The sequence below is a fragment of the Notamacropus eugenii genome, chromosome 2 (genome assembly GCF_028372415.1).
Source record: "Notamacropus eugenii isolate mMacEug1 chromosome 2, mMacEug1.pri_v2, whole genome shotgun sequence".
Classification (NCBI taxonomy): Eukaryota; Metazoa; Chordata; class Mammalia; order Diprotodontia; family Macropodidae; genus Notamacropus; species Notamacropus eugenii.
The window spans coordinates 234,172,061-234,293,739 of NC_092873.1; the positions used below are offsets into that span (position 1 = coordinate 234,172,061).

General features: G+C 38.4%; 2 protein-coding genes and 2 long non-coding RNA genes across 4 annotated transcripts; 2 read left to right on the forward strand and 2 right to left on the reverse strand.

The window, feature by feature from the left end:
* Window positions 1–460: 460 nt before the first annotated feature.
* LOC140526945 (utrophin-like) lies at window positions 461–73,867 on the reverse strand. Its single transcript, XM_072643566.1, has 15 exons — window positions 73,752–73,867; window positions 66,901–67,095; window positions 58,881–59,053; window positions 47,797–47,944; window positions 46,458–46,636; window positions 42,767–42,902; window positions 41,766–41,915; window positions 40,178–40,253; window positions 36,840–37,033; window positions 35,407–35,515; window positions 33,329–33,528; window positions 31,507–31,661; window positions 25,908–26,097; window positions 15,245–15,420; window positions 461–622 (listed from the first exon to the last, which is right to left on the reverse strand). The coding sequence occupies exons 1-15, from the start codon at window positions 73,800–73,802 to the stop codon at window positions 598–600; spliced, it is 2,157 nt and encodes a 718-aa protein (XP_072499667.1). The 5' UTR covers window positions 73,803–73,867; the 3' UTR covers window positions 461–597.
* LOC140526953 (uncharacterized) lies at window positions 34,790–35,220 on the forward strand. The gene is made up of 2 exons (XR_011974619.1): window positions 34,790–34,847; window positions 34,932–35,220. It is a non-coding gene; the product is annotated as an uncharacterized lncRNA (long non-coding RNA).
* On the reverse strand, window positions 63,476–66,165 carry LOC140526949 (transcription initiation factor TFIID subunit 7-like). Its single transcript, XM_072643569.1, has one exon. It carries the CDS (start codon window positions 65,357–65,359, stop codon window positions 64,280–64,282), a length of 1,080 nt encoding a protein of 359 aa, XP_072499670.1. The 5' UTR covers window positions 65,360–66,165; the 3' UTR covers window positions 63,476–64,279.
* Window positions 73,868–74,123: 256 nt separating the features above from the next.
* LOC140526950 (uncharacterized) lies at window positions 74,124–76,597 on the forward strand. The gene is made up of 4 exons (XR_011974616.1): window positions 74,124–74,214; window positions 74,990–75,115; window positions 75,591–75,732; window positions 76,421–76,597. It is a non-coding gene; the product is annotated as an uncharacterized lncRNA (long non-coding RNA).
* Window positions 76,598–121,679: the final 45,082 nt, after the last annotated feature.

A 121,679-nucleotide genomic window follows, 5' to 3' on the forward strand; every position in this document is an offset into this window, starting at 1 on the left:
AGGGGTAGTCTTTTATGCTTTGCTAAGAGAAAAGTACAAGTATCTTTTTTTTGTTACAACTCAATAGCATCTTTTCAATGAATGTTCTTGGATGTTAATTACGTCTCTAAATCAAGTCATAGCTCTCTAAGCGGTGATGCTTTGGCATCTATTTCTTCTTTTTGTGACCTAGAATGTGTGGATGCTCTTGTATTCTGATAGTTATACCTAACTGAGTGTCTGCTGAGTTTCTTAATACTTTTTCTCCTCTATAGGCAGAATTCAGACAAATTTCTTTGGAAAAGCAACTACAGACCATGAGGGAAACTGACCACATGTTGCAGGTCTTGCAGGAAAGCCTAACTGAGCTGGAGAAACAACTCACCACCTACTTGACAGATAGAATAGATGCCTTCCAGGTTCCACAGGAGGCTCAGGTAATTCCTCAGTTATGTAAAGTTTTCTTAGCTTTCAAATATTGGTGCAACGAATGGTTCCTCTCAGTTCCTGGAGACAACATGTTTGATGCAGATGCAGCAATTTCATAATGCAGATCTTCTATTTTTATTACAACTTGTCAGGTCCAAGAGGCTTTATACACACCATGTGGGCAGCTCTTTAGAGCTTGTTTGAACTTCTCCTCCTATTAAGAACATATGGGAAATAATAATTACAATCACTCCCATTTATAGGGCACTTTAAGGTTCACAAAACAAAAATAAGGAACATGGAGTTTTGAGCTATAAGAGATTTTCCGATCATTTAGTCCATCTTCCTCATTTTAGAGATGAGAATACTGAAGACCAAAGAAAGGTGTAATACTTTCCTTCAGGTAGCATGTGCCAGACTTGAGATTTCAAGTCAAACTGAAATGACTAAAACTATTGAAGGGAGATGAGACTTTCAACTATACAAACTATTGGCTCTCTCCTCCTACACCACCCCTACCACCACACCGTCACGCAAATCTTTTCTTAGGATTGTTACAAGACAAAAAACATAAATGAGATTCAGATTCCTATTCTGTACACAATGTTTGTAGATGTGACCAAGGCCTTTGACACTCAAAAATTAGGGAAAATTATGTCAAAATTGGATTGCCCAGAGAAGTTCATCAGTATTATATGCCAGCGTCACGATGCCAAGTTTGCCCAGGTTGTGGATAGTGGACAATGCTCTTGTGCCTCCCCAGTCACCAATGGAGTGAAACAGGGCTGTGTGCTTGCTCCCATGCTTGTTAGCATGATGTTTTCAGCCATGTTATCAGATACTTTCAGTGAGGATAAACACAGTCTCAAGGTCAACTACCGTACTGATGGTAAGTTCGTCCATTTGAAAAGGCTACAAAGCTATGACCAAAGTGGAGGGAGTGTTGGTGCACGATTTTCTGTTTGCAGACGATTGTGTACTCAATGCAACCTCTGAAGCTGAAATGTAACAAAGTATGGATCAATTCACTGCTGACTGTGCTAAATGTAGCCTAATAATTAACAGCAAGAAAATACAGGTGCTCCCTCAGCCACCATCCATATGTAGAACGATCAGTTGCAACAAATGGAGAAGTTTTGAACTCTGTGGAGAAGTTCACTTACAATTGGTAGTGTATTTTCCAGGGATGTACACATTGACAACGAGGTCGACGCGCACATTGCCAGAGCTAGCTCAGTGTTTGGGAGGCTCCAAAGAAAAGTTTGGGAGAGAAGAGGTATTAGACTGACTACCAAACTGAAGGTCTACAGATCCATTGTGCTGACCTCATTGTTGTATGCCTGTGAAACATGGAGAGTCTACCAGTGCCATGCCAGGAAACTGAATTGCTTCCATTTGAACTGTCTTGGGAGGATTCTGAGGATCACCTGGCAGGATAAGCTACCAGACTCTGAGGTCCTTGCTTGAGCAGAACTGCCAAGCATTCATACTACGTTTCAGAGAGCACAATTCCAATGGGCTAACCACATTGTTCAAATGCAAGATGTGTGTGTGTTCATCCTTTGTTGACGAAGAAGACCATGCTATCAGAGAAATAATGACATGACTTGCACTTAACTTAGTTTTGAGGGAGGACTGTGCAGGTCACCAGCCTCACTTCTCCTCCAGAATCATCTGAATCCAGTGAGGAGATATTCATCAGGATGACTGGAGATGACCCAGGATGAGGCAAATGGGGTTAGGTGACTTGTCCAAGGTCACACAGCTAGTGAGTGTCAAAAGTTGGAGGTGAGATTTGAACTCAAGTCCTCCTGACTCCTGTTCTGCTGGCTCTATCCACTGCACCGTACGCTTGCCAAAAACTGTTTCATGGAGAAATCACATGGCATAGGCGATCACATGGTGGTCAGAAGCAGCAATGCAAGGAAACTCTCAAGGTCTCTCTCAAGAACTTTGAAATTGGTTGTGTGACATGGGAGACACTGGCACAGGACCGCTCAGCATGGTGTGCCCACATCAGAAAGGGTGCTATACTCTATGAGCAAAGCAGAATCAAGACAGCACAAAGTAAATGTGGGATGCGCAAATTTGGAGTATCCACCCCCAATGTTCACACGGACTATCTGTGCTCAATCTGTGGTAGAGCATTCCAAGCTCATATTGGTCTGATCAGCCACAGTCGGACACACAGAAATGTCATTTTATCATGGTAATGTCATTTTGGTCCTCTTCGAGAACGAAGGACAACAACCAGTTTGGTGATAATCAAGTAATTCTTGAAATGTTGGGGACTGGAAACTTAGAAAGAACCCTACAGATGTAAGACAAAGAAACCTTTTGTAGTGTCAATAATTGCCTCCAGATTTGTTTTGGAAACTAGCATCTCTTTAATATGGGAGTTTTATTAGATTGGCTGCTTTCAAGATTATTAACAGGACAGAAAGTAGAAACAAGATAAGGCCTTAAGTATTCAAAAATATTATTAAAGAATGGCTTTAGGTTTGGTTAAACTTGCCCTGTTTTGGTTTTTTTTCTGTGTCTTCCCCATACATTGTTTGCTTTTGAAGTTGTACCAATTTAACCAAGACGAGCTTACTGTTCCATTTATTCAAGTGGCCACTTCTCTGATCAACTGCTTGAAAAGCTTCAGAGGCAGGGAAGTACACTTTCCTGATTGAACTGGGGGAAGACGTCTCTAATTAAATAGTGAGAAAAGAAAATTAACGTATGCCCAATCTATAAGGCCCTGGTCTTTATTGGATTTAGGCAAGTAAAGTAAAAATTCCTCATACACTTGAAGGAATGATTGAGACAACTGAATGAAGGGGAATAGAGAAAGAGAAAAACACCTCATTTCTCATCCCATCTTCTTAAACAAGACTGGCTTAGATCATAGTGCACTAGCTAATTTTAAGACAACCTTAATCTTCTCTTATTGCATGTGGCACAATCCCAAATTCAATTGGCTCTGCAGAGTGGTACAATACAGTGTAATGTTGTATGGAGAAAGTATATCCATTCTTTGTTGCAGGGTATTTAATCAGGCTGATCTGCGACTATTCAGTAACCCTTTTTAAATATAGTTGAGAAGAGAACTGGACTCAAATGATTCATGCTGAGACACTTTATGACGTCCTACTATTTTTCTTCTGTAATAAAATAATAGTTCATATTTCCATAGCCCTTTGAAGTTTACAAAGTACTTTTATCACCATCAGCTTGCGAGATAAGTCATGTAATTATTACCTATTTCCAGATGAGGAAATTCAAGTCTAAGCCTGAAAGGTCTAAGAGATCTGCATAAAGGAATGCAAATCCAAGTTTCCTTATTGCACATAAGACATTCTACATTTTGCATGTCTGTAAAGGAGACATTCAACTTTTCTTGGCTTTAATTAATTGATATTCCTTTATCACCTCTCAAATATGTGCCAAGCACTGGGGATTCAAGGACAAAATTTAAACAGTCTCTGAACTGGCAGAAATCAGAATTTTTAAGAATGCAAAATATTTCTAAAATATAGACAAGGTAATGGGTTTGGGGAGAAAACATAAATAGCTGGGGCGTGGGATAAGGGCAGAGAATCTAGTAGGACTTCTTGTGGAAAATGGCACTTGAGCTGAGATTTGAAGAAAACAAGGAATTCTAAGAAGTAGAGATGAGAAAGGAATGCATGCTAAGCATGCTAAGGGATGGAGTCAGGAGATAGAGGGTTAATAAGAGGAAAAGAGAGGAAGCTAATTGAGAAAGCTATGTGAGGGCAGACAGGCCATGGAGCCTGGGGACAGGATTACTGGCCTCAGGCAAGTGGCTTCTGGGCTAGCCCTCAGGTCCTTCTCTCTAGCCAGGCTTGACAAATCAAGGTGGCCTTGATGATGTTTCCAACACGACTTTTGATGAAAACTTCAAACCTGTGTCTCTGGGAGCCTATCAGGTTTACAGCACCCACTGGTCTGAAGTACCACATGTGAAACCTAGACCAAAGGACTCCTTCCTCTCTCTCTCTCTTCTTCAGACCTCTTGGCTATTTCTGAAAAACTGGTCATTCCAACACTAGAGCACTACTGCCACTTCCGGTGGGGAATGGCAGGAGGAGATAGTCCAATCGGGAAGAAATGATGAAGAAAATTAATGCATAATGAGGTTGGAAAGGAATGTTGGGGGCAGGTTGTGAAGGGTTGGCAAAGTGAAACAAAGGAGATCTGACCCTAGAAAGTCACTGGCCTGTCTGCTAAATAAGGGAGGAAAATTATGAGGGGATAGGATGTGATGAGGAGATACTTGGGGTGGGAAGCTGGTTGAAGAGGCAACAGTCCAGGTAAAAGGAGATGATAGCCAGAAACAGGTCATGTAAGTAAAGAGATGGGGAAAAAATAAAAGATACTATTAAAACAGATTTGGCAACAAATGATTTACGTGGCGTATGGGGTATAAGAGAAGATAAGGATAGACCGACATTGGGAAGCTGAATTGTCTGGATAAATTGTGGTGTCATCAACATGAAAAGGAAAATTCAGAAGATGAGTTGGGGGGTAGGAGGAAAGATAATGAGTTCTGATTAGGAAATGTGGAGATCTGGACAAGGAAGAATTTATGACCAAACAAGAGATAGAGAGCATTATGGGATGCAGAATGGATAATTTTGATTACATTTAATTAAAAAGTTTTTGCACAGACAAATCCAATGCAGTCAAGATTAGAAGGAAAGTAGAAAGCTGAGAAATTTTTTTCTTTTGCAGAAAGTTTCTCTGATAAAGGTCTAATTTCTCAAACATATAGAGAACTGAGTCAATTTTTTTAAAGGCTACAAGTCATTCCCTAATTGATAAGTGGTCAAAGGATAGGAACAAGCAGTTTTCAGAAAATCAAAGCTATAGTCATATGAAAAAAATGCTCTAAGTCTCTATAGATTAGAGAAATGTGAATTAAAACATCTCTGAGCTAATACCTCATACCTACCTATCAGATTGGCTAATACGACAGAAAAGGAAAATGCTAAGTGTTGGAAGGGACATTGAAAAGTTAGGATACAACAAATTGTGGTATATGATTGTGATGGAATACTACTATGCTCTAAGAAATGATCAGCAGGATGAATCCAGAACAATCTGTACAGACTTACATGAACTGATGCAAAGTGAAGTGAGTCTAACATTGGACACGGATCCAACAATACAGTGTGCTGATCAACTGTAAATGACTTAGCTGTTCTCAGCAATGCAATGAGCCAAGACAATTCTGAAGGACTCATGATGAAAAATGCTATGCGTCTTCAGAAAAAGGAACTGACAGAAGCTAAATGCAGATTGAAACATACTATTTTTCACTTATTTTATTGGCATGTGTGTTGGTTTTTGTCTGTATTTTCTTGTACAACATGACAAATATGGAAATATGCTTTGCATGATTACACATATGTAACATATATCAGACTGCTTACTCTCAGGAAGGGAGAGAAGGAACGAATTTGGAACTCAAACTTTTGAAAACCGAATGCTAAAGATAAAGAAAATTATCTTTAGATGCAACTGAAGAAAAAATAAAATATTATTGAGACTAGGACTTGAAAAAAAAAGGAAATGAGGGGTTCAAGATGCCTTCAGGACATCTAATTGAAATGTTCAATGGGCAGCTGGCAACGCAAGACAGGAAAAAGGCATTGTTTCTATCTAGTCTTGTTCCTTAGGTCCTTTGCCATGGGAGCCGATCAGGTCATCAAGCTGAGGCAGCGTTGAGAGAGAAGGCCCCAATATAGCCAGGGGGTAAAATCACCGTTAGGTAATGCGATATGGAGGATAAAACAGCAAAGGGAATGAACTCAGAGGTAGCGTAGGTAAGTAGAAAGTCAGAGAGAAGAAAGTACAAAGAAGGAGAGGTTAGCCAATGGTTTCAAATGTGGAGACAGGTCAAGAAAGTACAAGTTTAAGAAATTTAGCAATAAATAGAGTATTGGTAACTCTGGAGTAAACAGTTTCTGTTGAATTACGAGGCTGAAAGACAAATGGGAAAAAAAAAAAAAAAGATTAACAAGAGATCCCTGCTTTTGGAGGGGTGGATGTGAGCAGAGATTCCAACGTTTAGGTTCTCAGGTATCTCCTATCTAGGGTTGGGGAATCTAACCCTCGAGGCTACATGTGGCCTTCTAGGTCCTTGGTTGCTGCCTTTCTTTTGTTAAGGGGATTTGTTCTGTGAAGTTTGGATTCAGTCACAGGTCAACACTTGAGGGCCTAGAGGGCCACATGTGGCCCGGAGACCACAGGTTCCCTGGAGACCACAGGTTCCCCACCCTTGGATAGAATACTATTCCAAAACACACTCTGCTAGCTGATATCCAAGGTCCCTCTTGTTCATTGCTTCTACATAGCAATTCAACACATATGGGCAGAAGGAAACACAATGAAGTTGGTCTCCCCTCTAGATCCCTTAAATCCTATAGTTTACATTCTTATTTGCTTTCTCTTCCCCCAATATCCAGTAACACTGATTTCTGATCTCTTACAATCTAAGCAAAGAGGCAAGCCAGGATATACTAGGATCTACACTGGTATGTCATTCTGTACTGAAACACAAGTATATACTATGAGACAGGATATCTCCACTCAATGTGGTTTTTCCTAGGTTTCTTTGCATCAGAACCACCTAAGAAAAACAAGTTGTCTCAGAACACATTAAGTTGAAGAAAGATATTATTCATAGCAAAGTATTTTGTTAATTAATTGACCAGAGAAAGATAAAACTCTAAATAAATCAGTAGAAGAAGAATAAGGGTATTTTTTATCTTCATTTATTTTTGCCTTGTATTCTCTAACCTGGTAACTGGCGCACAGTGGGCATTTCATATACATTTATGGAACCAAATGGAAAATGGACTGCGTCTATGAAGCCAAAAGAAAGTAAAACTCAAGTACATGAAAGAAAACTCCTGCAAATATGTAAATATGTTAGAACAAAAGAAAATTTAGTTATTTAAAACTGAAATCGTCTCAGAGAAAAATGTGATTCAGAACTGTAGAGAATCTTTGATCAAAGCTGGAAAGAAAAGTATAAACATTTCATTGTTCAAAGAAACTTAGGTCAATCTGAATTCACCCTTACTACTACTTCCTAATATTGAGAAAGAATGGACTTTTCTAATGAGCTAACACTAATATTGCAACACAACACATAATTACCAGAATTTAGAGCTTCTTTTACCTTTTCAAAAACCTGCAGAATAACAGTGTTAGACTTGCAGAGGGGATAGAGGAAGGAAACTAAGTGAGTATTTTAACTACTGTTAAAATACCGTCCAAAGCAAAATTAAATGTTAAACCATGTATTTGCATGTTCACATAATTATTTCAATTCTTTGATGATCTATGATCTCACTGATTTAGATACTTTCTCTAAAAACTGCTAATCACAAGCTGTTCAAAAGCCTTCTTATCCTACATAATTCTTGTCAATGGAGTTCCATATTAACAGGGCCCTGGCCAATAAAGTCCTAATCTCAGAGTATCTATGTTGTCTTCTGCCTGGTGCCAACCCATGAGGAAGACATTTAGGATTCTACTTTGGGAAATCATGATGCTTGAAGTGATTAGAAAAGCCCTGTTCCCTAATGTGGAGCCTGCACATCCTATAACTGGTTTCGATGTGCTAACCAGAGACAGACTACTGATTACCTGATGAGTGAAGAAAGGTACATTCAGAAGACACTAGAGCAGGCCAAAACAAGTCTCTTGCCCTTCCCCTTCTACCATCTGCTGGCTATGTATGGGCTCGGAATCATACTGTCTCCCCTCCTGGAGCCAAGAACACCATCCTTTGCTTTTGTCTACTCAGATACCCCAGAAATTCAAACAATTAATATATCATAATTGTCAACAATTATATATTCACAATAGATCATAATTATGTGGCACTATAATATATAATATAATGTACATTTTATTGTATATTATTGTATTACTTAAAGCACATCATAATCATCTGCAAAAGTTTTAAAAAAACATCACCAATGTATATTCATTATTCACTTTCCTATTCAAAACATAAAAAGTTACCAGTCAGGGTATTCAAGTACCCTAAAGTCAGATCTTTTGTGTTATGATGCATATTGTGTTCAAAGAGAACTGAACTGAAGTTTGAGAATGCCTTGTATCACTTCAAAAATCTTATACCTTAGATGACATCTAGTAAGATTTGGGGTGATGACCACCAAAGAATTTCACACAGGCCAAGGGATGCAACTATGCATAGTTTTGTGGTTGGTTAATAGAGAAAAAAAGATAGTGTTTCTAAACAAAGTGTGGTTTGCAAAGTAACATCAGTTCTGCAATCTCAGTAGAGAAAAATATTGACCAGTTTCCAATTTTCCCCAAGTGTTTACAAATATCTGGGCATGTGTTTGTTTTCATTTGTACTGCTTCATTTGAAGGAGAGTTTTGCTACTTATGTTGGATTTACGCCCTTAGAGAAATAAATGTGTCATGCACTGACAATAACAAAGGATATAATTACACAAAAGTCTTCATGGATTTTTGTCCTTTTTCAAGCTAATAAAAATAATCAAACAACCACATAGAGGAAAATATTTCGCTAAAGTTGCTCTAAATGCAATGCCCATTCACTTAATGAGGATTTTGTTAAATTGGAGTGGTAGGTTTAATTTAATCTGCCAAACATATAATACAAAGTGAAACAACATTTGCGATGGCTCCCTATCATAATATACTGAAATCAAATGTAAATTCCTTACCCTGATGATCCAGGTTTTATCAACTACTCTCACCCTACCTACTGAAACTTCTAACTACTCTCCAACCACAATCTCTCTGTTCTGACCAAAGGGATCCTCCTGCAGGCCTTTGCCAGGAGTGGAATACAGGCATCTCTTGAAGATATTGTCAGTAGGGTTATTAACTGGCCTAATTTCAATACTGCTGTGTCTCAGGGAATAGGGAGACCTGAGGAGAAGTAGATATGGGTTACTGCTGGTCAGTGAAGGGGTCAGGACTCACACAACATTTATCGATTAAGTTTGTTGTCTTATATGGGCACAATTCATGGTGTCCCAATAATAACCTCAAAGATCACTGATCAATAATAAAAAAAAGTTTGAAACTTTGCAAGAATTGCTAAAATGCCACCCAGAGACACTATGTAAGCAAATGTTATCAGAAAAATGGGTCTAATAGACTTGGTCAACACAAGGTTGCAACAAACCTTCAATTGTTAAAAGAACAAAAAAGAAAATAATTAAATAATCTGTGAAGGGCAATAAAACAAGGCAAGCATGTATAGTTTTTACTGCATAAAAGTGAGCATACACAGATATTTGGGATATCCGGCCCAGTGGAAGTCAAAGCCTCTCCCTTTAGGTAAGAAATCAAACCCCATTGCTCTGAAGTTCCAATAACCACCTAGACGAGTGGGCCCACCGTAGAGAATAAGGTTCTTGGTTACTTCTTCCACTAAGACCACTCTGCTCTGAGTTCAGTTGGATACAAAGTGTCAGAGGGAGAATCTCTCCACTGGGTGCCTGCAAGTCATAGGGCACCGAAGATATCACAGATGAAGCTCCCACAGTGGAGTGTTCCCTCTCAATTTCAAACCTAAATGCTAGGGTCAAATTGAAGAGATCCCCAGAAGGAGGATTAAAAAGTATACCCAGGGATGCCAAACGAAATGAAGAAAAAGAATAGCTCAATGAAATCAAATACCGTGATCAGGGAAACACTTTGTTAAGGTCACCTTTCTGTGGACACGGGAGGAAGAAAGTAGCATTCGGCTGGACTCAAGGCTGATCCAACCCTGCCAAGGCAGAGTTTCTGAAAGTGCACACACTTCTGGTTTTTGCAATGCAATCTACAAAGCCAGTATAGACCCACTAATGATACCATTTCTTCTACAACAGATAACTTCTCATTTCCTCAATAGAATTCCCTTGACTGGAAATGCCCTTCTCCTTAGGTCATCTATCATACCAACGTCATTTATAACAAAGAAAAGGTAATTACAGGAATATTATATCAAGATAATGAAAAGAAGGGCTGGTTTTATGGGGGGGGAAGCAAGGGAGGCATTTTCACAGCTTACTTCTAGATCTCTTTTATAATCACCAATATTTACAATATTTAGGAAATACGTCAGTATGACAATTAGCTTTGATACAGGTTTAGAAAATCATTAACTTGGGAATTACACAACATTCTGAAGGTCACAAAATACATCTGGCTCACTGGGAATACATCAGAAGCATATATACAAATGAGAAGATGTGGTTGTCAATCGAAATTTAGTTACACTAAACTAGAATAAATTGTGTGGGCCTCGAGTTATCTTTAAACTAAATATAATTGAGAGGACTAAAACAGAGATGAGACAATTACCATTCAGTGAACAAAGCTACATATTAAATCTAAGACAAACACAAAATATCATCGGTCATTAGGTCATAATATAATAGTAATTTCAATCCTCTCCACAGGTCTCTAACTCTACCTCCACAAACACTGTTGACCTCATTTAAGGGATGATAGTGAAATGACCTGCCCATTATTAACTGGTATCAAACCAAATTCTATCTAATTTCAAGTCCCAGAGTTCTTTCTCCTGTTCTGTACTACATTGCCCCAACATCCCCTTTCATTTTCTCTTAGATAATTGACAATTTACCTAAAAATTCCTCACCTTTAAAAAAAGCATGAAAGTGAAGAATATGATGAAAATTATATAAAATGTGAAAATGAGGCTTGTGACAGTAAAGTTTTTTGGATTCCAAAAATATCAAAAATGGTAGGAGAAATAATAGCCCCTTTGTGCAACATTTTGATCTATGATTCACTCACAGTCATGCATATCACCTCATAACATTTGTTATCTAAAGAAATGAAAGGCATACATTTAGTCTTTTTCATGAAAATTCTAAAACTTTCTACAAAGAGAGGTGATGGCCATTATCCAGAAATACCAGTCAGGCGAGGGAGCTACAGAGGGAAATTTATAGAAATAACAGGCATTCTTCAACTGATATATGATCAAAGGAAATTAACATGCAGTTTTCAGGAAAAGTAATCAAAGTTACCTAGAGTCATATAAAAAAATGCTCCAAAGCACTAATGATGAGAGAAATGAAAATAAAAATAACTCTGACCTACTACCTCACACCTGTCAGATTGGCTAATGTGACAGAAAAGGAAAATGACAAATGTCAGAGGGGATGTGAGAAAAGTCAAACTAGTAATGTACAATCAGTGAAGTTGTATATTGATTCAACCATTCTGGAAAATAATTTAGAACTATGCCCAAAGGGCTATAAAACCATGATACCGTTTGAGCAAGCAAAATGCCACTACTAGGTCTATATCCCGAAAAGATTTTTAAAAAGAGGAAAAAGACCTATGCATACAAAAATATAGCCGTTCTTTGAGTGGTGGCAAAAAATTGGAAATTGAAGAGATGGCCATCAATTGGGGAATGATTGAACAAGTTGTTATTGATGAACAGGATGCTCTCAGAAAAGCATGGAAAGATTTACACGAACTGATGCAAAGTGAAAAGAGCAGGACCAGGAGAACATTTTACACAGTAACAGCAATATTTTATGGTGAACTACTATGAATAACTTTAGCTTTCTTAGCAATACAATGATTCAAGACAATTCTGTAGAGCTTATGATGAAAGATGTTGGTCCATCTCCAAAGAACTAGTACAGCCTGAATGCAGATCAAAGATACAACAGATGTATGTTTGACATAGAGTAAAACATACATAGCTTTTTAAATGGTCGCCCAAAAAGGTATCATCGTACCTATCCATCCATGTGGACATGTAAGGTTAATGATTGAGGGTAAGTGGGGGCTAGGGGGAGAAAAAAGAGTTAAAAACCTTCCCCATCCATTAATAGGCCTCTGACAACACCTTTTGTTAATTTCTAATGAGATACTGGGTCATGACAGTCATGCCCTCGAGCTCTGAAAAGTACATATATACTCTGAGGTGAGGTTTTACTTTGGACTAATTTTTTGGAAGAAGGTTTCTATATGCCAGATGAGACTCTGGGCAGCCATTTTAAGAAGCCCCCCTGCTTTGAAAACCCAGATGTGTTGGTGCTTCTCTCTCTGGTAACGATATATGTATTGTCTATGGTCAGACAGTTGGAAGCCCTGTCTGTTGGTCTTTCTGGTTGTAATTTGTTTTTATTGTCTCTGAAGTTCAGGGTGCTGACTTTTTCCCCTGAACTAAGTGAATGACATATGTGCTTGATTAAAGTAGATTGCTGACCCCTCAAAAGTTTTCTTTTAGAAAAGTCGATCAAAGAAGCTGTCTATGCCAGGGTCCTTACTGATACCGAACATGACAAAGCACTCTAGGATTCAAGGGCAATCTAAATGTTACCATCACATAAGATGAGAAACAAAAAGGCATTTGATCACCTAAAGTACTTGGTGTTACAGGAAACACCCTATGTACCTTGTTTGGAAAGAGAAGAATTCATTATCAATGGTGAGATTTTTAAATGATCTTATTGATCAATAGTGAACTAATTGTGTGATACCCTAAAATCCTAATTTCCTTGGTGAAAACAATAGTACCTTGGAAAAAGATTGCTCAACCTATTTGTATTGGAAAAATAAAATAGATGGGGGAAAATAAAACATATTTCCTAAAATATGGCTTACATTTGATCTGGCAGTCCTTTGCCCAGCTATGAATAGACAGACTTATCTTGGATAAGTGCTACAGACAGACAAGGACTTATTGAGGAGATGATCATTATGATCCCAAATTTTTTACTCTTCTCTAACATATATTTTTCCAACAGACTAGATCATAGCATGGGCAAGTGAAGTAGCTAGCACAAGAAATGACAAGGATAGCTCAAGTAATATCCTGGGGTCTCCTGCTAGATAATAATGATGACCACAATCCTTGAGCACGCTGGGCTAACACCCAACATATGGAAGAATATATGGAGAAAAGTGGATCAGTATTACCATGTACGAAGAACCACGGAAAGGGGATGACCAGAAACAATATAGAAAATTAATGAAATCGTAGATCCACCAAAGTGGCTCCACCAAAGAAATCATAGTTAGGAAACCAGAAGCAAAGGTAACTACAGTATATCACACTGAGCTTGTGTCTACACACAAACTAATTTCACCATGGGGGAGTTTTTCCTTTGTTTTTCCCTTTTGGTAGAGAAAAAGGTAGCTAAATTGGTTGATCATTTTTCAAAGTCACACCAGACTGGGTTTTCTTTCCTCTTGCAGGCTTTCTGAACAACACATTCTGGGATGAATTTAAAAAAGAGAGGCCTAAATTCCTAACAATTAAACAGAGAGTGACTTTATCACAGAGTTGCCATTCAAGCTGGAAGAGTGGAGATATAGACATTGATTCATTTATACAGGTACGAAAAGGGAGAAAGGTATTGAAATTGGTGAACAAACATATTAGGACCAATAAAATTCAAATAGAGGATTTTACAGCACAACTTGAAAATGCCAACTTGAAAATGATTTACATAAACTGGCACACATCTATGACATTTTCCATCCTGTAATCACAGCCATCACAACGTATTATGTTCAACCATATTGAAGGAGTCTTTTCGTTACTCCTTACTCCAATAATACTTCTACCTGATCCTGATTATATCTTGTATGTTATCTTTCCCTATTAGAGTATGAATGCCTTGATGCTAGAGTTTGTTTTTGCATTTCTTTTTATCTCCAATGCTTAGCACAGTGCCTGCCACCTAGTAGACATCAATAAATGCTAGTTGAATGATGGACTGACTTTAATCACCCATCTGAAATGCATCTGATATCAATCTCTCTACCCCCAGGTACTAATGATCATGATGATAATATTCTGCCAAAGTCCTGGATGATGTGCTTGTGAACCTGAGGTCTTAAAAGTTGTCAATTAAAAACAAGCTCTGGAAAGTCCAGCCAAAGGAAAAAAAAAAGATGTGGAACATAGGCTAGAGAATAGACTCTGTCTTATGTCTGACAACCAACTAACCTCAAGTTCAAGGGCTTGTTACCAGAAGGTTAGCCATAAAATGATCAATTTGTGTTGGCCACCATATTACCTTCTGAAATTCCTTTACCAAACCTAGCAAGACTTCAATCTATGCTGGTAAACAGACTACCAATTTAGATAAAATTACAGATCTTATTAGGGGAGAAAGGCAAGAGGAGAAATGTTAGTAAGAGAAATACTAATAATATTCTCTACACCACCAGATCTCTATAATTTCCCCACTTTAGGAAACTCCTTGGCTTGTAACACCGCCCCCCCCACCTTGATGCACATGTGGATTTATTATCTTCTCAGGTTAGGAAGCTCCTTGGTATGTGAACTTCCTTCATTAATATAGGTCAACATGACATCTGTAATTTAAAAGTCTTAAGAGAATTGTCCATGGCAAGAAAAGTGAAGGGACATATACAGAACGACTCAGCACAATAATATGTTTTAGAGGAAGGGGATGAATCCAGGCTACCCTGACTCCAAGGCCAGGCTACCTAGCCTACTAATGAGACTACTACCCAGTTCAAAAGATTCCACTGAGATTTGGATGTCAGTACTGGCCTTTGCTTTAAAACTAATATTCACTATTATTAAGCAGTTTGCAACCTTACTTACAATGCAAATTTTAAGAACAGACTAGATTTTGGTAAATCTATTTGCAACTCTAAACTGTGATCCAAGTACACTTGGATTTAAAACGTTAAAATCTTGCTGAGCCATTTTCAGTGCTGCGCCTCTTTTCTCACAATACAACATTAACAAAGAAATTTTTCTCAAAATTCCTATTTTCATATATCTTATACTGACCTGATGCAAGCCGATTTGGCTTTTAAATCACTCCATCTTTTATTCATAGCATCGATTTTATGTTGGAGGGCGGCTGCTGCATTGGAATTTCCCAGGGCCATGATCATGTTTTGCTGTTTCTTTAAATCGATATTTTTCAAAATATCGCTGTGTGCGTCGATTTCTGCCTGTATGTCCTATTAAAATAAGAAGAGAAAAACGCAAATGTTAAGTAATAGTATGTTATTATTCTACTAGATAAAGACAATAGTTTTTATGTTCATCAACTAGCATGATGTTTGGACTTAACCAGCGATTTTGATCTTTCTCATAACAATGCCAATCTTCTTCAAACAGTCTAATGTTTTCAAATATAAACAAGGGATTTCTTCAAAGCCTAGAACTTCTGAATTCCAGTCCAGTCCAACGCAACAAACGTTTATTAAGTACTCATGATATGCAAGGTACTGAGAGAAACTGCTTGAATCAATCCCAAGAAGTTGGCAATCTACTTTGGGGCTTCAACATGTAAAGAGATAACCACACTTCTAACAAACCGAGGAAGGCACTAGTAACTAGGGTAGTGGGAGGGTACGAGAGAAGCAATGACTGACCACTGGAATTCAATTCAGTTCAGGTTAACCTAGCATTTAATTTCTTTCTGAAATTGTTTTCATTTGCATAAAAGGAAAATGTCTGAGGGTTCCATCTCTGCTGAAGTATATTTATTCTAAATATATACATAAAAATTGCTGATTTCCCTTAAAATGAAAATATGAGCTACTGTTTCCTTTGGGAACTTAAAAGTGATGTGTAAACTAAGAAAAATGTGTGAGCTCAGGTCAGTCACAGGTTTTTTGTCCTTAGTTTGTTCATCCGTAAAATGTCCAAGTTGTACTAATGTTCCAATGTTCTTGCTGTCCATAAGAACATGAATTCATGATATTTATCCCTTTAATACATGAAGACTAATAACAAATGGAATTCAATTAAACTCTATTATAGATGACAAACTACAAAAAAATATTCCTATGCTGTAGAATTGTTTTCTGTCACCGCTATGAAACATCTTTCAGAGGAGTAGCGATGACTAAGCAACTATTAAGGCAAGCAACTCTCAGCCATCTAATTGTACCCCACTGACATCATACAGATTTCAGGGTTGTCAATGTCGAAAATAAATTTGCTCAGGTCAACAAAACGAATGCTATGCATCCATCTCCCACTATGTCGTTTTAACTTACAATATTCATGCCAGTTTCCTTTTTAGTTTCTTGGTTCCTTAAACCAGAGCTTTGCTAGCATTGCCTTATGTTGACACCTGCTGGAAAATATTGGGATTGTAAATTTCTTCTTCTGTTAGCTGCATCAGCAGCTAATTTAGCAGTGGTACAAAAAGTACACGGCAGGATCAATTCCTGCACAAAGTGACATAAATACCATTTTCAGACTGAGATAGCACATGTTATAAATAAAGGAAACTCTCAAGAAATCTGCCCAAAGAGTAACCCTCCCCTAAATGGCTGTTCTGTTCTAACGAAATCCCAGTGACAGGTCAAGGTAAACAAAATTCTATCGTAATTTGGGGTATCCTTTATTTGGGATGTTATTAGCCAAACTAATTAAAGCATTCCTCTTCCTTTACTGATATTGCAGCTGACCATGTTTGGCTTAGCTAACTTTTGTGGCTGTACCTAGTAGAGTCATTTGACTGTCTGAGAAGGGAGACAAATGATCGATTGTGCAAGTCTGTACAAATGTATCAGTGAAGTGACCCAGCTCCAAACAAAAAAAGGATGCTTTATGTATTCATGCTTGTAATTTCTTTCACAAAAAAAGCATGAGTGAATCAGCTTTTCTTCTCTATTAACAAAACTGCCTTATTTGCATGAAAAAATGCTTTGAGCAGATCAGATTTATTCTTTGACATGCACTGAAACACACCACACTGAATCAAACATTGGAAATGAAAGATACAGATTATCTCAGCTGACATTGTTATTAAATCCTATCTATGAAGCCTCGCTTAGCTAATCAAGTGAGTAAGAAATATTTCTGAAGGTTCTTGCAAAGAATGCCTCAGTACTTCAGTCAATCATAACCTGCTACACATCTCCCAAGGAAAACTTTCTATAAGGAAAAACTGCTTTAGCCAAAGTCCAAAGAAAATAAAGGAATCGAAAGACAATACTTTGGTTGTCCACCTCGCTCTCAAGCACCATAGAAACTTGCCATGCAAATAAAGTTCAATACTTTTTATATTCTATATTAGCCACATTAGGAGAAAATGGAAAGCCCCAAGTTTCATTCTGCTCACAGGTGTGTCTGACAAGGGATCGAATGCAAGTTTTTGAGAATATCATGTTTGAAAGGAACTTTTCGAAAACGGGTTTGACACTAATATTAAAATGGAATTCTGCAGCAAGTCATTGGAAAAAGTTATAGGAATAAGACTTATCTCTAAATTATAAATAATAGCTTCTCCACAAATAACACTGACAGTGCTAACTTCAAAAGAGAGGCTGATGTACAAACTCATGGGCGATTTAGGGAGTGACAAACTGAAATTCGAAACTTTTAAATCACTTCCCTTTTTCTGCTCAGTTTTTCTTACAAGATAACACTTGTTTTACTCTAAGTTCTTCCCACTCTATGGAAGTGCCCAGACTTGCAGAGAGGACCACCTGTGAAAGCAGAGAGAAAAAGAGAGAGATCGGGGCCAGAGATGGAACTGGAAAACCCTTGACATCCTTTTCTAACACTTCAATATTATGATATCTAATATAATTACTGACAAAGGAGTCTTCTTAAATAAAAAAAAAAAGGAACCATTCTAAAATTGAGGCAACAAGCTCTAAAGAGAACAATTTTCCATGGTTCTCTAAATGCGCTTCTGATTTTAAAAACAGAAAAAATTAATGAGATGACAGAATGAAAGATGTGTTGGGAGGGGGACTGGTTTTATAGAAATAGGGTAAAATAATATTTTATACGATCTACTTTTAATTTTTCTGACACTTACATCAGTAAAATGCTTACACTAGTAAGATGATGCTTTTCAGAAGAATAACAAAGTATTTTTTAAAATACCGATTAATTACATTCTCTGCAAACACTTCAGTAGAATATCATAAACAAGACAATCTTTCGTCTATTAGAAAAGACAGCATTCACTAAAGTTGTAATATTATTTACAATTCTTAGCCCAAATGTAACTACACAAACAATTCAGCCAAATAAATTGTGTAACGTGGCATTCTGCAAAGTACCTCAATGCCATCACTCTCAGGGCAGTTTTTAAAGCTTGAAAAAGGGGTCAGAATCAATCTCCTGAGACGTTCATTTTCAGGGAACAATTACCTTACAGAGCTTCTGGTACCGAGGAGAAGAAATTGCCATCCTTTGTAAACGATGCAACAAAACCACAACTTTCTGAAGAGATGTTCTCACCACAGCCATCATTGTAAGTTTGCCACACTTCTGAAGACACCGCAGAATTTGCATGATAAATTAAGAGCAATGCTCATTTCCTCCTGGTCACTGAACAAGGATTTGCCAATATTCTGAGCATGCTCATTTCCAGGAATACATTGGAGAGGTACAAGCTGTAGCTTCCCAAGGAGAAGGATTTTACACCTTCACGTTCTTCTCAATCTAAAAAGCACACGTAGACGCCCAACAGAAAGCCCCTGACAGATGCTCCCCCAAGCCAGTGTTTGCTCGGCTCAGCACGGGTGTTGAGCCCAGTGCTGTCTGTTGCCATAGAGGAGCATGCTTGGTAGCCAAGAAGGACATTAAGTGAAACATGAATGCTGCTGAGACAAAGCAGAAGCCCCTTGGGAAGACAGCTCCAACAGATCACAATAGCTCATCCCTCGGAGCTGGTTTATATTAGGAGATAGAAAGGCATTCACTCCCTCACTCCGGAGAAGGATGTGTTCACTCCCACGCTAAATGCAGCTCGGGAAGAGCACTGTTGAGTGAGTGAATAATAGGCTCTGTTATAAATCTTCAGAGAAGAACAGAGGGATACCTGGCTCTAATGGTATCAAGCCATACATTAAGGGCTAATCAATCACACGAGGACAGGACTCAAAACTAGATTATCTAAGAAAAAAAAAACCTAACCAAATGAACGAAAGCATAACTGCAGAGGTGCAAATGTTTTTGCTTAACACTGAAGCAGATCTGCCCAAAGAGCTATCCAAAACACACATTTCCATACCGGGAAGTAAAGCCATTACTAAACAGAATATGTCAGGGCTTACCTAATTAAGAAGTAACATTAATAAAAGACTATTTTATGGGTCATTCCAGAATATTAGGATTCCCTTTTCAAAAGGTTGCTTTATGTTCTCAAGTTTATTTTAAAGAAGAATAAAATGCATGGGCAGAAAAAGAAGGCAGACTATATGATTAGACCTTGTGGGACCTTCTAAACCATCTTAGGGTCACTGTCACAAGTGAAAACTGAAGCAAGTAAGTTGAGATTTAATTCCCATTTTCAAGATGAGGAAAATAACAGAGTGATCAAATGCTTTGGTCAACGATCACAGCCAGAAATAGAAGCCAGATGTTTCTCATTGTCACTGTCTTCCTCAAACTAATAACCTGTGTAATATTACAGTTTCATCATACGGTGCAATTGTCATATTATTCCTATATAAAGTAAATCAGAAAAGGTATCCTGCAAGAAGGCTTAGTCTTCCTGTGCAGTAAAGGGCACACAAACAACCTCATCTTCATAAATCTTAAAACATTTTTACCTATTTCCTCAGGTCTTTTCTGTATTTACTTCAATATCGCTTCAAATACCTAACAATGTTTCTCTAATACAGTGTTTTTTTCTGCTCAGTTACCAGCCAGTGGTGTACCATTCATTTCTTTTCTGCATTCCTCTACTAGAACACATCCTGAGCCTATGGCGCCTCCCTCTGTTTGGAATGAATATGCCAAGGCATTGATTATAGAACTGCCAGGATGGAATGTCAATTACGCAGCTAAAGACCAAATGATGGGAGAGTGCACACTGGAGAATCATGAGGTGAAGATACTTTAACAAAGTTACTTACTCTCCTCAAAGTACAGGGCACACAGTAGATACTCAAAAAATGCTTGCTAATGAGTTTAGTAAAATCAAAGCCTCTCCCCCTTAGATTTCAGTCACCAAAAAAAGAAAATCAATTGAACACCAAAACTAAAAATATGCCATCAAGAACCGAGCAGGATTTTATTGGTGGTAATAAAGGATAAAAAATGTCAAAGATAACTTTATCAACAAGATAGTGTGGATATTAATATTAAATATTAAATAGCAGAAAACTGGTGATTGACATATTTAATGATGGATATTATTATATCAATACATTGCTACATGTATACGGTATCTATAAAAATTATAATACAGAAAAACTGCAGTTGTTTACCTTGCCTGTGGGGCAGGCTAGATGACATGGTGGAAAGAGCCCTAGGCCTGGAGTCAGGAAAACCTAAGTGCAAATCCAGCCTCAGACACTTGCCAGCTGTGTGACCCTATGCAAGTCATGTTCATCCTGTTTACCTTAGTTTCCTCATCTGTAAAATAAGCTGTGGAAGGAAATGGAAAACCAGCAACAAAATGCCAAATGGGTTCACAAAAAGTCAGATACTAAACAACTGAAAAACAAGGAAAACATCTTGTCTGTGGCATGACCTTACCAATCATGCAATCAACGTCATGTTTTGGTTCTACAAGCCAAGGTAACATTGACATTCACTGAAAAAAACAATTAGTGTCAAAGAAGGACTGAAACAGGCAGAACTTCATGAAACATGCTTTACAAGTGGAATTATCCATGAAATCACAACCAGCATGTCTGCACTATTTCTCACTTTGTTTTTCAGTCATTTTTAGTCGTGTCTGACTTTTTGTGACCTTATGTAGCATTTCCATGGCAAAGAAAATGGAGTGATTTGCTATTTCCTTCTCCAGATCATTTGACAGATGAGAAAACTGAGGCAAACAGGGTTGAGTGACTTGGCCAGATTTGAACTCAGGAAGATGAGTCTTCCAAATGCGAGGCCCAGTGCTCTATCCACTGCACCACCCAACTGCCTTCCTCTTCCCATTTGAACAGCTTACTTTCTTCACTTATTCAAATCATATACTATCCTTGAGTCCTACCTCTCATCCCACCTCCCACAAGAACCCACAAGTTAGGGAACTAACCACATCAGTCCATGTTCTCTACCTATTTGGCCTTTGGCTGAACTGTGGTCACATTGACTCTTATCGATCATGTAGATTCTCATTATGGTAAGGTTTCATTATTTAACTTTCAGGAATATTTTCTTGTCCAGTGTTTTTCAGGATCTTCATGTGTATATTTTATCTCTCTCCAGGGAAATTTTTGGCAAGGTGGGGGAGAAAAAAAAATCACTGACCCAGGAATCAGGAGAGTTAGGTTCTAGTCCAGCTCTCCTACTCATTTGCTTTGAATATTGGGCAGAAATGGCTCTCTGGGCTTCAACTTCTTATAACATAATAAATGAAGAGATTGGACTAGATATCTCCGAGGTTCTCAGATTGAATGACTAATATTTTCTAAACTATTCATACAACTCTGCACCCTTCAATATTTAACATTCTACAAAGAAAGTAAGCAGAAATTGAAGAATTTCCCACAGTACTATAAAGGAATACAATTCAGAAAGACCAGAACTTTGACCAAAGCAGGGTACAATCATGGTTTTGGAAGACATGTAGGAAAATGGATGAACACTTTGCACCTCTTTGAAAGAGGTAATGGACCACAGGTGCAGAATGAGACATTCATTTGGGGACATGATTTAGAATCACAATCACAATTCATTTGTATTACTTAACTGTATTTAGTTTTCATAAAAAAGTCTTCTATGAACAAAACGTGAGAGAAACTAGAAAGTTAGAACATTTTAAAATATGTGTCAATAAAATATTTAAAAAGCAAAACATATTATGAGCACAAGGGCTCAACAAATATTCTTTATTAACTGATTAGTTTGAGAAACACTAAGAATTTTTTTAGTGAGGAACATGGCAATGTTTTAAAATATTAGGGGAAATAGCCTACTAGAAAGTTGGTTTCGAATTTGTGTTTTATTCAGTTCCTATTTCTTTTCCCACCTATTCCTAACTACTAAATATTAAAGTCAAACATATATTCATTTGAAGAGCACATGCTTCTGCTACCATTCTACCACTAAGAGAATTGATTACTTGAGTTAGAAGCAACTTGAGACAGCCCTGGAGTGGGTCAATGAAATAAATGCTGCTCAAGATAATACTTTTCCATTAAAAACATGGGATACAGAAAAATGTAGCATCCTTCCAGAACTCAAACTAACAATAGCACACCTTACCTCCATTTCATCCAAGATTCATCTGAACACAGGGAAAATGTCTACTTGCTCTTCTCACGGTTCTATCATGGCTACGTATTAGGCCGTCCCTAAGACCTGACACATTCTAAGCTGTGTACAAGGAATGTCGTCAGCTTTGGCTCGTTCACCTTTCACAAAATACCCTGGGTTCCCTTACACCGTCATTTAAACTGTGTACATAAAATCAAACTCCAACAACTGCTTTTATGTTAAGTTTGCTTTCAGTTTACTTCCCTTTAAAGGTAAGGTTTTAGTTTGGGGGAGAAGTTTGGTTATCTAATTTTTCTTTTAAATTAACAAATACTTGAAATTGAGGGTTTGAGAGGCTTACCTTAAAGGGAAATAAATGGATTATTTGGCATTTGTAGGTTATTAACACATATGCAAACAAAATATTTCTCAAATTTTATGTGTAATGAGAATTGCTTTGTTTTCCTTGAAAACATTAGTCTAAAATGTATATTGTAGCTCATTTTCTGAAAAAATCCTCACATTAGCGTGTTAGTCCTCCATTTTTTCTCACTTCTCCTCTCATTTCTCCCTACATAATAAAGACCGTTCTTTAAATATTTTGAATGACCATGTGTCATCGTAAAAAAATGGTCCCTAATATAATAACATAAGGAGGAATGGTTAAACTCTTTAGATAGGAAACATTAACAGTTCCTTACATTCTTCTTAAAGACTTGTTTGGTTTTATCCATAAATTATTACTATTTCTAATATATTCTTCCAAATCTCTCTTTAGACATGAATATAAGAATATATTTTAAGTACTAATCAATATTATACAGGCGAATCTGCTACAAATTTTAAAGTCTTTCAAATTACATAAATACAAGGATATGCTCAGTACAGTAAAAATAATAAGGGCATGCTGCCTGAACATCGATGATAAAGTATAAGTTGTGCATCTAAATATTAAAATGACAAACTGTATAAGAGATACTTTGAAACAGTATCAAACAGTCAAATCTCCTCTCCTTTACATTGCACATACATGCAAAAATTAACAACGACATGGTGTGAAACTAATGATCTTCTGGGGAAAAGGGGATAAAGTGGTGGTGTTAATACACACACACACATAAATGCCTTGAGCCCTCTATACTGGACCTACATGGCCACAAATATAACCATTTATTTATAAATATACCACCAAATTGTTTTTAAAAAGAAATGGGGAAAAATTATTTTCATATAAAAGCAATCTGGACAACTACTTGGGGCTGTGTCAAGTTAACTGGACTGTCTTTACACTGTCACAAAGAACCAACAATGTAACATATCATGGCCTCCAACACTAAGATGGCCTATCTGATAAATAAAAATAGTTAAGAGTCCTTTGAAGATGCTCTAGGAGAGCCATTTCCCAAGAGAGAAGTAGTCAAAGGATACAAAGAGTTTGAAAAGGAAGAAATGAAAACCAAACTATCAACAAATATCAAAAATGTTTTAATTCACTAAGAGAGAGAAATTGTAAAATTAAACAACTTTGAAGTCTCATGTCATATATTTTTTTAAAAAACTGCCAAAGATGATAAAACATGAAAATACTGAATGCTCTAGAAACGGCGGGAACACAAGTGCATGAATAACACCGTTTCCAGTGCTGAAAATTGATCCAACTGCCCAAAAAAGCAATAGGAAATTAGCTTACAAAACTAAATTGCCCCTAAGCTTGAAACAGCAATATCACTTAAATTCCAAGAATGTCACAGACAAAGGGGGAAGTCTTCTATATGCCAAAATATTCCAATTAGTAATTTGAGGGTAAGCAAATGACCAGAAACAAAAGAGATTTCCATTTATTGGGTAACAGCTGAAAAAAAAGGAAATACAAATGGAATGGAATGTTACTGTACCATAAGAAAAAGAGATGAAGGTAAAGCTTTTCAAGCCATGATGAAATAAAAGGGCCTAGACATCATCTTTCAAGAAATTATCAAGGAAAACTGCCCTGATATTCTAGAACCAGAGAGTAAAACAGGAATGGAAAGAATCCATCAATCACCTCCTGAAAGAGATCCCCAAAAGAAAACTCCTAGGAATATTGTAATGAAATTCCAGAGTTCCCACTTCAAAGAGAAAACATTACAAGCAGCCAGAAAGAAATCATTCAAGTATCATGGAAACACAATCAGGATAGCACAGGATTTAGCAGCTTCTAAACTAAGGGATTGAAGGGTTTGGAATATGATCTTCTAGAGGTCAAAGAAGCTAGGATTAAAACCAAGAATCACCTACCCAGCAAAACTGAATAGAATATTTCAGTGGAAGAAAATGAAACTTCCAAGCATTCTTGTTGAAAAGACCAGAGTTGAATACAAAATCTGACTTTGAAATACAAGAATCAAGAGAAACATGAAAAGGTAAACAGGAAAGAGAAGCCATTAATTCAACTCATTAAAGTTGAACTGTTTACATTCCTACATGGAAAAATGACATTTGTAACTCATGAGACCTTTCTAAGTATTAGGGTAGTTGGAGGAAATACACACACACACAAATACGTTTGTATACACACACATATATGCATGTGTGTAAGTATATGTCTATGTTCTCTGAAGACATTCTGAAGTCTAAATAAATTAAACAGTAGAAGAAAAAACTTTAGGTCAAATGAGGATAACCACAAAAGGGATGCATGTAGCAGTTACGAAACTAGAAAAATACATCCATCTGGAATAAGCATCTTGATTACCACATTAGCAAAATCAGGACTCTATTTTAAGTGCCCCTAGGCTCATAACAAGGAAAAGATTCACCCCTTTCCCTACTGGTCCTTCTACCTCCTAACAAGAACAATAACATTGACAAGAACCAGGAGAACACTGTACACAGTCATAGCAACACAGTGCAAAGATCATCTTTGATAGACTTGGCTCTTCTCAGCAATGCAATGATCCTTAGATCTCCACATGACTCATGATGCAAAATGATATCCACACCCAGGGAAAGAACTATGAAGTCTGAACACAGATCAAAGCATACCATATCTTTTTTTTTTTCCTTTCTCATGGTTTTCACCTTTTGCGCTAATTCTTCTTTCATGACATGACTAACATGGAAATATGTTTAATATGATTGTACATACAGCCTATCAGAATTGCTTGCCAGCTTGGGGAGGGGCAAAGGGAGAGAGGGAAAGGAGGAGAAAAAAATTGGAACTCAAAATCTTCTCAAAGTGAATGTTCAAAACTATCTTTACAAGTAATTGGAAAAAGAAAACACAATGTAAAGTGCAGCTATGAATCAATGTGCTGGGTTCAGAATCACTCACCTCAAACTGCTTGTTCAGCTTCTTGTACGAAACACACTCTTCCAAAGCATCCTCCTGCTCAATCGCATTGGCAAGTACATTAATTGAAGTTTCTGCCTCCGTCAACCAATTCCATAATTTGTCCATAATCTTGAAGGAGGCCTGCACTGACCTGAGGTCCACCTCTAAGCAAATTTGTCTTCCTCGAGCGCTGGAAGCAACAACAGACAAGCAAACCTTAAATAACGTCCAATGTTATGTACATGATGAACATGAAGTTAATAGATAATGTAAAAAGGAATGTTCCTTTTTACCAATTACCAAAAGTAGCTGAGAAACCCATCCCTTCATATGTTTGGTGCACTTCAGGATCAAACAAGATACTTCCATACCACTTAGTACAGTGCCTGGCACAAAGTAGGCCCTCTATAAACTTCCTTTCTCCTCCTTCAAACAAGAATAGTAAGAATTTTCTATTTGCATATATGAATATTAATTTGTGAAGGCACAAAAAAATTCAAATTACAAAATCACTCCTGTGAAAAACTGAGTTATTATTCTTATTTGGGGATAACATTTAATGTTTGTGCATACCCCAAAAGGGCACTTATTGTATGGGAATTTGGAAAGGGGGCATTCAATACAGTCATTTCATAAGCGTTATTTTCTCTCCCCATATTCCCAGCTAAACAAAATGACTTAAAGAGAAACTCAATTGAAACAATTTTGAAAATGAAGAACCATCCTCAAAAACGAGACTTCATTCAATAAGGGATTTCCTATGCAGTTATCCCTTCGACATCATGATTTTCCCCTTTGCAGTTTTTGATATATTACAGTTGTACATAAGAAATTAAGTGAAAATGTTTTCAGAGTTGTGTGGAAATCATAGACAACACGTGAAGACCAGCAAACGATGCAGAAAATGTGAGTTTAGAGACTGAGAAATGCATAAAATATATGAACAGTATTGTATAATATCAACATATTTTCTCTTTTGATACCATAATATTTCACAATTCATCCCTGGTAGGGCCAAAGAATTTTAGGCGGATTTTTCAGATCACTGGGGCACTGTGCCCCTAAACCCCATGATGTGGAAGGGATCATTGTAGCTCTCTTACTTCTCATGACATATGTATTAATGACTCGGAAATGAGATGAAGTCACTTTAAGAAACCAAAAGACCTTTGACAATGAGTGTAGATATTGACTGTGCCAGGACAGATGATAAACCTCTGGAACTTGATAAAGACTTTCATTACTCAGTGAGTGAGCCATGTCCATTCAGATAGGCTGGTTCTTAGAAAATCTAAACAGTCTGCTGCCAGAAGTTTCAGAACTACAGGGTTGGACAGACAAATCTCAGCTGACATAGACTTTGAGGATTCACTCACTTATATATAGGCCTGGATGAATCATCAGAACGGGGATTTATGGTAAAGATGTGTGTATGGCCCTGAAAACCTGATCTGACATCATTTCTTCTGATTGAAGAACTAGAGAAAGGTTAGCAACAGTTAAATGGTATGCAACTGCTTATTAGCTAATGAAGGCAGCTAGGGGCACAGTGGATAAGAGCGCTGGGCCTGAAATTGGGGAAAACCCAAGCTGAAATCCAGCCTTAGACTAGCTATGTGTCATTGGAGTCACTTAACCTTCTTTGCCTCAATTTCCTCTTTACCAAGAAAATCCAAAATTTGAAATCCAAATTTGAATCCAAAGATTCAAATATGACTGAAACCAGTGAACAGCAACTTAGTGACTTCCTTATATACTTCTTCTAACAACTAATATGGCAGAAAACAAATGTGAGTACATGCATTGTGCAACAAATGCACTAAATTGATGAGTAACGACCTAAATTCACCAGGTTCTAGGAATTTTACGATAGCATACAGAAAAAATATTACCGTTGCTGAATCAGTTTTCAATTACGTCCAACTCCTTATGATCCCATTAGGGGTTTTCTTGTCAAAGACACTTGAAGGGGTCTGACATTTCCTTCTCCAACTCATTTTACAGATGAGAAAACTAAGGCAAATGGGGTTAAGTGACTTACCCAGGGTCACATAGCTAATTAAGATTCAGAGACCAGATTTGAAATGAGGTCTTTCTGCCTAGAGGCCTGGCATTCTAGCCAATGCTGTGTGACTTAGCTGTCGATGACTAAACCTGCATAGCTCTAAAAAGTTATTTTATCTATTTAGTTTAGACATTAAGTAGTCAGAATAACTTTATTTTATCCTGAACCTTCTACATCACTCTGTAAAGTTGAAGAAAATAGGAAAGACAAAGAAAATATTCCAAGTTGCTAAAATGAAAAATTCTATGAAATGCAACTTCAGTGACACTATGTCAAAGGTACAAAATACGTGGAAGATATACAAGTAATCGATAGAAGATTTAATTGAGAATTCTTAATCACTTTCATATATCAGGGACCACTATACAATGCTTATGGCTGTTGGTTTCCATGTAACATTTCATCTAATTAGAACCCTATCAACTATATAGAAACTCTACCTATCACCCAGGAGGCCAGGGAAAGGAGGGAGGGTTGAGGAAAGAAGATCTGTTTATACAGTTGGTGGGGTATAACTATCCTGAAGCCAACATTCTGACACTCTTTTACTTAAGGTCATTTCCACTTCTAAGAATCTAAAGATTTCTAATAAATGATGGAAAAGAGTACCCCCCCAGGGAAAAAAGAAGACCCAGGGGGGAATTTAACTACAAAGACACTTTACAAATAAAACTGTGGATCATTCTAATTATCAAATAAATAAACTGTTTAAGAAGATAGGAGGATAATCCAATAAATTGAAGAAAAAATCCGTGCCAAAGAGTTTTAAATGTTTTAGCAGTTAAATGGGTAAATACTCACCTATCTAGAAATCTCATAAGCAGAAATGATTTCCCAAGCAGCTGGGATAGTTGAGGATTTTCTATTACTTTATGTACATTTTTTTTTTCAAACTAAGGAAGGGAGGTGAGGGGGGCAAGGAAGAGGTGGGGGAAGGAGAAAGGAGGAAGAAAGGAAAGGAAGGAATGGGAGGGATGGGATCGGGAGGGAGGGAGGCAGGGAAGGATGGGAGGAGGAAGGAAGGAACTGGGGAAAGAGGGAAGGAAGGTCATGTCCATTTGAAAGACTTCAACCAATGTGACTATATATATGTCTCCAATAAGCATGATGCTCCAATAAACTACCATATATCTATTTAAAAATAAGTTCATGTTTTGAAAATCCTGTTGATGAAAGAGTAGTTGTCTTTCGCATTATCACAACTGAATGAAAATGTGAGTGTTGTGTTCCCCTGCTGTGAGAGAGGAAGTATTATCTTTGAGTATAATCCATTTTTAATTGCCTACTCTATCTAACCCAGCTATTGCTGTAGGCAGTCTTAAAATATTTACAAAGCAAAGGAAAAAAGATTTAGAGGTCCTAAATAAAGCAGGTCTATATTCCTAAGTGGTCGATTTTTCTAGAAAGTTTTATCCTCTGCAAAAGTCTTCACTGGTTAGATTACTCCTCAAATGGTGCTGTTATGTAGGAAACCTATATTTAAGGAGCATCTTTCTTTGCTAACGAGGGCATCCTGCTGTTCTTTTCCTCTCAGTCATGGCTTATAGCTCATGCATCCAAACCCACTGTCATATCCAACAGGTGTAATATCAAAACAGGACTTTCCTCCAGTGAGCCACAGAGAACTTAATATTACATGCTTTTTCTCCTAAAAATCTCTTCCAAACATAGCATTTGCACTAGATTTCTTTCTTCCAAAGTCTAATCTCTTTCAACCATATTCATACCTTTTAATTTGCCTTACAGCATTGTTATAGGAGGTAGCTAGATGGCCCAACAGATAAAGAGCTGGGTCAGGAGTCAGGAAGACCCGAGTTCGAATGTGACATCAGACACTAACTAGTTGTGTGAATCTGGCCAAGGCACTTAACCTCTCTCTGCCACAATCCACTGCAGAAAGAATTGGCAAACCATTCCAATATCTTTGCTAAGAAAACTCCATGGACTTTATGGTCCAAGGGTTCTGTCAGAGACGACTGAACAACAATTCTATCTGCAGAATCGCTACAGAAATTTGTTTTCTAGATTGTTGCAAAAATAAAAGGAAAAACAACTTACTATCATTTCTAAATTGCTGGCTATGCTTTATGAATTGAATATGAATTGCAAAGGAGTCCAATATTATCTACTTTAGTCAAATGCAGAATTCTGAAATCAAAATACCACGAAGTAAATCACATCATGTATCCAAAGGTCTGAGAAGAGGAGAGACTAATTGCACTTAGACCTTTTGAGTCATTCTCAGAATCAAGAAACAAGTAAATATTTTGGAGCACTGACAAGCATAAGAAAGAAATTTTAAGCAGAAGTTAAAGACTGTGGTTCTTGAAACCCAAGTATTCACTGAGGCTGAAGACAACGATTTCCCACACAGATAAGATGCTCTCCAAATTGACCTACCAGGACTGAAAGACAAGAATGACTTAGCTTTATTGAAAAGTGCATTACAGTGTTCGTTTTCATTTTCTTTACATAGGAGTAAATTTAGACTTAGTAAAAATGATATGCCCAGAAACGTACAGATAGTAACAGAACAGTGACTCAAATCTTCTATCTAGCTTTCTATACTAAGATGTGATTATTGATATTGGGGGGGCGGGGCAGGATGAGAGGCATAGACGTCGAACTTCATTGTTAAAGGGAACTGCTGGAAAGGAAACTTTCCCAATAAAGTTCAGTGATACGCATTTACTCATATATAGCATTCAACAGCATCAAAGCAGTGGGGCAATGTTTGGAACAAAGTATGCAGAGAGAAATAGGAAAACAAAGCAAACAAAAATGGAATGAATAACAAACTCTGATAATTGTTTAGGGAGAAATTCCAAGGCAGATGCTTGTTTGAGAAAGATAAGGCAAGAGTCACTCTAAAAATACGATATAGACCACATAATATTAGTCCAGTTTGCTATCAAAAGGAATCAAAAAAAAAAAAAGTCAAACTCAAGGAAGACAGGTATAATACCTGCTTTTGTAATCTTGCCCAGTAGCTAGAACAATAATGATTGTTATTAATAATGACAAGCACTTGATAGGATGAGCATTCCAAGAGAACAGTAGCTGCTTCCTTTCTGCATTTTTATCACCAGTACTGCCAGCACAGCATTTGGGACATAGTAGGTCTTCAATAGATGCTTACTGATTTGCTTGTTAATGACAAAGACTTAATAAGTCATAAATAAATGGTGGCATGGAGACAAGCTAGATGGCTTGGTGGGTGCTGGGCTTAGAATAAGGAAAACCTGAGTTCAAATCCAGTCTCACACACTGGTCCTGTCAAGTTACTCAACCTCTTGTTCGCCTTAATCTGCTGAAGAAGGAATGGCAAACCACTGCAGTATCTTTGCCAAGAAAACCCAAAATGGGGTCACAGAGAGTCAGACATGACTGAATGACTGAACAACAATAAAATGGTTGTATATACCTCTGAAAACCATAGCTTAAGTCTTTGGATAAAGCATTAACTTACAAAATACGAAGAAATTATATTCCACATTGACTGTGTAATATTAACCAATAAAGTCTTTAAATTACCGTTGGTTGAGATTAGCCCAAGCTGCATTGAAGTCATCACCATTTTTCCTTAATGCCCTAGTATCATCAGTTCTATAAGTCTTCGCCAGTTTCTTCCATAGATTCTTATAAATTTTCATCGTAGCTTTTTGTTTATTTAAATTCTGGATTAATGCCTAAAGTGCAATTTTGGGGAAAAAAAAATAACATGAGTGGGGTCACAGATGGAAGGTACATCATAATAAAAGACCATCCAAATTATCTTAACACTAATTTTCTCATACCCTGAATGCACTGTGAGTTCTCTCAGTGATTAGCATAGTTTGTATAATACCATGAATATTAGCAAAATAAAAATAATCTAAATAGTTATCTATTAATTTAGTTTCCATAAGCATGCACTTTCTGAATAGATCTAAAATATCTTCTAATATTAAATTGCAGTTTTTTAGCTGAAGAGGCAAATGCATACATCACACATGGATACAGTACATATACACAAAATACTATAAGAAGTAGTACCATAGAGTACTAAAAGGTTTACCAATAATAAAAGAAAGACAGCAATCTTCTTGCTTTCTATCAGAAAAATATTAAAAATAACCATTAATTCAGTATATCTATTCTCAACTTTTATACAATATGAAACTACTGGGAAAAAGAAAAAACATATAAACAGGTAGTAGTAGATATATACCACCTAGATATATATACTCAGAAGCTGGTGGCCTATGCCTTGTTCAGGGAAAATGGGAATTTTACTATTATTATTATTATTTATCCCAGGTTTTCTGTTCCAAAATCTAAAAAAGAGAAAAAAAATAAACACTTGGGACAATGTACAATTCAGCGAGAAATCTATTCGGAGCCCACTATAGATTTCCTTCTACCACTAGAGTTAGCAAACAGGTGGCCATCAAATAGGCTTTGAGATTTGGTAAAACACTAACGATAAACTACAGACACTGACTATAAGTGGACTTTTGTTTCCCTACTTTAAAATCAATTAACCAACCAACACTCATGAAGAACCCACTAGGGGTTAGGCAATGAATGAAAGCACTCGGGATACAAAAAGAAGTAAAATCTTTTACCAATCACAGATTTCGCTCCTTTCAATTGTAATGCATGTATCCAATTAAAGCAATGGAAACAAAACAACTCTACTGATGATTAGACTGCATTACCCTAAATTGCATTCATTATACTTATTATCTAATGCCTTAATATTTTAATCACATTTCACAAATGAATTATCCAGGGATTGCATTCTTTTGGAGACTTTTCAAGAGAACGGGGAAAGAGAAGGATCACAAAAGTAAAATAATTCAGTATGGAGTCAACATAAGCTAAATACAAAAAATGCGTATGGAAATCTGTCTCTGTCTCTTTTGCCATGAGAGGCAAAAATAAATTAAAAGTCAAAATACGATAAATGTAAAAGATCCCATTATGCTCAAATTTTTTTACACACAAGGTCCATAATTATAGAAAAAACTCATTCAGTGTGAGCAACAGGTATAGAACACAGGTCTCTCTGGTTTTCAAGTCTAGCCCTCTTTTCCACAATGACAAATTGCATGAAATGATGGATTTTTTTTTTATTTAAGCGTTAAACATTTTTTGGCATTAACTCACCAAAGAAGCCCTAAAAAAAGGATTCTCTTTGGATGTGTGTACACAATAAATCTTCACATGTATCTGATGTATAATGAAAATGCAGTACACAATTTAAATATGTATATATCTCACAGAACCCTAAATACAGAAAGACTTCATAGGAAACAAACAAAATAAAACTTCACTGGAGAAAAAGAAATGCAAACAATCTGGTAAATCCTACTTTGTTCTGAGAAATTTGCTTCACAAGCGGTTCCTCTTCTGAGATACTAAGTAGTTTGGCTTTGTATTTGGTTACAAGTTCTTCCACTTCTCTATTTAAATCTCTCCAATGTTCGGAGTCCATAAGCATGTTTTGCAGCCGCTCTTGCCTTGAGTTCACAGCAAATTCAGTGCTGGCCCACTGAATTTTGACTTCATTAACTATGGGAAGAAATGCAAAAAGTTAGACCTCAAAGTTCATGTGAACTGAGCATCGGTGATAAACTGATTGATGTTTGAAATCTGGCAAATAAAACAAAAAGATTTCTAGTTCGATCCAAGAGAGGAATCCAACATGCCTATGTAGGTAAATTGTAAGAAATGTCCCTAAAAGGAGAGAAGGACAGAACAGCATCATCTTAACTGTTGACATTACAAATTGTTGAAAATACAAATCCAAAATTAGAGGGTAACAGTACACAGCAAGGTAATCACTGAAAAAGCAATAATCAACTCCAAGCTAAACTAAACCAGTCAAGGAATATTAAGAAGTCGATAGATCCCTGTTAAAAAAAAAAATACCCCTACTTGGCTTTACACTTAATGTGGGAAGGCAGGGTCTAGGAATTTTATAAATGAAGTACTGAAATGAAAATAGAAAAGGAGGTCATTCTTGGTTCTTAAAACAAGTGATGACAATGGATGGGATGACACCATTGAGGAGGAGGTTTTAGAGGGATTCACAAGATAGAGAAAAATACAAAGCAGAACAGTAGAGATAGGTCACAAAAAGGCACATCCAAGCAGGGTATAGAAGGGGGTGGGAGTGGGGGGTGGCCACAATATTAAAGAGCAGTCAAAAGTGATGTTGTTCCAGCATTCTATAGCTCAAAGGAATACAAAACAAAAAGAAAATTGGCGGAATCTACCACGTAAGTGACAAAACTAAGTCGAGAGATACAAAGATTCTTTAAGGCTACAAGGATTTATTTGGTAAATTAACTTTGCCAATTAACTGATTGCTACCTTAACCCACAATCTTAACAGACCCTTTAAAACAATTGACTTCAGTCCCATCAGTGACATGAGGCTCAAGAGTGATACTTAAGTTATAGCAGCACTTTCCTGTGGCCCTGTCTTTATTTTCTTGGTTGCTTAAAAATAAATGGGAATAAAATAAACGTAAAGTGTAAGTAATTATAATCTCTAATGATCCAAGGTACTCTTCATGAAGTGAAAATCAACACCTGCTTTAAATCAGTACATTTTGATGTTCAAAGATTGACACTGACACCAGTATCGTTTCTGCACTGATCCAGCTCACAACCACTCAATGCAGAGGAGACAAGAGAGTTGCTATAGAAGAAGAATGCATCCTGTTGCAGACAATGTGGTGATGAGACTCTTCCAATGTAGCTGGACTACATAAGGCACATATAATCTATCCACAGGAACATGCTCCAAGTGCCTCCAGTCACCTACCACCTCCTAACACTGATGATGCAACACGAGCAAAAGAAATCCTTCTGAACATTAAATTTGTAAGTTTGGAAAATAAGGGTTCTTCTGCTTCTGTGTGTCAAAAGAATTTTGGAGACTTTTAAATTTTTTTTCTTTGTTGTCAGGAGATTCCTTTGCTAAACATAGAAAGTTCAACAGAAAAGGACACTGGTTCACCTCCATGACCTGAAGAAGCATCCAAGTGAGCCCTGGGGAGACATACCAGTATACAACTCAAAAGAAAGACATTCAGAATTCACATAAGCAAAAGTGATTTGGTACTTGACACTGAGGGAAATAAATACTCCTAAAAAGACTATTATACAGTCTCAATTTTAAGGACAAAACTAAAATATAAAGAAATGTACTATACATCAAAATGTGTCAACCCAAATAAAAATGTGTTTGTATATATGTATCATGTGTAATGTGTGTGCATGTGTGTATATCTAGAGACAGATGTGTATACACACACACACACAAAGATGTACATTATCCATATATGTTACATACACACATATTAGTAGGATTTACTAAGTGAGGAAATTCACAGTTTACAAAGTGAGGACAGACGACGACAGATAGCTGCAAGAGACTTACGTTTTTCGATGATGGCTGTTTTTATATCTGTTTTACTCTTCAAATTTCGGGCTAATGTAAAAATACGATCCAATTGGGAGTGGCGCTGCTCTAAGTCAGCCTTTGTAATCTAATGAAAAAGAAATTATATTACATTTTGTACTGAGAGTCATTAGGGAACAATGGAGAGAGGGCTGACCCCAAAAGTCAGCAAGGCAGAAGTTCCAGCTGCCTCTGACTCCTCCTGGGCTATTGGATCCCAGGGCAGTCAAGCAGTGCTCTGGGCAAGTCTCTAGGGCTACCTGAGAAGGTGCCAATATCCCAGACCGGTGGTTTCCTTGGTACAGCAAACTCCTAGGTCATGAAACTCACTCTAAAACAGTCCCTACGTATTATAATATAGCACAAATGTTAGTTTAATAAAAACAATGCTAAGGAATCTCATGACTTTTTTCCAGAAAGACAGTCTTCAACTTGTCTAGATCCACGTATGTGATTAAGATGACTCTCCCAGTACTGCTAAAGAAAGAACTAAAAACAAGATTGACCAAGCATTATTAAGGTGATTAAAGAGTGCAAGTGTATCAATGAGCTTCTGAATTGTAGATTAATTACACATCGATGATGAACTGCTGCTTCAGAAGCTTTTGTACCATTTAACACTGATTAAGTATCCTGATTTTGTTCTCTATAAAACTGATAAATCCTGAAAGAAAAGAGGATGAAATCAGAGAACAATTCATGTTTCAAGAATAATGATCATAAACACAAAATACGGACTACAGTGTAAGGTTTTTACCAATGGCTGGTAAAAGAACTGAGGTAATGCTGGAGCAGGAAGACGGTACTACAACACAGAATACTAATACACTATTAACTTTTTTCCAAAGAAAAAATTTCCATTTTTCAAATATCAGCCTACCCACAAAAGTCTTATGCTTAAGGAAAACAGTCTCTCTGAATGAGGATGTAAAAAGTAATTTAATCTTGAAAATTCAAAGTTTCATGAAATTCTAGAAATACAATGACCTTGAATGTAGTATTCAACACACATTTACGTTCTATTGTGTACCGCAGGTAGGAAAACACTCCAGACTCCACTAGTGTGTAGTTTGCTAGAAAGTAAACACTAGGTTTTAATACTGAGGGTAGGGAATACGTTCATATCTTCAAGATAGGCAGCACCTTGCAAATAAGTATCTAAGAGATGAATGCTGATTTGAGCCATTCATATATCAGCAGATGAATCCATGGGTGCATCGAAAACCTAATTGGGTTAACACGGATTTTATGAAACTCAATTGCTTTAAGTGGGAAGATTTCTTCTTCCTTGTTGTAAAAGCTTTGTAAATTCTACGTTCCCACAGTTAGCACCACAAACGAAATGGAGACTTTTTAGGTCAGTCTTATCTGCTTTTATAATTCTGGCATTCAACTTTACACCACATACTTACTTTCATACGTTCAATTGTCTCTTTGATCTCTTCCGTATTTCCAACTTTGACAACGCTGGACCTCAGCATTCGTTCGATGCACATAAGCCATTCAGCTAGTTCTGTCGCAGTTTTTTCTAGATCGGGAAGCGAGGAAAGTTCTGGTTCTAGAGATGACTGTGTCTCACCAGTAATTTCGGAGGTGGCAGGATAATCTAAAGAAATACAAATAGATCCAGAAGAGATTTTGCTACTGATTTCTTTTAATCTTTCAAATAAAATGCTGAGCAGTTTAATAAAGAAAATCTCCATTTTATATACTAGTCATCTATTAATTCATATTCACTTTGTAATATGCATTAGAACTGGAGAGATAAGGCTTTTATAGACCTGTGTTCAAGTCCCAACTCTGGTACCTATTATTACGGTGACTTGGGGCAAATCATATTTACTCATCTATAAAATAAGGATATTTGAAGTATGTGGGATGTAGGGTTTTTTTGGAAGGAAAGAATTTAGCAAAAACTATAAATTCTAATAGAAATGTTATACCACTTTTGAGGAACAATGTGATGTACTAGAATTATTGCTGGTGAGAAATTCAGAAAACCTGAAATTCGGAAATTCAGATTTTCCCAGCTCCAACATATTTTTATTCTACTAATTCATTTTGTTTTAATGTTATAAACATTTTCAAATTATCCCCACTCTAAAAAAGTTCTCTTCTATGTCATTAAGAAAAAAAGGAAAGAAAAAAATTCTTGTAAAATAGGCATAATCCAGCATTGGATATATACAAAAGTATTTATGTCTTATTCTTTATCCTAAACCCATTATCTCTCTGTGAAAGGATAGTACATCATTGGTATACTGGAATCATGAATTATATCAACTACATTGATCATAGTTCCACAGTTTTGCAAATATATATGCCTTTACAGTGTTGCTTTTATTATATCACTTCTCTTGGTTTTCTACTAATTTGAATCTTCCTCAATTTACATTCTTCCGACTCTTCCAGCTCATATAATTGTGGATATATAAATATAGATAATGTTTGGGAGCATTACGTTTTTTCTTCTGCAAAATAGGTTTAATAATAGAAATGCTACATAGCTAGCAGGTAATTTTAAAGAAAGTGTTTTATTACTGTCAAAACACTATGTAAATTTAAGTTAGATTTCCAATACAATTTTTTTATAACGTACCTTACTTATCAATTATTTTAAGGCAGGGCACAGTGTATAAAATGTAACTGGATAGAACCATTGAGCGTGAAAGACCAGAAGAATGTCATTAGAAGTCTGTGTTTTACTATATAAGGGCAAATGTCACTTAATTATTGCCTTTACAAAGATTTCTTTCAACTGCATACCATCTGTGAACCTGGGGAAAAAATTTTTCTCCCTATATTCCATTCACTGGAATATAACAGATTGGGTTATGAAGTAAATGACCTCCTGGGTCCTAGGTTCATGCTGATACAGGTCATTCAGAGATGTGTTCAAATAAAGTCATAGGTATTTCCAAAAAAACTCTAAAGTATAACTGGGTAGACATGAATCCTCCTATATAATCAAGAACCTATATACAATGAGGGCCAATCACCCCTAATTTATCCATGTAAACTCCATATTTGTACATATTAAGGTAATGCTTCAAATGGGATACACATATAATAATGTAGTATTTTCTCATATACAAAAAGCCAACCACACGTACATACAACTACATATATGTGGGCATGCATACATATATCTATAGATATATAGATATCTATAAATGTATAGATATAATTAGTTTATTCTCATGCCAGAATGATAAAGTATTTTGACACTAGGTGAATAACCATAGCATTTGGTGGCTGAGTGGATAGAGCACTGGGCAGGGTACTGGAAATATCTGAGTTCAAATCTAGTCTCATGCACTTAATACTTGTGTGACCTTGAACAAGTCACCAATTCTCTATCTGCCTCAGTTGCCTTAACTATAGAAAACACTGAGGATAATAGACCTACTTCCCAGGGCTGCTGTGACAATCAAATGAGATCAAACTAAAATATCTATGAAGCAATGATCCCAGTGTCTAGCACATAGTAAGTGCTTAATTAAAGTGTAAAATCCCTTTCCCATTGATGAAAAATGTTGTCGGTTAAACCCTTTACCAGATTCTACCTCTGATTTTTTGAAATTAAAATGGAGGTAAAAAAGAACACATTAGCTCTCTAACACTGCATAGTGGATTAAGGGGCCAGGCTTGGATTTAGAACGACCCTGAGTCCAAGTGTTGCCACTGACACTCACTAGTGAAAATGGACAAACTGTTGAACCTCTCAGTGACCAAGACAGCAAAGAGTTTTACCTACAGAGGAGTGGACCATTTGACTCATAGGATCATAGATCTACTTAGAAATAATCTCCCCATTTCACTAATGATGAAAGGAAGATCAAGGATTGTTGAGTGACAGAAAGGTCATCTAGGATAGTCAAGGGTCAGAGAAGGGAACTGAATCCAAGTGTTCTCACTTCAGAGTAAGTCTTCCTTCCACTGTACCATGCTGACTCAAAAATGGTGGAGGAAAACTCTCAAAGTGACAGAATCATAGCAGCAAATCCTAAATATAAGCTACCCTTTGACAACAAGAATATATACATTTTGTGATATAAAAAAAAATAGAAAAGGTATGTCTACTGAAAATATTAATAACTGAAGGAATCTACAAAGCATAATTGACAATTTATATGAAAACTGCCTAATTTCAAGTGATTCATGCTGGAATTGTGTGTCTTCCCCCCACAAAAAAATATATAAGCTCTTTGAGTGGAATAAATATATCTTTTAATTCTTTTCCACCTCAAAATCATCCTACTAATAAGAAAACAATGCAGTCTGGGTGAGGCGGTATGTTGGGTGCTAAAGTAAAACACTTTTTATCTAGGTTAAATACTGATATATTAACTGTGTAATCTTTAGCAAATGACTGAGCTTCCCCGGGAGCCAGTTTACAAAGCCAAAACAGAAATTATGATTATGTTGTTTGAGTTAGCAACATGAAAAGGCAAATATTTAACATGAGAAACTATCATCCCAGTCTCTTTTAAATATTCATAAAGCTAGTATTAACTATTCTACTCTAATGCTCTTTATTCACTCAAGCAGTAGGATTTTTTAAAAAAGATATTTATCTGTTAAACCCCAAAAGAAAAGAACACATTTAAATTGTACTTTTTAAAAAATGAAGAGGAAACATTACTTTTAAAACTCTCTTAGAAAAATAGCTTTACACAGAAATAATAGAAAGATGAAAGTTCCACATAAAATTAAACAAAATTAAGGTATCAAGTTTTCCCTTATTTACCAGAGGCTGTTGAAGGATGGGGCTCAGAAACATCCAAGGGTCTCTCCTCCAGGGCGCGAGGGATATCCCTCTCCACCTATAATTTCATACACAGAGAAGGAAAGAAACGTAAGAGAAAATATTACTTCCCACACAATGAAGATGATTTTAAAGTCCAAATTATATTCAAACTGAATATATTTCTATTATTCTAACTAGAATATCAAAAAATTATGTTTGCTATTAATAGACAGAACTTAAAGCCATCAGTAGACATGGATCTATGGCTTTATTGAAGTGGGCCTTCTCTCCTTTAATATAAAAAGAACTGATTCATACTTCACTATGTATGACTCTTTTTCATTCTCCATTATGCATTTTAATTCACTTAATTAGTTAAATCAGAAAGGGAAGATCATGCTTTTTAAAAATACCTTACAAATTAAAATAATTCAAAATAACAATAACTCCTATTTCCAAAAAATACATAATTTTCATTTAGTTTTATTGTCAAAAACTAAGAAATGTCTGTGCATAACCAAAAGGAAAATTATTACACAGGAACGGGAGTGATCAAATATTGTATTCTTCTATACCTAGTCATAGAAAGGAATGAAAGATGGTAAGGGGAAAGGGAAGGCGAGGGAAGAAGGGAAGGAATGGGGAAGAGGGGAGGGGAAAAGGAGAAAATGGAAGGGAAAATGAGGGCGAAGAGGGAAGAGAAGGGAAGAAACAAGCATTTATTAAGTGCTTAATATGATCCACACACTTTGGTAAGTTTTTTACAAATATTCTCTCACTTGAGCTTCACAACACCCCTAGTGGTAGGTGTTAGTATGACCTCCATTTGATAGTTGAGAAAAATGATGCAGACAGAGCTGAAGGGACTTGCCCATGGTCAGTTACTAAGTGTCTGAGGCTAGATTTCCACACAGGTCTCACAGACTCACAGACTAGAACTCTGTTACACCAACTAGCTGCCTCTAATGACCACATGACAGTTATCTTAAGCAGAATTATCACACTTCTGTGTGATAGATTAGATTTGTTTTGCCCTTATTAAGAAGTCAGAACTAGGGTCAATGGTTAGAAGTGCAGAAGGAAAGAGTGACTCGAAAGGAGGAAAATCCTCATCATAATTGCAGTGGCCAAAATTGGAAGGGACTGCCCTGAAGGATGGTGGCACTGGAGTTCTCCTACTAGTAGATACTAAAAAGACACTTGGGAAACACTTGGTAGAGTTTCTCTTTCTTATGTGATACTCAAGTTCTATGTAGGAAGCTATACTTTTCTGGGTACAAAATAACAGTTTCAAGCCAGTTCTGTCTGGTTTGTCTCAAGTCACATTAATATTCATTATTTCATCGACTTCACAACATCCAAATCTATTAAGCAAAATGCCCCGAAAACATTTCTCCCTATTTTTAAGATAAGCAAATCAATATTTCACTATATCCCATGAACATAAGAGGCACTCACAAAGAAAAATGGGGGAGGGCATCTTTAAAGGTAAAATAGAATATTACAAGGATATCATTCTTATAATAATCAAATCACATCAACCAATATTGATTGGGGACATGCAATGTGCAAAGCATTTCAGGCATACCTTATCCCACTTGATATTCAGAGTTCTTAAACTGGCAGAAATGAATTTTCCTTCATTCATACTGAAGTCTTCCAATGCAAGTAGCGAAAGGATATTTGCGTTCAACCACCGAAGATTTTCCCTTTGTACATCCATGTGCTGGGTTAAGTCCTAAAGGGGGCAGAAGAGAGCTTTGCTTAAAAGGGCAACACACAGCCACACCAGCATTAGTAGAATGACATGAAAAACCCTTGTCTTTAAATCATGGATTTGGCATTTAAAATGTTCATGCGTAAACATACTACAATCTAACCGGAAATAATAGTAACAATCCCTGAAAATAATTTCATGTGGAATGAAGTTCTTTACGTGGCAAATAATCTCTAAGAAAACAGCAATACACACTTCAATTTATCTAAAAATACGCTTAACAAAGAGAATACAGAACAAATAATGCCTCTAGTTTTTTCTATACATGTCATGGGACTAATTTGGAACAATGCAAATGAAAATATTTTAAGGAACAGAATTACAAAGCAGTAATTAAGAATCAAAGTGTAATAAAGCCAAGTGTAATGATGCAACACGGCCATGATTTTTAAGGCTAAAAACTGCCAGGAAGTACTACTCCTACAACACATTTAATAAGGTACGTGAACAATTCAATGAATACGTTGCACTAGGCAACAGGATCTTAACACAGAAGGACCAAGCCCTTATATGATATGAAACCATTATATGATGCAAAAATATCAGGATTCTGCTTCAACTATTGAAATGACAGTGTCAAGCAATAATTCTTATGCTAACAGAATCTTCTGAAAGTATGACTTCAAGTATTACTTATTGCCCCTTCTCAGAGCTAACCTTATAAATGCGAAGTAATATCCCTTTAAAAACCTATTTTAATGTTTTTTTACCTTCAAATAGGAAATTTTTTTAATCCCAGTTCTCCTGCAACATTATTCCCATTCTTGCATTTAAACCCCAAGGTACAAAAACAAGGATATTCTATAACTTGCCTTTAGTTCTTGGACACTATTTTCCATTTCAGATGAGGACGTCAATTCCAAGGCATTTTCAATCTCTGATACCCAGCGAAAAGTTTCAGTCATCGTTTTTCTGTATTTCACTATCGCCTCATTTTTTGTTTCAAGACTAGAAAAATCATTATTGAAAAATATTGAGCAAACAAACTAGTTTGATATAATACTGTATGCAGATCAGGTAAAAAATGTCAATTCATTCTTATTAACAACAGATAGAACATCTGTTTAAATGGGTTCAAAATTAGTGAATTAGTATTTTAAAATACTGAATCATGCATGATACAGTCTTGCCCTTCCCTCATTTTCATCTTCTCTCTCAAAGCTATAGTTATGTGAGCCATGCAAAAGAAAATTTCGCTTTTTTGGTAGATAGAGGGAAACCAAATGTATAACTTAGTATTTAATAATTTGATAATATCCTTGCAAAATGCATAATTAATTTTAAAAAACAAAGTAATGATATAAATAATAATAAGGAACAGAACTTTTTAAAAATTTTAATTAAAAAGGAAAAAATACTCAAGGCACAAAGAGGAAGAGAGTTGCTTATGACAGATACAGAGTCGGTATATTGCTAGAGGGAGAATTTGAACCAAGGTCTGATTCTAAGAATGGTTTTCTAACCACTGTGTATACATTTGTTTTGTGTGTGTATGTGTATACACACATAGATATACATAATATACACAACGTGTATGTATATAGAAATAGATATATTATAGATATCTATATATAGATGTCTATTTGTGAAATTGCATCAACAAATAATCCCTTTAGTAGCAAGAAAATAATGAATGTTTATAAAGTTTATATACATAAGTATACACAAAATAGACCTATAAATTCCCAAAGAACATCAAAGAAACACAATATATTTCCTACTGTGAAACACAGATTTGCCCAGAAACTTTTTTTCAGCCATTTTATCAATAATTTTTTAATGTATTTACGTTTCTATGAGACTTCAAATTGCCCTCCTTGAAATTCTTGTTAACAAACTGGAGTTAATATTTCCTGGGTAATGACATTATAAGATAGCCATAAACAGTCATTGGATATCTATTCATAAACAATGCATGCTATCTAATTTTACCTAGATAGCATACAGACTTTGCTTAGATGTAGAAATCTAGATGATTGAGAATCCTGTACAAGAAACAAAGTGCTGTTTTACTGTGTAAGCATTTAACTTTCAGTCCTCCATAATAGTTAATTGTTGAATCAAAAAGTTGTTATGGATCAGAAAAGTTCATAGATAACAAACAGTGATAAACAACCTAAGATGGGTTAACATCTTGACATCATGACATAAAAGTAAAAACAAATTGAGTAAATCAAATATTTCATTTGTAAAAATAGAAAAAGGTATATAATTCATTCTCATTTTGACATGCAAAAGAATGAGTAGTGTTACTTCAGTGATATCCACTCTACAAAATTTATCAATTGGAATTCCTAGGAAATTCCTGGACCATCTTCAGTTGTCCTGATTTATTTCTGGACACTGAACTCAGATGACTCCTGGATGTGAAACGGATTGGTGACTTTGCACAATCCACCCTCACTCAAATCCAATTCACTTGCATGTCATGGCATCATCTCCCTGACGTCATGGTCCTCTTAAAGAACAAAGGACACACAGCAAGCAATTTGAAATAAAATTTAGAGTGCATTTCTGCAAATAACGGTTAATGATCCTGCCAACAGGAAAACATTTATTTGTATTGCTGATAGAGGGGTGGAAGGAGGAAGCTGAATATTTCAATGTACTATTCAAGTTGGAAAGACTTGTAGGATGGACTCCACCTGTCTTTTCCAAGAAATAACTAGCTAATTCAAAGAAGTTCATTAGAAGCAGGCTAGCCATCAGATGATCTTGATGGGGCAGGAGGAATTAAAATTCTTTAAGTCATTTTCTAAAGTACTAAAGGCTTGTGATCTACAACAGTGAAGGAAATAGTCACACTGAAATATCTTAAAATACCTTGTATAAATCATGCACCAGGTATGGTTTTTTGTTCATCTTTCTGTTACGATGGGAGAACAGGGTCTAGGATACTTGGGCCCAAAGAGTTTTCAATTACTCATTAAAGAATTATCAAAGAAAAAAGATCCAATCTGGACAGAATGTTAATAGTCAATAAAGTATTGTTCAAGTGCCACCTCCTCCATGAGGCCTTTCCCGTTTATCCTAGCTGTTAATACTTCTCCGACCCCTCCCAAATTTCCTGGTATTTTCTTTGTGTATAACTTGAATTGACTTACGTTTTCATAGGATGTATTCCCCTGATGTTTATCTTTCTAATTCCAGCTTCTGGCAGAGTATATGATATATAGTAAATAGGGAACTTAAAAAAATACTTATTTGACTGAAATGGACAACTACTCATTAATTAGTTGATCCTGATGAACTTATTATGAAATATCTCAGCACATGAAAGTCAGTTTCATTAATTGATATTTCATCTACACAGTTAAAATGGATAAGCATGCACATCTCTCAGATTTTCAAATTGGGACTCTTGTTTTAAAGCTTCCACTGTCTGAAAGATCGATATTATTATGCTACATGTCTTGGACAAGGAAGAATTTGAACAAAAAAGTCTTTTGCCAGTTAAAATTCTACAGCTTAATTAAAAATTAAACCTTAAAAGAGAATACGTATAAGGATAATTTCCAGTGGACTTGCTCCTATGTACTCTAGGTCAATGAGGAGGGTTTTTCAGCTGGAAAGTTGGCATTTGTTTTCAAGACAACTGCTAGAAATTTAGGCACATTCCCCTCACCACCATCTATGTCTCCAAAGAATTTGTGATTCCCCCCCATTTTTCTGACTCCAGCAAGATTTGAAAGAGAAAATCTTTCTTAAGAACTTTTGCCATAGAATGAAAGCTGAATTAAGTTATTTTATAAAAGTAAGAGATGTCTGGAGACGACCTAACTCTCCTTATGACACACCTTGCTGCTTGCAAACAATTCCAGACCCTCTAAAGAAAATAACATGCATGTATGCACAAGTGTGTGTGTGTGTGTGAGAGAGAGAGAGAGAGAGAGAGAGAGAGAGAGAGAGAGAGAGAGAGAGAGAGAGAGAGAGAGAGAGAGAGAGAGAGGGAGGGAGACAGAGAAAGGGAAAGGGAAAGGGAACCTTGGATTTGAGGAATCTCAGTCTTAGTTTTATCACCTACAAAATGAAGAGTCTGAACTAGATGATCTCTTAAGGGTCTGCCCAGTCTGAAGAGATGTTCCTGTAATTCCTAACAAACTTCACAAGAAATTGAACATGGATCTCATCTCTCAATCAATTACAGAATATCACATTTGTAAAATTAGTATTTTCAACTTCACATATTTTGGGGAAAGTGTCACATTTATGGCACTTGCATAAGAAAAATTAGACACTGGGAATGGCTAGACTTCCTTAAACAATCTACCTTTAGCAAGTACAGATGAAAGGGAGGATTGATGTTCAGTAAGGTAAAAAAAAATTCAAAAGCAAAAATGAACTTATCATGACACTGAGGGAAAATGCAGATACACAGAAAGTAAGTGTCAGAAAATTTTCTACCAGTGGAGGACAAGAAAATCAAACTCCTTCATCTTGTTTTCTAAAGGATTTTCCATAGAATGCAATTTTGAAGAGCCTGCACAGTTATGGCTGAGATACCTAAGTTTTCTATCATACACTTGGCTTGAAACTGCATCCCAGCGATCACAGAGCTCTGCCATCTTTTCATCCAGGAGGCATGCTTCGGTTGGGTTGGAGAGTTTGGGGATGATGTTGCTCCCAGTTTGAATCAGTGGTGAAAACATACACTTGTGGATGTTAACTTCCTCTTCCAGTTTCTGCCACAGATGAAAAAGCCAAGATAAATTCTAATGTTAGATCAAACGGTTTTGAAACTCTCAACACACATAGGTATTATGGCATTAATATTACATGCAGAAACCAATAAATGGGAAGATAAACACAGAAAACATATCCTCATGAGTTAGCTCTTTTAGAGCAAGTCAAGGGAATTTCAAATGAAAGAATAAATGTACTTTTAGAGATAATTCAGATTGTTTTCATTTTATTAACTAAAAAGAAAATAAGATTCAAGGAAAACTTTCCGTTACAAAAGCAAGCATTGAAAAATGATTATATGGGAGACTCAATCACATTCAGCTTAAAAATAAAAGGCTTACTTCTATTTCTTCAACCATGTCCGTTTTCCCTGAGACTTTTTTATGAATTACTTTCTGATCAAACTGATAACATAGTATCAATGAACTATAAATATCACAATGCAAAGACAAAGGAAAGTGCTGGGGGGTTTTTTCATTTAATTCCAGGTTCAAATTTCTTATTCATACAAAAATTCTTAAGGGAAGAGAGAGAAGTAGGCAGGATGAGGAGGGAACATAAATGTTTATAACTAAACAAAAATGCAGGTGAAGCAATCACTGCCTTTCGAATTAAAAGCATGTGCACAACTTTTAAGAAATTAAGTTTTACTTTTACCAATAGTCTGAATTAGAATTTAATTTGTTACCATTATTATGAAAAATTGCCTCAAGAATGATTTTGCTGGTATTCCTTTTTAAATTAGAGGGCTATAAATCAAGAATACCTTCTTTTATAATATTGAGTGAAAATGTTAATAAATTTACAACTGATGCCCTTAAATGTTTACATCTATCAAAGAATTTCACAGGGAAAAATTTACCGAAAATTAATTTGGTAAACACAAATATATTAAATAAAAATGACTCTTGTAGCTACCATAAAAGCTCCCACATTTCAGTCTGCGGAGAAAACCTTTATTCAAATGCTATTCGTTCCCCCATCACACCTCTCTATAAAAAAGCTTAAACACATTCCAAGTTTAAATTGTCACTGACAAAAAGACAAGAACAACTTCCATGCTTTTAAAACCTCAATCTTAAGTTATTTCATAAAAAGCCACTAAACGCAAGGGAAGTTATCTGAACAGCAAATCCTGTTCTGACAAAACAATCCCTACCTGCTGATGTTGCTTAGCTTTCTCTAGATCGAGACCATCTTCAGTATTGGCATGAGTCAGTAATGTTTCAGCTTCCGTCAGCCACTGGTTGAATTCACTGAGGTTACTTTGGAAGTATCTCCAATCTTTCACACTTTTATCGAAAAAACTTTTAGGGAATAAATTTTAAAACCTGGTAAGTGATTTTGGAAATGGGATCGCTTTTTATGAGAACCAATGATTTTATTAACCCTTAAAACTGTGTAATATTTGATTCATTTTGAAAAATCAAATAACTTAGTTACAAAAGTAAACAAGAACAAAGCTTAATCTATGTTAGCAAGCAAAACATCACAGGGAAATACCTCCCATGGACCCTAACACCATGTTCTCTCCCTCATTTTATTTCTTCATTTATTTTTGTGAAAAATTCTACCAGGAGCTAAAATGGTGGGGAAACTGGTGCAAGAAACAAAGCACGAGCATAGGTAATGGCTACCCTGTGGAAACATTTGCCAATATATATGAAAATGTTAATTGGCCCATCTGAAAGCAATAATAGACATACAGTGATTTCTCCTTCTGAGCCCTTTCCTGGTGAAACCAACATTTATTCACCCTGAAGTTATCAACTGAGTCTTTTAAAACATTTTTCTTACAATCGAAAAGTTTTGTTTGGTATCTGGCATGATTACAATTCTCAAATACCCAAATTGTACACTCTATACAAATGTCAATTGTTCCCATACCTAAAACGTTCTAATTATGATCATGAATCTGTTAAGGTTTGTAACATAGCAAGAATAGGAATGTTATTTAGGTCATTACACAGAGAAAGGCATATTTAGCTTTAATTACCATGTAATATAAAAGAGAAATGAATAAAAATGCTAGTCCTTTGGCATATTCAAAGAGCCTTAGATATAGACACACAATGGCAAAAAGCTTTAATGGACTAGGATTATAAAGTTTTATTGAGGTAGTTAACTAGCACATTATTAACCTATCCTATGACAACATCCCATCTCCAAGGCCAAAAGATGTGGAAATGATCTTCCTCAATAAAAGGTTTCTAACATATGCAAAATGTCACCAGGTAGCCCAGAGGAGATAAGACTATAATAGCCACTATTAAATGACTACAATATACAGAATTAGTTAAGAACCAATTGGAATTGAGGGCACCTGTACCATCACAGTCATCAAGGAAAACATGTCTAAATTACTGAACTCTGGACAACTGGACTACTGTGAAGAAGTAAGGCACAAGGGGAAGAAAACAATCCTATCTCTGGAATCCCAAGATGTGGGCTGTAATCAAGTAACTGACATTCCTATGTGTGTGACCTTAAACAAGTTACGTTAACTTCATAAGACTCATTTTCCTCAACAATCAAATGGGGGGGTTAAGGAGGGGCTGAGCCTGCAGGACACCTGGATCAGATGGTCTGGAAGATTCCCTCCTAGGTCTACATCTGTGAATCTGGAATCCAGTGTACATAATTGTGCAAACAAGTTTGAAAATAAAAATATGAAGCTGGGAAACCTACAAATAATTAATAAAGCATTAACAGTCTACTAAAATTCAAATTAAATGGCAAGGAAAAATCTTTAATTGGTGGGATGCATGAAAAAAAGAATACCGAATTCCGTTTTCTGTGATCAATTTTACAAAGTTTTCCTAGATGAAAGAAGAACTCAGGAATCTTAATTTTAGAAGGGTTTTCTAAAGCAATCTTGTCCAATGTATACCTGAATAATCCCAAATATGTCAAGGCAACCTCTGTCTGAACTATCACGTTAATAAAATCAAATTTTAGTTTTGGATAGTTTAGTTCTGAGAAAGTATTTCCTTAATGTGTCTCCCTATAACTTCTGCCCACTGGTTCTACTTCTATGTAAAGATACAAAAGCAGAAAAACAAAATGCATTTCATTTGATAACTCTGAATATTCGAATCCAAACATGTACTCCCTAAATTTCTCCTTACTATAGGCTAAACATCATGTGCTTCAACCAATTTCTCATAGGGCACTGCTTTCGTCCTTATTCTGTATCCTCTAGAAATGCTACACAGCTGGAGTGAACAGCCAGAAATGAACATAATATAAAGAATGTGGCCTGACCAAGGTAAAAGGAGCAAAGCTTCCCTTCATATGCAAAGCTCTGCTTCCAAAAATGTGGTCAAAAATCACCTAAGATTTTTTTTCCTGTCTAACCATAATGCTAGCTAAAAAGAAGCTCAAAGTCCACTAAAATCCCTATTTTCTGGATTCATATGTACCAGTACTCCCTATCCTGTATACTGAGTTGCTTAATTCATCCTATTAAATTCAACTCCTTATAAAATTTGTAAAATCTGTGAATTGCAAAATCCTTCAATTACTTCGTAAACAAGAAGAAAGTACAAATGAGATTACAGACTGGAGACAAAGATGGCACATTGGAGGTCATTTAGTACAACCCTCAACACATAGGATAACAATAAGACTCAGAGAATTGATGCCAGTTGTTCAATGATTTCAACGATCACACAGCTGGTAAGTGGCAAAGTCTCTAACAAAGGTGGTGATATGATGATTCTATAAGTTTCTTCTATCTTTAAGTAAAAAATTATATTTTTATTGAAAAATTGTATTATTAGTTGGAGGGTAGGGAGAGTGGATTTGTCTGTTTAATTGTTTGGCATAAACTTCTGGTTTCCTTGGTGTAAAGTATTCCCAGTAAAGAAATTCTAACCACAAAGATGACTGTTTTGTAAGATTAGAAAGTGGTTTGACACATTGAGGTGTTCTGTAATTGAAATATACCATAAGGCTATAACTTGTTTCACAATTGGTATTATGCAGACATGAAGCCCAAGCCTTGTTGTAACCACATTCAAGACAAGGCCTCTATTCCCCACGCAACAGTCTCAAAAGATAATTATACCAAGCAATATAAAATACGAACACTTCCCTCTAAAAAATATTCTGAGAAAAACCCTTTTTCCCTCTCCCTGAGAGGAGCCAATCTCAAATTTCTGCAGTACTGTGAAACTACTGACCAGGAACTCAAGGTAGCACTTTTAGAGGAAGCAACTGACAATATCTTTGTGTTCTTGCTGTCATGGGAAAGGATTTGGGTTTTCTTCCTTTTCCATCGGAAAGAAAAGAAAATTGCAAATTGCAGTTCCTTCTAATCTGAGTCTCGACAAGCTATGGAGAGGTAAATTTGGGCAAAGACCTTTTGCCTAATTATTTCAGTAAATTAGTAAACCTGAATTATGTGCCTATTGTGCCAGATGCTACATTCAGTGTTTTGGATACAAAAAAGACAAAACACAGTCCTAGAAATCAAGAAATCCTACTGTAACACATGGGAGAAAACATGCAAACAACTCTGTACAAAAAAAAAGACAGGCAAGTTAGTTAAATTGAAGATAATCAAGAGAGTGAAGTCATTAGAATGAAGAGGAATCAGGAAAGGAACCCTGGGGAGGAGAGGGTTTTACCGGGGACCTAACAGAAAGCAGAAGTCAGGAGGCTGAAAGGAAAAAGGAGCAAATTTCAAGCGTGGGGAAGAGCCTGTGAAAAGCTCCTAGTTGAACACCAATTTCTTGTTCAAAGAGCATCAAAGAGGTCAGTGTCACAGGATCACAGGTACATGGTGGGAGGGGAATATAAAACATAAGAAGACTGGAAAAGTGAGACAGATTATGAAAGGTTTGAATGACTAACAGAGATTTTTATATTTGACCTCAGAAGTAATAAAGAGCCATTGAATTTGATGAGAAGGGAGGTGGTGACCTGATCAGACCTGTCATTAAGGAAGACTGATTCTATCAAATGAGTGTATGATAGATTGGAGTAAAGGAATACTTGTGGCTGGGAGACCAACTGGAAGGGTATTGCAGTGAGGTAAGGGTTGCAACAGAGCAAGGGAAATGTTAGGAGAGAAGGGGGCATTTACCATAGATATCACATAGGTCAAATCAATAGGCCTTGGCAAGAGACAAATTATGACGGAAGGAGGGAAGGAGAAAGTGAGGGGTTAAGGAGAGATCCTACACTTCAAGCATCAGGGAATGAGAAGATGATGGTGAGAAAGGTGGGGGAGAAGATAAGGAGTTGAGTTTTACACATGTTGATTATAAGATCTCTATGAAACATTTAGTTCCAGATATCCAATAAGCAGCTGAGATTGAGAGTGGAGAAAAATAAGTATAGATATGATCACTGAATATACGGGAGCTGATGAGATCATCAAGTGAAGCAATGCAGAAAGATAATAGAAGGAGGTCCAGGGCAGAGAACTGTGGGACACCTACCACAGCTAAGGGTATCAGCTAAATGAAGATCTCACAAATGGGACTGAATGAGAGTGATAAAACAGGGAGGAAAACTAGAAAAAAACAGCATACAGAGAAGTGGATATCAAGGACAAGACAGTGAGAGGATCAAAGCCCCAGTGAGGGGGTCAAAAAGGACACAGACTGAGGAAAGGAAATCCAATTTGGCGATAAGAAATAGGAACTCTGGAGGGAGCTAAATGACAAGGTCAGGATTCAGACTGCAAAGAGTTAAGAAGAGAGAGAGAAGAAAGTGGGGGCAGCTAACATGGACAATATATCAAGAAGGATCGACATAAAAGGGAAGAAAGAAATGGGACAATAGCGAAAAGGGAAAGATGGATAAAGTAAGGATCTTCAGAGGATGAGGGAAATACATGAATGTTGGTAAGCAGCCAGTACAAGCAAAGGGAAGGCCTTGAAGGAAAAGCAGAGAGTAAAGATGAGAAGGGAGGCAGGGTTGGAGAAGATGGGACACAATGGAATTATTTACGCATTCAGGACAATTTGCCTTGAGAAAGGAACAATCACCTCTTCTTGTTCAATAGAAGGAAGGTAGAAACAGTAGTAGAAGGCTTTGGGGATAAATAAGTTGAAAAGGAAAGCAGAAGAGCAAGCATTAAGGTAAGAGATATATAGTACACATTTGTAAGTTATCAGTAAGAGCACAGAGGGGCCAAGAAGCTTGAGTCTACCCTTCAAGCTTCAAACTGTGGGAAGGTAACTTAAGGGGGAGACAGAATGGAGCTCAGATTTAACAAGTAAAGGAGTCATCCTGTTCAACTATAGGGCAAAGTATTTTAACCTTTTTTGTATGCTAAAAAGTAAACTATGATATTACCATATTAAAGTTTTTTTTCCCTCAATAATTAGATTTGCCCAGAAAGACGCACAAAGCTCATGTTAAAAATTACAATTATGTTAAAATGTAATGTTAACATTATGAAAATCAGAATGTCTCTTTTATGGTATTCTTCTTTTCCCCCCTATTTATCTATATAAGATGTATCTTTACTGAGAATAGGAATTAACAAATACACATAGATGATGTCCTTTCATGGAGAATTTTAAAGGCAAGCCAGGAATCTATTTTTCAATGTATCAAAAAGAAGTGAAGATTTCAAAGGAGTGGAAACAATTACCAATAGTCCTATTGACAAGAGAGGAAATGACCCAGAAAAAGGAGAACAAGTACCAATTCACAGACTGATTTTATCTTCTATAAAAAATTTTTGGACATATCAAGGATATACTTAATAAAAAGAGGGACAGGCAAGGATCACGTAGATCAGAGGTGCTGCAGACAACCAACAACACCGCAGAATGCAATCCAGACCAGAGTAAAACATAACTTGGAACTATTTTTTCAAATTAATAAAAATAAAACAAGAAACATTACTATAATTTGGAATGTCAAAATGTGGTCCATAAGTGCCCTTTTGTCCACTTTAGTGGTCCCCATTTCTACTTGGGTTTCCCATCAATAATGTAGGCAATTTCTACAACAGCTGAAATCTTCTGTAACAACTGACTGAAAAGTAGAGAAAATACATGTTCCTGACATGCTTTTTTAAAAAAAATTCTAAAACAGCAATTGCCTTGACCATGGAAGAATCTTGACTCCCATGGAAATGTAAAGATGATTCAAAAATCCATGGACAGATTCAACTATAAAGATAATGTGGTTGAAGAATACTTTGAGTATCATATATCAAAAACAAGACATAAAGCAGAGACATGCATCAGTGTGAAGATATTTTCCAACTGTCATGGAAGGGGTACAATGCAAAATCTGAAAAGTTTAAAAAAAATAAAACAAAACCGTTAGGTTCGACCAATACTTTTGCATATTGATGATATGATACAGATAGCACATAGTCCCTGGGATACTACAGAAACCTCCCAAATGTGATCCATTAGCAATCAGAAGAAATCAACATTATCAGTTGACAAAGGTGAAAAGTACAAGAGGAAGAAAAAGGAAGCCAATTTCCTGGATTTTAACATGCAACTGTATGGGCAAACATCTTGCATAAATTCTTCAGGCAGAAATTGTTATTTTGCATGACTTTATGCATTTGTGAGAATTTTTATTTTTTTCTCTTGTTTTTCAAATTGCAGGGGAAAAAATGAATGCTTGTTAATTGAAAAAAAAAAGATTATGAGCTTCAAAAACTCAAGAGGCCTGAGACTTGTCAAGCCTTCTCAAAGTCCTTATCAGTGGTATCTCTGACATTCTAAAGAGATTTACTATAGACTGAACTTAGGTATAAACAGATGATTTTGAACTAGGACACAGCTCATACAAAATAATACTCCTTGAGCAACTGTTCTATGTGACTATGTTCACAGGAAATTCTAACAAGATCCCTAAATAAGATTTTTGGGGAAACAAGATGCTATTGTTGTTCTTGCTCAGTCCTTTCAATCATGTCTGACTCTTTGTGTCACCAGCTGAGTTTTCTTGAAAAAGGTACTAGATTCCCCAATTGATAAATGGTCAAAGGATATGAACAGGCAATTTTCAGAGGAAGAAATTAAAGCTATCTATAATCATATGAAAAAATGCTTTAAATCACTATTGGTTAGAGAGATGCAAATCAAAACAACTCTGAGGCACCACATCACACCTATAAGATTGGCAAACATGACAGAACAAGAAAATGATAAATGCTGGAGAGGATGTGGGAAAGTTGGAACACTAATTCATTGCTGGTGGAGCTGCGAGCGCATCCAACCATTCTGGAGAGCAATTTGGAACTATGCCCAAAGGGCTACAAAAATGTGCATACCCTTTGACCCAGCAATATCGCTACTAGGACTATATCCCCAAGAGATCATAAAAATGGGAAAGGGTCCCACATGTACAAAAATATTTATAGCAGCACTCTATGTAGTTGCCAAAAACTGGAAGTCAAGGGGATGTCCATCAATTGGGGAATGGCTGAATAAATTATGGTATATGAATGTAATGGAGTACTATTGTGCCATAAGAAATGATGAACAAGAAGACTTCAGAGAGGCCTGGAAGGACTTACATGACCTGATGCTGAGTGAAAGGAGCAGAACCAGGAGAACTTTATGCACAGCAACAACCACAGTGTGTGAGAGTTTTTTCTGGTAGACTTAGATTTTTGTAATAACACAAGAACTTCTTACCAAAAAAAAAAAAAAAAATCCCAATGGAGGATCTCAAGGCAAAATGCCTGCCACACTCAGAGAGAGAAATATGGAAGTCACTCACATATTGTAGCAGATCATGTTTGTGTATGTGTATGTGTTTGTGTATCATGTTCTGATTTGTTATACGATTTCTTTCATTTATCTTAGTCTGACTACATAGCATGACTATAGTGAAAATATACTCAATAGGAAAGTATATGTAGAATCTATACAGAATCGTATGCAGTCGTGCGGAGGGAGGGGGGGAGTGGGCGGTAGGTGGGGGGGATAAAATCGCAATTGTATGGCAGTGATTGTTAAACATTACAAAATAAAAAAATATATATATATATAAAAAAAAAAAAGAAAAAGAAAAAGGTACTAGAGTGGTTTGCCTTTTTCTTCTCCAGCATACTTTATAGATGGGGAAAATGAGGCAAACGGGGTTAAGTCACTTGCTCAGGGTCACAAACTCCTAAGTGTCTGAGACTATGTCTGAACTCAGGTCTTCTATCCACTATGACTCAAAATCTTTAGGAATAATCCTCCCAGTTCAGACTTTACTTCACCTTCTCATAGGCTGTAATCTCACCCAATTTTTTTCATAGATAGGAAAACAGACCCAGAGATATAATTGATTTACCCATGGTTACACAGGTAAGTGTTAAGAAGCAGGGTTAAAATCTAGGTCTTCTTACTCTAGAATCTTCCTCTCATCCTACATAGATATGGATTATTAGTTTTGAAATAGGAAGTGCTTAAGTAATAATTTGTACAATTAAGGCTGACTATAATAATATTATACAATCATCCCATTAGATGATCTAAATCACTGAAAGGGGAAAGATTATAAAAGTCGATACGAGAAACAGGTGATCCCCAAATCTATGTGGCTAATCCTAGCCTCTCTCCAAAGCTACCATCAATCAACAAGCATTCATTAAGTGCCTCCTAGGTGCTCGGCATGACATTAAATACTGGGGACACAAAAAGAGGCAAAATATAGTCCCTGCCCTCAAGGAGTTTATAAACTAAAGGTGGAAGACAACATGCAAACAACTATACGCAAAGCAAGATATATACAGGATAAGTAGAAAATAATTAACAGAGAGAAGGCATTGGAATTACAAGGGCTTTTTTAGGGAAGACTTCCCATAGAAGTGGGGACTCAGGGAGGTCAGTAATCAGAGCGGAAGAAGAAGAGAGTTTGAGGGATGGGAGACAGCCACAGAATGCTGGAGCTGAGAACTGGATTGTCTTGTTTGTGCAACAGCCAGACGGCCAGTGGCACAGTATCAAAGAGTATGTGTCAGGGAGTAAGGTAACCTAAGACTGGAAAGGTAGACATGTGGGTTAGGACAGGAAAGACTTTGAATGCCAAACAAAGCATTTTGTATAGGAAGTCGTCAGAATTCATTGAGCAGGGAGATGGATGTAATCAGATCTGAGCTTTAGGAAAATCACTTTAAGTGGCTTAATGGAGGATGGAAAGGACTTGGGGGAGACCTGCACCAAGCCAAAACCTACCAGCAGGCTATTGCAATAATCTAGCATACACCTTTCTTGTAGTTCCTGGAATATGATACTCCATCTCTCACATCCATATCTTTGCAGTGGCTCCCCTTCATGACTGAAATGCTCTGCCACTGTTCCTTCACACCTGAGTTTCCCTGGCTTCCTTCAAGAATTAAATCAAATCCTACATTCTACAGGAAGCCTTTCACAATCCCCTTAGCAGCTAATATCTTACCCTCTTAGAACTGTCACTGCTGCTGAGTCATTTCTGTCATGTCCAACTCTCCATGACCACCCCCGTTAGGGTTTTTCTTGCCAAAGATATTGGAGTAGTTCATCATTTCCTTCTCCAGTTCATTTTACAGACAAGGAAACTGAGGAAAATTGGGGTATGCGACTTGCCCAGTGTCCCACATCTAGTAAGGGTCTGAGATTGGATTTGAAATCAGGTCCTCCTAATTCCAGGACCACCACTCTATCCACTGCGCCATCTAGCTGCCTACTCTCTTAGATTACCTTCCATTCATTCTGTATTTATCTTATATTCCTTTCCATGCTGCTAACCCCATTAGACTAGGAGCTACTTAAGGGCAAGGACAGCTTTTTTGCCATTTTTTGCTTGTCCAGCCCTTAGCACAGTGGCTGGAACACAGTAAGCACATTAAAAATGCTTAAATGAATGACTGACAAAAAACTAATTATTATTCAGAAAAAAAGACTTTTGTAATCTCATGATGTCTTATGTATAGAAGTGTTGTTTCCAAAGTTGTATTTCTTTCTCCTGTCATGTGTTGATTAGCAAGTATCTGAAATTGTTTGACATATAAATTATTTTGCCTCTTGCTTTCCTTTTCCTGCCATCTGCTACACATCACTGTACTCTCTCACAATGTAATCATTCCCATTAGAATATGTGATAGTAAAGAAAAATCAAAGCAGCTATCTTTAACACCAGCTTCAGTTTGGTACAGAGAAAGTTAAAAGCATTGGCTTCAAAAAAGTTTTCCAATTACAAAAGAAGTTTGCTGTTCATGGTATGTCATCCTTTTTTTTGGGGGGGGCCAAAGATCAGATTAAAAAAAACACATTAAGAAATATAGCGTTAGGCTGTGATTTTTTTACATTTTTACTCCATTCACAGATAGGGTGTGTGTGTGTGTGTGTGTGTGTGTGTGTGTGTGTGTGTGTGTGTAACATCTAATATTCACATAGCTCTTCAAGGTTTGCAAAATGACTTACCAATAGTAATGTATCTCCACAACAAGCCTAGAAGGTTGAGACCATTATTATCCTCACTTTACAAGTGAAGAAACTGAGGTAGACAAAGGTTAAGAGACTTGCCTAGCATTACATACCTACCAAATGTTTGAGAGTAGATTTGAACTCAGGTCTTCCTGACTCAAGGTCCACCATGCTATCCACAGTACCATCTATAAAAACCTCTAGGAATATTATTATTATGAAGTTACTATGAAATGCGATGAGCACCAAGCTGTAATACAGACATCAATGATAGGCAGCCATAGTATAGTGGATATAGATGAATTTAAAGTCAGAAAGACCCAGGTCCAAGATTCTCTCCTATGTATCAGCAATGTATCCACAGAAAAGTCACTTCAACTGATAGTACCCCAGAAACTTCTCTAAGATTATAAATTATAAAACAGATGCAAAACTCTACTGGAACAGAGAATCTCCATACAAAGGAGTTTCTTACACAGTCAATCCCATTTCCTTCAAAAACATACACAGAAATTTTTAAAACTTAGAAAATAAAATTTAGAAAAAACTATCACTCATCCATTAATTTGATATGAAATATTAATTTGTATTATCCTTAATTTGTTACTATATTGGTTTTATGATGATCTTTCCAAAACTATTGGTCATAAAAATTGAATACATACACAAACACAATGATAATAGCAGTTGTAGATACTCAGATTTTCTATAAGGCAGATTTAGGAATAAGGCAAGAAATTTAATCATTTGACTAATGTGGGAGGGGGTATGTGTTTTTACTCCTTTTCAAGACTGCTGAGCCTCATATTTTTTTTTTTAAATCCTTAATAGTAAATATAAGCTAAAACAGACTTACCTTTTATGATCATAGTAGGTTGTTTTCAGACTGTTCCACTTTTCATTCAAGTGGTTCAGTCTTTTCTCAATCAGAATGGCTCCTAGATGGGAAACATCCAGTATAATTCTGGGCTCCTTCCTACGAAGAGCTGTAATCTGCTCCTCGACTTTGTCCAGGAGAGAATTGATTTGCTATAAAAAAAAAAATGTCAATAGAGACTTGGGTTTGGATACTACCTCTAACAATGATTATGTTAGCTGTATGTCCTTGGGCGAGTCATTTCACCTCTCAAACCTCAGTCTCCTCAACGATGAGACTGGAATCATAGCTGCAGTAGCTACTTCACAGGACTGCTGGAATATCAAAATGCTGTGCATAAAGTGCACAGCAGGTTTGAAAGTACGGTAGCAGCGCTGGCTATTATAGAATATTACAATAGCTCTCCCTTTACACGTAGACATCATATAGACTTTTTATCATGGAGACTTATTAAACTTTAAGTTACAAGGCTGGTATTAATTTGCACTGTGGAGTCAGTTTCCTCACTCAGAGTTATAAAGTCATAATTCTTCCCTTCCCTCCTCCCACTCCCATAAAAATAGTACAGATACTAAAAGAAATAGTAGCAGCTGTGGTCATTAACCTTAGGGCCCCCATTGAAAGTCATTCTGAAAGAAGGTCATAATACATACAAAGCATAAAAAGAATAGACAAAAAGGGGGAGGGGGGCATGAGGAAGGAACCAAATGAGTTACTCAGGCATATAGAATTATGCTTTTATATATTCAGCCATATGAAATCATCAATGTTGGTCTTTAAAGCATAGATGACATTACCATTCATGGGAGTAGGAGAGAAGCGTAGCACATACCAATTTAAAACTGAATAAAATAAAAAACATAACAAAATCACAAGGAAAGGAAATAGAGTAAATGGTCAATTCTTGGGAAATAATCAAAGGAATTAAGATATATGTTCATATACGCTAGATATATGCTATATGTACACACATATAAAATTGACTGAGGCAAAAGTTAATATGCTATCTTGCTTCATCAGTGGCATGGTTCATATATGCAATCTCTACTCAGCAACTTAATACAATGAATTTAGAAAATTAGATTAAGGAATTTTTGTAATAGAAAGAAGACTTATAATTGGTGTAAATAGTAATGTAATCATCTCTAGTATGCCACATTTCAGGAAAGACTAGATTGGAAAATGGGAGGCATGGATTCCAGATGTGGCTCTGCCTCTGCCTAGTTAAATACACTCTCAAGTTTCCTTCCAAGCCTGGAACTCCATGACTAAAACACCCTGTGATGATCTTGCTTTGAAATTATAGTTCTCCATATGATGTGCTACTGAATGCTAACGGTATAAAATCTAATACGTTTCACTCTAGTTTCTACTTTTATCATAAATACATTCCCCAGTTATTTCTTCACCATGCAGTTTGTACTATGACCACTATTATCGGTAATCCCTCCAAAAGAAACTTGGATTACATCCCCTGAAAAGCCAGCTCTGATGGGCAAAGGTTTGGCTTGAATCTCCCCAGTGCAAGGACGCCATACCATTTTGAAGACATCTCAGTTTCGAGACATGTCCCTCACCCAACATACATATAATTTTTTCTCTTACCCTTTCTATGTTGTCTTCTCATTAATTATTCTTTAAGCTGCTTGAGGGCATGAACTGCCCCATTTATTTTTATGTCTCCCCAGCCCTTAATGCAGTGCCCAATACATAACAAGTGTTTAATAAATAAATACCTTGCTGTCATTATAGCTCTGAATACTCCAGAGTAGCTATCTGACCTTCATCTCTCATAGCTTCCGTTTCCTCAACTATAAAATGGGGATAGGATACCTCACAATGCTATTGCAGTGACCCAATTAGATGATACATGTAAAATGTTTTACAGATCTTAAGGTGTCCTAAATGCATTTATCAGAGAAATAGTTTTGATGGACTCTAGCCTCTGCTCCCAGCATCAATATCCCAACTTCTTCATATGCCTCACTACCTCACTAGAACAGCAGGTGTGTCCCTTACCTCAACTACATAGCACATCCACCTAATATTAAATAGGACCACAATAGGCAGCCATCAAGAAAGTAGCACCAAGAGGATGCTGAGCAGAATCTTTTAGCACTAAATCATAACCTAAGTGGATACATGCACAGTAACAGCAAAGAACTGGCCTCAGGTGAACTTAGGATGTAGAGAGGGTTATTATAATATCATTAGTGTACATTAATATCCCCTTTACCCCTTTTCTGTATGCATTCTGGATAAACATATTTCCACCAAGGCTAGGAACCCTACCGATATCAATTCAGCCCTCTGATAATTTACTCTTCGTATATTCTGTAAAGATGAGTTGCACCTTTTGCTCCATAAAAATCTCTATCTTGCTTTGTTAACCTGCTGGTTCCTCTATGGAGCCTAGCCTGTTTGTTGAGAGCATAATCCTCAATAAGCCTTTGCTTGGGCTGGAGATGGTCTGAGTCTGTGAAGTCTTTCAAAACAAACTTACAACATGCCTTGTAACACCACAATGTTTTTGACACCCAGCATGGAGAGGAGAGTCTGATTCTGATACTTTTCAATCAAAGGTAAGTCTTTTCCTTTCCTCTCTCTTGGCTGGGGTCCCTCAAATACCTAGGAAGTCTTGACAAGACACTTGGGGCCCCAGTGTCCATGGGCAATTTCCCTGTAGACACAGGAAGCTCTTTGAGGAACTTTACAGTCAGCTCTGAGCTGGCTTTTATCCCTCTCTGAGGGACACCACATGATCAAGTGAATGGTGGCTACAAAAAGGATTTCTTTGCATTCAGTGCCTTCCCCCTACCCAACCCAAACCTATAGGACTCCCCACTAGGCAAGTATCCTGCAAAGTTGGAACAAATTTGGCTTACAGGACATGAAAACAATTCACATGAGTGTAAAGAAGGTAACACAATGCGTGGGAGAGGGAGACACTATAAGTACTAACTAGGATTATTAGCTTCTTCATTGGATGGCACCGCTATACAATGCCAATGGTGATGAGATGCCCAATTTTCCGTGTTAGGTATTTTGGAATTGTATTCAGTAAGCCTGAAGTCACCTAATCAGTAATGGGTTTGTTTCAAGTTTCAAATACATAATATTGTTTCAAATTGGTAAACTATTGTATTAGTTCCAGAAAGTATTGGATTTTCCTCAGTCTAGAGGAAGAATTACCATAGGGTGAACAGGCAGACCCTTCTCTGTGGTTCTTGTCAATTCCTCTTATTCTGTAAATTTTCCTGTGTGGACAAGTTCATCAGCCCAGGAAAAGAGCTTGTTTGGGTTACAGAGTTCCTAAACAATGAGCTTGGCTTGCTGAGAATGTGCAAATTTATGTATTACATACAAATATATTTATCTGTATATTACATGCATGTATACTATTATATAGAAATGATTTCTAATGATTGGTCTTTACACCAGGATAAATGTAAATTCAAGAAGGAAAGAAAAACAGGTGAAAGATGTTCAGGGAAACTTCTTATGCATGAAAGTTATGGTAACATTTTTATTGCTCCATTAAGAGTAAAAATAATTCCATCTAGCCCTAAGCTGAGTTTGATGAAACTTGCCATTTAAGATAAAAGCTCTTGGGCCTATAACTGATTTTTTTTTTTTTTTAGTTTGAATTTAGGTATAGTTGTATGCATTAAATCAGTACTCCACCATCTGAGAAAAATGCCACAGGCTACTCAGAGGCGATGTGATATACTCAACTGCAAACGACAACAGGGGGAGGTTTGCTTCTGGGACAACCTTGGCACAGCCTAGCCTGGGATCCTCCTGGCTCAGTTTCCCCACTGTGTTCCTTTGAAAAGGAATGTTTCCCAACGTGATGATTTCCGAGTCTGGCTATACAGTGGAATTGTTACTGCACGGTTGATAAACTGTGACTCCTACCAAAAGTCAAACAGAGCTAAGGATATTTTATCTTGTGATATGTGCTATGATCAGGTCCCTACTTCTTCCTTTTATAGCAAATTTCTATAAACTAAGCGAGTAGTCAGTAAAGTATATGAGCAAATGTAAGTATGTGAGATCTTGCTATTTTGATCTAAATTTACAGTCATTCCGTGGCCTAAGCAAGAATTGTGAGCTTAAAGTCAGGAACCTCTTTTGTTTCTGTTTCAGGAATGAGATTTCAGTACAGTTCAAAGACAACATAAGGTTGTAAAATGTTTCAAAATGATGTGAGAATAACTGGGTACTGGTCCAGTTGATTGAGGAACCTAGCTGTCATTCTATTAATTACTAAAACTAAATCAGAAACATCTTTAGTTTGGTTTGGAAAAGAGAATTTCAGTGTCACCCATTTTCTTAAAGTGAGGTAACCTATGGAATATTTTGCAATATTTTGTTTTACATTAATGGAAAACTCAACTTTATTATGAACATGTTTCCTTATGAAAAAGTTACTGATATGTACTATTTTGTAATCCTCCAAAGTTTTTTTTTTTAATTATAACTGAAGTAAAAGTTAGCCTCTTATGAGTATATTCATTTCTTTTCTTTTCTTTTTTTTTTTTAGGGAGTCTAATCACTCTTTAATGTAGTTGGAAAAACCTCACAGCATGAAGAATTAACTTGGAACTCTTATAGTAAGTCCAAGGTGAGTCAGAGTTAAACAAAAATGTAACATGTAACACTAGAAAACAGAATACCATCTTTATCAGCTGTGAAGGGTAGATGCAAAATACAGCCTTAAAAGTTGCCAAACATGGTCTATCACTTTCTTATATCTTATAAGATTCTACAACATATCACAGAAATAACTGTTCATTAATCCACTGAATATCAACATTAATGAAGTAAAAAAAAAAAATGGAGACATATGCTTGGTAGGAAACAACTTTTGTTACAGACACGAATGGCTGTCACTTGTATTTGCTGTGACAGTTATCTACCACTATATAACATGCTCCTCTACATAAGAGATTTAGAACAGTTGAGAAACTAAAATGTACACAAAACAAGCTTTACAGCATCTGTCCTCTAATCTTTTTATAGTTGAATTGGTTCTTACCACAAAGTAACAGTTAAGTTCTGATTTTGAGAAGGAAAACCTTGAAATAAATGTGGGAATTAGAGGATGAACTATTTGGTCTATTAATCCCAAAACTCTTCTACAACCAGTCTTCTCTCACCTATCGCCTTCTACTTATTAGTGTGTAAGTTTCTAGCAAAATAAACAGTGTTACAGAGAGAGAAATGGGATGAAGTCAAAATAGGAAACAGAAAAACGGTGAAATGAAAATAGTCAAATTTCCACATTAACAATGTATATTGTCCTCAACCCAAAGGATGGAATGTGAGCCATTTACCAATGTGAGGACAACAGTGAATTTGCAGGCAGGGACCTCTTATTTCTCCAGGAGTGATTCTAGCTGTTCCTGCAAGGAACTGAGCTGTTGTTTCTCTCTTTCTTCCTGCTGTTTGAGCTCAACCAGCACAGCCTGTAGATGGGTCTTGAGTGCCAGATTTTCTACTTTGATGATAAGATCTTCCTGTCTTTTTGCTCTTCCTTGAGTTTCTTGGAGTTTACCTTTCATCATATCAGTCTGCTTCTGAATTCCCAGGACCATCTGATTTGTTTCCTCATTTTCTTGGCGCTGTTCATCAGATTCATCAAGCTTGTCTTGTAGTTGCCTCTCTAGGTCTTCCTCAGTGTCAATGATGCTTATATCTTCATCATCATGAGGATCTCTTTCATCTTCCTCTTCACTACTGCTGCTAATATCATTAAATATCTCCCGAAGCTCATCATGTTCTGAGGAGCCATGGCCCTGCTTATGACTCATTCCTGGAGATGAAATTTCTAGGCCTGCTAGGGAAACTGGGTTGTCCACTTCCTTTGTTTCATCTTCTGCAATCACCTCCCATCGGGTACTGACAGCTTCTGCATCTGTACTGAGAAGCCTCTTTACTTCTTTTTCCACATCTGGTGATTCAATGTACTTCTTTTTGGCTGTCTTACGGAACCTCCTCTTTCTGACATTCTTCAGAGGCAGAGTGATACCATGGTTCCAGATGAATTTCCTCTCCCGGTCCTTATCTTTTTTCTTGCTTGCTTTTGGATCAGTGGTGGCAACTGGTTCTTCTGGAGGCGGGTAAAGATCCCCATCCACACTGCACACAAGCATCTGGCAGATATCTGCTGTCTTATAAAAGGTTTTTTTATCTATAGTTTTCAAGGATTCAGTAATGCAGGGTAGGTCAACTACCTTAGCAGCTAATGGGGCATCGTCCACATGGACAATTCCATGATGTCCATCTGCATGTAGTTCAATGGTCAATTTATCTTTCAGGTTGACACTTCCAGACTGTATTGCCCTTCTCACAGTGGAAGCATAATCTGGAGGCAGACGTAATATGAATTGGCTTTCCAACTCATGGGGAGCATCTTCTTTGTTCTTGCTCATTTTCTGTTTTGTAACAGTCATTTCCTTTCGTCTTACTCCACAATAAATGACTATCACTCAAAATCCTATGCTCTGGGTTTAGGTCCCAAAACACTCCTCTGGCATTTTCTTGGGAGACAATGGAGGCTGTTTTGTGGTAGACCCAGGCAAGTCACAACCTGGCTAGGCCTCCCTTAAGTGTCTTCACCTCAAACGAGCAGGAATCACGAAGAACGCAAACACCGCGCTCCCTCCCCTGCACCTGAAGCATATCCATTTCTACAATTCCTTAACTCAGGGGTGGAAAGCTTCTACCTGCAAGTGTTGTAACTTGCATTTTTATGTAAAGGGTTGGATAATCAGTAGCATCTGATCCTCTTAAAGAAAACTGGAATCAAAGTGCACATTTTTGAGAAACTAATAAAATCAGATAATCCTGTATATCAAATGCAAATGATTCTAATGGGGATCTTGGTTTCTCCTTATAATTGGTCCCTACATACTGAAGAGCCAGATTTGTGTTTTCCAGACAACAGGCCATTGCTCACCTACACTTAGGTGAACAGTAGATTCCAGCCCATACCCACCCATGATCCCCAAAATGTGGCCTATGCTCGGTTCTGGGAGAGCTCTGGGAGAGCTTTGAGGCAGGGACAGCTTCTATTCCTCTTTGCATCCAGAAGAAGCTACAGAAAACTGAGACTTTCATCCCTTTTCCCAAATGAATTTGGGATCCAGCTCTTTGAGGAGAGAATGATGGAATGTAGCCACTGTACCCACCCCCAATCTCCCAGCTTCCCCATGTGCTTAATTCTCTCACTAGCGCAGCAAGTGTGTCCATTACCTCAGCCACTTAACACATCCATCTAGTCTCAGACAGGATCCCAATAGTCAGTCATTAAGAAAGCACCACCAAGAAGGTGCTGAGCAGTGGAGGGCTGCGCAGGAATAGCAAAGAGCTGTTCTTAGATGAACTTACGATGTAGAGAGGCTTGTTATAATATCAATATTATCCATTAATACTGTCCAGTGTCCTTTTCTGTATATATTCTGGGTAACCGCATGACTAGTTCCACCAATTCTAGGAACCCTGTCCATATCAATAACCTCATTCAATATTTTAATATTCATATATTCTGTAATGACAATTGCATCTTTTGCTCTATAAAAAGCCCTGTCTTGCTTTGCGAAGCTGCTGGTTCCTCTAAGGAGCCTAGTCTACTTGTTGAGAGTATAATCCTTAATAAATGCTTTGGCATGGGTTGGAGATTGTCTGAGTCTGTGAATTCTTTTGAGACTGCCGCACAACACACCTTGAAACACTGTAACAGTTTCATAACATGTCCCTAACTTTGCAAAGCTTTGCAAAGTTTTTGTACATAATCAATTTTACCTACAAAACTTTAAGAAGCATAATTATATTTACCTAGAAAAGATAGGAAAGAGACAGGATTGTTATATCACCAATTTTGGGTGCCATTTCACTTGGCTGCAGGTCAAAAAATACATGGTTTACTTTAAACAAATTGCTATCTCAAAATGTCATTTGACTGCTCCTCTTCAAATATAACGTTGACAATTACCTTTACTGACTCTTCCTGCGCAGAGAACTGTTCCGAGAAACCACTGCTGAGATTGGTAAAACTGAGTAACACTTCTAGGTGCTCCATGGAGAGTAAGACTTTGTTAATTTCGAGATAATCTCTAGGGAGGCGAGTTGATCTATTTCCACACAGATGTGGATGATCAACTGTAACACTCTGCTCAATGGGGGTCACCTGTAGAAAAAAAAGGAATATGGTTAATACATACTCATCTAAAGGGAACACACTGTAAATTATAGTAAGCTGAAATCAAACGAAAAAAGCACTTCTAAGTTACTACTCTATGGTAGACATTGTGGAAATGTACAAAATTTAAAATAAAATAAAACAAACCATGTTCTCAAGAAGCTTACATTATATCAAACCAAAGTGCTACCGTTCCCAAAGACATTAAGAATTTTTAAAACAATATATTTACCAAAAGCAAAATGTTAGAGAAATAATTCTATTGGTAAAGCAAACCTGCACATATAAATACTCTAATACAGTATTTAAAAATCTGCACTCCTGCAAACTTCTAGCAATCTCATTTCAGTACTGACTTGAAATACACTATAAAACAGAATCTAAACATTATTATAATGACCAATCAACAAAGTACATTTGGAGAGGAAATTTTCTTCCTTATTTCTCATTTATATCAGAAGCTATAACATTTTTCAAATCCTCCACTAATACTACACAAAATTATAAAGGGCTTTTGTATGTTTTAACCTGAATTCTTAAATATACTTCCTTAGGAACTACTATAAGAGGGAAATAGAGAATGGCAAAAATTATATTTTGAAGTTTTCTAGTTACAGTTCTACCCTCAAACAACCTCTCCTCCTTTGATGTCAGCATCACACAAATGTAATCAGGATGAAGAAACTATTCGGTTGGTGTTTCTTCTAAAAAATATGCTTTTCAGTTAATGGAAAGTTCACCTGTGCAGGAACAGAGCTCAAATTTCACATAAAAGCAGCAAGGCACCAAAAAAAAAAAAAAAAAAAAAAGCAAAACAGAAAAGGACTTAAGTATAGAAAGTTACTACAGTGACAGGGAAGATCAAAGCACAAACTAGGAGGAAGACAATAGTGTAAAAATGACTCCTTGTAAAACTCAAAGAAGAATGTAATTTGGTCTTAGGTCCAAAAAGAACTCTTAGAAGAGTTAAAAAGGGATTTTAAAAAACAAATTAGAGAAACAGAAAAAAAATTTTATTCTCCTTTCTCTTTCCTTTTTTCCTTTTCCTTTCCCTTTCCCCTTTATTCTTTTCTTTTCCTTTCCCTTTCCTTTTTTTCTCTCCTCCATCCTTTGATCCTCATTTCTGTCTCTTTTCTGTTTGTTCTTTGTTCTTTGCTTTCCTTGCCTTCCCCTCCCTTCCTTCTTCTTCCCTTCCTTTCCTCTCCGTCTGTCCTTAGAGGGTATTATACCCTTACCTTGCAGTAAGATACTCAGAACAAAAGAAAGGAAGCTGGTATCACAGAAACCTGGAAGTGTTTAACAGATTAGATATTTTACACTCACAACATTCCATTCTTGATGATGTAACACTGAGCCCCACCCAAGCCCCCACCCCCAGCTAGTCCTCACTTTTGTCCAGAGGACCACTCAGAATGAATGTTCAAAAAAACAACTCTCTGTTTTGGCTAGAAACCCTGAGGTTCCGACCCCTCCTATTTGATTTTTTGACAATATAACAAGAGACCTTTCTTTACTTCAGAATGGAGGGGTAAAGTGTAAGAAGACATGAACACTAGGAAGGCAGGGTGTGAAGGGCTTTGAATACCAAACAGTATTTGATATTTTATACACTCTACCACACTTGACATTGATCACTTCTATTATGACCTACTGTTTGGATTTTTATCACCCTGTTAGCCGAAATTCCTGTCCTGAGCTACACAAAAGGAAAGATACTATTTCTTTCCCCATTTTTCAGATCTCTTTGGAATAGAGACCCAGTAAGGTATACTGCTGGATCAAAGGGTATGCACATTTTTGTGGCCCTTTGAACATAGTCCTAAACTGTTCTCCAGAATGGTTGGATCAGCTTAGAGCTCCACCAACAATGAATTAGTGTGCCCACTGTCCCACATCATCTCCTAGGATAAGTTCATCAAATCACAACTCACCCCCATGTTCCTAATACCTCTAATTAGAGGGTTCAAAGGTGAAGTACCAAAACTCCTACCCATACCCCCAGGGCTCCTGCTCCACCATCCCTCTTTCTGGCCTCCATTTTGTATATTGTCCTGATGTGACAGTCCTCTTCCAGAAAGAAGGACAAACAACAACCTCTCAGTAGTACAAACTGCCCCCCTCCTCCTTTCCCTTTTCCTTTCCTTCCCCTCTTCTTCCCATTTATCCTTGCCTTTTCCTTTGCTTCCCCTTGCCCTTTCTTCTCCTCCTTTCCTTCTCCTTTCCCTTTTTCTTTTTTCCTTTTCTTTCCCTTCCCCTCCCTTTTTCTTGCCTTCCTTTCCTCTCCCTCTGTCTGTACGGGGTATTATACCCTTACCTTCCAGTAAGATACCAAAACAAGGGCAATGAGGAGAAGGGAAGCTGGTATCCCAGTAACCTGGAAAGTGTTGAACAGATTAGATTTTCTACACTTATATCACTCTATCCTTGATGATGTAACAATTGGGCCCCACCCAAGCCTCCACCAAGTCCTCCCTTGGATTCAAAAGACCACTTGGAATGAATGTAAAAAACGGCATGTGTTTTGACCAGAAACCCTAAAGTTCTGTCCCTCCTAGATTGTTTTTTTGACAGTATGAAAAGAGACCTTTCTTTACTTCAAAACAGAGGAGTAAAGTGTAAGCAGACATGAAAACTAGGAAGGCAGGCTCTGAAGGGCTTTGAATACCAAACAATATTTGATATTTTATACACTCTACTACACTGTACATTGATCACCTCTATTGTCACCTACTGTATAGATCTTTATCACCCTCTTGGCCAAATTCCTGACCTGAGGTAAGTAAAAGGAAAGATACTATTTCTTTCCCCATTTTGAAGATCTCTTTGGGATAGAGACCTAGTGGGTATATTTCTGGGTCAAAGGGTATGCACTTTTCTGTGGCCCTTTGAACATACTACCAAATTGTTCTCCAGAATGGTTGGATCAGCTCATAGCTCCACCAACAATGAATTAGTGTGTCAGCTCTGCCATATCCTCTCCTAGGATAAATCCATCAAATCAAACCTCACCCCCATGTTCCTAATTCCTCTAATTAGAGGGTTCAAAGGTGGAGTACCAAAAACTCCTACCCATACTTCCAGGGCTCCTTGCTTCATCATCCCTCTTTCTTGCCTCCATTTTATATATTGTCCTGATGTGACAGTCCGCTTCCAGAAAAAAGGACAAGCAACAACCTGCCATTAGTACAAACTGCCCTACCTCCTCCTTTCCCTTTTCCTTTCCCTCTCCTTCCCATTTTTCCATGCCTTTTCCTTTCCTTCCCCTTCCTCTTTCTTCTCTTCCATTCCTTCTCCTTTCTCTTTTTCTTTTTTCCTTTTCCTTCCCTTCCCCCTCCCTTTTTCTTGCCTTCCTTTCCTCTCCCTCTTTCTACAGAGGGTATTATACCCTTACCTTCCAGTAAGATACCAAAACAAGGGCAATGAGGAGAAGGGAAGCTGGTATCCCAGTAACCTGGAAAGTGTTTAACAGATTAGATTTTCTACACTTATATCACTCTGTCCTTGATGATGCAACAATTGGGCCCCACACCCACAAAGTCCTCCCTTGGGTCCCAAATACCACTCAGAATGAATGGAAAAAATGCATCTGTTTTGGCCAGAAACCCTGAGGTTCCTCCCCCTCCTAGATTGATTTTTTTGACAATATGAAAAGAGACCTTTCTTTACTTCAAAAGAGAGGAGTAAAGCGTAGGAAAACATGAAAACTGGGAAGGCAGGCTGCAAAGGGCTTTGAATACCTAACAATATTTGATATTTTATACACTCTACTACACTGTACATTGATCACCTCTATTGTCACCTACTGTATAGATCTTTATCACCCTCTTAGCCAAGTTCCTGTCCTGAGCTATGTTAAAGGAAAGATACTATTTCTTTCCCCATTTTGAAGATCTCTTTGGGATAGAGACCTAGTGGGTATATTTCTGGGTCAAAGGGTATGCACATTTCTGTGGCCCTTTGAACATAGTACCAAATTGTTGCCCAGAATGGTTGGATCAGCTCACAGCTCCACCAACAATGAATTAGTGTGCCCACTGTCCCACATCATCTCCTAGGATAAATCCATCAAATCAAAACTCACCACCATGTTCCTAATTCCTCTAATTAGAGGGTTCAAAGGTGGAGCACCAAAACTCCTACCCATACTCCCAGGGCTCCTGCTCCACCATCCCTCTTTCTGGCCTCCATTTTGTATATTGTCCTGATGTGACAGTCCTCTTCCAGAAAGAAGGACAAACAACAACCTCTCAGTAGTACAAACTGCCCCCCTCCTCCTTTCCCTTTTCCTTTCCTTCCCCTCTTCTTCCCATTTATCCTTGCCTTTTCCTTTGTTTCCCCTTGCCCTTTCTTCTCCTCCTTTCCTTCTCCTTTCCCTTTTTCTTTTTTCCTTTTCTTTCCCTTCCCCTCCCTTTTTCTTGCCTTCCTTTCCTCTCCCTCTGTCTATACAGGGTATTATACCCTTACCTTCCAGTAAGATACCAAAACAAGGGCAATGAGGAGAAGGGAAGCTGGTATCCCAGTAACCTGGAAAGTGTTGAACAGATTAGATTTTCTACACTTATATCACTCTGTCCTTCATGATGCAAGAATTGTTCCCCACACCCACAAAGTCTTCCCTGGGGTCGGAAAGACCACACAAAATGAATGTAAAAAACTGCATCTGTTTTGGCCAGAAACCCTGAGGTTCCTTCCCCTCCCAGATTGATTTTTCTGACAATATATAAAGAGACCTTTCTTTACTTCAAAAGAGAGGAGCAAAGTGTAAGAAGACATGAAAACTTGGAAGGCTGGTTGTAAAGATCTTTAAATACCAAACAGTATGTTATACACTCCACTACACTGTACATTCATCACTTCTCCTACTGCAACCTTTTGTATAGGTCTTTATCACTCTGTTACCCCAAGCTCCTCTCCAGAGCTATGTAAAAGATATAAAAGAGAGTAAAAGATAGTAAAAAGATGTAAAAGATTCCTTTTCCCTTTTTTAACATCTCTTTGGGATACAGACCTAGCAGGGGTATTGCTGGGTCAAACAAAGGATATGCATATTTTATGGCCCTTTGAACACAATATCAAATTGTTCTCCAGAGTGGTTGGATCAGCTCACAGGTCCACCAACAATGAATTAGTGTTCCCACTGTCCCACATCATCTCCTAGGATAAGTCCTTCAAATCACAACTCACCACCCTGTTCCTAATTCCTCTAATTAGAGGGTTCAAAGGTGGAGCACCAAAACTCCTACCCATACTCCCAGGGCTCCTTGCTCCATCATCCCTCTTCTTGCCTCCATTTTGTATATTGTCCTGATGTGGCAGTCCTCCTCCAGAAAGAAGGACAAACAACAACCTGTAAGTAGCAGAAACTGCCCCACCTCCTCCTTTCCCTTTTCCTTTCCTTCCCCTCTCCTTCCCATTTGTCCTTGCCTTTTCCTTTCCTCCCCCTTCCCCTTTCTTCTCTTCCTTTCCTTCTCCTTTCTCATTTTCGTTTTTTCCTTTTCCTTCCTTTCCCCTCCCTTTTTCTTGCCTTCCTTTCCTCTCCCTCTGTCTATACAGGGTATTATACCCTTATCTTCCAGTAAGATACCAAAACAAGTGCAATGAGGAGAAGAGAAGCTGGTATCCCAGCAACCTCGAAAGTGTTTAAGAGATTAGATTTCCTATACTTATATCACTCTGTCCTTGATGATGCAAGAATTGGGCCCTACACCCACGAAGTCCTCCCTTGGGTCCAAAAGACCACTCAGAATGAATGTAAAAAACTGCATCTGTTTTGGCCAGAAACCCTGAGGCTACTCCCCCTCCTAGATTGATTTTTTGACAATATGAACAGAGACCTTTCTTTACTTCAAAAGAGAGGAGTAAAGTATAGGAAAACATGAAAACTGGGAAGGCAGGCTGCAAAGGGCTTTGAATACCAAACAATATTTGATATTTTATACACTCTACTACACTGTACATTGATCACCTCTATTGTCACCTACTGTATAGATCTTTATCACCCTCTTAGCCAAGTTCAAGTCCTGAGGTATGTAAAAGGAAAGACACTATTTCTTTCCCCATTTTGAAGATCTCTTTGGGATAGAGACCTAGTGGGTATATTTCTGGGTCAAAGGGTATGCACATTTCTGTGGCCCTTTGAACATAGTACCAAAATTGTTCTCCAGAACGGTTGGATCAGCTCACAGCTCCACCAACAATGAATTAATGTGTCAACTCTGCCATATCCTCTCCTAGGATAAATCCATCAAATCAAAAGTCACCACCATGTTCTTAATTCCTCTAATTAGAGGGTTCAAAGGTGGAGTACCAAAACTCCTACCCATACTCCCAGGGCTCCTTGCTCCATCATCCCTCTTCTTGCCTCCATTTTATATATTGTCCTGATGTGACAGTCCTCTTCCAGAAAGAAGGACAAACAACAACCTGTCATTAGTACACACTGCCTCACCTCCTCCTTTCCCTTTTCCTTTCCTTCCCCTGTCCTTCCCATTTGTCCTTGACTTTTCCTTTCCTTCCCCTTCCCCTTTCTTCTCTTCCTTTCCTTCTCCTTTCCCTTTTTCTTTTTTCCTTTTTCTTCCGTTCCCCTCCCTTTTTCTTGCCTTCCTTTCCTCTCCCTCTTTCTACGGAGGGTTTTATATCCTTACCTTCCAGTTAGATACCAAAACAAGGACAATGAGGAGAAGGGAAACTGGCATCCCAGTAACCTGGAAAGTGTTGAACAGATTAGATTTTCTCCACTTATATCACTCTGTCCTTGATGATGCAATAATTGGGCCCCACCCAAGCCTCCATCACCACCAACTTGTGTCCAGAGGACCACTCAGAATGAATGTAAGAAACAACTGTATCTGTTTTGGCCAGAAACCCTGAAGTTCTGTCCCTCCTAGATTGTTTTTTTGATAGTATAAAAAGAGACCTTTCTTTACTTCAAAACAGAGGAGTAAAGTGTAAGAAGACATGAAAACTAGGAAGGCAGGCTCTGAAGGGCTTTGAATACCAAACAATATTTGATATTTTATACACTCTACTACACTGTACATTGATCACTTCTCTTGTCACCTGTTGTATAGATCTTTATCACCCTCTTCGCCAAGTTCCTGACCTGAGGTATGTAAAAGGAAAGATACTATTTCTATCCCCAATTTGAAGATGTCTTTGGGATAGAGACCTAGTGGGTATATTTCTGCGTCGAAGGGTATGCACTTTTCTGTGGCCCTTTGAACATAGTACCAAATTGTTCTCCAGAATGGTTGGATCAGCTCACAGCTCCACCAACAATGAATTAGTGTGCCAGCTCTCCCATATCATCTTTAACATTTATCATTTTGCTCTTTTACCACATTAGCCAATCTGATAAGTGTGATGTGGTACCTCAGAGCTCTTTTAATCTACATCTCTAAGAAATAGTGATTTAGAGCATTTTTTCATATGACTATAGGTAGCTCTAATTTCTTCCTCTGAAAACTGCTGGTTTATATTCTTTGACCATTTATTAATTGAGGAAACAACCCCCTCATTTTCCTAAAACAAACATAATGGAACCTCTGTGCTAAATGACTGACTATACCATTCCTTCACCTTTCATAATTCTATCAATAAATAACCTTGAATACTATGTTGCATTACTGAATGACCTAGGAAGAGATAGTAAAAGCCAACAATAAAACAGAGATACAGATGTTAATAATAGCATATGGTGCTTTCAAGTTGACAAAGCACTGAATAGATATTATTTCATTTGATCCCCGTAATTCTATCATGTAGATGTTACCATTACACTCCTTCTACAAATGATGTAACTGAGACTGAATCCAACTGTATAGCCTCAGTCATTCCTGCAAAGGACTTTGCTCCCATAATCTTGAACCTCTGTCCCTTCCAGCTGCACCTTGAATCTGATGCCTTGTCTGCTTCAAACTCTAAAGAACAAGATGGAGTGCCCAGGAGAAGTCCATCACATCTAAACTCACCACCATGTTCCTAATTCCTCTAATTGGCGAGTTCAAAGGTGGAGCAACAAAGCTTCAAAATTCCTTCCTTTAGAGAGGGCAGAAATTGGTCTTTCCTATCACTCCACCTTACATCTGATGCCCTGCCTGGTTCCAGTTCCAAGGAATGCCCTCTACCTATACTCCCTGATGTCCTGCTCCACCCCCCTTTCCTGCCTCCTTTTGTGTATTGTACCCCTCTTTAAATGGGGGCCACCTCCACTCATTCCAATCTCTATCTTGTCCAGAAATTCTGGCCTCTTCCCCTCTCAGATTGTTGGGGTTGTTATGCGTTAATTAGATAAAAGGGGACACTCCTTGGCTCATTTCTCAACTCATCTTAGTCACTCAATGGGCCTTGCCTCAGTCAAGCTGAGACCTAGTAAAGACCTTAGTTTCAAAAAGCTAAGGTCTCCCACTGCATCCAAAGCCATCTCTAGTCATCCTGACTGTCTATCTCTTATCTATGTAGTCATACTAAATGTCTTGACACAGGGCCCAGATGGCTCCTAAGGAGAAAGTAAGGCTGATGACTTTTCACAGCCCTCCCTCACTGAAATCCAATTCACTGGCAACTCATAGCATCATCTTCCTGATGTGACAGTCCTCTTCCAGAAGGAAGGACAAACAACATTCTGTGAGTAATACAAACTGCCCCAGTGGAGACACAACTGGCCACTTCCAATCTGGGGGTGCAGCTTCTTCCTTCTTCTTTCCTTGTCATCTGTCCCCTTTCCGTTCCCCTTTTTTCTTTCATTTCCATTCCAAAATTCCTTTCCTCTTTTCACTTTTTACTTTCATTCATCCCCTTCCTTTCCTTTCCTCTCATTTTCCTTTCCCCTTTCCTTCTCCTCCTTCCTGTTCCCTTTCTCTCCCTCTGACCCTTACCTTTGGATACAATGCACAAAGCAAAGGAAATTGGGAGAACGGAAACTGGTATCCTTGACAGCTGAAAGGTCTTCACAGGCTAGATCTGTTTTTGAAGACCAGGCTTTATACCCACTGTCATTTCCTAGCGCTTCTCTTTCCTGGGGATTGGTTGAACCTTGACAACAACTTAGGGTGAATGTGAATAGCAAATCAAGTACTATCCCCCATGAAGCAATTTCTGGTAATGAAAATACTCTCTGCTTCCTCAAGTTGTCTGAGATCACATCAGAGGTTTCCTTTTTCTGCATCCAAGCGCTGTAAGTAGGAGACACGTTTTCCAGTGATTATGCCTTGATGTTGTTATGTCTCGTCCTCAGAAGTAGTAACTGTAAGCGTATCTCTTCTCTCCTGTTTTCCTCCATCGGGTGCTGTAACATCTCTTCTCCTCTCTGCAGAACTTCCTCAATCTGGGCCTTCTCCTCATCCAACTGAGAATGGAAAGAGAAAAACAAGTCAATATTTCACTTGGATATCTCTCGAGCAATGTATATTTCTTTACTAGAAAGAACATATCCATCATGATGAATTTCTGTAAATGAATATCCCATTAAAATTTAAAATAAGTACATTAAAATTATAGCATTTACATTTAATAGATTTGGACATGTATAGTCTGTCAGATTGCTTGCTGTCTTCGGGAGGAGGGAAAAATTGGAATTAAAAATCATAAAAAAATGAATGTTGCAAACTGCCTTTACATATAATTGGAAAAAATAAAATACTATTAGGTGGAAAAAAATTCTAACAATTATATTGTTTCCAAAAATGTTTTGAATCCTCTTGGATCTTTTAAAAAAGCTCCTGCAATTTCAACAGGGACTCTCCAACGAGTAAACTACCTCTACCAATGTAGGTTATCACCTACTTTCCAAAAGCTATGTGAAACAAGGAAAGTAACTTGCCTAGGATAAAAGATCTAAGTATATGTTAGAGGCAGGACTAGAACCTAGGTCTTCCTAGTTTAGCTGCATCCGCAGTATATCATACTGTCTCTCTAAATTATATGTTAAAATAGCTTACAATTTAAACCATGCTGATGCTTAGTTAATTCTCCTTGAAATTTTAACCCTCTTAGAAGCATTATATAAATCATTTGGCAATTGCTACATTGAAACCCAACGTCAAAAACCCTCACCTTAAAATTCTCCACCACAAATGACATGGTATGGGGGGAAGGGGAGAACACGCACAAGGTTATTGGGGTTAAGTGATTTGCTCAGGGTCACAAAGCTAGCAAGTGTCAAGTGTGTGAGGACAGATTTGAACTCAGATACTCCTGACTCCAGGGCCAGTGCTCTATTCACGTGCTCCACAGCATGATATTTAAGGCATTTATTCACAGAAAAATGAAGTGGATTATACCTTTTCATCTTCATCACTGGGCTTTTCTACAGCCTTCACCAAAGTTTTTAAATCATGCTCTAGTTTGTCTAGGTCCACTGAATGCATACCAGCCTCAACAGGTTTTGATTTCACAGAAATTGTCTTTGAGAAAAGCTCTTGGTCGATCAACATCTACAGAAGAGAGCAAAAAAGAAAGCATAGCTAAGGACAGGTGAACCAAAAACAGAACATGACTCCAAGTAAGTCCAATGACTACAGTAGAGGAAAGAAGCAAATGAGGTAAAACCAGATTTCAATAAGCAAGACAACTGTAAAATAGGCAGAAATGAAAAGGAAAAAAAATTAATTTGCCAATCAGTTCAAGCAGAGATTCCTCATCATTTCTTTGTACTTTCGCATATTGGGAGATCTTTTCAAAGCTATAGTGACTTCAGCTCCATTCAGGTTTCATGAGATTACACATCAAGAGGTGACACAAAGCCATATATTGGGTGACAAGACAGCAAAGACAATAACTCCTTGGCATGAAGTCGTGTCAGATACTAAAAACGAAATCTCTCTAACACTGTGTTTTAATGCTTGGTACAAGATCTTTAATAGTTAAAAAAAATTCCTTTTAGCCTTCTTAAAAATAGAACTGACTGGAATTATTTCCCCAAAACACTAGCTTGAGACTTTCCTGATTATGTAAATGAAGCTATAGGATTTTTGAAAGAGAAGACTTTGCCTGAAAATGCCATTTACCTAAAATCTCTCTGAAGGTTTTGCTTCACTTGAAGTTTTTGTGTGTCAGAATATTGTTAAAATTATATATATATATGTATGTATACATATATAAAGATAGATATATGTCTAATTGGTGGCTGAAGTATCGTATAAGAAGTGAGCACTGAGTATTTCTTCAGAGAAAAATTATATGAGAGGTAACATACTTTTTCAATATATTTCTCTAAATGAAACCTTTTCTTCTACTAGTAAGGAAAGAATAAATGAAATAATGCATCTGTGGGCATATCTCACATTTTTTCCCTATTCCCTTCTAGCAGTCTCTTTGCCTTTTGGGTCCTGTTCCTTTACCTAGTAAAAGGATTCCACTGACCCTATTGTTAAACAGAAAATAAAAACAAAAGGTAAATTTCTGTGTTAGGCCTGCCTACACTATTTATATAAATTAAATCAAGTTCTTTATTTCAGTAAGGTAAATTCAATAAAGTTCTTCACTTCAGCAGAAGCAGGAAGAGTGAATGTGTCCCTATACACACAGAGTTTATGAAGTCACCATCACAAGATTAGTTCTTTCCTTGTGGCTTCTTCATGGGAACCAGTATCTTACAGTGTTTCAAGAACTGGAAGAAGGTATTCCCAGAGTAGTTAAAAGCATAAACAAACACAATGAGGAAGAAAGAGCAGGGGTTCCTAACAATTTTTATGCAACGGACCCCTTTTCTAATTCATGTCTTCATCATAAAATAAAATACAGATAAATCCATTTTATTGGCTAAGTTATCAAGATACTAACAAAACAAGTTTGTGAACCCCAGGCTAAGAACTCTAGATTTAAAGGAAAAATGCCAAGCATTTTAGCCTGGACTGGGTATGAAGTAATGGAAAGCAAACAGAATGAAATATAAAGTTAGACAGGTAAATTTTAATCCAGTGGTGAAGAGCCTTAAACAACAGGCTTTGAATTTATTCAGGAGGCAAAAAGGAATCAGTTAGTATTTTTGAAGCTATGGAGTTACATGATCAGATGGGTGCACTAGTAAGGTTCATCTAATATAGACGTTTTAGTTAACCAAGAGAGAATAGATACTAGGAAGAACAGACTGAATCAGAGGATAATGCAAGAATCAATTGAGGCTAAAAGGTGACAGTGGTAAAAACTCAGGTGGTGAAGGCAGCAGAAATGGTAAATAAAGAACTGAGTGAAAAGATACTATATTTGGAGAATGCAATATGATGTGACTTGTTACATAAGACAATTGATATGACTTGATGGTTTATGAACTATAAGGAGATATGTGATAGAGTTTCAACAAATATGAATAAATAATCATGAGGGAGGTTATTTGTAAGAATAGGGATGGCATAGCCAGAAATGAGGAAATCAAGAAGGGGAGCTGGTCAAAATGAAAGATAATACATTCAGTTCTAGAAACAATGATCTTGAGGTATCTGTGATACATTCAGTTAGAGCTTATCCAAGTACAGGGCTAAAAAAATGAGTAATAGCAGAAGAGCACGAAAAGAATTCTTAAGTGCTACCAAATTTGAAAGCTATCCACATAGACATCATACTTGAAGTTACAAAAACTGATGAGATCAAAAAGAGCTGAAACAGGTAAAGAAAATATGGCCAAACACACCTAGGGACATGGACAGCTCTAATTAAGAAGCATGGCAAGAAGAGGAAAACAAAGAGAAAAGAAGGGTTAAGGAGGTAGTATATCTCTGTTTTACATGAAGTACTCACGTTAGCACTTTTGATGTGTTGTGACACTTTTTCAAAATTCCTATTTAAGTCAGCTAACTTAGGCTCCACCAGCTCACTGCTTGCCAAGCCTCGGGCCCTCATCAGTACGATGGCTTGCTCAGAACATTTTCGACTTGTAGGTTAACATCATCCAGTTCAGATGTTATTCGCTAAACACATAGAAACACAAAATTATCATTAAGTACAAGAAACAATGAAGCATAACCCAATTAAAATATGGATTTGACGCTATTCAAAAGGGAAGATATCACAAATATGTTAAATGTCTATCTAAATAAAACACTGGCAGTATATTTAATTGAATTAACGAATCTAAATAGAGGTAGTAGAGGTGGAAGGGGAGGAGAAAATTGGGTTATGGGGTTGGGGCTTTTCAAATCCTTCCCAGATGACTTGTATCACCTCTGCATCTCTCACTAAAATTAAAATTCAAAAACAAAAAATAGAATAATACAGTGTTTATATGAAAAGCAAGATTCTGAGCCCTAAGAAATGCAGTATATATTACAAATGCCATCTTAGGCATACTTACTTTCACAGTTTCTTCACTTTTATTTACAGGCTTCTTTTCAATCTCATCCAACAGAGCTTCAGCTTGGTAAAGCCAAGTACTTACATGAGCAACATTTCCATCAAATATCTCCAGCTGGTTCTGATGGTTCTGAAAATATATACGTATGTACATACTTTTTAAACAATCACATTAAGTATTCTATGAGATTGACATTTAGAAAGATTTGAATGATCATGACTAGACAGAATTGGACCCTGTGAGTATTAGTTAGGAGAATTGAAGGCTCTAGGTAAGAAGAATGTCTCTAAAACTTAGAATTATTTCAAAGAGTAGTATTTTTCCCTCTTCTAGATGCTGATAAAGGAATTCCTCTATAATCATTTCTGGGGAATGCTATAGAAAAGAAGTATCTACATATGTGTATGTGTGTATGTGTGTGTTGAAATAAATGACCTCTAAAGTTCACTCAAGCTCTAATACCAAATTATCAGAGAAAGGAGTTTTTAAAGAAAAAAAGCAAAGTAATAGAATTGAAAAAAAAATTATGTTGACATGATGTAAAATAAAGATGATAATAATAAAACCTGCTTGTGCACAAACACGGACAGATGTATGTAGACATAATCAAAGTTGATGAGAATAGGTCCAGTCCCTCATTGTAATATTCATTCTCCCATTACCTGTTCAACAATCAGAGTTGAACTCTGGAACACCCCCTTTTCCAGGGCTATATAAACCTTGAGCCCAATGAGCCCTTGAAGGTCTTCGGCATTTGAGAGTGCCACTGACCTCTTCTATTAAAATACTAGCATTGTTAGTAATATGATTAATTACTCAGAAATTATATTTCTCAAACTTTTTAAACTCTGCACTAGTGATAAGAAGTGAAAGAATTCCAGTTATGGGGGAAAGTCAATAAAAATGCCCTGAGAGCTCGGGACATAGAGTCTTGTGCAAGGTTAAGAGGTGCCAGTATCACTGGATCTGAGTATGAGAGCTGATGACAGTGTATTTGTTATTAATAACCTTTCAGAGTGCATACATGTTCAGACCATAACCTAGACACTATACTTTTAAATTTAGAGAGATAAATTGATAAGAAAATGTACCCAAACGCTTTCAAAGTGAGAACTAGTGCCATGTTTTTGCTTAAGGGCTCAGGCTTACACTTGCTGCTGCTGTCCTCATCTGGCATTACATGATACCTCTTGTTAGAGGACCTTCAGGCTACTGGGCGCTGCTGCTAGCCTTGCTGAATATTAAGGTGTATATCTGGCATAGGGCATGCATGCTCATGCATACACACACGCACGCACACACACACACTATAGGGTTCTTGGTTTCCACCAAATTCAAAGCACCCTCTACTCACATATAACAATCAGGGTTTAAGTATACAACTTCCTGAACTTTGGAAAGAAATTCCATTTGTTTGTAATATAACAACATGGGGACTAAAACATAGGATCGTAGATTTAGAACTAGAAGGGGCTTTAAATTTCATCTCTTTCAATCTCCCCATTTTACAGATAAAGAAACTGAGGTCCAAAGATGTTAAAGGACTTGACCAAAGTCCTACAAGCAATAAGTGACTCAAAGGTGATACTGGAAAATAGTCCAGAAATCTCTCAGAAGTGCTGGTGGCACCAGTATAGCACCACCAAATACCTCATGCCCCCATAACTAAAACTAGCACTCTCTTTCCAACCCTGGCAGAAAAATTCACAGTAAACATACTTGCAAGGAAGATAAGTATTAATTTTAAATGATTTTTTTTGAAAAACTGAGTTGGCTGGATGCTGAAGGCTACCATAAGGTGGCAGCCTAACCTCTTTAAGGATTGTGGTCACTCTTGGACAAAATGTTTAGAAATAAAAGATGACATACAGCATGAAATAAGACATTGCTTAGGTCAATAGGAGTTTTAGTTTGTATAATTTTCCCTTCTGCTGAAGTCAATGAACTGCAGGAAGTGCCAGGTACCAATTGCTTGACTCAGGATACTGTAGATTTTCCTGAAGACAGTCATCAGGGAGAAAGAGGAAGAGTTCACAATTCATCTGAGGAACTTTGGCTCATCTTTCTTGGCTAATTCCTCTTTGCTCCATTAGTGTAGATGAATGCTGATGAGATGAAACTTGGGCCATCCCTAAGCAGTTAGCCCTTCATATCTTTCTAGGGACCTAGAAACAATTTGCTGTGGTTAAGGGGTGAGATTGAGGTAAATTCTCTAGCCATATTTGGGTCTTTCAAAGAAGGCATCTGGTCTAATACATATCTTAAATCAGATCAAGAAAAAAAGTTGGCATTTCCAAGTATTTAAGAATTAGTTACCTAGAAGAAACAAACTGAGCTGTCAAGTTCAGTGTTGTTTTAGTTTGTGTAATTGTGAGTATTGTATAATTTATTTTGTATAATTATGAGTGTTGCTCATACAAGAATTTTTACCTCTCCTCTATTGCCTTGATGGCATTCTGATATACCGCCACTGGTAAAAGACTGAATGTAAAGGGTACAAATCATGTAAATTAAAGCATTGCATTTTTGATATATTGGATAGAGAGCCAATAAGATCTGGGTTCAAATCCTACCTCTGACTCTTACTATGTGGTTCTAGAAAAATCATTTAAACTCTCAGTTTTCCCAATTTTTTAAACCTAAGTCTTTTATTAGACTGTAAGTTGCCCATAAAATGCCAACTTGCATTGATAGATTATCAGTGTGTGTGCCAGAAGACCACACCAAGAATTTCTTATATCCATTATATTATACACACGCACATGCACACAGACACACAGACACACACACACCCCCTAAATCTCCAAAAATCACTTGCAGCATGGTATAATGGATAAAATATTGGGCTTGAAGTTAGGAAGGTCTGAATTCACATCCTTCTTCTGGCACTACAAGTTCTGTAATCCTGGGCAAATCGCTTCGTTTTTATGTACCTCAGGAAATTCTCTTGCAATCTGTCTTAATGGAGGGAATTCCCACGCTAGGAACTTCTCACAATGGCTAGATTTGTCCCTCATTTGTTCCCCTGACATCTTCATAAACTATTTTCCTTTAAGCAATTCACACAGAAGAGAAACAAATGAGGCTGTCAATGAACCCCAAATGGAATCTCAGTTATTAACATTTTCTACAACTGGATGCACAGTGATGTGATTTCCCAATTCATTTTGAAAGCTAGTAGAGCCACAAAGGCCTACACTAATAAAGACAGATAAAAACATTGATTAAGCACTTCTTATGTACCACATACTAGACTAAATACTGGTATACAAATAGACACAAACAAGACAGGCCTCTACTCAAGGAACTTACATTCTAATTCAGGAAGAAAAGCTGTAAAGGGAAGTTGAATGGCAAGTTGGTGGAGCCATCTAAGGAGTGGTATGGTGGTCTGACGCCCTGTAAGATTAAATAAAAGTGCCCCTATCAGAGCCCAGTATTCCAGGGTGGAATCTAAAGGTGGACAGGGGAGAGACAGTGATGACAACCACAGTTCAGGTAGCAGGCTATGAAGATGGCTGAGAAGTAACAAGAAAGAACACATTATACTATTAAGACGAATGACTCTTTAAGGAACTAGTGAATGGAGCCCAGTATTTTTCATACCTCACATTTCACACCAAATGCCCCATTTTCTTGGAATTGCTTCCAAATGCAGAAAGTGGATATGCTAATCAATCAACAAACCATTATTAAATGCCTATTATGAACAAACTGCTGGCAATGCAAAGACAGCAAAAAACACTAACTACTTTTAAGGAGTTTACATCCTATCTATAATGTTGGGAATTATTTATAGATGCAACAAGATGCACAATAAAGAGAGCTGGCTTTGTAATTAGAGGACCTAGCTATATTCAAATCCCAGCTCTACCACTTGCTTCCCTTGTGGGACCATAGCAAACCACTTGATTTGCTGTAATTCATTTTCTTCATTTGTAAAAAAGAGGTTGACGATGACTTCCAACCCTAAATTTATGATCCTATGTTCAAAATTTTATTTTCACTTCATAGTAGTATAAAGGTAAGCTTGAAGACTTTTGGGCCTTTGCTGCTATATATCCATAGAAAAGTCTACGTAGAACAGGTAAAGGAAAAGAGGACTTTACCCTGCACCCTCCATTGCCAACATTATCTCTGTCCATCCATTCCTCTCCCCACCCCCAGTCTTTTTCAGCTCATCTACATGGAAGAGCAGAAGAAGATTTTGAGATGGGAAACAAGAGAACCTTGGAATCTCAGAGACTCTAAGAATTATTGGGGAGCATCTCCAAGTGAATGACTAGGTACAATCTAACCTTCAAAAAATAAAATCAAAAGGCATACGGAATGCTTTTTGTAAAGTAAACTAGACAGTCCAACATAGAGATCCATGTCCCTGGACAAAGAACTGAGTTGAAGAGAGAGATTTGAGTCTATCTGGCTAAGAGTTCTTTTGTTTTTGCTCTAGGGAGCTTGGCGCCTTGAGCAAAAAAAAAAATTCTTAGTGGAAATGACAAAAGCAAGAGTCAAGAATAAGAAGAGAAGAAGACATGAAAAAGCAGGAAAGTTTCTTCTAGAGAAGACTTTTACTAGTCATGTGGCTGAGTCAAGGTCTTCTGCTTTTTTTCCTTAAAAAGCACTATTATTAACATGTTATTCTGTATAATCTTTATTTCCAAATATATTCCTCCCACTGGACTGCCTAGGAAGCTTGTTGTAGCTATAAAGAATGAAAAATAAAAACAAATTCTGACAAGCCACCAACCAACATCCGTTGTGTCTGACAATCTCCACCTGCATAGTACCAGTGCCTACACCTCAGCAAAGAGAGGTAGGTCCATTTTCCCAACCGCATTTAGTTTCCTGTGATTGTTCTTCAGATTTACGTTGTTATCATCATTGTAAATGCTGGCACTTTGGAAGTAGGGTTTTGTTCATTTATTGCATTTATAGCCTACCACCTAGTACAGAACCTAGAACATACCAGGCTCTTAATTCATGATTCTTGATTCCTTAATTACATTGGTTCCTTATTTCTGCACCATTTCATGATGCAGTTTATTATGGGAATTTTGGATTGTCTTTTATTATTCAGGACTTGGGGCCATTCCTCCTGCCAATTTTGATTCACTTACAAGAGTGTTAATGTTAACCTCACCTAACCAAAATCTGACTCATGGAACAATAACATGAAGGGAAGGCCAAGGACATTTCACCTAACTGAGAGGTTGCTAAGTTGACCAAAACCTGTCCCATGGGATGCGAAAATTTACTTAAAGACTTGGACATTCCGATGTACAACACTCAACTGTCCCTGACTCCTTGACGACATGTAAATCTTCCCCTTCAATCAGTCTGTTTGTATATCCTCTAAATGTAGTTTAATCTGTAATCTGACTTAGTTTACCTACTGAGTTTGTTTGATGAGGCTTATTCAGAGGATGTATGAGATTATGACTTTACTCGTCTACATTTGTTCAACTTTTATGACACTGAAGTAAATATGGGTTTATAGATTTATCTCCTCTTTAGCTTTAATGGCTTAAGAGGCATGTACAAAACTGCAATACATAAAAGAATTATTTCTTTGCCAGTCTGACAAAATTTGTCTAGAAGAGGGCTTGGGAAAGTATTAAAAGGAGCTCAGATTTTCTGTGGGGTCTGAACTTATGCTTAATAATAAAACCTAGGCATCCCTCAACACCAAAAGAATTCGAGCAACCCACGTGCACTTTTATCTAGCTTCCTTATTCAAAGGCAGCCTGGATTCTGCTTACCCTAGATTGGTATATTGCTCTCTTTGCCTATTTGACTATAAAACATGGTAAGTAATCGAGTGCAGAGCTGTTTTCTTCTCCTTAAGAACCTGAGTTGAACTAGTTTAGACTGTTTGCATCCAACTTAAAGTCAGGCAAACTGGGCTTACTGACCTGCCATATGACCTTGGACAGCACTTTGTACCTCTTTAAAGCTCATTTTCCTTACTTGTCAAATGAAAATTATAATACTTTCATGGATCATCCACTAAACTTATACAACTCCCAAAGTTACATCTGAACCCTCTCCTTTCTTATCTCTCTCTCTTCTCCTCTTTCTATATTGCCTTCATGATATGAACCCCAAATCTATACATCTAACACTAATGTCCTCCTTACACTCCACTCTCACATCATCAACTACCTACTATGTATCTCCTTGTGGAGAATGTTCTATAGATATCTCAAATTCTTCATGTCCAAAATGGAACTGATATTTTCATTGTAGCTTATGTCTACTCCAGATTTCCCTATTTCTGTCACCACCCTTCTAGTCACTCCAAAGATTACAACCGCACAGTCATCTTTAATTCCACCTTCTTCCTCACCTCCATACCTGATTAGTTGCCAAATTTCATCAATTTTGCCTCTACAGAATCTATCAGACTCATCCCCTTTTCCCTACTCACATAGCTACCGCCCAAGGTCAAAACACCAAAAACTCTTGCCTAAACTACTATGATAGATTAGTATTTGCTCTCTCTATTTCAAGTCTCTCCCATCTCCATTCCAATTTCCATAATATTACCAAAAATCTATCCCCGAATTACAGGATGCACCATATTTCTTTCTTATTATATAAACTCCACAAAGTCCTTCGTCATATAAAGCCTTGTATAGTTTAATCTACTTTTTCAACCTTATTATGCATTACTCTCCTCTATAGGGTCTAAACTTGCTACTGTTCCCATATCCAGGCCTTTGCAAAGATTGTCCCCCAGTGCACTCTCTCCTCACCTTTGTTTCTTAGAACCCCTAGTTTCCTTTGAAGCTCAACTCAGATATCCATGCAGTTTTTCCTGATCCCCTCAGCTACTATTGCTTCTGTCTAAAATTTACCTTGTATTTGTTACACACACACTTACATGTGTGTTTGCTGCCTCCCACTATAGAAGAGAATCTCCTTAAGGTTAAGGACCATTTCATTTTTGTCTTTGTATTCTCAGCACCCACAAGAGTACTTGGCACATAGTAGGTACAATAAATGCTTGTTGATTTATTGAGTGAACATCTCTTGCATTCACTTCCTTCTTTCTATCTACAAGGCTACCATCTAGTTCTCATTACCTTTCTCCCAGATTACTTTCAGTACTCTATTCATTCCTTCTAATTCTCATATAAAATTCATCCTACACACACACATATCTGTCCATCACACCGTAATTCAAGACTCTTCAGTGCTTCCCTATAGCTTTCAGGATGCTAGAAGTTCCACTGTTTCACTCCTAAAACCCTTCACCATCTGATGAAATCTTTCCTGGCTTAGTTCACATTATTTCTCCTCCAATATTCCATGATACACTTAAACTGGACTACTTGCTGCTCTTTGCACATGATATCCTCCTCTCTTACCCTGTTGTCTTTGCTCAGACTGTCTCCTGTTTTCTTTCTTCACTTCCATCCCTTGCGATCCCTCTTCAGGACTTAGCTCAAACAATGCCTCCTGCATAAAGCCTTTCCTGATGCCCCCAATATTAGTCTTTCCTAATCACAATTTTTAAATATATTTTATATTGACTTATCCATATATATATATTGTATGGTTTTTATCTTTGCAATTATACTTTAGCCAAAGTCTGCATCAGTTTTTGTGAGGGATAATCCCATGACATCCATATTCTGATAGGACTCCTGATTGCTTATGAGAATGATGCCTAAATATGTGATTTCGTTAGGTAATTAGAGGACGTGAAGAGAGATGGTCACGGAGGTTAGATATGAACTTTTTAATGGCTGTCTTTAAGAGCTATAGAAACTGCATGGAAAGCAGGCCCCCTAATATATACCTTTATTTCCAGTGCTTTTAAACCTGGAGATAGCTGAGAACTAGCTGCCCTTCAGGGACTCCACTGTCTTTTTGGATTTAACTGAGATTTCTCCTCAGTCAAAGAGTCCATTACTCTTGTTTATTATTGGGCCTATTGTAATTTAGATAAGACCCCCAATTTCTGTTTACTGGTTGCTTGATTTTATGGGTTTGCTTGCTGTTCGCAACACATTAGGGTCTTTTCATTAAGCCACTTTTGGTGAAAGGAAGCTGAATCTGGTCATAGTCAGCCAAATATTATGACCCTGTCAGAGAGCAACCAGGGAAACTGGTGTTGATCCTAGCCCTGTCAAAATGGTGTACCACTAGATTGCCCAAATTTGAAATGTGATAGATAGAATTAATTCTAGCCTATACCTGTCTGGGGAGATAGGTGAGAGAAGGCTCAGCTAGAGCCCTCCTTCTCCTCCCCACTAAGATGGAAATTACAGTCTCTTTTGAAGAACAGTGCATCAGATTCCAGGTCAGATAGTCATTCATGCTGCATATGAGCCAGGTGTTCATGTATTATACCAAGGAGAGAGAGAGAGAGAGACAGAGAGAAAGAAGTTGAGGGAGGGAGGGAGGAACAGACAGAAAGTTTTCATCTTTGTAAGTCCCTAAGAGCCATATTACATAGGTACCTAATCACTGCTTTTTGACTTAATGAAGGTATGAATACTTGGAATACCTGAGTTACATTGAGATTGTTGTTGTTGAAGAGGATTCTGGGAAGATGGTGAAGTAGATCAGAAAATTTCAAGCTCTCAAGATTTTCCTCCACAAAAGAGGTAAAATTGCACCTCTGAGTGAACATAGAGCCTTGAAAACAAATGAGAGTAGGGGCAGAAATGATTATCATGGGATAATCCAAGATCTGAAGAAAAATACTGGAGAAGAATAAATGCCTCTGGGCTAGGGTCAGTTTTAACCAGCCTCAAGCTGCTTAAACAATAAACCCCAAGCCCTGGGGTCAACTGAGTTGGGAGGCTGTTTCACCCAGCTACAGGAACTTTTAACTCTGGAAGAGTAAGGGGAGTTGGGCATCTGACGTGGGGAAGACCTAGGAAACTTCTGCTGATAAGGAATGCCAGCCCCAGCTGTCCTTCAGGGTGTAGCAGGGGTGAGAAGGAACCAGCACACACTGGGTGAGGGCGGAAGCAGTGAGGCAGGGACTCTTTTGGCTGTGGGCACTTACAGAGGCTAGAGGTCTTAGTCTGAGTTCAAGGTGAGAGTGATAAGGTTCAGACTCTGGGAGCGTCCTTGAGCTCCCCTTGAATCTTCCCACTTAATCTGGCCTTTCTTCCTCAAATCTAATCTTCCCATTTGTTCTGGCAGTCTCAGGAAGCCCATGGGTTTTTCATTATCATTTCAGGTCTCTGTTGAACTCCCCTCCCTTGATCCCATCAAAACCCCATTCCCATACTGCCCCTATCAAGATCTCTGGATTGCCCCACCTGCTTCCCACCCAAACCCTCCACTGTCTGATATCTCCTGATAGCCTCCAGCTGTTTCCAGAGGGTCAAAGGTCAAAGGTCTTCTCATGACCCTTCCTAAACCCCTCCCCCCATCACCCTTTACTACCAGACCACCCCCCCAGATCCCTCCTATACTCTTTTCCGTATTTAAGTCCCACCTTGACTCCATGAAGGGGCTCAGATTCAATCCAGCTCAGATTCTGTCTAGCTGAGATTCTATCTGGCCCGCTTGTGAATACAAGCGTTACAAAAGCTTGGGCTCCTCAAGAGGCAACCCAATTTGGCGAATCCTTAACAAACTTTATTTTCTTTGGCTTTAAGAAGGCTTGAGTCGAATTCATTCAAGCATGACCCGGACCGTCACTATTTTGGGGTCCCCCATCACCCCTCAACCTCTTCATTTATGGTTCCCTGATCCGGATAAGCTGCTAATCTCAAATTCTTCTGCTCAAACTGGAAGGTATGTAAGGCTCCCCCTCTCTCTATCCCCTACTTGCTCTCCAAGCACCTTGGAAGTGGATTTTCGGACCTGGCTTCGGGTCCCAGTATCAGCAAAGTCTCTGAACTTTCTGGGCGCTAGAGAGTTAGAGACTCAAGTTGTCGGTCCATTGGTTAGGCAGCGGACCTGGGAATTCTCTGGATTTCCTGGGCACAAGGAAATCGGGGAAAGCCCGGTTATGTTTTGTCCTCTTGTTTTTTTCCCAAGGCTTACTTCCACGCCCCCCTTTAAGGGGACTTCCAGTTCCAGAAAAAAAAATGGGTCAAAATCCATCAGTTCCAAGGAATTCGCCTTTGGGCTGTCTTGTACAAAACTGGAACAAATTTAACTGCTCTAAAGACCTTAAAAAGAAAAAGTTGGTATTCTTTTGCAACAGACTTTGGCCTCAGTATCACCTGAAGGACAATGAAGTGTGGCCCATGTTTGGGACCTTACAATGTAATATCCTTTTAAAATTACAATTATATTGCCTCCAAAAGGGAAAATGGATAGAAATACCTTACGTAAGGGCCTTTGTCGAACTCTCTCAGGACCCCATTCTTAGAACAGATTGTAAGATGCTTGTAGCTAGAGCCGCCCCACAAAAGGGAAATGGGGGTGAATTGGACATTTTGGATGACCCCCTGTTTATGGCTCCTAGGGTCTCGGCCTCACTTCCTCCCCTATCTCCGTTCCCAACCCCCACTCACTTCCCTACCACGGGGCTTGCTGAGGTGCCTCCCTCTGCAGCCCCTCTGGCTGGGGCAATATTCACTCAGGCCTCAGGCCCGGCTCCCGAGGCATTCTCTGGGGCATCTCCCCCTTTGATCCCTACTCTTCCTCAGGCACCAGCGGATCTTTCCCCTTGCCAGCCAGATCCCCTGGCCCTGCAGTCTAATCCAGTTCAGCAGGCATTCCCCAGCCCCTCCCTCACAAGAAGTGGGACTTCCTATCTTCCTCCACAAGCCCCTGTCCCCACTGGGCCGTCAGGGCTGTTTCCCTTGAGAGAAGTACCTCCCCCACCCAGTGGGACAACCAGGATGCGTGTTCCGTTCTCTCTTTCAGATCTCCCCCAGATTAAAGAGAAACTGGGGAGATACTCGGAAGACCCCCCTAGGTTCACTGAGGGTTTTAGGGACATGTCCCTACAGTTTGAACTTTCTTGGGAGGATCTGCATGTTCTTTTCTCTGTCTGTTGTACCGTTGAGGAGAAGTGGAGAATTTGGGAACATGCCCAAAAGTTTGGGGATCATATGGCTAGCAATAATCCCATAAAATACCCCCCCAGGAACAGCTGCTGTTCCCGCGAGTGACCCCAGATGGGACTACCAAAAGAGTGAGGACAGGGAAAAGAGAGACTTTATGGTAATTTGCCTGTTAGAAGGCCTAAAAACTGCATTTCAAAAACAAGAAAAATTTTCAAAAAATTAGGGGAATTACTCAGGGATAAAAGGAAAACCCTGCCCTTTTTCAAAACCGGCTAGTAGAAGCTATTAAAAAGCATACAAATTTGGATCCTGACTCAATAAAAGGGGCAGCAATCCTTAGCATGTATTTTATTAATCAGTCTGCCCCAGATATTCAGAGGAAACTACAGAAATTTTCAGTGGGACCCCAAACACCTCAGGCCCAGTTACTGGAGATGGCCTTTGGAGTCTTTAACAACAGAGACCGCATTGTAGCACAGGAAAGAGAACGAAGGAGAAGAGCCAGGGCCAGGGAGAAGGCTCAATTCTTGGCTGCTGCCTTGGCCAGGAAAAGACCCAGGGAGCACCCCTGCAGGGCACCCCCTTGGAGGAAGGCTGGCTGCTTGGGCAGTGGGGAAACCTGCTTTCATTGCCACAAGGAGGGTCACTGGTCCAAGAAGTGCCCCTCCAGGGCGCCCCCCCAGAGGTACCCCCAGGAACTAACCCCTGTGGAACCGTGCCCATGTGACCAGAAGGGACATTGGAGGAAGGATTGTCCCCAAGGTTGGAAAAGTGGTGGAGCCGCCCCCCAGTACCCTGTCCTCCAGTCTTCTCAAGACTTGGAACGACAGGAAAACCTGGGTGCTCCCACTTTCTCTACCTGTCTCATCAAGCCCTGGGCAAAAATGAAGGCTGAAAGTAAGGTTACCCACTTTAACATGGCTAAATTCTCTGCTTTAACCAGTCACTCTGGCTCTACCGGTCCCTTGACGCCTCGGGTCATAGGCATTGAAAGGGAAACTAAGGAATGTCTCCAGACATACCCCCTCCCCAGCCTGCTTGAGGATCTGTTGTTTAAACACTCCTTCCCTATGCCCTCCTCTGACCCTGCCCCCTTGATGGGAAGGGACCTGATGGTGAAATTGGGGAGCCAATTTTCTCTAGTTAAACCTCCCATCTCCCTTTTGCCGCTGTTCACTATATCTTCCTGGGTTTGCTTGAGAGTGTGGGAGACAGTCAGGCCAAATATTTGGGACCCTGGAATTCCAGAGAGAGCTACTTCTGCCACCCCAGCCACTGTTAGTCTTTAGTAAACGCTAAAGTGCTCCCCCATCTCAGCCAGTAAGTATCTGATTAAGCCTGAGACCTGGGAAGGACCACAACCTTTAATTGAAAAATTCCTTAAGTATAGAATCTTTCTCCCTTGCCCATCTCCATGCAGCACTGCAACCCTTCCCACAAAAAGGCCTAGTGGAGAATACTCACAATTTATTTTTGCTTTTGAATGTACTTGTCCTGGGGAATCAAGTCCATATCAACTAATGTGGACAGTCTTGCCCCAAGAGATTCGAGATAACCCTCATTTATTTGGCCAGGCTTTGGGAAGGGATTGAAGGCACCTGAAAGTAGCAGGCAGTAGCTTAATTCAGTATGTGCATGATATTCTTATTTGTAGCCCCAACCAGGAGGCTTCTTTGGCTGCTGCCACAGAAGCCCTTAATTTCTTAGGCATTCGAGGCTATAGGGTCTCTTGGAACAAAGTCCAGATAGCATGCCAGTCCATAAGGTATCTGGGCAATGAACTCACACCCACCTCTCTCTCCTTAACCTCTGAGAGAAAAAGGACAATCCTGTCTATCCCTGTTCCAGCTACTAAGAAACAAGTTCAAGTGTTTTAGATTTTGTCGACTCTGGATTCCTAATTTTGATTTTATTGCTAAACCCCTTTATGACCCTACTCAGGGCATTGACTCAGAGCAGGCTAAAGTTTTTGAGACTCTGAAAACTAATTTGACCACCACCCCATCACTAGACCTACCCAGTCTGGGAAAACCTTTCACTCTGTACATTGATGAAAGGAGAGGACAGGCTTTGGGAGTCTTAACCCATTCCTTAGGACCTGACCCCAGGCCAGTGGATGTTTTTATTTACTCAAAATATGCTTTCCTTGTTCTACATACCTATGGAGCAGTCTGGAAAAGGGGATCTCTGACAGCAAAAAAACTCCCCTCTCAAACATGCCCTTCTATGTTTTGGCCTTGCCACAGTCATCTTTAATTCTCTCCAGAGAAATTATCTTTTATGCCAGGGAAATTGTCTTTTCTTTATACTCCTTTTGTACCTGTTTGGTGTGTGTGTGCCTAACCTCTTGGCCAGGTTTGTCTTTTCCAGGGTGCAAGCCATCAACTTCTAGATGACAGCCCAGGCTATATACCAACCTCTGTCTGAATCCTAGGTCTCCAGCCCACTGGACCTGGCACCACCCAGGTTCTGAAGTCGGACCCCTTGAACAGGACCCATCGAGGCAGGGACAGCTCTATGCCCCTTGCCAGCAGGAAGAAGTTTCTTTCTTTCTTTCTTTTTTTAAAATTTATTTATTTATTTAACTTTTAGCATTCATTTTAACAAAATTTTGGGTTCCAAATTTTATCCCCTTTTGTCCCCTCCCCCCCCCAAACACCAAGCATTCTAATTGCCCCATCACCAATCTGCTCTCTCTTCTATCATCTGTCTATGCTCTTGTCTCCATCTTCTCTTTTATCCTGTAGGGCCAGATAACTTTCTATACCCCTTTACCTGTATTTCTTATTTCCTAGTGGCAAGAACATCACTCGACAGTTGTTCCTAACACTTTGAGTTCCAACTTCCTTACCTCCCTCCCTCCCCACCCCTTCCCTTTGGAAGGCAAGCAATTCAATATAGGCCAAATCTGTGTAGTTTTGCAAATGACTTCCATAATAGTTGTGTTGTATAAGACTAATTATATTTCCCTCCATCCTATCCTGTCCCCCATTACTTCTATTCTGTTTTGATCCTGTCCCTCCCCATGAGTGTCGACCTCAAATTGCTCCCTCCTCCCCATGCCCTCCCTTCCATCATCCCCCCAACCCTGCTTATCCCCTTATCCCCCACTTTGCTGTATTGTAAGATAGGTTTTCATACCAAAATGCGTGTGCATTTGATTCCTTCCTTTAGTGGAATGTGATGAGAGTAAACTTCATGTTTTTCTCTCACCTCCCCTCTTTATCCCTCCACTAATAAGTCTTTTGCTTGCCTCTTTTACGAGAGTTAATTTGCCCCATTCCATTTTTCCCTTTCTCCTCCCAATATATTTCTCTCTCACTGCTTGATTTCATTTTTTTAAGATATGATCCCATCCTCTTCAGTTCACTCTGTGCACTCTGTCTGTATCTGTGTGTGTGTGTGTGTGTGTGTGTGTGTGTGTGTGTGTGCGCGCGTGCATGCATGTGTGCGTGTGTAATCCCACCCAGTACCCAGGTACTGAAAAGTTTCAAGAGTTACAAATATTGTCTTTCCATGTAGGAATGTAAACAGTTCAACTTTAGTAAGTCTCTTATGACTTGTCTTTGCTGTTCACCTTTTCATGCTTCTCTTGATTCTTGTGTTTGAAAGTTAAATTTTCTTTTCAGCTCTGGTCTTTTCATCAAGAATGCTTGAAAGTCCTCTATTTCATTGAAAGACCAATTTTTCCCCTGAAGTATTATACTCAGTTTTTCTGGGTAGGTAATTCTTGGTTTTAGTCCTAGTTCCTTTGAGTTCTGGAATATCCTATTCCACGCCCTTCGATCCCTTAATGTGGAAGCTGCTAGATCTTGTGTTATCCTGATTGTATTTCCACAATACTTGAATTGTTTCTTTCTAGCTGCTTGCAATATTTTCTCCTTGACCTGGGAACTGTGGAATTTGGCCACAATGTTCCTAGGAGTTTCTTTTTTTGGATTTCTTTCAGGTGGTGTTCTGTGGATTCCTTGAAGACTGATTTTGCCCTCTAGTTCTAGAATCTCAGGGCAGTTTTCCTTGATAGTTTCATGAAAAATGGTGTCTCGGCTCTTTTTTTGATCATGGCTTTCAAGTAGGCCCATAATTTTAAAATTGTCTCTCCTGGATCTATTTTTCAGGTCATTTGTTTTTCCAATGAGATATTTGACATTATCTTCCATTTTTTCATTCTTTTAGTTTTGTTTTGTGATTTCTTGGTTTCTCATAAAGTCATTAGCCTCCATCTGTTCCATTCTAATTTTGAAAGAACTATTTTCTTCAGTGAGCTTTTGAATCTCCTTTTCCATTTGGCTAAATTCTGCTTTTGAAAGCATTCTCCTCATTGGCTTTTTGAACCTCTTTTGCCAATTGAGTTGGCCGATTTTTCAAGGTGTTATTTTCTTCAGCATTTTTTTGGGTCTGCTTTAGCAGGGTGCTGACCTGCTGTTCATGCTTTGATTGCATGTCTCTCATTGCTCTTCCCAGCTTTTCCTCCACCTCTCTAACTTGATTTTCAAAATTCTTTTTGAGCTCTTCCATGGCCTGAGCCCCTTGAGTGAGCTGGAATACAGAAGCCTTGACTTCTGTTTCTTTCCCTGATGGTAAGCATTGTTCTTCCTCATCAGAAAGGAAGGGAGGAAATGCCTGTTCACCAAGAAAGTAACCTTCTATAGTCTTATTTCTTTTCCCTTTTGTGGGCATTTTCCCAGCCAGTGACTTGACTTCTGAATATTCTCTTCACACCCACTTGGCCTCCAGATCCTCTCAGCCAGCCCTTGGGGTCTGAGATTGAAATGCTGCTTCACAGCCTCAGGGCTTTGGGGAGGGCAGGGCTGCTATTCAGTGTGAGATTAAGTTCAGGTGCTCAGGTGGGGGCAGAGCTGCCTCACTGGCTCAGTTCCCTGGGTGGGGAGGTTATGCAGAGACCTTCAACAATGGATCCAGGCTCCTGCCTGCTTGGGAGCCCTGGTCTGCTCCCGCCTCCGCTGCTGCCTCCCAAGGGGGCCTGAGTTATGGGGGCACCCCACTCTCCTCTCGACCCACCAAAGAGACCCTCTCACCAATCCCTGTCACCTGTGGGTGGAGGGACCCGGGTGGCCACTGGAGCCCGCTCGGATCTGTTCCTCTCGGTGCCACGGCAGGGCTGTGCTCGGCTCCCAGTACGTGGTGCCCAGTCTGTGGCATGAAGGACCTTTTGCGAGAGATTTGCAGGTCCCTCTAGAACAGAAATCTCCTTCACTCCACTGTTCTGTGGCCTCTGCTGCTCCAGAATTCGCCGTGAGTTCCTTTTTACAGATGTTCTATGGGTTGTGGGTTTGGAGCTATTTGTATGTGTGTCTTTCTGCTCTGCCCCCCAGGAAGAAGTTTCAGAAACTGAGACCTTCGTCCTTTTCCCCAAAAGAATTTGGGTCCAATCTGTTTGAGGGGGGAATGATGGGGTTCAGACTCTGGGAACTTCCTTAAACTCCCCTGGAATTTCCTCACTTTACCTGGCTTTTCATACTCAAATTGAGCTCTCTTTGCTTCTCCTCACAGAATCTGACTTTTCATACTCAAATTGAGCTCTCTGTTTCTCCTCCCAGAATCTGACATTTCATACTCAAATTGATCTCTTCCTGTATCTCCTTATAGAATCTGGCCTTTCATACACAAATCTGTGATCATTGTCTGTTATCCCTTGATTGCCCTACCTGCTTCCCACCTAGGTGCCCCCCAGTCTGATGTTTGTTGACTCCCCTCAAGACCCTTCCTAAACCCCTCCTCCCATCACCCTGGACTACCAGAACCCCCTATCCCCCCCAGATCCCTCCTATAATCTTTTCTGTATTTAGGTCCCACCTTGCCTCCATAGAGGTGCTCAGATTGAATCCAGCTCAGATTCTGTCTAGCTGAGATTCTCTCTGGCCTATTTGTGATCACAAGCGTTACCAATGCTTAGGCTCCTTAAGAGGCAACCCAATTAGGTGAATCCTTAATAAACTTTGTTTTCTTTGTCTTTAAGAAGGCTTGAGACGAATTCATTCGAGCATGACCCGGACCGTCGTTATTTTGGGGTCCCCCATCACCCCTCAACCTCATCATTAGCATGAATTTCTATGACCAGTATAGAATACTGGCCAATAATGTAGCAAGAGAAGAGCAAAAAAAAAGGGGATAATGGGTGGGGACCACTCAAGTGTTGACTACCAGCATTCATGAAATACTAAAAGATCTAGAGGAAGATGTGCAGTACTTTGGTGTACTGCAGTACAAATTAGGAATTCAAAGAAGATTGACACAACCTTCAAATTCAGGGGTTCTTAACCAGGGGTTGACAAATTTGATTTTTCAGTTATATTTTCATAACTATTTTAATATAACTCATTTCCATTGTAGTCACAGACAATTTATTTCAAACGTTTTAAAACACGATTTTCAGAATAGATGCTGAGATTTCATTGACTAGACTGCCAAAGGTTTCCACATCACCAAAAAAAAGTTAAAAAAATCCCTAACTAGAGTTTTTATTAGTAGTAAGTAAGTAGTAAGTAATATTCAATTGGAGAATGTATTCACAAGCAAAAAAGGATGTTGCTGATAAGAAGCACTTTAAAAAGCCATGTACTTTACTGCCTTACTTAACATTTAGCCTTGTTCCAGACCTACAAAGCAAAAAGCGGTACATTTAGCCACAGTGCAGGAAAACCAGTATTGTCCAGAGCTGCAGATTGATTAGACTCTAGTTAGGACCAGCACTCTTTTATAGGCAGGAGCACAGAATAACTTACATGGTTTTCAAATGTACTAACTTAGAGGACACAGGCCTCAGGGACTTTACAATGCAGCAATCATGAGTAGGCTAGATAAAGCTACATACAGGACTTGGTAGGATTTCTTTGGGATCAGCAGCTGAACTCATGAACTCTCTACATGTCAGTCTTCTTCATGGAGGAAAGGGCCTACTCTAACCCAACTGCATGAATTGAGCAGATGGTCTATAGAAGATTTACAGAATCTTGGACTAAAGTAGCTTAAAGTGAGAAGGCGTGGATGGTTTTTGATCTCTGGTTGAAAGAATATTCACACAGATGGGATCAAGGTTTTTTAGAGATATTAAAGCAGAGATACAAGGTAATATAGGGTGTCCCAAAAGTCTTGTTTAGTCTTTTGTGTTCCGGTCATGTCTGACTCTGTGACTCCATTTGAAGCATGGCAGAGATATTGGAATAATTTGCCATAGCCTGCTCCAGCTCATTTTACAGATGAGGAAACTGAGGCCAACAGGGTTAATGACTTGCCCAAGGTCACACAGGGAGTCTCTGAGACCACATTGGAACTGTGGAAGATGAATCTTCCTGATTCCAAGTCCAGTTCTCTATCCACTGAGAGAACTGCCAAAAGTTTTAGTATGGTCTTAAACTGTAGTAGTTTACAAATTTTTTCCAAATATATATACACCCTGTATCTGGTGTATCAAATGGCATAGGAGTTCATAAGAGAGAAGTCATTCTAACCTAGGATAGTCAAGGGAAGATAGGGAAGGTATCATGGAGGAGGAGCTAGAACTTAAACTAGGTCTTCAAGAACTGATACAACTTTCACCAGCATTTTATAGGTTTGAGTTTGCCAGGCTAACACACTGAGCCCCCATTGGGTGGCAGAGTGAAGAGAATGATATGCTTGGAGTCAGGAAGCCCTGAGTTCGAATCCTACCCTAGACCCTTATTAGCTATGTTACCATGGACAATGTAAGAAGGTAGCATTTGAGCTGAGTCCTGAAGGAAGCCAGTAGGTCCAAATGCAAAAGTTGCAGGGAGGTGGAGAATATTAATTTAGCATGTGGATTATAAATTGAGAAGAGTTTGCAGAGCTCATCATTTTACAAATGAGGAAACTGAGAGGTCAAACACAAGGCTGAGTCAATCTGAACCCAGATCTTGTGATTCTATTGCCAGCACTTGCTGTACTCCACTGACTAGTTAGAAGAGAGAAACTTTAGTTTCTTTAGATTCATAATTCATACATCTAGAACTATAAGTTATTTACAGAGTAAGACAGCTCCATTTTAACAGGAGAAGTTTTCTGATCCCTTCCTTTAGGGAATCTATATTTTCTGATGATGCCATTAAATTAAGATAAAAGATGCTTATCCCATTTGCAGAAGAGGGAGAAGGGGTGGAATGAGGAAAGACCTAGAGATAACTGATTCTCCCCTAGATCAGTGCTTCTTAAACTTTTTCCACTTGTGCCCCCTTTTCACACAAGAAATTTTCATGTGACTCCAAGTATATAAAATAGACAATCAAACATTTACCAATAATAAATCATAAATTTATTTTAAAACAAGTCTTTGGTATACATATATATGCACATGTGTGTATATATATAGTTTTTACCATTTATTAAAGATGAAAGCAAATTTGCATACTAGTGAGATGAATGTGTGTTTTTTTTTTTTTTACGTGAAGACTTAAATCTTGGTGGCATATTTGATACTGCAGGACGTAGAGCATCTTCATCATTTTTTCAGAATTGAGCGTTATTTTGATTTTATAATCGTCAGTGGTGACTGAGAACACCACTTCACATAAATGCATAGTACAAAACAGCAGAGATATGTTTAGGGCCTTTTCAGAAACTGTTAGAAATTCTGTCCTAATCCCAAGCCACAATTCATTTAATGATTTTTGTTAGGAAACTCAAGTTTTAAAACTTATTATTTTTTTATCTCTTGATAACTGCAAATGCTTCTTGAATTTTAGTAGTAGATGACTGACCCTTTTGATTTCATTTGACTGTGGTTCATGAATCTAATTTATAAGAAATGAGACAAAAGAATGGCCTCTTTTACCTATTAAAAAAAATCAGTCTGGGAGGGGGAAAACCTGCAGGGTTTCTGGTCAAAACAGAAACAATTGCTATTTTACCCTGAGTCAATAAGGACCCCAAGGATGACCACATTAACTGGCCAGTGGTAGGTCCTTGAGAGTAGGAATGTCTCAGTTTGGTATTAGTGTCCAGGTTCTTAATATAGAGTCTGAAGCCTAGTAGTGCTTAACAAATGCTCTTTTTTTTTTTTAATGCTTTTTCATTCATTCAGCTTTATTAGTGAAAGGGAAAAGAGAGAAAGGTTAATAATGGATTATAAATTCCTCATTGCATTGTAAATTGCCTGAGGCAGAGACTGTCTTTCACTTTTGTATCCCCAGGGTATAGCAGAGTGCCTAGTACAGAAGGTGCTTAGTTATTGTTTATTAATCAATAGGGCTGAGGAAAGTTGTTTTGTTTTGTTTTTTTCCAGGAAAGGTTTTATTTTAGGGTTAGGGAGACTGTGTAGACACGAGGTAGAAGAAGTCATTAGGAAAATGTAACAACCATTTTAAAAATACCTACTATGGACCTAGTACTTTGCTAGGAACTGGACATACCAAAGACAGAAAGGAAACCTTTCCTGCCCATAAGTACCTTAAATTCTATTGAGGGAAGGGGAAAAGATAAAGAAAAATCGAGGAGGCAAGAAAAAGGTATAATCAGCATTACGGATATGGGAAGGAGTGAGACCATGAGACCCTGCACACCTGCAGAAGAGCAAGCTTTGACCTTAAGGAGAGCCACCTTTGTAATTCCAGTCAGGGAGCAGAGGAAAGATTTTAAGGTACAGAGGAAGAGAGGCAAGGGAACTTTCCAGTAAAGGCAGTATGCTGCAAGTGGATCCTACCTATTCTTGATTGCCACCTCAAACACTTTGCCCTCTTGGCCTCACTTCCCTCATCTGCAAAATGGGAGTAATAGTAGCCCCCACCTCACAGAGCTGTTGCTGAAAGGATCAAAATGATGCATGCACGGAGCTTTGAAAAGACATAAAGCCTATAGAAATGCTAAACCTGTGATTTAAGAAGGTATAGTCTTGTAATGATCCCCGTGGAGGGGGAGGGTTTAGTTCAGAGCTTAAGGAGAAGGTTTGGAGTAGACCATCATATGTGATATATAATCATATGTGATGTAGTAAAGGAATTCTGAGGAGAAGCAAGGACCCAGTAGCATAAATCTGAAATAAATGAATTTTGTGTGGTCCTAGGGACTGTCTCCAGACTTTTTTGTTCATATGTTTAGCTTATAATAATACTAAATAGTAGATAGTTAAATCAGAAGGAGAGAATTTGGAAAACAATATAGCACTTCCAGTCAATAGTAAGAGGGTGTGATGGTCATTTAATTGGAAAAATCTTTCCTATTCATTAGTAGACCCATTAAGTCACATGGAGCCTGTATTGGGAGGAGTTTGCTGAAAGGGTGGAGCAGAACTGGGAGGAAGGAAGTGTGTGAGTCCTGTTGGGTCAGAGGGAAGAGAATGCAGGCAGACCCCCTCATGGCAGGGCTCAAGCTCGTGAGGGTTTGCTTATGAGAAGGCCCTGGCTGAAGAGGGGGAGGCTTGGAATGGCTTTGCTCCCTGGGGTGATCATGTTTGTTAATTTCTTGGTCACCATGACAGATTTTACTTTCTGGTTCTGGGATCTGGCTTTCTGGTGTCTAAATAAATGTTTTTCTTCTGCCTTCTATATAGAAAGTCTTTTATATTTTGTGATTGAGAACTACACTGGCATATTCATAGTCACCACCAGTGCTGTGAATATTGCCTTGGTGATACAGAAGGGTAGATTAGAGTGGATGAAGAATGCCTGCTGACATAGTAAGGGCTTAATAAATGCTTGCTTGATTGGAGGGGAGATAGGACCATGTCTGAGACAGACCCAGAAATTGGATATTGCAGGAAGGATTAATGTGATCTATCCTCCAATTGACTGGACCCATGCCCCTGTGGATCATCTTGAATACCACCTAGGGTACTGAGAGCCTTCCAGAGAGTTGTGTCTAAGAAAGACAAACAAAATTAGGCTGTATGTGCATATCATATGAATGAATGGGAGCTCAATTAAAATGAGCTGAAAGAAAGATTAGTTGAAAGAGATCATATATCCACAGAATAAGGAAGGGTTCCCTCTTCCCCGCAGACTCAGGATGCCTTTGTCAGACAAAATTATAGTTTCCATAGAACAAGAAAGTGCCCCCAGGATGTTTGGTTTCTCTTAGCCATAACAAGTAAATGGCATAAAACAATAAGATAACAAGAGAAATGTGTCTGTTCAAGACTCCTGGTCTTTATCAGTCATAAACAGGGAATGCTCCAGTCAGATTCATCCAGTCTTGCTTGGAGTAGCTGGACACAGCAGGAGAACCTGGTATCCACAGGGGTTATGGGAATGTTAACTCAGAGCCAAAAAGTCTTTTTCTGATTGGCCGGTCCAGTTTTTGTCCTCCTTTGAGTGATGGAACACTCAAGTGAGTCTGGGCACACCCATCCCACTTAGATCAGTGATGAAGTCGAGTTAGAGAACAGGAATAGAAAATGAAGTGGACAAGCTGGTTGCCTAGAGCTGAGAATTCAATACTTCAAGGTTTCATTGGTACAGGTACTATCTCTCACCACCTTTCCTCATCTAAGTAAATGGTCTTTGTAAATTGTGGTAGAAAAGCTCATCACTCTGACCAACTTGATGAAGGGCTAGGGATTAAAAGGGTAGAGGAAGTAAGTTCAGTGTAAACTCATACCTAGGACAGGGTTCCTGGGGCTGTGTCCCAGAGCACTGAAATTTCGAGGGTGGTGATAGCATTTGTACTCTCAGCAGATACATGCAACTGAGTTTAGTATTCCCTGTTAGCAAGAGTAGTTAAAATAGGAAGAGTTCCCAAGACATTATGGTTCTCTCCACTACAGCACCACAGGTGATGGCCTCTCCAACCTAGCCACCCTGCCACCCTGATAGTCTCTCCCCACCAGTAGGATAGTACCCCAAGTTTTTCCCTACATAGGGCCTTGTGTCTTACAATTCGTTATTTCTTCTTCATACTCATAATTAAATTGATCACAAAAATTTGATTTGAGAGCAGCTTTTGTTATGTTTGTCTAGAGCACCCGAGTTGCTAATTAAATATGACTCGAAGTCAAAGGAGTAGTAGCCTATAGAGCTGTGGGGAGCATAATCATTGAAATATTTGGCTGTGTGGCCATACTAGGGAGAGAGGAAGGAGAAGGCAGAGAAGACTAATCAAGAGCTGGCTACTTCATTTTGGGGTTCCTGCTAGATTTAGGTTCAAAGCTAGCCCCTGAATGATTCATTCTGCCTGTGAACACAGCAAGCGAAGGGTCAGTCCACTTTTTTTTTTAGTTAGCTGCCTGCACTTTCAGGTATGTAAAGGGCTACAACGGTAGATGGACCATTTGTGTCAGTAGAGCTAATATGTTGTTTTCCCAGAAGTGCCAATCTTCCTTCCTTTACTAGCTGGTGATTTTTTTCCCTGGGAATTAAACTCCTATTCTTTCTTTAAGAATGGGGCATGAACAGTGATAGGCATCACTTTGGGCTTTGAAGAAATGGAATCCAGAAGGGTGGGGTGGGTAGAGGCAGGATTGTGATTGCTGTTGATGAGGCCAACTTCTCACTGTTTGTTTGTTGTTTCTCCTGGGAGGGAAACCTAGAGGTTCTAAAGTCTAGCCCTAGTTCTCTGGTATCTTCAACGATGGTATGTTGATATGTGAGGCTGATCAACTTTGAATGGATAGAATGAGAGAAAACTCAGCAAGAAGTATCTCAGTCCAAGTGTTTATCCCTTGACATGAATCCCTGTAGCCTTCTCTTTAATTGAATGCATGGTTCTGTTCTACTTCCTTCCAATAGGCTATAATTATAGTTCCAATCAGTTTTCCATAAAATAGACAGATGTGAGGGAGAAAAGGGAGAGAGAAAACTTCACCGAGGAAGACAGGAGGTTGAATAAAAATGTCACTTCCTCCTCTTGTTTCCCATTCTCCTAACTATAATGAACACAATTCCCTCAGAGGCAAAGAGCCCAAGCCTAGTTGTGAGAGAAATGGATATCAAGCAATACAAGTGCATTTCCCAATGAAGTGTGATGATTCAGTTTTAGTGGACAAGAGGCATCCAGGGACCTCTCTGGTTTTGCTGTCAATTCTCACCTCCACACTTCACTAAATTCACTTGATTGAAAATTAGAATTTGCATATTGGGTATGAGGAGGGCCTTTCCCCTCCTCCTCTGGAGAGAATTCCATCATTCCTTTAGTGACTGAGGCAGTTTGGGATAACATTCCTGTTTGCTGTACCTTTCAGCTTTCTGTGAGGAAGTATAAATAGGGAAGCACTTTAACCATTCTGCCTGGAATCCTCCAAATGGTGGAGGAAGTACTTTCACTTCCAGTAAATCCCTGGTGGTATTTCTACCCTGATATAGCAACCATTCAGCACATCTATCTCTCCATCTCTCCATCTCTCGTCTCTCTCTTTCTTTCTCCCTCTCCCTCTTTCTCTCTCTCTCCCTCTCACTTTGTTTCCCCCCCCCCCCTCTGTCTCTCTCTCTACCTTCCTCCCTCCCTCCCTCTGTGCCTTCTGTGTCTATCTAGGCCACCATAGATGGATAAATAGATATATTTCATATCTGTACAGCACTATGTACCTCCCCTATATTTAGGGATGTTTTGTTTTGGGAATCATAGGGTGGTTGGTTTACAAATGGTAATACTGATTTGATTAGTGTCCCTGGAGCTCTGGATACAAAAGGTTTGGGGGGAGAAGGGGAAAACGAGTACCTGTATGGTGCCATAATATGAAAATAGTCATGAAGCAGCATGGTGGGTGTGTTTGGGGTTAAAAATTGTGAATTCATGAATCTGGAAGAAATGTGGGGTGTTTACGTGACATAAAGACAAAGATGTAAATGGCAGAGGGATGTCCTGACAACACACCACTTATCACTTGGATAAATTTGTAGGGAAATAGCACTGAAGAGTCCTTAACATCAAAGTGTGGATGACAATCAAGGGGAATGAGCATCCAACAGAAGCGCTCTACTGGTGCTGCTCACTTGGAAGGTTTTGCCTGGCACTGATTGTGTTGGTGACCCAGGTGGATACTTTGCAAGGAAAAAAGTCAGCCTAGCTCTCACTGGTTGGGGACTGGGGGGAGGAGAAGATGTTTGCAAATGTGCTAAATCATTTAAGCCTGTCTCTAAAATTAGTAGGTGCACGTGTCACTCTGCTTTAAGAACATGAGTCTGCAATAACCAAAGTGGATTGGGCACCGAGGCATCCTAAGCTGCCACCTGACAGAAGAAGGGTGCAACATGTCTAATGAAGCACATTGGAATCATAACATCCTGCAAAGGGCTTCTGTTTAAAGGTTTGCATAGTGAATGTCAACTGGACATGCTCCAAAGCACCACAAAAGAAATACAGATGGAATGTCAGAAGCAACCCAACAGACAGAACTGTGAATGGCTAGAGAGTATGGGGAAAGTAAAAAAAAGGACGGGGCCTTTTAAGCATGGGAAGTTAGAGCTCTCCCTGATAGAGGGGAGCTGAGGGGAGCCCTAGGCCTGTGTGTGGACTGCTGTAGAGGGATGTGGAGGAGTGTCCTGCTGACTTCCTTGGGAAGCATACCATCTACAGAGAGGAGTTCTCTAACTGCAGCAGATGAGGAGTCTGGGTACTGGAGCGGAGCCAAAGAGGGCTGACTCTCTTTTCTTCCTCATTCCCCTGCAACCACACTTTTAGGTTGGCCCTGGAACCAAGATCTTGTAGGCCCACCTCAGAAGTCAGGGGATGGAAGTAGGAATTTCCTGAACTGGGATAATGGGTAAGATCTAACTATAGGCCTACATTTGTAACGTCGGCTGCACGCGCACACGCACACACACACACACACACACACACACACACACACACACACACACACACACACACACACACACACACACACCAGATGGAGGAAGTGATACCTTAGCTGGACCTGGAAGAAGGAAGGAACGGCTTTAACAGACAGACATAGAGGAGGGAGAAAAGTTTGGTGCAGGGAAAAGGAACAGTGCAATCAAAATCCCAGAGATGGGAAAGGGTAGGATGAGACCAAAGGAAGAATAGTCCAGTTTGGCTGAAATGAATGAAAGAAAGTAGTATGAAATAAGGCTAGAGAAGTAGGTTGACTTGCAGAGGACCTTGAATGCCAAGTTCAGGAGTTTATTTGAAAGGTCTGAAAGTGTTATGAAATATTAATCAGCCCAGAGGAGATAAGGCTGACAGATCGAAATTTCATAATGGTCTCAAAATGTGATTTTGTTTTAAAGAAGACTGATTACACTGAGGAAAGAAAAAAACAGTGGGTTTAGCAGGAGTAGCAGATTTAGCATCAAAAGCCCAGGATTTAAATCCTGGTTCTACTATTTATTGTTTACATAATTTTGGGCAAGCCATCTAAACTTTATGCACGTCAATTTCCTTGTCAATAAAATAATGATAACATTCACACTATATACTTTATGTGGTTGTTGGGAAGATCAACTGAGATACTCTGAGGAAAGTACTTGGAACCTTTTTTAAAAAAATATTTTTGTTTTGTTTTGGTCCAGATCTATGCTTTCTTTAGTATTAAGGAGCTCCCAATGAGGAAGCTCCCTCTACCAATATAGATCATCAGGTCCTTTACATTTTATAAAGTTAGATATCCACCTTGGTCACTGAAGGATTAAATGACCTGGCCTATGGTCACATAGTTGGTATGTGTCAGAGGTAAGATTTGACCTCAGATCTTTGTGCCTCCAAAGCCAGCCCGCTATCTATAATTTAAGTTCTATGCAAACACAAACTGAGAACAGTGCATGAATCATTTATCTAATCATGGTGATTCTTCAGGGTTGCTAAGAATTGGAAGGATGCTTGGAAATCAGATTACCATTTTCTTTTTATAAAGGATATAGAAGACAGAAAGAAAATAATTTACCAAGGTTAAACAACTTATTGGTGACAGGGCAACCACTAGAATCGCATCTCCTAACTCCATTTGCCAAAGAAAATTGTACATTTCCATCTATGAAGGCTGCTCTGTGTGAGCTGGCTTATGCTTTCTCATATTGAAGGTGGCAAGATGCGGTGAATGACCTCTCCAAGGTCATGGAAGAGTCTACAGATGTATGTACATATCCCTATGGCCAGAGAGGAAGATATTACAATCTTTTCACATTGCTATGTTGTCTGCCTGCTGGGCTGTGCTTGTATCCATAAGCATGTCATCTGTATTATTCGGTCATCTGCACTGCTCTGAAAGAACATCCCTCAGGCACATGGAAATGAGTTATCCTGGAGGATGGATGCATGATGGATAGGTGACTTTTTCACTGGCACCAGTTCAGTTTGAAAATGCCAACTTTTCCTACCGTTCTCTCACTATTGTTGATACACATGATTAGTGCTGTTGGGGCACATAAAAACAGCACCAGGAGTGGATAATCTACACCACATAGGAGCTCTCTCAACAAGCTTGAGACCTCATTCCCTTTTGGGACAGGACTGGGTCACCATTTCCCACCTTCCCTCTACCTCCAACATAAAATTCAATAGCACTACAATACTGGATTAGAGAAACTGCCCTAATTCCAAACATGTTGTTTTTAGTAGCTCAGTAAGCCCGTTTTCTTCTTCTTTGTTAGGATTTGTCCTTCCTGTTGCCTTCTGAAAGCTTTGATATTGAAAGTAGGAACGATTCATTCTAGAATGTTCCTGAGAGCATAGATCTGGAGCTGAAAAGGACCTAGGAGAGCATCAACTCCTACGTCCTCCTTTGGCAGATGAGGAAACTGAGGCACAGAAGTGTTAAATGACCGGCCCAGAGTCACAAAGGTATTAAATGTCTAAAGGAGGATTTAAACCTAGGTCCTCCACTTTTAATCCTATTAGGATTAAATTTTTCAACTTAATCCTCCAGGTCCATCCTGTTCTCATCTGTAAAATGGGGAGAATCGTCCTTGTACAATGTACTAACATCATGATGAGAAAAATGCCTTGTAACACTTGATGTGCTAGAGAAATGACAGCTGTTATTTTTTCCATTCAATTTTATTTTCTGTTTCTGATTATCTCTCTTCCCTTCCCCCACTGAGAAGGCAAGAAATACAAAACTCATTACAAATTTGAAGTCATGGAAAAGAAATTTTCACATGAGCCATGTTCAGGGAGGTGGGGGTGGGGTGAGGATAAGGGATGAGAAAAAAGGAAGTAAGAGGGGAAAATATGCTTCCATCTGCAGTCTGAGTCCATCAGTTCTCTCTTTGGAAGTGAAGAGCATATTTCATCACGAGTCCTTGGGAGCTGTGGTGGGTCATTGTGTTGGTCAGTTACTAAGTCTTCATAGCTGATTATCTCTAGACTATTGGGATTAGAGGATAAATTGTTTCCCTGGTTGTGCTCACTTTATTTGCAGGTGTTATTTTAAAATCATTTACATAGGATATAGTAGGGCATTTTCTCCCTGTGTCCCCACTCATAGGGTTCCTCTCTTTCTTTAAGATACAGTTTGGGCATCATCTTCAACCTGAAGCCTTTCTTGATCTTCTAACTGCCATTATCCTCTCTGTCAAACAGTATGGTACTTAACCACTTGTGTGTGTGTGTGTGTGTGTGTGTGTGTGTGTGTGTGTGTGTGTGTGTGTGTGTGTGTGTGTGTGTTGGGTGTTGTCCTTCGTTCTTGAAGAGGACTGAAATGACATCATTATGCTAGAATGTGTCCAACTATGGCTGATCAGACCAATAGGAGCTCAGAATTCTCTACCGCAAGTCTGACACAAATAGTCCGCATGAAGACTTGAGGTGGATACTCTAAATTTGTGCAGCATGTGTTTCCTTTGAGCTGTTTCAATTCTACTTTGCTCATAGAGCACAGCACCTTCTCTGATGTGGGCATGTCATACTGAGAAGTCCTATGCCAGTGTCTCCCATGTCACACATTCCCAAAGTTCTTAAGAAAGACGTTGAGAATGTCCTTATGTAGCTTCTTCTGACCACCATGTGAACTCTTGCCCTGTGTGAGTTTTCCATAAAAGTCTTTTTTGGGAAGTGTATGTTTTGCATTCAGACAACATAACCAGCCCATTAGAGTTGCACTCTCTGAAGCAGAGTTTGAATACTTGGAAGTTTAGTTTCAGTAAGGACCTTAGTGTCTGGTGCCTTATCCTACCAGGTGATTTTCAGAATCTTCCTAAGACAATTCGAATGGAAACAATTTGGTTTCCTGGCATGGCACTGGTATACTGCCCAAGTTTCACAGGTATACAACAATGAGGTCAACACAACTGCTCTGCAGTTTGGAAGTCAGTCTAATATCTCTTCTCTACATTCCAATGGCCATGAAGACAGTGGAAACAGGCACTGTGGAGTGCTTAGAGCATGGTTAAGATATCAAAGACACCAAGGTTATCCACTACATCTTGGGCCATCAGCAGCAGTCTTGATTCTGTCTTGCCACTGGACTGTGATGTCCTGTGGATATCTAGCGGAGTGAGTCCGATGACTTTGTGCCAACTCTGCCCCACTGAAATGCAATTTATGCATGAATCAAAAAATGTGTATGTATGTAGGAATGAAAGAAAGTGTATGGGCATATGTGTATATACATATGTAAACAGACATATACTCACATATGTATGTGTGTTTTTATTTGTACTTACTGACTCTCTCATTAGAACGTAAACTTATTGAGACTAAGCAGTATTCCATTCTTTGTACTCATATCCCTGGGACTGGACACAGTGCCTGGCATATAATAGTCACTTAATAACTATTTGTTGATTGATTGGTAGAACCTTTATATTGCCATGTGTTTAGTTTGCAGAGAGTTTTCCAAGAATGAATTTTTTCAGCTTATGGAAATTTCAGTCCAGGTTCTATTATTTTGGTTGAGTCAAAGAAAATGAAGCAGTTTATTGAGAAGGCATACAAAACAAGAACATGTGTAACATTAGCCAAGATGTCACCCTTGGGCCCCTGCATACCCAAACTCTGAGTTGTATAGCCGTATGCATGTCATTGGAGCAGTCACCATTCATAACTGACTGCTCTATCTGCAGTGACCCACGGAGTTAGGGTTAGGGTTAGAATCACATTTAGGGGTAGGGTTAGAATTGGAGCGCATTTAGGGTTAGGGGGGACCTGTTATGTAATAATCAACATAAATCATACCTGCCCCTCATCCAAATCCTATGCCCAAATGTTCTTGGCACTACATAATGATCTAATGAGTCGATCAAGCATTATACCATGACAGCACTGAGTAAGCATTAAGAATTGACTAACTACAACAGTGGAGTTAGACATCATCTACTAGGAGTTAAATGAGAAGGAACATTTGAGTTGTACAAACACAGAAAGAAACTAGAGAGTGATACAAGGAATGACAAGGCATATGGACAGTTCTAAGTCACCAATCAGCACTAGTCTATCACAGGCAATTCCCAGAGGTATCAACTAGGTCTTCTAGCCACAGGCATCAAACTCTCTCCCAAGAATACTCTGAACCAGATTGAAATATAACTCATTACCCAGCAATATCATGTCTATGGCAGTATCCCAATGAGATCATCAAAATGGGAAAAGAACCCACATGTACAAAAATATTTGTAACAGCTCTTTTTGTGTTAGTCAAGAACTGGAAATTGAGAGGATGCCCATCAATTGGGGAATGGCTGAACAAGTTGTGGTATATGAATGTAATGGAGTACTACTGTTCTGTAAGACAGGCTTCAGAAAAACCTGGGAAGACTTAAATGAACTGATGCCAAGCGAAGTGAGCAGAACCAGAACACTGTACACAGAAACAGCCACAATGTGATGCCTGATTTTGATAGACCTAGCCCTTCTTAGCAAGGCAAAGACCTAAAACAATTCCAAAGGACTCATGATGGAAAATGCTATCCACACCCAGAGAAAGAACTATGGAGTTGGGATAAAGAAAAAAGCAGACTATTTTCTTTTTTGTTTTGTTTTGTTTTTTTCTTTCTCATGGTTTCTCCCATTTGTTATAATTCTTCTATGCAATATGACTCCTATAAAAAAGCATTTAATAGGAATGTATGGGTACAACTCATATCAGATTGCATGCCATTTTGGAGAAATGGGAGGGAGGGGGAGAAAATTTAAAACTTATGGAAATGAATGTTGAAAACTGAAAATAAATAAATTGAAAAAATGTAACTGATTATGAGCATTCCAGGTATGAGTGTCTTTTGCCTCTTATTGTAACTCCAGCATGTAGAACAATCCCTGGCACACAGCAGGCATTTAATTAATACTTATGGATTGACAAAAAAATATAACTTGGAAATATGTAATGAAATAAATAAATGTACAATGCAGCATAGATAATGTTAATTTGTGGTTTTCTAAGTCAATATGTGGCTGGCAGGAATCCATTTCTGTTTGAGTTTGACATCATGGTTCTAGATCCTGAGGAGAAAACCACAGAAACCTTGAGGCATCTGTTGCCCTGCCTGGTTTTTCACTCCATGGATCAAGATACCTCCTGGTGTCCTCCCAACTCCCCATATCCTTTCCAGCTTCCTGTTTTTAAAAAAAATTGTTGTCTCTCTGTATTAGGTTGCAAACTCCTTGAGGGCAGGTACTCTCTTTTCACTAACTCTATCCCCAGTGATTAGCACAGTGCCTGGCACATTGTAGGCACTTAATAAATGTGTATTGAATTGGATTGGATACATAGCATGATACTAGCCAGTAAAAAAGGACAGAAAATTAATTGAGGGGAAGATCCCTTCTATAAAAAACAAACAAAAAAACCCCTTCCTTTATAAAAGCAGTTAGGTAACACAGTAGATGGAGTATTATAACTGGAGTCAGCAATATGAAAGTTCAAATCCTGCTTTGGACACTATATAATAAAGGGCAAGTTACAGCCTTGGTTTCCTCATCTGTATCTTGGAGATAATAAGAACACTTGTCTTCCAAGGTTGTTGTGAGAATCAAATAGAATATAATTGTAAAGAACTTTACAAACCCTAAAGCACTTTGTAAATGCTATTACTACTACTACTATCATTTGTAAAACCTTTCTTGGTTTTCAGTCAAATAAAATGACCTTGTATTTCTTTTGTATACATACACTCTCACATACACACACACAGACACACACATATGGCGTACCCAAATTTTTAGTGCACCTTTAAGCTTTGTGCGTATGTACGCATATGCACAGACACAAAATGTATATACTTATATGTGTGTATGTGCATATACATGGATATTACTATATATTTATATATACATGTACACACACATATGTATGCATATACACACATTCACACACATATCTTCCCCTATACAATCGAAGCTCCTTGAAACAGGAATTATTTCATTTTTGGCTTTGTATGCCAAGTACCTAGCACAGTGCTTGACACAGAATAGCCACTTAATGCTTACTGATGGATCCCTAGTACTTAGCACATAATAAACTGCTAATTTCATTATTAGCATCCCTACTGGATAATCAACCATAATAAGAGGCAGTCATAGCTGAGCAGAGTAAAATAAGTGAAACCTCAGTGACCCCAGAAGATATAGAGGACCGTCATCTACTAGACTTCAACTATTAGACTCTAGATGATACCTATGTTGTGTGAACAGAGTAGGGTGCCTGATTATACCTGTTATGAATGAGATCAGTGTGCCTGTGGGTAATGATTTGGAGTGAGCTTTCCATAATATCCATTGCAGTGACTTCCAAATGCTCAAGCCAAGTTAAAAAGAATCCCCAGAGATCACTCAGCCTTTTGTGTTAGTAGTGCCCCATTATAAGAGTTCTATTTTAAAAATAAATTCTAAGGTGTATGACATTTCTGATACTGACCTGGTGGGTTATTTGTGAAACCTGTCTATATTATATTTGGCTTACACTCATGAGACACTATAGAAACCTGAGAAATAGACTGGTTATGTATTCCCAGTGGAAGCCATGATCTCTAATGCAAAGAAAAACTTTGAAACCTATGTGTTCAGTCTCAGGTTGGGAGGTGGACTGGAGGGGAGAAACAAAATGAGTCCAACAGATGGAAAGTTCTTTTTTTATGTTTTATTGATTGATGCCTTTTGTTTATACCACAATCATTTCCCAGTATGTTATTTCCATTGAACTTCCCCTTGTAATAAAACAATCAATCAAAATTGACCCACAAAGTGACCATGTTTGACAGAATATAATAATAACTAACAGTTATGTATAACTTTAAGGCATGGGGATAGGGAGTTCTTATCAGAGACTGGAAAACCTGGGATAAGTCTTGTCTCTGACATATACTGGTTAGGTGACTCTGAGGAAGACACTTAACCTCTGAGAATTCTAGACAAGATTATAAGTTTCAGACAAGGTACCAAACTGCAACTGTAGAGGGAATACCATCACTTGGGAGTTCCTTATGCCACTGGAATCTTAAGTCTAGTCTCTAGCTATGGTTTTCAAACCATTTCTTAAAATTCAGTTTTATTTTGTGGTCTACATTCTCCTTCCCTCCTCCCATGTTTCATCATAAATTATGTAATGATCATGTCATTGTGGTTAGTTACTTTGTTGATAAAAGTTCCCGTGTCTGTCAAAATCATCTATCTTTATAAAATTGCTGTTATTGTTTAAATTGTTCTGCTGATTTCACTTTGCATCAGTTCATGCAAGTGTTCCCAGGTTTCTCTGAAACTCTCCCCTTTCCCATTTCTTCAGCTGGATAGTATTTCATCATGTAATATACCAAACCTTCTTCAGTCATTCCCCAATTGATGGCACCTTCCTCAGTTTCCAATACTTTGCCACCAAGAAAAGCTGGTATAAATATTTCCATACATTGCATGTGGACCCTTTTCCTCTTGTGATCTCTTTGAGGTATGGATCTAGTAGCAGTTTGCACGAGGCAAAGGATATACACAATTTAATAGATTTGAAGGTATAGCCAAGTGGAACCCCAGAGTTGCTCTTACTTCTATTTCTCTAAATAAAGTGAGTAATTTGAAGCATTTTTTTCATACGGCTATTGATAGCTTGGTTTTCTTCCTCTGAAAATTGCCTATTCATATTCTTTATTAATTGGGAAGGGCCTCTTATTCTTAAAATTTGAATTCTTTTCCTCTATATCTTAGAAACTTGCTTCAAAATCTCCCAACTTTTTGCTTCTCTTCTAATTTTAGCTGAATTGTTTTCTCATACACAAACTTTTAAATTTTATGTAATTAAAATAGTCCATTTTATTTACTGTGAACCTGTCTGTCTCTTGTATTATCATGAACTCTTTCCCTATCCATCGATCTGACAGTTAATTTCTTTCATGCTTTTCTAATTTGTTACTAATTTCCAGTTTTCCCAATAGGTTTTTCCCCCTCTTATTACTGTGACTGTGAGCAAATCACTTAACCCTGTTTGCCTCTCTTTGCTCATCTGTAAAAAATGTTGGCTTTCTATTTTAGTTGCATGCCTTTCTTCTTTTTTATTGTTGAAAAGTTTTATAGACAATTTTCCCCTGAGTACTGCTATGAATATATCCTATACATCTGCTAAATTGTCTCATTGTTGTCATTATCTTTAATGAAATTATTGTTTTTATGATTTGTTCTTTGAACTACTCATTCTTCAGGATTAAGTGAGCATTTTCAATTACTTTTAATGTTCATTTCAGTGGGCTTATGTTAATTATAATTTTTATTATAGTCCATATAATATATATGTAATATATAGTCCATTTAATATAGTCCATATTTATAGTCCACAAAAGATGTGTTCAGTATTTCTCCTTTTATGCCTTTATGATATTTTTGTGCCATAATGCATGTTCTATTTTGTGACTGTGCCATGCATAGCTGAGAAATAGATATACTCATTTCTATTTCCATTCACTCTCATCCTGAGGTCTACCATGTATTCCTTTTCTAAAATTCTACTTAGGGGGGGGCGGAGCCAAGATGGCATAGTAGAAAGACGCACATACACATAGTTCCGAACCCAGAACCCATAGAACAACTACAAAGAAGTAACTCACGGCGAATTCTGCACCCAGAGGCCACAGAACATTGGAGCGAGGGAGATTTCTGTTCCGGAGAGACCTGCAAACCTCTCGTAAAAGGTCCTTCGTGCTGCGGACTGGGCGCCGGGACTGGGAGCTGAGTACAGCCCTGCCGTGGCCGCGGCACCGAGAGGAACAGATCCAAGCGGGCTTCAGGGACGGGATCTCCAGCGGCCGCACAAGTACCTCCACCCACAGGTGACGGGGGTCTGTGAGAGAGTCCCTTTGGAGGGTCGAGGGGGGAGTGGGGTGCCCCCATGCCTCGGGCCCCCTCGGGAGACAGAAGCTGAGGGGCAGCGGCAGACCAGGGCTCCCCAAGCAAGTAGGAGCTTGGATCCATTGTTGAAGGTCTGTGCATAAACTCCCTGAGGGAACTGAGCCTGAGAGGCAGCCCTGCCCTCACTTGAGCATCTGAATTTAATCTCACACTGAATAGCAGCCCTGCCCCCACCCAAAGCCCTGAGGCTGGAAGCAGCATTTGAATCTCAGACCCCCAAACACTGGCTGGGAGGATCAGGAGGTGAGGTGGGTGTGAGGAAAATATTCAGAGGTCAAGTCACTGGCTGGGAAAATGCCCAGAAAAGGGAAAAGAAATAAGACTATAGAAGGTTACTTTCTTGGTGAACAGGCATTTCCTCCCTTCCTTTCTGATGAGGAAGAACAATGCTTACCATCAGGCAAAGACACAGAAATCAAGGCTTCTGTGTCCCAGCCCACTCAATGGGCACAGGCCATGGAAGAGCTCAAAAAGAATTTTGAAAATCAAGTTAGAGAGGTGGAGGAAAAGCTGGGAAGAGAAATGAGAGACATGAAGTCAAAGCATGAACAGCAAATCAGCTCCCTGCTAAAGGAGACCCAAAAAAATGTTGAAGAAAATAACACCTTGAAAACTAGCCTAACTCAATTGGCAAAAGAGGTTCAAAAAGCCAATGAGGAGAAGAATGCTTTCAAAAGCAGAATTAGCCAAATGGAAAAGGAGATTCAAAAGCTCACTGAAGAAAATAGTTCTTTCAAAATTAGAATGGAACAGATGGAGGCTAATGACTTTATGAGAAACCAAGAAATCACAAAACAAAACCAAAAGAATGAAAAAATGGAAGATAATGTGAAATATCTCATTGGAAAAACAACTGACCTGGAAAATAGAGCCAGGAGAGACAATTTAAAAATTATGGGCCTACCTGAAAGCCATGATCAGAAAGAGAGCCTAGACATCATCTTTCATGAAATTATCAAGGAAAACTGCCCTGAGATTCTAGAACCAGAGGGCAAAATAAATATTCAAGGAATCCACAGAACACCGCCTGAAAGAGATCCAAAAAGAGAAACTCCTAGGAACATTGTGGCCAAATTCCAGAGTTCCCTGGTCAAGGAGAAAATATTGCAAGCAGCTAGAAAGAAACAATTCAAGTATTGTGGAAATACAATCAGGATAACACAAGATCTAGCAGCTTCTACATTAAGGGATCGAAGGGCATGGAATAGGATATTCCAGAAGTCAAAGGAACTAGGACTAAAACCAAGAATCACCTACCCAGCAAAACTGAGTATAATACTTCAGGGGAAAAATTGGTCTTTCAATGAAATAGAGGATTTTCAAGCATTCTTGATGAAAAGACCAGAGCTGAAAAGAAAATTTGACTTCCAAACACAAGAATGAAGAGAACCATGAAAAGGTGAACAGCAAAGAGAAGTCATAAGGGACTTACTAAAGTTGAACTGTTTACATTCCTACATGGAAAGACAATATTTGTAACTCTTGAAACATTTCAGTATCTGGGTACTGGGTGGGATTACACACACACACATGCACACACGCACACACACATAGAGACAGAGTGCACAGAGTGAATTGAAGAGGATGGGATCATATCTTAAAAAAAAAAATGAAATCAAGCAGTGAGAGAGAAAGATATTGGGAGGAGAAAGGGAGAATTGAATGGGGCAAATTATCTCTCATAAAAGAGGCAAGCAAAAGACTCATTAGTAGAGGGATAAAGAGGGGAGGTGAGAGAAAAACATGAAGTCTACTCTCATCACATTCCACTAAAGGAAAGAATAAAATGCCTACTCATTTTGGTATGAAAACCTATCTTACAATACAGGAAAGTGGAGGATAAGGGGATAAGCAGAGTGGGGGGGGATGATAGAAGGGAGGGCATGGGGAGGAGAGTGCAATTTGAGGTCAACACTCATGGGGAGGGATAGGATCAAAAGAGAATAGAAGTAATGGGGGACAGGATAGGATGGAGGGAAATATAGTTAGTCCTATACAACACAACAATTATGGAAGTCATTTGCAAAACTACACAGATTTGGCCTATATTGAATTGCTTGCCTTCCAAAGGGAAGGGGTGGAGAGGGAGGGAGCTAAAGAAGTTGGAACTCAAAGTGTTAGGATCAACTGTAATGTTCTTACCACTAGGAAATAAGAAATACAGGTAAAGGGGTATAGAAAGCTATCTGGCCCTACAGGACAAAAGAGAAGACAGAGACAAGGGCAGAGAGGGATGATAGAAGAGAGAGCAAATTGGTCATAGGGGCAATTAGAATGCTGGGCGTTTGGGGGGGGAGGGGAGAAAAGGGGAAAAATTTGTAACCCAAAATTTTGTGAAAATGAATGTTAAAAGCTAAATAAAAAAAAAAAAATTCTACTTAGGTTCTCCATTTCTTTTTTTTTTTTTTTGTATTTTGGTAAAATTTATCTTTGTCTGGGAGTGGTAAATTGAGTTACTCCATTATTTTGGTTATATTGGTTATTTCTCCCTGTAAGTCATTTAAATTTTCTTTTAAGCATTTTGATGCTATGCATTTGATGTATTCATGGTTGAGATTGATATTAATTCTTTGCCAGTGATACCTTCCAGAAAATGTAATTTTCACATTTCTCTCTTTTAATTAGGTACATCAGGTCTATTTAATTTAGGTCTCAATACAAGATTGAGAGAGTCAGGAAAGACTTCATGTGAAAGTTGTGCTTGAAGTACGTCTTCAAGGAAGAGAAGGATTCTTGGAGGAAAAGGTGAGCAGAAAAGCCATGTCAGCCATGGGAGATCACCATATGTAAAAGAACAGGAAGAAAGTCAGTGCTTTATTTTTGCTTTTATTTTTCTGGACAGTAAAGCACAGGAGAGGAAGTAATGTATCAAGAGTGGAAGGATTGATTTGACCAGATTTTGAAGTGCTTTAAAAGGCAAGAAGATGAGTTTCTCTTTGATCTAAGTGGGAAGAGGCAACCATTGGAGTTTGTTTGGAGTCAGGACAGATTTGAGCCAGAGAGGCCAGGAGAGAAGCTCTTAAAGCAATGCAGGTGAGCAGTGATGAGAGCCTAAGTGTGAGTAGAGAGAAGGGGATGGATATAAAAGATACTGTAAAGGCAGAAAAAGACAAGATTTCACAACAGATGGTATATTTAGGTGAGGGAGAGTTAGCCATCAAGGATAATGCTGAAATAAGGACCTGGGAGTAGGTAAAGATCAGCAATGCTGGATACTTGGTGCTGCTGAATTGACTTAGCTACTAGTTAGTTCACATGTGGGGCAAGTTTTTACTGGAAATATAGCAGGAGTTGGGAAGGTTCACCTCTCACTTTCACCTTCCTCCCCTCCATTGTCAAAGCTCTTTCTTGCCTCTTTTATGTGAGATGAGTTACTACATACTACTTTTCCTTTTCTCTTTCTCCTAGTACATTCCTCTCAACATTCAATTTTCTTTTTTAGATACCCTAGGACTTCTCCTTTTGGGAGCTCTTTCAGGAGGTGATTGGTAGATTCTTTCCATTTCTATTTTACCCTCTGGTTCTAGAATATCAGGTCAGTTTTCCTTGCTAATTTCTTTAAAGATGATGTCTGGGCTCTTTCTTGATCATGGCTTTCAGGTAGTCCCATAATTTTTAAATTTTCTTTCCTGGTTCCATTTTCCAAGTCAGTTGTTTTTCCAATGAGATACTTCACATTTTCTTCTATTTTTTCATTCTTTTGGTTTTGTTGTATAATTTCTTGATTTCTCATAAAGTCATTGGTTTCTATTTCTTCCATTCTAATTTTTAAGGAATTATTTTCTTCAGTGAGCTTTTGACCTCTTTTTCTATTTTGCCCATTCCCCCTTTTAAGACATTCTTCTCCTAATTGGCTTTATGGAGCTCTTTTGCCATTTGGGATAGTCTAATTTGAAAGCTGTTATTTTCTTCAGCATTTTTTTGGGATTCCTTTAGCAAGTTGCTGACTCGTCTTTCATGTTTTTCTTGCATCACTCTTATTTCTCTTCCCAATTTTTCCTCTACTTCCCTTACTTGATTTTCAAACTGCTTCTTGAGTTCTTCAATGGCCTGAGACAAATTCATACTTGTCTTGGAGGTTTTGGATGAAGGAGCTTTGGCTTTTTCTGTCTTCTTCTGGTTGCTTGTTTTGATCTTCCGCATCACTAATGACATAAGAAAATTACCTCTTCATTGAGAAAGTAAGAATCTATCGTCTGTTTCTTTTCCCCTCATTTGTTCATTTTCCCAGCCAATTACTTGATTTTTGAGTTCTTTGTTAAGTGGAGTGTTCCAAAAACAGCTGCAGCTTCAGCAGTGGCTGCCATCACTTTGGAGGTGGAGCTGGAAGTGGGGCAAGGGTTGAGGCCAGGGTCAGGGCTGAGATTGGGGCTGGATCATGCTCCCCTCTCAGCCAAGTGAGAGACTCTTCCTAGTGATCTTTGAAGGTGTCTTTGGAGTTTGTGGATTGAGAAGTTTGGAAACCATAGCAGCCACCAGTGATTCAGTCCCCTAAGGCCCCTGCCTGATGTGATAAACACTTCGGTCGACCTTCTGGATTGTCTTGGGCTGAAAATTTACTTCCGTCTGTCATTTTCTGACTTCTGCTGCTCTAGAATTTGTTTAGAGTCATTTTTTACGATTTGTTGTGGGATTTGGGGAGAGCTCTAGCAGGTCCCTGCTTCTACTCCACCATCTTGGCTCCACCCCCAACTGGTTTATCTTTCATCCAAAACTATGGTTCTGTAGAATCAGCAATCTTTACAACAATCAGGGAAGACATATGTTGCTGAAAATGTTAAGGCCCTACTTCATCTGTAAATTATAGTGTTCCCCTATTACCTTCAGGATAAAATATACAGTCCTCAATGTGGCATTTAAAGCTGACCCCTTCCTATCTTTCCAGTAATCTTTCATTTTACCCACCTTCAGGCATTTTATAATACAGCTACACAGAAATGTTGCTCTTTCTCACAAACAAGAATTCATCTCCCATCTACACTGGTTGGCCCACCTGCTTGAAGCATCCTCCCTCCTTACCTCTCCCTATTGGTCCCTGTTCCTCAAGACTCCACTAAAACCCACCTTCAGCAGGAGGCCATTCCTGATCCCCCAAATGCTAATGCCTTCTTCTCTGAGATTACTTTGGCCTCCTTGGCATCTATACCTGGTAATAGGATGGCTACATCAAAGGGAATGAACAGCTCATTGTCCTTGGAAAGGGTTCTTATTGTCATTAAGCTTGCAGTCAGTAGATCAATTTTTTTAAAACGCATTTATTTAGTACATATTAATGTACCAGGCACCAGAAATACAAATACAAAATGTGAAACTATTCCTGCTGTGAAGCTTGTATTCTACTGAGGAAGGCATCTTCTACTCTGTTTCATCTACTGTGTCTGCATGTATACATTTATACATATGCCATCTCATGTATACATATGCTGTCTCTCCCATTGGTATGTAAATTCTTTGAAGGCAGAGATGAATTTTTACCTTTTTCAGTATTCCCAGTGTTTAGCAGAGTGCCTGGAACATAGTAAGCACATTGCAAACGCTTCTTGACTGACTAATTGAAAGATTCCACTTCAGATTTTTTGCAAAGTAATATTTTTCATTGCTTTTTTGTATATTTTCTCTGCCTCAATCATAAATTGTTTCATGCTTAGAATACTGGCTATCACATTAGAAATCTTGGAGATTTCTTTTATCTTCCTCTCAAAAATGCCAGAGAAGCACGGCCTTTTCTATTTTCCTCTAGATAACATAGATTCCATTGGTTAAATGATAGGACTTATTCCCCTTACTGATAAGCTGTTATAAGATCTCAGCTTGGTAAAGGTCAAAACTCTTAATTCAGACCCAGACACAGCATAACTCATTTCCACAGGTTATTTGAAGCTTTTTCTCCTTCAGCTGCCTGAGCCTTACAACTTTGATGTCCAATGTTAAGATACCCCTGAGTGTACTGTACTGCCTCAAATCATGACCTCACTGACCCTGGTCCCGTGCAGTCTTCCTATAAGACTGAGGTTGAGTTTTCTGATGTTCTCTCCCAGGCTGAATTACAAATTGTCGTAGGCTTTCACTTTGATCTTTACACCTGGTAGGATTCCCTGAGAGGTGGTTTT

Coding starts and splice junctions, on each gene's coding strand:
- LOC140526949 (XM_072643569.1), bottom strand. CDS start 65,359: ATGACTGTTACAAAACAGAAAATGAGCAAGAACAAAGAAGATGCTCCC.
- LOC140526945 (XM_072643566.1), bottom strand. CDS start 73,802: ATGCCAGTTTCCCTTCTCCTCATTGTCCTTGTTTTGGTATCTAACTGG. Junction 37,034..40,177: donor CCATCCTTCAACAGCCTCTG/GTAAATAAGGGA, acceptor GTATTTCTTTAG/ATTATCCTGCCACCTCCGAA. Junction 31,662..33,328: donor AGCAAATTTCTCAGAACAAA/GTAGGATTTACC, acceptor ATTGCACTTTAG/GCATTAATCCAGAATTTAAA.